The 114,272-nt window shown below is 44.4% G+C and overlaps 1 protein-coding gene across 1 annotated transcript; it reads left to right on the top strand.

Annotated features, from left to right (window-relative positions):
- The first annotated feature begins 52,108 nt into the window (after positions 1–52,108).
- On the top strand, positions 52,109–113,884 carry LOC143742503 (putative C-type lectin domain family 20 member A). The gene is made up of 5 exons (XM_077235386.1): positions 52,109–52,276; positions 88,409–88,771; positions 101,805–102,146; positions 102,247–102,332; positions 112,534–113,884. Exons 1-5 carry the CDS (start codon positions 52,243–52,245, stop codon positions 112,624–112,626), a joined length of 918 nt encoding a protein of 305 aa, XP_077091501.1. The 5' UTR covers positions 52,109–52,242; the 3' UTR covers positions 112,627–113,884.
- Positions 113,885–114,272: the final 388 nt, after the last annotated feature.

Below are 114,272 nucleotides of genomic sequence, written 5' to 3'. Positions count from 1 at the left end.
GGAGACTTCAGATGCCCCAACGCCTGTGAAGAGACGACTCGACGCCTGTGAAGAGACGACTCAAAGCCGGCGATATGTTATGCCATAAATTAATACTTGATTAACTAACTGTATTTTTCTATGTACATTTCCGAAATGCAATTTCTGTAAAGCTGCTTTGAGACAATGTGTATTGTGAAAAGCGCTATACAAATAAATTTGAATTGAATTGAATTGAATGAACTGGCACAGAGAATCGAAATAGAGGATGCAGTTAAGACCTTTGCTGCGATGAAGGCCCGCTGTGCGCGTTTCTGAAATGTAAGTTAAGCTTCATTTGCTCTTTAGTCGTTATTTAAGATGCTGAACCTGCTGATGATATAATGTGTTTGCGGACATTTCATTTGTGTGTGTATACGCACATAAGAAAGTGGTGTAAAGAGATTTGCAACAGTAATTTGAGGAGGTGAAATGTGATTATTTGTAAAATTCCTGTCATGACTGCTTAAAGAAAACTGCCAGCAGGGATTTGCCTCCTGCATAAACTTTAATATTGTTGACATTTTGGGCACACGAGCGTTGCGCACTATTTGCGTTATATGTAGGCCATTGGCTTATTGGTCTTTGTGTGTTGTTGCTGGTTTTGCGTTATATGTATATGGCATATTGGTCTTTGTGTGTTCTTGCTGGTTTTGCGTTATATGTATATTGCATATTGGTCTTTGTGTGTTGTTGCTGGTTTTGCGTTACATGTAGGCTATATGGCATTATTGTCTTTGTGTGTTGTTGCTGGTACGTTGCAAATAGAGGGGCAGCACAATTGTTTTTCGCCTAGTGCGGCAGAAGTGAACTCATTCGAAGTGCAAAAAAGCTGTAAAGCACAGGGGGGAGCTTTACAGGGGGTATGGCTTATCTAAATGAGATATAAATGAGCCCTATTGTCACTCCCAGCAGCAGAGACAGGTGAGAACTGCACAATCTTTAGATGTCGTTTTCTCATCTTTGAGCTTTTTTAAGTGCCTAGCTTCAAATGGCCACAACTTCTCCAAATATTATCAGATTTCCACATGTTACACATCGTTGGAAAGCTTGGAGATTGCACTTTCATAATCTATGGATAAGTAAAAATGCCCCAGAACCGACTTGTGTCCCTAGTTTCCGTGACCGGTCACATATGTGCCAATGAGCATCTTGTACTTTGATGTACAATCTTTAATGTTTTTATGCCAACCTGTCGAAGTGGGATGTCGAGGGTTTGTGGGCCATTCCCTCTGCAGGGCCTACAAAATGCTTGGCATCACAGGCGCGAGTCAGCGAAGGGCCATCAAGTTGGCCACTGATGCTGCAGAAGTAGCATCAAGGTGGCTGTGGATCAGGAGAGGAGAGGCATGGCGTGTAGGGTAGTAGCGCTACCTGGACATAAGCTGGGACTTGATCACCCCGGCTGGGTCGCCTAGGGGAGGGGGTCTGATTGTTGAAAGACCCGAAACCCCCCGTGATCCTAGGTTACATCACCGATGATATGTCCAGGTGCACCAGACGGTGTATCAAAAACATTCTTTCTGGAACAACCAGTGACTACCAGGAACAGTCTGGTTGACCACCAAGTACAGAATGGTGACAGCTGGAGAGACAGCGGACAGCCCGGAGAGACGGCATCGGGGCAGTGAGGGGTAGCATCCCAAGCTGCACCTTCTGAGAAGAAGGAACCCACAAAAGCTACGAATCGACCTACAGGAGATATACCCCTAGGGATTCCCGAGAGGGGGGGCGGAAGAGAATCCCACAGGACGGATCAAAGGATGACGACACATGGCAATGAAAATACGACAACGATAATGGAATGCATATGTGGCAAGATATGCAAGAACCGACATGGCCTGCGGATCCACCAGGCCAAGATGAAGTGTATGCAGAAGGGGGTAGAGTCACAGCGCACAGGAACTACGCCTGGTGAGACGCAGGAGGAGCCAGGCCCGGAGTCACCCCACAGTGCCCGGAGCCTCCAGGTGATGCAATCACCTGATGCACACAGGACATCAGAACATCGTCGGGTGAAGTGGCCCCAAGCTAGCAAGGAGAAGGAGTGGCGCCAGTTTGATCTAGATGCAGATACCATCTTGGAGGCAACTGCCAAAGGGAGAGCTGATCGACGCCTCAAAACGATGACTACAATCATTATCAGCTTAGCTGCAGAGAGATTTGGACTTGTGGAGAAGCGAGCAACGAAGCCCCCCTATACCATGAACAACAGAGCAAGTAAGATCAATCAGCTCAGGCAGGAGCTGAAGAACTTGAGGCAGCAGTTCAAGGCTGCAAGCGAAGAGGACAGGGGACCGCTTGCGGAGCTACGCAGCATAATCCGCAAAAAGCTGATGACCCTGAGGAGAGCTGAGTGGCATAGGAGGAGGAGGAAGGAGAGGTCCAGGAGGAGAGCTGCCTTTCTAGTGAACCCATTTGGATTTACGAAACAGCTGCTAGGACAGAAGCGCAGCGGCCAATTCACCTGCTCTAAAGCTGAGGTTGACCTCCACCTCAAGCAATCCTACAGTGATGAGTACAGAGAGCAAGACCTAGGCCCCTGCAGGTTCCTGATTAATCCACCTGCACCGGCTATGGACTTTGACGGGAAAGAGGCAGGCTGGAAGGAGATCCAGGAGGTGGTCAGAAGGGCAAGGGCAAACTCCGCTCCAGGGCCCAGTGGAGTACCGTATAAGGTTTATAAAAACTGTCCAAGACTACTCCACAGACTCTGGAAGATCCTGAAGGTGATTTGGAGGAGGGGAAAGGTAGTAGACCAGTGGAGACAGGCAGAGGGTGTTTGGATCCCGAAGGAGGAGAAGTCTCAGAAGATCGAGCAGTTCCGGACCATCTCACTGCTGAGCGTTGAAGGAAAGATTTTCTTCAGCCTCATTTCCAGGCGACTGACAGACTACCTCCTGAAGAATTCCTACATCGATACAGCAGTCCAGAAGGGAGGAATCCCAGAGGTACCTGGATGTCTGGAGCATACAGGGGTGGTCACTCAGCTTATCAGGGAAGCCAGGGAGAACAAGGGGGACCTGGCTGTGCTGTGGCTGGACCTCGCAAATGCCTATGGATCCATACCCCATAAACTGGTCGAAGAGGCACTGAACCGGCATCATATCCCGAAGAAGTTCAGAGACCTCATCCTGGACTACTATACCAACTTCCATGTGAGAGTCTCCTCCGGAACAACAACTTCAGACTGGCACAAGCTTGAGAAGGGAATCATCACTGGCTGTACAATCTCAGTCATCCTTTTTGCACTCGCCATGAACATGCTGGTGAAATCTGCGGAGATGCAGTGTAGGGGGCCCCTCTCGAAGTCTGGAGTTAGACAGCCACCCATCCGAGCCTTCATGGATGACCTGACAGTGACCACAACATCTGTCCCAGGCTGCAGGTGGATCCTGAATGGCCTTCAGGAGCTGATGTCCTGGGCTCGCATGAAGTTCAAGCCGGCCAAGTCAAGGTCCCTCGTGAAGAAGAAAGGGAAGGTCACTGATAAGTTCCACTTCTCACTTGGCACCATCAAGATACCATCACTGACAGAGGAACCTGTGAAGAGCCTGGGGAAGGTGTTCAATTGTAGCCTGAGAGACGCAGCTTCCACAAAAGCGACCAACCAAGACCTGGAGACCTGGCTGGCCGCGGTGGACAAGTCTGGCCTTCCTGGCAAGTTCAAGGCCTGGATTTACCAGCACGGCATCCTCCCTAGGATCCTCTGGCCCCTCCTGGTATATGAAGTCCCCATTTCAACGGTGGAAGGCTTTGAGATGAGGATTAGCAGGTTTCTGCGCAGGTGGTTGGGACTGCCTCGAAGCCTGAGCAGCATCGCACTATATGGGCAGAACAACAAGCTGAAGCTTCCCATGAGCAGCCTGAGCGAGGAGTTCATGGTGACACGGTCCAGGGAGGTCCTACAGTATCGGGATTCCAGTGATCCAAAGGTTGCCCAGGCTGGGATTGAGGTCAGGACAGGGCGGAAGTGGAGGGCTGCCGTGGCAGTGGACGACGCAGAGTCAAGGCTACGGAAAAGGGTGTTGGTGGGTGCAGTGGCACATGGGAGAGCTGGCCTGGGAAGCAGAAGAACTCCTCGTTACGACAAGGCAGAAGGGAAAGAGAGGAGGTCCCTGATCCTGGAGGAAGTGCGTGCAGGAGTTGAGGAGAAGCGAGCTTGCCAGATGGCTGGGATGCGTCAACAGGGCGCCTGGACAAGATGGGAGCGAACAGTGGAGCGCAAAGTCACATGGACTGAGCTTTGGAAGGCTGAACCCCACAGGATAAAATTCCTGATCCAGGCGGTCTATGACGTGTTGCCAAGTCCATCCAACCTCTTCTCCTGGGGAAAAGTGGAGACACCAGCATGCCCCCTCTGCCAGAGGAGAGGAACGTTGGAACACATCCTGAGCTGCTGTCCAAAAGCCCTGGGTGAAGGGCGTTACCGCTGGCGGCATGACCAGGTCCTAAAAGCCGTAGCGGATTCTATCTGCAGTGGAATTAGCCACAGCAAGAGCCTTCGCCCAGTGAAGACCACAGCCTTTGTCAGAGCTGGGGAGAAGTCAACACCAGCTGCCCGGGGCACCTCCTCTGGCCTGTTGGCAACAGCGCGCGACTGGGAGCTGGCAGTTGATCTGGGTAAGCAGCTGAAGTTTCCTGAAGCAGTTGCCATAACAACATTAAGGCCTGACATTATACTCATCTCAGAGGCCTCCAAGCAGGTAATCCTCTTAGAGTTAACAGTGCCTTGGGAGGACCGTATGGAGGAGGCCAATGAAAGAAAAAGGGCAAAGTACTCCCAGCTTGTGGAGGGTTGCCGGAGCAATGGGTGGCGGGCAATATGCCAACCTGTTGAAGTGGGATGTCGAGGGTTTGTGGGCCATTCCCTCTGCAGGGCCTACAAAATGCTTGGCATCACAGGGGCGAGTCAGCGAAGGGCCATCAAGTTGGCCACTGATGCTGCAGAAGTAGCATCAAGGTGGCTGTGGATCAGGAGAGGAGAGGCATGGCGTGTAGGGTAGTAGCGCTACCTGGACATAAGCTGGGACTTGATCACCCCGGCTGGGTCGCCTAGGGGAGGGGGTCTGATTGTTGAAAGACCCGAAACCCCCCGTGATCCTAGGTTACATCACCGATGATATGTCCAGGTGCACCAGACGGTGTATCAAAAACCTACATGTGTCTTGACGTACAGAGATGATGAGCAGCCTGGTTCATCTACCACTGCGACAACAAGCAGACAGAGGCCTACACAGAGAGGGGGGTGGAAGGAAGAGTCAAACCAGATCAAGATCTCCAGCAAAGTCAGGACAGCCACACCACAGCTCTGAGCCCTGGAAAACCGAGAGTGATCCTGATACTGCCCCAAAAACCAGTAGGTTCATGCCCCGCAGAACACCAGGAGCCCAGGTGAATATGCATTCAGTACACTCGCCAATGGACCTGTTCCAGCTGTACTTTACCAGGGATACCATGAAGACACTCTGCAAAAACACCAACAAGCAGGCAGCAAAAAAACAGGAAATGGGGAATAAGTACAAATGGACTGCTGTTGAAGTTGAGGAACTATACAAATACCTAGGTCTCCTCATGTACACATCATTGGTGTCACTGCCAAGTCTCCAGGACTACTGGAGAAAAAACCACTTCATGTCTGTGCCGTTTCCAGCCACTGTCATGACAAGAGACCGATTCAGGCCGTTATCGTGGAACATCCACCTCAGTGATCCAGAGGAGGATGTCAGAAATGACCAGAAGAAGGGAACACCACAGCATGACAAGCTGTTCAGAATCCAACCTCTGATGGATGACATTCGGAATGCCTGCAAGGCTCATTACCACCCAAGGAAGGAACTGGCAGTCGATGAGAGAATGGTGGCAACCAAAGCAAAAACTGGCATGACCCAATATATGAAGGACAAACCAACAAAATGGGGGATCAAGCTGTTTGTGTTGGCAGAGTCAAGTAATGGCTACACACTCAACTTAAATCTGTATGTGGGCAAGTCACACACACCAAGCATGCATGGACTGTCGTATGATGCTGTCATGGACCTCATTCAGCCATCACATCTTGGGACAGGATACCATATTTAAATGGACAACTTCTACACAAGCCCCAATCTGTTCCTTGGTTTGTCTAACATTAACTTTGGAGCCTGTGGTACCTACAGGGACAACAGGAAAGGGTGTCCTAGTAAAAGAGCAAATGCCCTCAACAAAAATCCAAAAGAGGCACCATAAGATTGATCAGAGAGGGCCCCCTGGTCTTTGTGAAGTGGATGGACACACGGGAGGTGTCGCTGTGCTCCACAATCCATCCAGCGTTTTCTGGTGAGGCTGTCCAGAGGAGAGTGATGGGTGGAGATGGACACTGGGCAGTAAAATACATTCCCCGCCCTACCCCCATCATTGCCTACAACAAGAACAGGGGAGGGGTTGACCTGTCAGACCAGCTTCTCCAGTATTACTCGACCCATCGCATAACTGCTCGCTGGTACCGTACCCTGTTTCTGCACTTTGTGGACATTGCTACAACAAATGCCTACATCCTACACTGTGAGATAAGCCACACACACAGGTTCAGCACATGACACACAAGAACTTCCTGGAAGAACTGGTGTCCCAGCTGTGTGGAGTGGACAAGACAGGAGTTGCCATCCAGAGGAGCACCGACCATGTTCCTGTTGCCATTGGCGTGGCTACAGATGTCAAAGGAAAAGCCACACAAGGCCGCAGGATCTGCCATCGTTGCAAGCAAGTGGAGAAGAAAAGGAACCTCACACCTATAGTTTGATTTTATCTCAATTTTACCTTTTTTATGTTGTATTTGCACTATTTGGGAACCCTCATACTCTGGGAATTCAAGGCCTTAAATATAGCTCTCTGTATAATTGTGTGCATACTGTTTTAAAAAGTGGGCAAAGGTAAAAAGAAAAAAGAAAGCCTATGGCTACACCCGCTTTTTTTTTGTAAATATTTTTTTTTTGTATATAGCTTGATTATATTTGAATTGTACCTGTATATGTTGACATGTACAACTTGTGTTTACATTTTAAACCTTTTAAAATGCTTCATTGAGCATGTTTGTGGTTTTTGTGGTAAAAAAGCTATAATTTTTCTATTCGGATTTTGATTTGGGGTCCAGTATGTTGATACAGTACATCAAAGTGAAAAACGAATTGTCTGGTCATATAGGCGATGTTGTGCTGAAAAAAATGATACCAAACATTGGTATGGTAAACATTTTTTTATGTTGCAAAATAAAAAAAATAAAAACTACTCAAAACAGCCAAAATATCCCAAAACTCCGAAGGGTTAAAGAACCATATATGTGTACTACTGAACATTACCTTGTGTTTCATGGAGCAGAAAATATGATGACTAGTTGCCTATGCTTAATTGTAATGGTGCAAAAAGTCAAACTTCAGAGGCATGTTATCAATAACCTTTATTGGAATGTAAATGTACATCCAAGCTTAGCTGCAGGAATCTGTGAGGGCAATGGACAAGAAAATTGGTGTACCCAGGGCAGGCTTAATAACAATTACCCTTGTATGGTTGTCTATATACAATAAACATTAGTGCTGTCAAAATGAATGGTTAATCCAAGTGATTAATCGAAAAGTAAAAATAAAAAATAACTAAATCCTGATTGATACCTTCCTCAATTACTATGTACTATGCTCAATTCTATAGCTAATGGCAACGATGTCACATTTATATTACATAACTAGAAGATATAACAAACACTTTGGACTCAATCCTGTATGTACAACAACAGGGTAATCTACATCAGGATCTGCATCAGTTAAGCACAGAACATGCAACAAAGAGTTACCAATAGGCTTTGTTCAGCCGCAAAAGCAGCTGGTTCTCAAAGTTCTTTGAGCCAATGCATGCTCTTCTTGGCCTGAAGACCTGTCTTTCACAGGCTGCTGAGGCAGGGAGTGTCGTATTAAGCTTAAGCGATAGCTGGAACACAGCTGGGAAGGACTTCAGTTCCTCTACTGTGTCTCCTGGGCACCCCAGCTATGCATCCAACTGCTGGGTCATTTCAAGAGGGCCGGTTTTCTTCAAAGAGGAAAAGAATTCCTCTTCCTCAGATGATTGGGAGCCCTCCTCACTGATGTGATTCTCAGCCTGACAGTCCAAGTGGCTTCTGATATAGTCTAGGCCTGTGTAATAAAAAACAAATATCAGGACAATCTAGACCATATTACAGTATTATAATTGTGTATTGGATAGTTTGTGTGTGTGTGTGTGTGTGTGTGTGTGTGTGTGTGTGTGTGTGTGTGTGTGTGTGTGTGTGTGTGTGTGTGTGTGTGTGTGTGTGTGTGTGTGTGTGTGTGTGTGTGTGTGTGTGTGTGTCTTGAGGGAAGATCTCTTGTGGGAAGTCCTCCTCCGGTTCGGATGCCCCACTAAGTTTGTCAACATCCTCAATGACTGCTAGGGTGATAAAAGGAGGTCAACAGTCAAGCCCTTTCCCTGTGCGAACAGGGGTAAGGCAGGGGTGTGTACGGGCACCAGTGCTTTTTAACATCTACCTCATATGCGTCACCCAGCTTCTCCACAAGGAGATTAAAGACAACAGTGGGTGACAGTAGTGTACAGACTGGACGGCAACCTCTTTAATATCAGGAGACTGCAGGCAACCACCAAACTGAACAGAGTGAGGATACTTGAGCTGCAGTATGCCGATTACTGCGCTCTTGTATCTCACTCTTCACAAGACCTCCAGTCTGTCCTAGATGCAGCAGTGAGGGCATACAGCAGGATTGGGTTGACCATCAACACTGCCAAAACAGTGGTAATCTGCCAGTGGAGTGCAAACATCCCATCTGCACCACCCATCTTTTCTGTTGCAGATGATAAACTGTTGGTTATTCCATCATTCAAATACCTGGGGAGCATTATCTCTGAAGACAATAGCATTGACAATGAGGTACAGAATAGAATCAAACAAGCATCAGCTGCCTTTGGAAGACTCCGGCGGCGGGGCTTTCAAAATAAGAACCTTCATCTCAACACAATAATCTGCGTCTACCAAGCGGTCTGCATCCCCACCCTCCTCTACAGCTGTGAAGCCTGGGTCACTTACAGACGCCACATCAAGTCCCTGGAACACTTCCACATCTGCTGTCTCCAGCGCATCCTGGGAATCACTTGGCATGACAGAGTGCCCCACACTGAGATTCTCAGAAGAGCAGGTTGCAAGAGTATTGAGGCAACAATCACCCAGCACCAATTGCGCTGGTTGGGGCATGTCATAAGGATGCCCTACAACCGTCTGCCCCGCAAAGTTCTATATGGCCAGCTACAACAAGGCCAGCGCTCTGCTGGCGGACAGAAGAAACGCTTCAAGGACCAATTGAAGACAGTGCTAAAGAAGTGCAAAATAAAACCTGGGGACCTGGAGAACATGGCTGCTGACCGCAACAGCTGGCGGCAGTTATGTCTAGATGGGACCCAAGCACTGGAGGAGGAAAGGACAGTCAGGAGACAACAAAGAAGGCTCAGGAGAAACACTCCCATAAATACCAGTAACACCAATACCATGTATATATGTCGACCTGTAATAGAATATGTGGATCCAGAATAGGATTATTCAGCCATCAGAAAACTCACCATTAAAAGACGGAAGTGGACGTCCTCATCGGATTCGATGGACAACTACAAGCAAGTGTGTGTGTGTGTGTGTGTGTGTGTGTGTTTAATCTGTGTCATTAAATGTCATTTCAAACTCATTTCACTGTCTCCATTGAAATTACACGTATTAAGGGGAAGTTGTGAAGTGAGACACTTACCAAGTTTGAGGATATTTTTGTCACTTGTCCAGCAGGTCTTAAATTGGGGAACTAGAATGACTGCGGCTATCGGCTCTGGATCTGCAAGCATCTTGCCGAAGCGTTTTTCAAGGCCTGAAAGAAATGAAAATCAAATCAAAGGTTCACAGAACTTGGAAGCGACGTGAAGGTGCTGGAGCTTGGTCCTTAGTAGAGTTATGGTGGGGACCAACCATCCCATTTGCACACTCGTTTCTCCCTGAAGAACATCCAGTGCCTTTGCAACTGGGATCATTGTCTTTGTATATTCTGCAAGAAATGCAAGTTCCACTGGAGTAAACCTGTACAAAGAAGAAAAGAAAAACACAACTTGAAACATTTAGCCTACTTGATGTAGCACCTTCAACTGGAGGAAATGATAATTAAAAAGACAAATATTGTCATCTAAGACTTTTAGAAATGTAGTTGTGTTGCTATAAATCCCATGCAGAGTTAATATGGGGACTGCATATTGGAATAGGGCATACATGTGTTCTACATTATTCAAAGTATAAAACTATGACTTAATCTATTGTTAATCACTTCATTAACTGAAAGGCAGAAAAACAAGCACGCACTTAGGTATGTCTAGTTCACTGTAGAAGGGTTCCTTCACCTTGTTCTCTTGTCATTGTCACTATACTTTCTACGGCTGAGAAGAGTGAATTCCACCTTGTAGCAACAGGCCTTAAGAGTTGGAGTTTGTTGTGGTCTTCATTTACGATGCGGTGGTTGATCTTGAACTTTTGTTCCACAGGCTAGAGCATTTGGCAAATGTGGACCTTGACACGCGCTTGTACAATGGGTTGACCTCTGCTTTTGAAGCATCAGCTCTGAACACTAAATTGAGGAGGTGGCAGGCGCAGCGATGGTGCTTGGGTAGCTGGTATTCCAAGTAGTCATCTTCATCCAACAGGGCTCCGGCATCAACAAATTCAACACCCTGAACGTTTTCCTTTTCTTCATCGTAATCATCATTTTGGCCACCATCATCCTCTTCTCCATCACCCTCTCCTACATGTTCAGGTTTGTTGTTCTCGTCAGTCTGCCCATAAACTCTGAAGGCTTTCAGGAAGTTTGATCCGTTGTCAGTTGTAGTGCGAACAATCTTCTCTCTGATATTGAATTCTGTGTCAATATCATTTCAGGCACCAGCCAGGGCAGAAAAGGTATGGGAACCTTTAAGTTGCTTGCATGCCAGGGCAGCACAGAATCTCGGCATGGTATGGGGGTTAAAGTGCACAGTGACACCAATGAAACCTCGACGGTGTGCCGTCCAGCAGTCTGTTGTTGTTGCTATGAACTCAATTTCACTAAGGGCAGCTTTCAGTTTTCCTTTCATTTCAACAGAGGCCTTTGTCACTTTTTTTACAACAGTATTGTATGTCATGACATTTGTATTTGGCTGAAGATATTGCACAAGATCAATGAAGCCCTGTTGCTGGACAATGTGTGGTGGGTGCCTTGGACAACAAATTTGAGGACTACTTTATCCACACTTGCCTGGGACACTCTTCGAGTCTCCCACAGATTGGTTTGTTTGGAGGGTGGGGCCAAAGAACCTTCAGTGGATGAATTCCTTTTGAGGGCTGCTGAAGTAAATTGTGTGTACCTCTCTAGACGAGTGGGGTGTTTCTTGTGTGTAGAAAATGAATGCACAGGCACAGATTGAGATTCATATTATTTCTCTCAAACCACAAGCTCAGACTATTTAGGACTTCCGCTGTATTAAATGTCATGCTTGAAGTTCATGAATGAAGGTCAGACTACAAGTTAGGGAGCAGTTTCACTGATCTATACAATTATATTGAGCAGACCAGAATATTGCGACGTAAAGCTGTTTTAGGACCACAAGCAGCTGCTGGCATGACTGAAAAGTAGCATTATTGATGATATATTCTGACTAATTCATTTTAAACAGCATTTGGCTGTTAGTTGGTAGTTGGGCCTATTACCTCTTTACAAGGACCCATAGGGCCTGCCCCACACAGGGGCACACACTCTCATACACAGACAGGATCATGCCTATCCTAAGTACATGCTAGAGAGAGATTCTAGGACGGCATTTGTCAAACTGATAGTTTTATTGCCCCATAAAAGCGGTTCCCACTCCTTATCCACACCCCTTCCACCCCTCCCTCCCTCCCTCCCACTTACTTCCGGATGTACATGTACACCGTGGTAAATTTTCCCACGCTCGGCCCTCCCCTTCCCTCTACTTATGGACTGAACACCTAGAGTAGGGGGAAATTTTCCCACGCTAGTCCCCGCCCCATCCTCCTACCCCCTTCCGGGTTGGACACCTGCTGATGCACCTGTTGTGCATCTGTTATGGTGACCTGAAGCGTGGGAATATTCCCACGGTCCTCAATAGTTCCCATGGTTGCAGAGGTGCATTATGACTGTTTTGTTCAATGTAAAAATTATGAAAAAAACATTAAAAAACAATATATATTAAAACTTTTTAAAGAAATGCACAATAAAGACATAGTCAGAGGTAAGATCAGTGTTTTTTTATTAAAGAAAAGAGTTGTACTTTTTCACACATACATTTGAAAGTGTTCAAAATCAGGTTTAAAACAACGTATAAAAGTTAAACAATAAAATACAGAAGTCTTTTACCGTTCATAGATTTGTAAAATGTAAAACATTAATGAAAAAAAGTTTAAATTGCATTTTCTAAGAGTTATCAAAAATGTGTTAGTGTTAAAATTACATCTGCCAAGTACAGTCCTGTTTTCTAACATTTTAAGATGTTGAAAAATCAATATTTTACAGAAAATTAAATGTAGTCATTCACACAGTATTTGTAAACTAGTACACTTTTACATAAAACATATTTTTAAAAATAGTTTCAAACACATCTCAATATTAAAACTACATTAAAAAAGACCATACGTTTTTACATAACCGTTGGAGAAAAAAAAGGAGAACAAAAACTCTTATTCTTATTATCCGGCTCAAAGTTTAAAGACGGGTTATCTCCCCCATGCAGTTCGACGAAACGCGTCCACACTCTGTCAGCTCAAAAGTCTGAATGAATGGAAGCACTGCACAGAGCCAGAAGCTGACTCCACCCCTATTCCCTCCCACACCAGGTAGCATGCGAGGGGGAAAAGACAACACGCATTCCCCACGCTCAGCTCCGTGAAACGAGTTCGTAGCCTTCCGAGTCAAAGTTAGGAATGACTCTTGGAATGCAACGAGGACGCAAGGAGGCGCACAGGCCACACACACCAGACACACACACACACACACACACACACACACACACACACACACACACACACACACACACACACACACACACACACACACACAAACAAAGACACACACACACACAAACACACACACACTTGCATCACACACCCATCCAAACCCCACCCACCGATTGACAATCACTTGTACTGTTTAAAAGGCTGCAAACTCAACGTGAAATACACTTCTAATTTCATGCAAGTAGATAACTATACAGCTACAATGGCTATGGCAGCTGAGCCCAAGACTCCTGAGAGAAGTATTGCTGAAGCTATGGAGGATCTGACTTTAGCATCGCGGAAAAAGCATGGACCTTAACAAGGTTTCTCCGTGAATCGACGGAACATGTGAAATATACTTTTCATTTGTCTGGAGGACGTGCGTGCATTACGATTTTGACAAAAACAATCGCGAAGTCAGATTAATTATTATGGATAACGACAAGAGATTTACATCGAATACAACAGAGGATCCTGCTTTGATGCTCACAGAAAGGGATTGGATTCTATTTTACACAAAAGTCTGGAGAGACCTGAAAGATGGAGGAGACCACTTTTCATAGCAGAGTGAGCTGGATGAACAATGGGGACAAGATATCGATTGTTGGCAGATCACGTTAATAAATACCGAGAGGATTACATACACATCCTTTGCAGTGATTTTGGAAAGGGTGCTCCTGAATGCTCGTGGCCTATTTCAGAGGATGACCATCTGAAATACTACGATTTAAAATGTATGTTTCAGTGGAAGGATTTGCCTGTGTTGGAAGACATTTTTGCCAAAATTGATAAACTTTTTAAATGGTGTGACACATATGAATTATGTTACAATATTTTTAAAGTGAAACTCTTCCACCCTGAATGGTGCACGCCCAGTAGGCATAGTCTTCAGATAGCTCCACCCACATTCTACAAGCATTAAAAAGCCTCCTCTTGTGACAACTCGACTCATTCACGCACCATGTCTCAAGAAAACATTCTCTCAGGACTCTCTTCTCTTGGATCTGTTGATGGATACACACCAACAGGATTATCAGCGGCATCAGGATTATCAGATGCATCAGGATTATCAGCTGCAACGATTGGATGTCCACAAAGAAGCATCGACTGACTGAATACATTTTGTACAGATCTTGGATATCACAACTTGGCGTTCCTCACGACCTACGGAGTTGCCGGATCCTTTGTGGCTCCACCCACAGCAGATGCTGAGAACGGTGACACGTCCGGTGACGAACCAGATGCGTGTATTGGGGATACCGGTCACAGGATTATTAAAGCAGTCGTCACTATCATTTTGGAATATCTGATCGATATACGGATGAAACAGGATTGCGATGGATGTGCTGTAGATCATCCCTCCCAAACGAGCATTTGTGTCTGTTTGAACCAACTGTGTATCATTTTTATGGATGTTTTGAAGAGATCCGACTGAAAGTCCTCAGACCTGAGCTAAAGAAACATTTTAGCTCAGGCATTGAATCTGTCTGGATTAACAAATATTTCTTTAAATCATGTATTAAATGTGGAATATCAAACCTGATGTACAAGATTATCGATGATAATCATGCAACAAACACCAGCAAGACTGGATGATATACGTCTAATGAAATTAATGAGTCAAATGAACACTGTGCGGAAATTATCGAACGACTGGGATAATATGGTATACATCCGTCAGCCATAAATGTACACCTTGTATGACTATCAAAAACATTCTCGATCTAATGCCTGAATGCCAGAACTCTCTTAGAATAGGTAACATTTTATGTCTTTGTTCGTATGTAACTGATGTTTGTACACTGTTAAGAACTGAGCAGCCGGATGTATGTAAAATGATTGAATAGAATTTTTTTTTGAAATGTCTGTAAAATTTATTTTGTTATTTGGATGATATATAAATTCATCCCATGTATGTTTGTAAAAATTATTGATATTCTGAAATAAAAATGTACTGAATACATGTTGAGAAAAAATCCTTTATTGTTTGATGATATATACAATGTATGTTTGTCAAATAAATAAAAACTGAACAACTTTCTAACTTGATTCATTATTGTCTGAAAACTCATAGCGTTGACATGGCAGAGCTAATGAAAAAAAAAATTACTATGACCCTGCGAATTCTGGTGCTCTGGGTGGTAAAAACAGGTTAAAACAGGCTGTGTTACAGGAATACGGTGTAAGATTAACTGATAAAGAAGTAGCTACATGGCTGTCTAGCCAAGACACATACACTCTTCATCGAACTGCACCAATAAATTATAAAAGGAATCGTTTTGTGGTATATGGGAAAGACCAATAATTCCAAGCAGATCTGGTCGATATGTCTGCATACTCAAAAGAGAACGATAATATTAAATATATAATTACAGTTATTCACATTTTTAGTAAGTACACGTTACTAAATACGCGTGGACACGTATACTGAAAAATAAGACGGGTCCGGAGGTAACTAAAGCTTTTTTGTCTATCTTGAAAGAAGGACGTGCACCTGTAAAGTTACAAACAGATAAGAGTACAGAGTTTTTCAATAAGTATTTTCAACAGATGACAAAAAAATATAACATACACCATTTTGCAACCAGTGATTTAAAAGCGAGTGTAGTCGAAAGATATATTAGAACTTTAAAAGGACCAATGTGTCGGTATTTAACAGTGGTGAATTCTAAACGCTACTGTGGTATATTGCAAGATCTGACAGAGAGGTATAATTCCAGTTATCACAAATCCATTAAAATGCATTGTTACTGCCAGCTCGTTTTGACCGTACATAAAGTATACAAGTACACTGAAATAATGACTTGCAAGATTTTATTAGTCTTCAAAAGTACAAATAACTTAATATAACGAAGTCTAGGGTTCAAAATCAAAGGGGAAAAATCATAATCCAGATGGGGAGGAGAAAAGGGTTGGTGTGGGCTGTAATCAAATAAAGGTTCTCAAAACAAGTGACTTCTCCAGAGGCTGTCAATCCCCTGGACGAAGTGAAGAGGAGTGGTTCAGTCCAATATTTTATCCTCTCCGTAATTAAGGGGTGAACTGGTAATAGGGGTGTGCGATCTCCCACGCTCTCCTGGAAGAACACCGCTACCAGCAGGCGAGCAAGTAGAACGCAGGGTTGTAACAGCATAAAGGCACACCCGTCTTTAAATTCTCGATTGGCGATGTTGTGAGAGTCTCTAAAGTCCTTAATATTTTTACCAAAGGGTACTAAAAGAATTATACTGAAGAATATTTCACAATAGCTTCATGTATACCATGGGAAACCCCCATGTATAATCAAGTCAAGTCAAGTCACCTTCATTTATATAGCACTTTTAACAGTATGGACTGTTTCAAAGCAGCTTTACAGTGATAATAGGAAATTAAAGCAACACAGATTGTTTTGGCTTTACAGCAGCTCTAGAATAAAGTTATTGTCCAGCTAAAGTTAGTTTTGATTGATTCACTTCCGTCGCAACGATCATTAGTTATTAACTTAGGGGCCGCTAACACGACACCGTTCGAACAAAATATTCTTTAATGCGATCCGGCCGCTCATTTGCATAAAACAGTGCCTGGTGGCTCTGAGAATTTTATATCGCTTCCACGTAGCCACGTGAATCGGAATTATCCCGACACTGTTTTATCAGTACAGAGGTAAAGGGAAGGAGGCCTTCACAAGGGAGAGACTAGTTGACAGTTCAGGACTGTGTTGTCGTCGTGTCCAGGCGCAGGTCCTTCATCAGATCTGGATATGGCCTGGATCCGGCGGACTGCGGTAAACCTCGGGATAAACAGAGAGACTAATATTAGCGTAGACGCCATCCTTCTTATGATGTACAAAGTACATCAGGATTTATGGGAAGTGTTCCCGGTTCCGGCTGATCTAAACTATGCAGCCTAACATTGAATTATACAGTAGAAGTCTATAATGTGTTATGTGTAGAAGGTTAAAACCTCCAGGGATATTCGTCTTCGTTTAACTAGAGAAAAAGACACGTTCTGTCTGATGCGTGGCGACGCTATCGATTATAAACTAAAATGAATCTCTGCTTCGCTGTTCGTCAAGAGGGTCACCGTCTCACCTGCCACTGCTAAACCCCCCATAGATTGTGTATGTGTGAAGAACTTCTCCATACCAGCAGGGACACGCGTCTCTAACCATGAAAATCTCTTCATCGGAATGCTGCCATCATTTTAGCGATGACTGATAACTCTGCTTTCACAGGGGCCTATGACAAAAACCCATTTGCCTTTAAACATTTTCATTTAGAATTCCTGACTCTCACCTTAGACGGCATACACATCCCGAGACACCCTTTAAGCCGCAATATAATTTGGGTAATGCTGTAAGAGAATTTTATCAACTAGTGTCCGCGACTGGTAAGCATCTGAAGTATCAGTCTATGGCTATAGATCGGTAGGATTGTCTTAACGGATACACGCTCTACGCATTCAACCTGACACCCGACGAAGAATGTGGACAGCATGTGTCGTTACTTAGATCAGGAAATATTAGATTAGAAGCGCGTTTTAGAGAACCTCTCGAACACACTCTGAGCATTTTAATTTACGCAATTTATGATTCTCTTCTTGAGATATCAAACCGGAGACAGGTGCTCGCTGAGTACTACTGAACGGGTTGAAATGAACACCGTGCTGCTGACAGGATTCATGGATAGTATTTTCTGTAATATAAATTTTCTAGGAGTGCTTCCTTGCGATTACCTGCCCAAAGAACCTTTGATAGATGTACCCGCCCTATTCATTTCTAATACGGATGCATCGGATGAACTGGGTCAGCACTGGCTAGCTGTATATGTAGATCGAAACGGATTGGGAGTTTTTTTGACAGCTTCGGTAATCCACCAGACGCACACTGTTTCCCGAGAGCTATTCATGACTTTCTAAAAAAACAATTCTACACAAGTTCAATATTCTAACAGACAAGTCCAAGATTATGCTTCAGACACCTGTGGTCAACACTGTATTTTTTCTGTATTATATTTCAAGAGGTTATGAGTATATGAAAATATTATGAAATTTACCATAATGATGATCTATTAAAAAATTATTCCATGGTGTCTCTTTTTTGTGAAAAAATTTAAGCCGATTGTCTGTAACAGTAAAACATTTAAATGTATCCAGTGTGTACAGTCTGGTAAAATGTTTCAGACGTATACATTTATGTGTAACCAATAAATAAAGAATATGTATGTATAAAAACAAATAAAACCACTCGTAAAGCAGATGAAACATTTCTTTTTTTTATTTGACATCAGAAAACAATAACACAGTATAAACCTTTAAAAAAGAATAAATAAAAAAACACATTTATGAAATACACTAAAATCTCACACGTTATAATATATAAATATTTGTAAAACAGATACCCATTATATCATTACATATATTTGTTAAAAATTCAACCACTGTTTTGTATCTAGGGTAAGTGAATTAAATACACTTTCATCCGGGGTGTTTTAATGGTTAGGTAGTGATGAATCGTGGTATCTGTGTTTTTTCAAAGATTTCGTCGGTACAACCTCAAAGCTAACCCCGGTTGTTTTTCTTTTAAGCGATTCAATCATACGTCTAACATGGTGATTGCTTACAGTCGAATAAGGTATGTTCAAATCGGCAAATGTATCCAGAAATTCCCGCCAACCCACCGGACGCCGGTTGTCGCATACCATCTGTGGCATTGCTACACGTTTCAGCAGATCAAATATATGTGATCCGGGAATGCTTTTCCCTTTATAAACAAATTATCCTCCATCTGTCCATGAAGACAAATGTTTGGCTTTGGACATTTTATCCCTAATATATTTTAAATTTTTTAAACTTCTCTGAGGCACATAGTTTAGCGCCTCTGATACGATTGCATCATCACTGACGTCATCGGTCCTATCTCCTGTACTATGAGGGATGTCAGGTGTCTCGTACTGCGGCAATGTAAGAGTTAGAGTGTTACTTTCCATATCACTGTGCTTTACCACACTTAAAAATCTCTGTAGATCATTAGTATAATGTTTTGCTTTTTCGTACGTGTCCAAATCATGTCTCTGTAATATCTCTCTAATAGACTGTGGCGAGGGGGGCGTGGTTCAGCGAAATCTGTAGTCGGAGAGCGAGGAAGGAGCCGAGCGGTGAGTAAGTAGGTCAAGTGCAAAATGACAAATACCTGTCTCTGATTGCAGTAATTGGCGTGGGGAGACCGCATAAAAGCCGGCTGGTGTGAGAGAGAAGGACTGGGAACTCGTGCATGACACGCGAGCTGAGCGCTGACAAAGTGGAATGAGTGTTATTTGATATAGTGGAAAGAGTGTTGCTTGATATAGTGGAAAGAGTGTTGCCTTATAGTGGAAAGAGTGTTGCCTTATAGTGGAAAGAGTGTTACCTTATAGTGGAAAGAGTGTTATTTTATATAGTGGAAAGAGTGTTCTCTCGACGTGAGTAGAGTTTATGTTAACCCCCTGGGGTCGGCTATCGCGCTGCTGCGATAGTCTCACTTTTTTTCTTATCAGTGCAAAAGAAACTCAAATAACTCCGTCGATTTTTGTCATACAGACAAGTGTTATACATCATTAAAAACTGTTAAATGTCTTCTTTTTTTGTATACACTAATAATAAAAACAAAAAGTTGTGTTTTCCGTAAAATAAAGAAAAAAAACATGATGCACGTTCTGTCTTCTCTCTCAATGTGTAGCTCATTCTGAAACGCGACCGAAAATGATCTGTAACTCAGCCAATACTTGCCACCCACACACGAAAGTAATGTCTTTACAAAGCTTGAAGTCTCCTTTTTTAAATGAAGTAAATCATATCAAAAACAAATATTCTCGGTTTAAGAAATCCGTATGAAAGCAACGACATTTACAGTTTCTCCACCCCGAGCTCATTAACTTTAATTTGACCACACCCCCACAAGCGTTAACGCCCTCATCAGCTCGAAACAAAGAGTCAGCGATTCCAGAATTTCTCTACTTTTCATCAGTTTGGAAGACTATTTGTGCTGTGGATTTACCTTGGATTTACCTCAGAAGAAGACGTTTTGATTATGAGAACAATTTCTAAGGTAAGAGACATAATAGTAAGTGTTTTATTGTTGCATAAACTTTAGATTGTAGCTACTAAACTGGTGCCGGCCTAAAATGTTATGAAATGAGATACAAGTATGCTAGTATGAGTGTTTATTCTAATATGGTGAATATTTTAATGTTTAGACCTGTGTTTACTGTTAAATACTGTGTTTGTGGATATCTGCTCAAAAATAGATGTATAATGTAACAATAAAGCCCTGTTCACACTACAAGCGACTTTGTTGCTGCATGTCGCCAGTGGCTGGCGATGAGGTCACTAGTGGGCGTTCCCACTACTGGTTGCCTTTATGAATGACATCCAATGATGTGGAGAAGGATCATGCGCGCTTCGCTCCTATTGGTTGTCGCTTCCGAAAGTCGCTCTTAATTTGCATGAAGTTAAACAGATCTCAACTTTGTCGCGTCAACAGACACGCCCCATCCTGTAGCCAACTGTCGCGACCCCGCGTGTTGCCAGAAGTCGCCCGCTCACCATTGAAAATGAATGGTATCGTGTCGCTTGGTCGCGTGTAGTGTGAACGCAGCTTAATGTTTCATAGTTTGTAGCGGCTCGTTCGGGTCTGAGTCACGCTGTGTGTTTGAAAAGCAAAACACGCCACACATTAGGCTTCACGGCAAACTCATCTCATTTCATAACGAATAGAAATATTTGAAGTAACATATGATAAACATATATGTTTGTCTAGTGTAGTGTTACTGAAGTGATCATTTTTAACGATTTATAGGCTGCCTGCTATCTAGGCTATTGTTATTATTTTATGCAGCCCTACACATGCCTATATACAAGGCACAACAAACTAGGTGTTCGTATATATATATATATATATATATATATAGATATATATTTACAAAATACATATACATATATACACTGCCGTTCAAAAGTTTGGGAAATATTATTTCAATGTAAAACAGCTGTTTTCTATGTGAATATATAGTAAAAAGCGTAATTTATTCCTGTGATCAAAGCTGAATTTTCAGCATCATTACTCCAGTCTTCAGTGTCACATGATCCTTCAGAAATCAGTATAATATGATGATGTGATGCTCAAGAATTTTAGAATTCTTTGATGAACATAAAGTTAAAAACAACAGCATTTATTTGAAATAGAATCTTTTGTAACATTATAAATGTCTTTACTGTCACTTTTGATCAATTTAATTCCTCCTTGATGAATAAAAGCATTGATCCATTTTATTTATTTCCCCCAAAAAATAAAATAAAAATTCTTACTGACCCCAAAGTTTTGAACGGTAGTGTTTAATGTTACAAAAGATTATTTTTCAGATAAATGCTGTTCTTTTGAACTTTCTATTCATCAAAGAAACCTGACATAAAAATTTAAATAACTGTTTTCAACATTGATGATAATGAAAAATGTTTCTTGAGCATCAAATCATCATATTATACTGATTTCTGAAGGATCATGTGACACTGAAGAGTGGAGTAATGATGCTGAAATTCAGCTTTGATCACATGAATAAATTACACTTTACTATATATTTACATACAAAACAGCTGATTTACATTGAAATATTATTTCACAATATTACTGGGTTTGTTTTGTATTTTTAATCAAATAAATGCAGCCTTTGTGAGCATAAGTGACTTCTTTTAAAAACATTAAAAATCATACCGACCCTAAACTTTTGAACGGCAGTGGGTGTGTGTATATATATACAGTATATATATATATATATATATGTGTGTGTGTGTGTGTGTGTGTGTGTGTGTGTGTGTGTGTGTGTGTGTGTGTGTGTGTGTGTGTGTGTGTGTGTGTGTGTGTGTGTGTGTGTGTGTGTGTGTGTGTGTGTGAGAGTGAAAAATCTAAAATGTATTCCCAGAATCGTGCCGCCCTATAGTTTGTCTTGATATCAACATGTTTACAGGTGTTTATTTATTTATTGTTTAGAAAGAGACAGGGGGCCTGTTTCAGAAAGGAGGTTCAGTGAAAACTCTGAGTATGTTAACCCTGAAATGAGGGAAACTCTAGGTTTTCTGTTTCAGAATGGGAGTTAAGTCAAAGTCAAAGCTGAGAAAGCAGGGTAAGTCAAGCCCGTTTCTGAAAGAGAGGTAACTTATACTCAGAGTCAGTTAACATGGTAACTTACTCTGTGAACCTAACCTGGTCGGGAGCAGGTTTACTTCTGTAAACCCAGAGTTCCCTTTCAAGGGAACTCGAGCTGCGTTTGAGACGCGGTGGGAACGCTCTGCGTGATTACGTCGTGAAGCACGTGTAAAATCAGTCCAATGGAAGCCCGCTACGACATAGGTGACGTCATAGACCAGGAAACTATAAAGCAACCCTGAAATCAGACCGTGATAGCTTCTGCACCTTCAGCAAGCGCTCTCTGTATATCTGTCCTTGTCTATTTATTGTTGTCTGTCAAGCCCCTTATATATATATATATATATATATATATCACTATGGCGAGCAAGCAAAGTTATAAACCTTGTGTTGTGCCCTGCCCTCGTTATATCACGGGTGGGGACACACATCCTATGTGTATTGCTTGTTTGGGAGTGGAGCATGCCCAGTCAGTCCTCGAGGGGGCTGACTGTGAGCATTGCTTGAGTTTGTCTATGAAAACTCTCCGCTCTCGCCGAGCGTTCTTTGAGGAGGACGGTTCGGTTCGCGCTCCCCGAGGTGCGGGTCCCGCTGCTGCCGAGGCACAGCGTCGAATTTCATCTTGGGGTTCGCAGATGGATCTAGTAGCGGGGTTTGAGACGGGCCCCGCCCTTTCTCAGCCCTTACCTACTGGATTCGGTGTCTTTGCCCAGGAAGGAGCCCGCTCTGCGGCTTCTCCTTCCCAGGCTGAGGCACCAATATTACGGCTATCCAGTTCTGAGGATCTGGATGTCGGTAGTATGGGGGATATTGAGTGTTCGCCAGCTCATACCCCTGCTGATGAGGAGCTTATGGAGGTTTTATCTCGTGCTGTTACTAAATTAAATATTGAGTGGCCAGCCGATGATTTCGATGTTGAATCTAGAAAGAGTCTTTTAGATGAACGTTATTTACCATCTAGATCACGACCTCCTCGTCGGGAACTCACGTTTTTTCCCGATCTCCACGCCGAGGTTTCGAGATCGTGGATTAAACCGGCGTCTTTCAGAGTGCATAACCCACAAACTAAGAATTATAGTAAAGTTCAAGGGATTGATCATTATGGTTATTTGACTATGCCTCGTGCTGAAGACACACTAGCGAGCTATCTCTCCCCTGAGTCTTCTTCTTCTCTGAAAGCCCCGACGTTACCCACCAAACCATTAAAAAATACATCTTTGTTGGTGGGTAAAGCGTATTCGGCAGCAGGTCAGGCCGCAGCATGTTTGCACACTATGTCGATTCTCCAAGCGTACCAGGCTGACCTGCTGAAGGACATAGACGATAGTGAGGAAGTTAGTGCTGACGCAATTCGAGAATTGCGTCGCACGACAGATTTATCTCTCCGAGCCACCAAGGAGACGGCCAAGTCTGTTGGCCGCTCTATGGCAGCCTTGGTGGCCACGGAACGCCATTTATGGTTAAATTTATCAGAAATAAAAGATAAATATAGATCTGTTCTTCTGGACGCACCGCTGTCCCCACAAGTCTGTTCGGCGATGCTATAAATTGTGTCGTCGATAGGTTTCAAGAAAATAAGAAACAAGCGGCTGCGTTTCAGTGGTTTCTTCCTCGCCGGTCTATTGTCCCCGAGGCTGCTCGTAGTATAAAGTCTGAGCAGCCTCATCCGTCTACGAGCTCCGCTCACAGAGTTCAACAAAAACAGAGCGTCGCCGCTCTGGCACCTCCTCAATCTACGGTTCCTGAGTGGCGCTCGCAGCCCAGACCTGTTAGGGGTAGACGAGATCTGAGGACTGTTATCTCTTGGAGAGCTTGGGCTAAGAAGAAGTCCTGACGCCAAGGCTATCAGGCTTCTGAGGGTGGTCCCCTCCAGGGAGGAACGGTTCCGAGGAACCGTCCCTCCTTGGCACCCTCCGGGGGGCGACTCTCCGAGGAGAGCCGCAGCGCTGCCACTTCGGTTGTTCCCTGCCGGTTCGCCGCTTCAGGGCACCGAGGTGTCAGCATCCCCGTGCAATCCTCTGAGGAGGGTTGTAGAACGGTCAGTTCGGTTGTTCCCTGCCGGTTCGCCGCTTCAGGGCGCCGCAACGATTGTTCAATCAAATCCAGAGGCCAGTCTCGAGAGACTGGTTCCCTTATCGGAATTTCTGGCAGCGTGGAAACTTCTGCCAAATATTTCTCTATGGGTCCTGCACATAATAGAAAAGGGTTACAGAATTCAGTTCGGTTCTCGTCCGCCCAGATTTCAAGGAGTCCTCCCCACGGTGGTGGACTCACAGCAGGCTCTGGTAATGGAGCAAGAAGTACTGACACTTCTTCAAAAGGGAGCTATAGAAAGGGTTTCTCCTCCCAGCAGAGAGTCAGGATTTTACAGCCGTTACTTCATTGTTCCAAAGAAGGATGGAGGGCTGCGTCCTATTCTAGACCTGCGCCAGTTAAACAGCAGGGTTCAGAAACTCAAGTTCAGAATGCTTACACTCAAACAGATTGTATCACAAGTTCAGTCCGAGGACTGGTTTGTCACAATAGACTTGAAGGATGCGTACTTCCATGTATCTATCCATCCTCATCACAGGGGGTTCCTGAGGTTCGCTTTCGGGGGCGAAGCATACCAATATCGGGTTCTTCCATTTGGCCTAGGTTTATCTCCCCGCACTTTTACAAAATGCGTGGATGCAGCTCTGGCTCCGTTGAGACTCCAGGGCATCCGCGTATTAAATTACATCGACGATTGGTTGATTTTAGCTCAGTCAGAGCAGGTGGCGGTTCAGCATCGAGATGCTGTTCTGTCCCACATAAAGAGTTTGGGGTTGCGGCTAAACACCAAAAAGAGTGTGCTCCTCCCTGCTCAGAGGACCACTTTTCTAGGTGTAATTTGGGATTCGACCACGATGCAGGAACGCCTGTCTCCTGCTCGTATTTCTGCGATTCTCACAGCCGCAAAGAATGTGAAACTAGGCCAGTCACTCACTGTGAAACAGTTTCAGAGACTGTTGGGTCTCATGGCAGCTGCGTCCAACGTTATTACTTTTGGCCTTCTGTACATGAGACCCCTGCAGTGGTGGCTCAGGACCAAGGGGTTTTCTCCGAGGGGAAATCCGTTCCGCAAGATCAAGGTCACGCGGCTATGCCTTCGTGCCTTGGCCTTGTGGAAGAAACCTTGGTTCCTCGCCCAGGGCCCAGTGTTGGGGGCTCCTTGTCGACGCGTCACGCTTTCGACGGATGCTTCCCTCACGGGATGGGGGGCGGTCATGAGTGGCCGCTCGGCGCAAGGTCTGTGGCAGGACCATCAATGTTCCTGGCACATAAATCGTTTAGAGTTGATGCCGGTATTTCGAGCACTCAAATATTTCCTGCCAGACCTGAGAGGCCATCACGTGTTGGTCCGCACAGACAACACTTCGGTGGTCTCCTATATCAACCATCAGGGGGGTCTGAGGTCACGTCACCTTTGCAAATTGGCCCATCAGATCCTCCTATGGGCCCAGGGGAAGTTACTGTCGCTCAAGGCGGTATATATTCCGGGGCGTCAGAATGTGGGAGCAGATATTCTGTCGAGACAGGGGCTGATGCCCGGGGAGTGGAGACTTCACCCAGAAGTGGTGGAGTTCCTGTGGGAAAAGTTCGGTCGTGCTCAGGTAGACCTTTTCGCATCATCAGATTCAACCCATTGTCCCATGTGGTTCTCCGATGTGGTGAAGCTATCGTGGTCTGATTTAAGGGTTGCTTTATAGTTTCCTGGTCTATGACGTCACCTATGTCGTAGCGGGCTTCCATTGGACTGATTTTACACGTGCTTCACGACGTAATCACGCAGAGCGTTCCCACCGCGTCTCAAACGCAGCGTCTCGTTCCCTATCAGGGAACCAGGGTTACATACGTACAACTTAGATTCTATAGGCTACTCCACATAAATAATGTGAAGAAATGTGAATGTGTAGATTGTTTGATGTGTATACACATAATATTCACATTTCCTCTGTAGGCCTCTCTGTGGCAGCAGAAACTGTTTCTTCATCGCAATCGTCCTGTGAAGATGAGCATTTGGTTGAGCACATTTTATAATACTATTTGTCATAATTTCTGGTGTATTGAGTAGGCTACTTACAACTGTCCGGGGTTCTGTTGAGAAAGGAGGCTCCAAAAGACAGATATTACCATCAGAATCTGTTGGGAGAAACAAAAAACCCAACCCAAAGTAAAATATATGGAAATATCAAAAACAGCCTATATAAAAGATACATACATTTTACTTACATTTTATGAACGCACTTGAATCTTCGGGAGTGACTGGCTCTGATGAAGTCCCTCCAGGAATTCCCTCAGCCATTGGCCATCCAGCATTCAGGCTCAAGGCCATCTCCATCTCCTCTGCATCTCCATCTCCTCTACATCTCCATCTCCTCTGGATCTCCATCTCAATTTCCTCTGCATCTCCATCTCAATCTCCTCTGCATCTCCATCTCAATCTCCTCTGCATCTCCATCTCCATCTCCTCTGCATCTCCATATCCTCTGCATCTCCAGCTCCTCTGCATCTCCACCTCCTCTGCATCTGCATTTCCATCTCCTCTGCATCTCCAACTCCATCTCCTCTGCATCTCCATCTCCTCTGCATCTCCATCTCCTCTGCATCTCCATCTCCATCTCCTCTGCATCTCCAGCTCCTCTGCATCTCCACCTCCTCTGCATCTGCATCTCCGTCTCCTCTGCATCTCCAACTGCATCTCCTCTGCATCTCCATCTCCTCTGCATCTCCATCTCCTCTGCATCTCCATCTCCTCTGCATCTCCATCTCCTCTGCATCTCCATCTACTCTGCATCTCCATCTCCTCTGCATCTCCATCTCTATCTCCTCTGCATCTCCATCTCCATCTCCTCTGCATCTCCATCTCCATCTCATCTGCATCTCTATCTCCATCTCCATCTCCATCTCCTCTGCATCTCCATCTCCTCTGCATCTCCATCTCCTCTGCATCTCAATCTCCGCTGCATCTCCATCCCCATATCCTCTGCATCTCCATCCCCATCTCCTCTGCATCTCCATCCCCATCTCCTCTGCATCTCCTCTGCATCTCCATCTCCTCTGCATCTGCATCTCCATCTCCTCTGCATCTGCATCTCCATCTCCTCTGCATCTCCATCTCCTCTGCATCTCCATCTCCTCTGCATCTCCATCTCCATCTCCATCTCCTCTGCATCTGCATCTCCTCTGCATCTCCATCTCCTCTGCATCTCCATCTCCGCTGCATCTCCATCCCCATATCCTCTGCATCTCCATCTCCATCTCCTCTGCATCTCCATCCCCATCTCCTCTGCATCTCCTCTGCATCTCCATCTCCTCTGCATCTCCATCTCCTCTTTATCTCCATCTCCTCTGCATCTCCATCTCCTCTGCATCTGGATCTCCATCTCCTCTGCATCTCCTCTGCATCTCCATCTCCTCTGCATCTCCATCCCCATATCCTCTGCATCTCCATCTCCATCTCCTCTGCATCTCCATCCCCATCTCCTCTGTATCTCCTCTGCATCTCCATCTCCTCTGCATCTCCATCTCCTCTGCATCTGCATCTCCATCTCCTCTGCATCTCCATCTCCTCTGCATCTCCATCTCCTCTGCATCTCCATCTCCTCTGCATATCCATCTCCATCTCCTCTGCATCTCCATCTCCTCTGCATCTCCATCTCCTCTACATCTGCATCTCCATCTCCTCTGCATCTCCATCTCCTCTGCATATCCATCTCCATCTCCATCTCCTCTGCATCTCTATCTCCTCTGCATCTCCATCTCCTCTGCATCTCCGTCTCCATCTCCTCTGCATCTCCATCTCCTCTGCATCTCCATCTCCTCTGCATCTCCATCTCCTCTGCATCTCCATCTCCTCTGCATCTGAATCTCCATCTCCTCTGCATCTCCATCTCCTCTGCATCTCCATCTCCTCTGCATCTCCATCTCCTCTGCATCTCCATCTCCTCTGCATCTCCATCTCCTCTGCATCTCCGTCTCCTCTGCATCTCTAACTCCATCTCCTCTGCATCTCCATCTCCTCTGCATCTCCATCTCCATCTCCTCTGCATCTCCATCTGCTCTGCATCTCCATCTCCTCTGCATCTCCATCTCCATCTCTATCTCCTCTGCATCTCCATCTCATCTGCATCTCCATCTCCTCTGCATCTCCATCTCCGCTGCATCTCCATCCCCATATCCTCTGCATCTCCATCCCCATCTCCTCTGCATCTCCTTCCCCATCTCCTCTGCATCTCCATCCCCATCTCCTCTGCATCTCCTCTGATTCTCCATCTCCATCTCCTCTGCATCTCCATCTCCTCTGCATCTGCATCTCCTCTGCATCTCAATCTCCTCTGCATCTCCATCTCCTCTGCATCTCCATCTCCATCTCCTCTGCATCTCCATCTCCTCTGAATCTCCATCTCCTCTGCATCTCCATCTCCTCTGCATCTCCATCTCCTCTGCATCTCCATCTCCTCTGCATCTTCATCTCCATCTCATCTGCATCTCCATCTCCTCTGCATCTTCACCTCCATCTCCTCTGCATCTCCATCTCCTCTGCATCTCCAGCTCCTCTTCCTCTCCATCTCCTCTGCATATCCAACTCAATCTCCTCTGCATCTCCATCTAATCTGCATCTCCTCTGCATCTCCATCTCCTCTGCATCTCCATCTCCTCTGCATTTCCAGCTCCTCTGCATTTCCATCTCCTCTGCATCTCCATCTCCTCTGCATCTCCATCTCCTCTGCATCTCCATCTCCTCTGCATCTCCATCTCCTCTGCATCTCCATCTCCTCTGCATCTCCATCACCTCTGCATCTCCATCTCCTCTGCATCTCCATCTCCTCTGCATCTCCATCTCCTCTGCATCTCCAGCTCCTCTGCATCTCCAGCTCCTCTGCATCTCCAGCTCCACTGCATCTCCACCTCTTCTGCATCTGCATCTCCTCTGCATCTCCATCTCCTCTGCATCTCCATCTCCTCTGCATCTCCATCTCCATCTCTATCTCCTCTGCATCTCCATCTCCATCTCCTCTGCATCTCCATCTCCTCTGCATCTCCATCTCCTCTGCATCTTCATCTCCCAATCATCTGCATCTCCATCTCCTCTGCATCTCCATCTCCTCTGCATCTCCATCTCCTCTGCATCTCCATCTCCTCTGCATCTCCAGCTCCTCTTCATCTCCATCTCCTCTGCATATCCAACTCCATCTCCTCTGCATCTCCATCTCCTCTGCATCTCCATCTCCTCTGCATTTCCATCTCCTCTGCATTTCCATCTCCTCTGCATCTCATTCCCTATCTCCTCTGCATCTCCATCTCCTCTGCATCTCCATATCCTCTGCATCTCCATCTCCTTTGCATCTCCATCTCCTCTGCATCTCCAGCTCCTCTACATCTCCATCTCCTCTGCATATCCAACTCCATCTCCTCTGCATCTCCATCTCCTCTGCATCTCCATCTCATCTGCATCTCCATCTCATCTGCATCTCCATCTCCTCTGCATCTCCATCTCCTCTGCATTTCCATCTCCTCTGCATCTCCATCTCCTCTGCATCTCCATCTCCTCTGCATCTCCAGCTCCTCTGCATTTCCAGCTCCTCTGCATCTCCACCTCCTCTGCATCTGCATCTCCATCTCCTCTGCATCTCCAACTCCATCTCCTCTGCATCTCCATCTCCTCTGCATCTCCATCTCCAGCTCCTCTGCATCTCCAGCTCCTCTGCATCTCCAGCTCCTCTGCATCTCCAGCTCCTCTGCATCTCCACTTCCTCTGCATCTGCATCTCCATCTCCTCTGCACCTCCAACTCCATCTCCTCTGCATCTCCATCTCCTCTGCATCTCCATCACCTCTGCATCTCCATCTCCTCTGCATCTCCATCTCCTCTGCATCTCCAGCTCCTCTGCATCTCCAGCTCCTCTGCATCTCCACCTCCTCTGCATCTGCATCTCCATCTCCTCTGCATCTCCAACTCCATCTCCTCTGCATCCCCATCTCCTCTGCATCTCCTCTGCATCTCCATCTCCTCTGCATCTCCATCTCCTCTTTATCTCCATCTCCTCTGCATCTCCATCTCCTCTGCATCTGGATCTCCATCTCCTCTGCATCTGCATCTCCTCTGCATCTCCATCTCCTCTGCATCTCCATCCCCATATCCTCTGCATCTCCATCTCCATCTCCTCTGCATCTCCATCCCCATCTCCTCTGTATCTCCTCTGCATCTCCATCTCCTCTGCATCTCCATCTCCTCTGCATCTGCATCTCCATCTCCTCTGCATCTCCATCTCCTCTGCATCTCCATCTCCTCTGCATCTCCATCTCCTCTGCATATCCATCTCCATCTCCTCTGCATCTCCATCTCCTCTGCATCTCCATCTCCTCTACATCTGCATCTCCATCTCCTCTGCATCTCCATCTCCTCTGCATATCCATCTCCATCTCCATCTCCTCTGCATCTCTATCTCCTCTGCATCTCCATCTCCTCTGCATCTCCGTCTCCATCTCCTCTGCATCTCCATCTCCTCTGCATCTCCATCTCCTCTGCATCTCCATCTCCTCTGCATCTCCATCTCCTCTGCATCTGAATCTCCATCTCCTCTGCATCTCCATCTCCTCTGCATCTCCATCTCCATCTCCTCTGCATCTCCATCTCCTCTGCATCTCCATCTCCTCTGCATCTCTAACTCCATCTCCTCTGCATCTCCATCTCCTCTGCATCTCCATCTCCATCTCCTCTGCATCTCCATCTGCTCTGCATCTCCATCTCCTCTGCATCTCCATCTCCATCTCTATCTCCTCTGCATCTCCATCTCATCTGCATCTCCATCTCCTCTGCATCTCCATCTCCGCTGCATCTCCATCCCCATATCCTCTGCATCTCCATCCCCATCTCCTCTGCATCTCCTTCCCCATCTCCTCTGCATCTCCATCCCCATCTCCTCTGCATCTCCTCTGATTCTCCATCTCCATCTCCTCTGCATCTCCATCTCCTCTGCATCTGCATCTCCTCTGCATCTCAATCTCCTCTGCATCTCCATCTCCTCTGCATCTCCATCTCCATCTCCTCTGCATCTCCATCTCCTCTGAATCTCCATCTCCTCTGCATCTCCATCTCCTCTGCATCTCCATCTCCTCTGCATCTCCATCTCCTCTGCATCTTCATCTCCATCTCATCTGCATCTCCATCTCCTCTGCATCTTCACCTCCATCTCCTCTGCATCTCCATCTCCTCTGCATCTCCAGCTCCTCTTCATCTCCATCTCCTCTGCATATCCAACTCAATCTCCTCTGCATCTCCATCTAATCTGCATCTCCTCTGCATCTCCATCTCCTCTGCATCTCCATCTCCTCTGCATTTCCAGCTCCTCTGCATTTCCATCTCCTCTGCATCTCCATCTCCTCTGCATCTCCATCTCCTCTGCATCTCCATCTCCTCTGCATCTCCATCTCCTCTGCATCTCCATCTCCTCTGCATCTCCATCACCTCTGCATCTCCATCTCCTCTGCATCTCCATCTCCTCTGCATCTCCATCTCCTCTGCATCTCCAGCTCCTCTGCATCTCCAGCTCCTCTGCATCTCCAGCTCCACTGCATCTCCACCTCTTCTGCATCTGCATCTCCTCTGCATCTCCATCTCCTCTGCATCTCCATCTCCTCTGCATCTCCATCTCCATCTCTATCTCCTCTGCATCTCCATCTCCATATCCTCTGCATCTCCATCTCCTCTGCATCTCCATCTCCTCTGCATCTTCATCTCCATCTCATCTGCATCTCCATCTCCTCTGCATCTCCATCTCCTCTGCATCTCCATCTCCTCTGCATCTCCATCTCCTCTGCATCTCCAGCTCCTCTTCATCTCCATCTCCTCTGCATATCCAACTCCATCTCCTCTGCATCTCCATCTCCTCTGCATCTCCATCTCCTCTGCATTTCCATCTCCTCTGCATTTCCATCTCCTCTGCATCTCATTCCCTATCTCCTCTGCATCTCCATCTCCTCTGCATCTCCATATCCTCTGCATCTCCATCTCCTTTGCATCTCCATCTCCTCTGCATCTCCAGCTCCTCTACATCTCCATCTCCTCTGCATATCCAACTCCATCTCCTCTGCATCTCCATCTCCTCTGCATCTCCATCTCATCTGCATCTCCATCTCATCTGCATCTCCATCTCCTCTGCATCTCCATCTCCTCTGCATTTCCATCTCCTCTGCATCTCCATCTCCTCTGCATCTCCATCTCCTCTGCATCTCCAGCTCCTCTGCATTTCCAGCTCCTCTGCATCTCCACCTCCTCTGCATCTGCATCTCCATCTCCTCTGCATCTCCAACTCCATCTCCTCTGCATCTCCATCTCCTCTGCATCTCCATCTCCAGCTCCTCTGCATCTCCAGCTCCTCTGCATCTCCAGCTCCTCTGCATCTCCAGCTCCTCTGCATCTCCACTTCCTCTGCATCTGCATCTCCATCTCCTCTGCACCTCCAACTCCATCTCCTCTGCATCTCCATCTCCTCTGCATCTCCATCACCTCTGCATCTCCATCTCCTCTGCATCTCCATCTCCTCTGCATCTCCAGCTCCTCTGCATCTCCAGCTCCTCTGCATCTCCACCTCCTCTGCATCTGCATCTCCATCTCCTCTGCATCTCCAACTCCATCTCCTCTGCATCTCCATCTCCTCTGCATCTCCACCTCCTCTGCATCTGCATCTCCATCTCCTCTGCATCTCCAGCTCCTCTGCATCTCCACCTCCTCTGCATCTGCATCTCCATCTCCTCTGCATCTCCATCTCCTCTGCATCTCCATCTCCTCTGCATCTCCATCTCCATCTCCTCTGCATTTCCATCTCATCTGCATTTCCATCTCCTCTGCATTTCCATCTCCTCTGCAGCTCCATCTCCATCTCCTCTGCATTTCCATCTCCTCTGCATTTCCATCTCCTCTGCATTTCCATCTCCTCTGCATCTCCATCTCCTCTGCATCTCCATCTCCTCTGCATCTCCAGCTCCTCTGCATCTCCATCTCCTCTGCATCTCCATCTCCTCTGCATATCCATCTCCTCTGCATGTCCATCTCCATCTCCTCTGCATCTCCAACTCCATCTCCTCTGCATCTCCATCTCCTCTGCATCTCCATCTCCATCTCCTCTGCATTTCCATCTCCATCTCCTCTGCATTTCCATCTCCTCTGCATTTCCATCTCCTCTGCATCTGCATCTCCTCTTCATCTCCATCTCCTCTGCATATCAAACTCCATCTCCCCTGCATCTCCATCTCCTCTGCATCTCCATCTCCTCTGCATCTCCATCTCCATCTCCTCTGCATTTCCATCTCCTCTGCATTTCCATCTCCTCTGCATTTCCTTCTCATCTGCATCTCCATCTCCCCTGCATCTCCATCTCCATCTCCTCTGCATTTCCATCTCCTCTGCATTTCCATCTCCTCTGCATTTCCATCTCCTCTGCATCTCCATCTCCTCTGCATCTCTATCTCCTCTGCATCTCCATCTCCTCTGCATCTCCAGCTCCTCTGCATCTCCATCTCCTCTGCATCTCCATCTCCTCTGCATATCCATCTCCTCTGCATCTCCATCTCCATCTCCTCTGCATCTCCAACTCCATCTCCTCTGCATCTCCATCTCCTCTGCATCTCCATCTCCATCTCCTCTGCATTTCCATCTCCATCTCCTCTGCATTTCCATCTCCTCTGCATTTCCATCTCCTCTGCATTTCCATCTCCTCTGCATCTCCATCTCCTCTGCATCTCTATCTCCTCTGCATCTCCATCTCCTCTGCATCTCCAGCTCCTCTGCATCTCCATCTCCTCTGCATCTCCAGCTCCTCTGCATCTCCATCTCCTCTGCATCTCCATCTCCTCTGCATATCCATCTCCTCTGCATGTCCATCTCCATCTCCTCTGCATCTCCAACTCCATCTCCTCTGCATCTCCATCTCCTCTGCATCTCCATCTCCATCTCCTCTGCATTTCCATCTCCATCTCCTCTGCATTTCCATCTCCTCTGCATTTCCATCTCCTCTGCATCTGCATCTCCTCTTCATCTCCATCTCCTCTGCATATCAAACTCCATCTCCCCTGCATCTCCATCTCCTCTGCATCTCCATCTCCTCTGCATCTCCATCTCCATCTCCTCTGCATTTCCATCTCCTCTGCATTTCCATCTCCTCTGCATTTCCTTCTCATCTGCATCTCCATCTCCCCTGCATCTCCATCTCCATCTCCTCTGCATTTCCATCTCCTCTGCATTTCCATCTCCTCTGCATTTCCATCTCCTCTGCATCTCCATCTCCTCTGCATCTCTATCTCCTCTGCATCTCCATCTCCTCTGCATCTCCAGCTCCTCTGCATCTCCATCTCCTCTGCATCTCCATCTCCTCTGCATATCCATCTCCTCTGCATCTCCATCTCCATCTCCTCTGCATCTCCAACTCCATCTCCTCTGCATCTCCATCTCCTCTGCATCTCCATCTCCATCTCCTCTGCATTTCCATCTCCATCTCCTCTGCATTTCCATCTCCTCTGCATTTCCATCTCCTCTGCATTTCCATCTCCTCTGCATCTCCATCTCCTCTGCATCTCCATCTGCTCTGCATCTCCATCTCCTCTGCATTTCCATCTCCTCTGCATCTCCATCTCCTCTGCATCTCCATCTCCTCTGCATCTCCATCTCCATCTCTATCTCCTCAGCATCTCCATCTCCATCTCCTCTGCATCTCCATCTCCTCTGCATCTCCATCTCCTCTGCATCTTCATCTCCATCTCCATCTCCTCTGCATCTTCATCTCCATCTCCTCTGCATCTTCATCTCCATCTCCTCTGCATCTCCTCTGCCTCTGCATCTCCATCTCCTCTGCATTTCCATATCCTCTGCATTTCCTTCTCCTCTGCATTTCCATCTCCTCTGCATCTCCATCTCCTCTGCATCTCCATCTCCATCTCCTCTGCATCTCCATCTCCTCTGCATCTCCATCACCTCTGTATCTCCATCTCCTCTGCATCTCCATCTCCTCTGCATCTCCATCTCCTCTGCATCTCCAGCTCCTCTGCATCTCCACCTCCTCTGCATCTGCATCTCCATCTCCTCTGCATCTCCAACTCCATCTCCTCTGCATCTCTATCTCCTCTGCATCTCCATCTCCATCTCCTCTGCATCTCCAGCTCCTCTGCATCTCCATCTCCTCTGCATCTCCACCTCCTCTGCATCTGCATCTCCATCTCCTCTGCATCTCCAACTCCATCTCCTCTGCATCTCCATCTCCTCTGCATCTCCATCTCCTCTGCATCTCCATCTCCTCTGCATCTCCAGCTCCTCTGCATCTCCACCTCCTCTGCATCTGCATCTCCATCTCCTCTGCATCTCCAACTCCATCTTCATCTCCTCTGCATCTCCATCTCCATCTCCTCTGCATCTCCACCTCCTCTGCATCTCCAACTCCATCTCCTCTGCATCTCCAGCTCCTTTGCATCTCCATCTCCTCTGCATCTCCATCTCCATCTCCTCTGCATTTCCATCTCCTCTGCATGTCGATCTCCTCTGCATTTCCATCTCCTCTGCATTTCCATCTCCTCTGCATCTCCATCTCCTCTGCATTTCCATCTCCTCTGCATCTCCATCTCCTCTGCATCTCCATCTCCTCTGCATCTCCATCTCTATCTCCTCTGCATCTCCATCTCCATCTCCTCTGCATCTGCATCTCCTCTGCATCTCCATCTCCTCTGCATCTTCATATCCATCTCATCTGCATCTCCATCTCCTCTGCATCTTCATCTCCATCTCCTCTGCATCTTCATCTCCATCTCCTCTGCCTCTGCCTCTGCATCTCCATCTCCTCTGCATCTCCAGCTCCTCTGCATCTCCATCTCCTCTGCATCTCCAACTCCTCTGCATATCCAACTCCATCTCCTCTGCATCTCCATCTCATGTGCATCTTCATCTCCTCTGCATCTCCTCTGCCTCTGCATCTCCATCTCCTCTGCATCTCCAGCTCCTCTGCATCTCCATCTCCTCTGCATCTCCAGCTCCTCTGCATCTCCAGCTCCTCTGCATCTCCATCTCCTCTGCATATCCAACTCCATCTCCTCTGCATCTCCATCTCATGTGCATCTTCATCTCCTCTGCATCTCCATCTCCTCTGCATCTCCATCTCCTCTGCATCTCCATCTCCTCTGCATCTCCATCTCCTCTGCATTTCCATCTCCTCTGCATCTCCATCTCCTCTGCATCTCCATCTCCATCTCCATCTCCTCTGCATCTCCATCTCCTCTGCATCTCCGTCTCCTCTGCATCTCTAACTCCATCTCCTCTGCATCTCCATCTCCTCTGCATCTCCATCTCCTCTGCATCTCCATCTCCTCTGCATCTCCATCTCTATCTCCTCTGCATCTCCATCTCCATCTCATCTGCATCTCCATCTCCTCTGCATCTCCATCTCCTCTGCATCTCCATCTCCAATGCATCTCCATCCCCATATCCTCTGCATCTCCATCCCCATCTCCTCTGCATCTCCATCCCCATCTCCTCTTTATCTTCATCTCCATCTCCTCTGCATCTCCTCTGCCTCTGCATCTCCATCTCCTCTGCATCTCCAGCTCCTCTTCATCTCCATCTCCTCTGCAAATCCAACTCCATCTCCTCTGCATCTCCATCTCATCTGCATCTCCATTTCCTCTGCATTTCCATCTCCTCTGCATTTCCATCTCCTCTGCATTTCCATCTCCTCTGCATCTCCATCTCCTCTGCATCTCCATCTCCTCTTCATCTCCATCTCCTCTGCATATCAAACTCCATCTCCCCTGCATCTCCATCTCATCTGCATCTCCATCTCCTCTACATCTCCATCTCCTCTGCATCTCCATCTCCTCTGCATTTCCATCTCCTCTGCATCTCCATCTCCTCTGCATCTCCATCTCCTCTGCATTTCCATCTCCTCTGCATTTCCATCTCCTTTGCATCTCCATCTCCTCTGCATCTCCATCTCCTCCGCATCTCAATATACTCTGCATCTCCATCTCCTCTGCATCTCCATCTTATCTGCATCTCCATCTCCATCTCCTCTGCATTTCCATCTCCTCTGCATTTCCATCTCCTCTGCATTTTCATCTCCTCTGCATCTCAATCTCCTCAGCATCTCCATCTCCTCTGCATCTCCATCTCCTCTGCATCTCCATCTCCTCTGCATTTCCATCTCCTCTGCATCTCCATCTCCTCTGCATCTCCATCTCCTCTGCATTTCCATCTCCTCTGCATTTCCATCTCCTCTGCATCTCCATCTCCTCTGCATCTCCATCTCCTCCGCATCTCAATATACTCTGCATCTCCATCTCCTCTGCATCTCCATCTTATCTGCATCTCCATCTCCATCTCCTCTGCATTTCCATCTCCTCTGCATTTCCATCTCCTCTGCATTTTCATCTCCTCTGCATCTCAATCTCCTCAGCATCTCCATCTCATCTGCATCTCCATCACCTCTGCATCTCCATCTCCTCTGCATCTCCTTCTCCTCTGCATCTCCATCTCCTCTGCATCTCCAGCTCCTCTGCATCTCCACCTCCTCTGCATCTGCATCTCCATCTCCTCTGCATCTCCAACTCTATCTCCTCTGCATCTCCATCTCCTCTGCATCTCCATCTCCTCTGCATCTCCAGCTCCTCTGCATCTCCAGCTCCTCTGCATCTCCAGCTCCTCTGCATCTCCACCTCCTCTGCTTCTGCATCTCCAACTCCATCTCCTCTGCATCTCCATCTCCTCTGCATCTCCATCTCCTCTGCATTTCCATCTCCTCTGCATTTCCATCTCCTCTGCATTTCCATCTCCTCTGCATTTCCATCTCCTCCGCATCTCCATCTCCTCTGCATTTCCATCTCCTCTGCATTTCCATCTCCTCTGCATCTCCAGCTCCTCTTCATCTCCATCTCCTCTGCATATCCAACTCCATCTCCTTTGCATCTCCATCTCATCTGCATCTCCATCTCCTCTGCATCTCCATCTCTTCTGCATCTCCAACTCATCTGCATTTCCATCTCCTCTGCATCTCCATCTCCTCTGCATCTCCAACTCCATCTCCTCTGCATCTCCATCTCCTCTGCATCTCCATCTCCATCTCCTCTGCATCTCCAGCTCCTCTGCATCTCCAGCTCCTCTGCATCTCCAGCTCCTCCGCATCTCCACCTCCTCTTTATCTGCATCTCCAGCTCCTCTGCATCTCCAGCTCCTCTGCATCTCCAGCTCCTCTGCATCTCCATCTCCTCTGCATTTCCATCTCCTCTGCATCTCCATCTCCTCTGCATTTCCATCTCCTCTGCATCTCCATCTCCTCTGCATCTCCACCTCCTCTGCATCTCCATCTCCTCTGCATTTCCATCTCCTCTGCATTTCCATCTCCTCTGCATTTCCATCTCCTCTGCATCTCCATCTCCTCTGCATCTCCATCCCCATCTCCTCTGCATCTCCATCTCCTCTGCATCTGCATCTCCATCTCCTCTGCATCTGCATCTCCTCTGCATCTCCATCTCCATCTCCTCTGCATCTCCATCTCCTCTGCATCTCCATCTCCATCTCCTCTGCATCTCCATCTCCATCTCCTCTGCATCTCCATCTCCTCTGCATCTCCATCTCCTCTGCATCTTCATCTCCATCTCATCTGCATCTCCATCTCCTCTGCATCTTCATCTCCATCTCCTCTGCATCTTCATCTCCATCTCCTCTGCATCTCTATCTCCTCTGCCTCTGCATCTCCATCTCCTCTGCATCTCCATCTCCTCTGCATCTCCATCTCATCTGCATATCCAGCTCCTCTGCATCTCCAACTCCATCTCCTCTGCATCTCCATATCCTCTGCATCTCCATCTCCATCTCCTCTGCATCTCCATCTCCTCTGCATTTCCATCTCCTCTGCATCTCCATCTCCTCTGCATCTCCATCTCCTTTGCATCTCCATCTCCTCTGCATCTCCATCTCTATCTCCTCTGCATCTCCATCTCCATCTCCTCTGCATCTCCATCTCCTCTGCATCTCCATCACCTCTGCATCTCGAACTCCTCTGCATCTCCATCTCCTCTGCATCTCCATATCCTCGGCATCTCCATATTCTCTGCATTTCCATCTCCTCTGCATTTCCATCTCCTCTGCATTTCCATCTCCTCTGCATTTCCATCTCCTCTGCATCTCCATATCCTCTGCATCTCCATCTCCATCTCCTCTGCATCTCCATCTCCATCTCCTCTGCATCTCCATCTCCTCTGCATCTCCATCTCCTCTGCATCTCCATCTCCTCTGCATCTCCATCTCCTCTGCATTTCCATCTCCTCTGCATCTCCATCTCCTCTGCATCTCCATCACCTCTGCATCTCCATCACCTCTGCATCTCCATCTCCTCTGCATCTCCAGCTCCTCTGCATCTGCATCTCCATCTCCTCTGCATCTCCAACTCCATCTCCTCTTCATCTCCATCTCCTCTGCATCTCCATCTCCATCTCCTCTGCATCTCCATCTCCTCTGCATCTCCATCTCCTCTGCATTTCCATCTCCTCTGCATCTCCATCTCCTCTGCATCTCCATCTCCTCTGCATCTCCATCTCCTTTGCATCTCCATCTCCTCTTTATCTCCATCTCTATCTCCTCTGCATCTCCATCTCTATCTCCTCTGCATCCCCATCTCCATCTCCTCTGCATCTCCATCTCCTCTGCATCTCCATCTCCTCTGCATCTCCATCTCCTCTGCATCTCCATCTCCTGCATCTCCATCCCCATATCCTCTGCACCTCCATCCCCATCTCCTCTGCATCTCCATCCCCATCTCTTCTGCATCTCCTCTGCATCTCCATCTCCTCTGCATCTGCATCTCCATCTCCTCTGCATCTCCATCTCAATTCAATTCAAATTCAATTCAATTCAAATTTATTTGTGTAGCGCTTTTCACAATACACATTGTCTCAAAGCAGCTCCACAGAAAGTGCATTTTGGAAATGTACATAGAAAAATACAGTCAGTTAATCATATATTAATTTATGGCATAACATATCGCCGGCTTTGAGTCGTCTCTTCACAGGCGTCGAGTCGTCTCTTCACAGGCGTTGGGGCATCTGAAGTCTCCGTGAGAGGCTGGATACAAACTGGAGCTGACGAACGCTATTTACCTCGGGACTAGCGTCCCGAGATAACAGCAGAAAGGTAGATGGGAAATAATTAGCATAGCTGATGTTCATAATGTTACTGCATTCGAACTGATTCAGCAGTAGTATTAAAGGTTAAGCATTAAGTGTATGCTTGGTTAAAGAGATGCGGCTTTAATCTAGTTTTAAACTGGGACAGCGAGTCTGAGTCTCGAACAATATCAGGAAGGCTATTCCAGAGTTTAGGAGCTAAATGTGAGAACGCCCTCCCTCCTTTAGTGGACTTTGATATCCTAGGAATGACCAGAAGCCTCGAATTTAGTGATCTTAAAGAGCGCGATGGATTGTATGGCGACTGAAGGTCTGTTAAATACACAGGAGCTAAACCATTTAGGGTTTTATAGGTCATTAGGAATACTTTGTATTTGATTCGTAACTTAATAGGTAACCAGTGTAGAGATGATAAAATAGGTGTTATATGGTCATATTTTCTTGATCTAGTAAGAACTCTAGTGGCTGCATTTTGCACTAACTGTAGCTTGTTTATTGAGGATGCAGGACAACCAGCTAATAAAGCATTACAGTAATCTAGTCTCGAGGTCATGAATGCATGAACTAACTTTTCTGCATCAGAAACAGATAGCATGTTACGTAGCTTAGCAATGTTTCTAAGGTGGAAAAAGGCTGTTCTTGTAATATATGAAATATGATTTTCGAAAGTCAAGTTAAGGTCTATTATAACACCCAGGTCTTTTACTGTAGTGGATAAAGTAACAGGACATCCTTCTAAATTAAAGTTGTATTGTAAGGGATTTTGTGGGTAGTTTTTTGGACCAATAAGTAGTACCTCCGTTTTATCTGAATTTAATAGCAGGAAATTACACGTCATCCATCATTTTATATCATTTAAACACTCTGTCAATTTATATAAGTTAGTGTTTTCATCTGGTCGTGATGAGATATATAATTGAGTGTCATCAGCATAACAGTGGAAATTAATTCCATGTTTTCTTATTATATTACCAAGTGGCAGCATGTATATTGAGAATAGCAGAGGGCCTAACACCGATCCTTGCGGCACTCCATAGTCTACTGAAGTTATCTTCGATTTTTCCCCATTTAAACAGACAAAATGGTAACGGTCTGATAAGTACGATCTAAACCAGCTTAATGCCTGTCCCTGAACACCAGTGTAGTTTTGTAGTCGATCCAAGAGTATTTTATGATCTATAGTGTCGAACGCAGCGCTAAGATCGAGTAGAACTAGTATTGAGATACAGCCTTGGTCAGAAGCTAAAAGTAAATCATTTGTAATTTTAACTAGCGCAGTTTCTGTGCTATGATGCGGTCTGAATCCCGATTGGAATTTTTCATAGATATCATTTTATTGCAAGAAAGAGCACAATTGAGCGGACACAATTTTTTCTAGTATTTTAGACATAAATGGAAGATTTGAGATGGGTCTGTAATTTGCTAAGTTATTTGGATCTAATTGCGGTTTCTTAATGAGAGGTTTTAGTACTGCCAGCTTGAATATTTTTGTAACATGACCTAAAAATAAAGATGAGTTAATAATATTAAGAAGAGGCTCTTCCACTACAGGTAACACTTCTTTCAGTAGTTTAGGGTATTGGATCTTGGATCTTGGGTATTGGGTATTGGGTATTGGATCTAATAAACATGTTGTTGGTTTAGATGCAATGATAAGTTTATTTAGCTCTTCCTGTCCCATAGTTGTAAAGTGGTGTAGTTGTTCTAGAGGGGCCATAATTGAGGTTGAATCATAAGACATCATAGAGGATTGTATATTTACAAATGTGTTTCGGATGCTTTCTATTTTCTCATCGAAGTAATTCATAAAATCATTACTACTATATTGTAAGGGAATATTTTGCTCTTGTGATGTCTGTTTATTTGTTAGTCTAGCCACGGTGTTGAATAAAAACCTTGGATTATTTTGGTTATTTTCTATTAGTTTGCGGAGATGCTCAGCCCTGGCTGCTTTTAGAGCCTTTTTATAACGTGACATACTGTCTTTCCACGCGATTCTAAACACCTCTAAATTAGTTTGTTTCCATTTACGCTCTAAGTTACGAGTTTCTCTCTTGATAGCATGCGTAGCACTGTTTTACCATGGTGCTTTAGTTTTCTCTCTAACCTTTTTTAATCTAATTGGTGCAACAATATCTAGTGTACTAGAGAACATGGTGCTCAAACTGCTAGTCATTTCCTCTAGTTCATCTGTTTGTTTGGGTGCACTGAGCAGCTGAGATAGATCAGGTAAGCTATTTGAGAATCTATCTATAGTGGTTGGAAGGATTGTTCTGCCTGGTCGATAACGTGGCGCAACATGACAAATTTCAGCAGTACGTATTACGCAAGATACCATGTAATGATCAGTGAGATCGTCACTTTGCGGTATAATATTTATATCAGTTGGATTGGTTCCAGATGATATAATTAAATCTAGTGTATGATTTAGACGATGAGTGGGACCACTGACGTTTTGCGTGACCCCAAAGGAGTTTAATAAATCTGTAAACGCAGCCCCTAACGCATCATTTGTATTATCTACGTGTATGTTAAAGTCTCCAACAATTATTGCTTTATCGACATTGACCAATAGATCTGAAAGAAAGTATGCAAACTCTTTTAGGAAGTCAGCATAGGGCCCTGGAGGTCTATATAGGGTAGCCAAGGCTAGAGATAATATGGATTTGTTTCTTACATCTAAGAGCGTAACATTTAGCACAAGTACTTCATACGAATTAAACCTGTGACCTGTTTTCTGAGTAACATTAAGAATATCTCTATAGATTGTTGCAACACCGCCGCCACGACCGATCAGACAGGGCTCAAGCTTATAACAGTATCCTGGTGGAGTAGACTCATTTAGACCGAAATAATCATTTGGTTTAAGCCAGGTTTCAGTAAGGCAAAGTACATTGAAACTATTAACTGTGACCATTTCATTTACAATTACCGCCTTAGGTGTGAGCGATCTAATGTTTAGAAGACCTAGCTTTAGAAATTGTTTTTGTTCACCGATATTTAGATTTTCTGGTTTAATTACAATAAGATTTTTGCTAGATCCTACACTAGATTTATTGTTTGGCCTCACTAAGCGAGGAATAGACACAGTTTCTATATAATGTTCTACACTACTTATATCAATTAAGTTTGGACAGCAAAGACTGTGATTTGGACTTTGACTTACTAGTCATATGGTGTGTAACGTCTTGGAGATGTTGTCCGACAGAACAGCCGCTCCGATTCTGCTGGGGTGCAGGCCATCAGCACGGTAGAGCCTAGGTCGCTCCCAGAACAGATTCCAATTATTTACAAAGAGCAGTTTCTGTTCATTACACCATGACATTAACCATTCATTTAGAGCAAATAATCTACTGAACCTTTCTTGTCCTAGTCGGTACGTGGGAAGCGGTCCAGACACGATGATCGTTGCTTCAGGCAATGTGCTGCGAAACATCTCGATCAGGCTTCTGTAGTCCTTCTTCAGAACCTCCGTCTGCCGCAGCCTGATGTCGTTCGTTCCCGCGTGCAGCACGACAGCTCCGACGCGCTCGTCACCGTTCAGGATCTCGGGAATCTGTGCAGCGACATCAAGAACACGAGCACCAGAAAGCAGTGAGTGCGCTCCTTACGCTTACCTGAGGTAGCACGGTCATGACGGACCATGGAAGTGCCGATGATCACGGCGGCATCAGGAGGGGAGAAGCGGTTCCGGGTGGAGATCTCGAAGACCGGGAGGGGCGGGGAGGTCCTTGGTCTGGTCCTGGCTCGTGTCTTCCGCTGTGGGATCACCCAGGGTCCATGGTGTTGCCTCGGTGCCGGTGTAAGTGAAGGCAGAGATGATCGCGTCCTCCTGGGCAGAGAAACGCACGGAGTAGACGAAGGATGATGGATATAACCCGTATCCTTTCAGTGAAACGGGTGTAAAATGAGAGGGTCGATATGCGCGAGGCCACGTGTGAAATGCTAGCGGGCTAAAGGCTAGTAGCCGAGATTCGGAAAGTTGGATCTAAGTAGCGATATCAAAGCAATCCGATTGTTTTTTATAAGGAATAGGGTCGAGGATAAGTTCACATGATATAAAAATAGAAAGTGCTTGTTTATAAATGAGTGGTAAAGAAGAAAATCAGGGATTAATGAATCAATTCGACGGAGCTCCAAACACAAACACAGACCGCATGCGCATCAATTGCAAATTGATCTCCATCTCCATCTCCATCTCCTCTGCATCTCCAGCTCCTCTGCATCTCCATCTCCTCTGCATCTCCAACTCCATCTCCCCTGCATCTCCATCTACTCTGCATCTCCATCTCCATCTCCTCTGCATCTCAATCTCCTCTGCATCTCCATCTCCATCTCCTCTGCATCTCCATCTCCTCTGCATCTCCATCTCCTCTGAATCTTCATCTCCATCTCATCTGCATCTCCATCTCCTCTGCATCTTCATCTCCATCTCCTCTGCATCTCCAGCTCCTCTGCATCTCCAGCTCCTCTGCATCTCCAGCTCCTCTGCATCTCCACATCCTCTGCATCTCCAGCTCCTCTGCATCTCCAGCTCCTCTGCATCTCCATCTCCTCTGCATCTCCAACTCCATCTCCTCTGCATCTCCATCTCCTCTGCATTTCCATCTCCTCTGCATTTCCATCTCCTCTGCATTTCCATCTCCTCTGCATCTCCATCTCCTCTACATTTCCATCTCCATCTCCTCTGCATCTCCATCTCCTCTGCATCTCCATCTCCTCTGCATTTCCATCTCCTCTCCATTTCCATCTCCTCTGCATCTCCATCTCCTCTGCATCTCCATCTCCTCTGCATCTCCATCTCCTCTGCATCTCGATCTCCTCTGCATCTCCATCACCTCTGCATCTCCATCTCCTCTGCATCTCCATCTCCTCTGCATCTCCACCTCCACTGCATCTCCATCTCCTCTGCATCTCCATCTCCTCTGCATCTCCAGCTCCTCTGCATCTGCATCTCCATCTCCTCTGCATCTCCAACTCCATCTCCTCTGCATCTCCATCTCCTCTGCATCTCCATCTCCATCTCCTCTGCATCTCCATCTCCATCTCCTCTGCATCTCCATCTCCTCTGCATCTCCATCTCCTCTGCATTTCCATCTCCTCTGCATTTCCATCTCCTCTGCATCTCCATCTCCTCTGCATCTCCATCTCCTCTGCATCTCCATCTCCTCTGCATCTCCATCTCCATCTCCTCTGCATCTCCATCTCCATCTCCTCTGCATCTCCTCTGTATCTCCATCTCCTCTGCATCTCCATCTCCTCTGCATCTCCATCTCCTCTGCATCTTCATCTCCATCTCCTCTGCATCTCCATCTCCTCTGCATCTCCATCTCCTCTGCATCCCCATCTCCTCTGCATCTCCATCCCCATCTCCTCTGCATCTCCATCTCCATCTCCTCTGCATCTCCAGCTCCTCTGCATCTGCATCTCCATCTCCTCTGCATCTCCATCTCCATCTCCTCTGCATCTCCATCTCCTCTGCATCTCCATCTCCTCTGCATCTTCATCTCCATCTCCTCTGCATCTCCATCTCCTCTGTATCTTCATCTCCATCTCCTCTGCATCTCCATCTCCATCTCCTCTGCATCTCCATCCCCATCTCATCTGCATCTCCATCTCCTCTGCATCTTCATCTCCATCTCCTCTGCATCTCCATCTCCATCTCCATCTCATCTGCATCTCCATCTCCTCTGCATCTCCATCCGCTCTGCATCTCCATCTCCTCTGCATCTCCATCTCCTCTGCATCTCCATCTCCTCTGCATCTCCATCTCCATCTCCTCTGCATTTCCATCTCCTCTGCATCTTCATCTTCATCTCCATCTCCTCTGCATCTTCCTTCTTTCTGTTGGCTGAGTAGAAGTCAAATGAGAATGAACATTAATTTTGTTAAAGCACACACAGTGCCTTTTTCTGTTCTATTGTTGACCAAATAAAAGTGTACGAGTCCCAGTCACGCCGACCCCTGTCTTCTATCACATCTACACTGAACCTTCACTACATAGACATATCCAAGTTATCCTCCACAAAGGTATGGATATTTTCACGAAACAGTGCAGTCCTTAGTCTGTCCAGTTGATGCTTTGGCACCAGATACATTTTTTCGGTATGGTCCATTCTCTTCAGGTTCAGTTTCTAGTTATCAGACTGGTATGAATGGTAGTGCTGGACTTGAAAGTGTAAAAAGGAATCCGCCACTTTGATAAATCATGCGCCTCTTCCTGGCTATATTGATATTTTTATTAGTTACTTATTTTATCTGCTTTATTAAAAATTTTCACAAATTTGTTAGCTGTGGCAACGCAATATACAGGTGCTGGTCATATAATTAGAATATCATCAAGAAGTTGATTTATTTCAGTAATTCCATTCAAAAAGTGAAATTTGGATATTATATTTATTCATTACACATAGACTGATATATTTCAAATGTTTATTTCATTTAATTGTGATGATAAAAACGGACAACTAATGAAAATCCCAAATTCAGTATCTCCGAAAATTAGAATATTACTTAAGACCAATACAAAAAAGGATTTTTAGAAATGCTGGCCAACTGAAAAGTATGAACATGAAAAGTATGAGCATGTACAGCACTCAATACTTAGTTCGGGCTCCTTTTGCCTGAATCACTGCAGCAATGCGGCGTGGCATGGAGTCGATCAGTCTGTGGCACTGACAAAACTGACAAAAGGTCATTGCTAAAGAGGCTGGCTGTTCACAGAGCTCTGTGTCCAAGCACATTAATAGAGAGGCGAAGGGAAGGAAAAGATATGGTAGAAAAAAGTGTACAAGCAATAAGAATAACCGCACCCTGGAGAGGATTGTTAAACAAAACCCATTCAAAAATGTGGGGGAGATTCACAAAGAGTGAACTGCAGCTGGAGTCAGTGCTTCAAGAACCACCGCACACTGACGTATGCAAGACATGGGTTTCAGCTGTCGCATTCCTTGTGACAAGCCACTCTTGAACAAGACACAGCGTCAGAAGTGTCTCGCCTGGGCTACAGACAAAAAGGACTGGACTGGACTGCTGCTGAGTGGTCCAAAGTTATGTTCTCTGATGAAAGTAAATTTTGCATTTCCTTTGGAAATCAAGGTCCCAGAGTCTGGAGGAAGAGAGGAGAGGCACAGAATCCACGTCGCTTGAGGTCCAGTGTAAAGTTTCCACAGTCAGTGATGGTTTTGGGTGCCATGTCATCTGCTGGTGTTGGTCCACTGTGTTTTCTGAGGTCCAAGGTCAACGCAGCCGTCTGCCAGGAAGTTTTAGAGTACTTCATGCTTCCTGCTGCTGACCAACTTTATGGAGATGCAGATTTCATTTTCCAACAGGACTTGGCACATGCACACAGTGCCAAAGCTACCAGTACCTGGTTTAAGGACCATGGTATCCCTGTTCTTAATTGGCCAGCAAACTCGCCTGACCTTAACCCTATAGAACATCTATGGGGTATTGTGAAGAGGAAGATGCGATATGCCATACCCAACAATGCAGAAGAACTGATGGCCACTGTCAGAGCAACCTGGGCTCTCGAAACACCTGAGCAGTGCCACAGACTGGTCGACTCCATGCCATGCCACATTGCTGCAGTAATTCAGGCAAAAGGAGCCCCAACTAAGTATTGAGTGCTATACATGCTCATACTTTTCATGTTCATACTTTTCAGTTGCCCAACATTTCTATAAATCCTTTTTTTGTATTGGTCTTAAGTAATATTCTAATTTTCGGAGATACTGAATTTAGGGTTTTCATTAGTTGTCCGTTTTAATAATCACAATTAAATTAAATAAACATTTGAAATATATCAGTCTGTGTGTAATGAATGAATGAATATAATATCCAAATTTCACTTTTTGAATGGATTTACTGAAATAAATCAACTTTTTGATGATATTCTAATTATATGACAAGCACAAAGTATTGCAGGAAAAAGGCAAAATGAATTCCATCTTTAAGACAATTTTTTTAAATACTCGACAGGCCGAATTAAACAGCCTAACGGCCCGTATGTGGCCTGCGGGCCGTAGTTTGCTCACCCCTGCTGTAAAGGTTCTCCCCACAGCCATGGAAACTGCTCAAGCACTATTTTATCATGTCTTTTGAATTTATGGTATACCTGATGATATTGTCAGCGATAGAGGAACTCAGTTCACGTCCCAAGTTTGGAGAGCTTTCTGTAATCATCTGGACATTAACATCAGTCTCACATCAGGATACCACCCTCAGTCTAATGAACAAGTTGAACGATTAAACCAAGAAATAGGCAGATACCTTCGATCATACTGCAGCCAAGAACAACACCGCTGGTCGGAATTCCTCCCATGGGCAGAATATACACAAAATTCACTAACTCACTCCTCAACTGCCCTGACCCCCTTCCAGTGCATCCTTGGGTATCAACCTCCTTTGTTCCCTTGGTCTGGCAAACTCTCATCAGTCCCTGCAGTGGACGATTGGACCGGCCTAGTAAGAGGGTGTGGGACAGCGCACACGTCCGTCTTCAGAGAGCTGTAAGAGTACAAGAACTCCAGGCCAACAGACGTCGTCGCCCACATCCTCCCTACCAACCAGGACAGCGGGTCTGGCTTTATACCAGGGACCAAGCTGGGGCTACCCAGCAGGAAGCTCAGTCCAAGGTATGTTGGTCCATTCAAAATTTAAAAAACAATAAACCAGGGCTTCCTAAAATTATCATATCTCTCCATCCTTTAATGTTTCCCTCCTCAAACTGGTCCACCCGGGGGCTGACCCTAACACTGATGCTCGAGAGCCGCCACCACCACTGGACGCTGACGCTTACGTCCTGCTTACAAGGTGAATGAGTTACTGGACTCAAGACGGAGAGGGGGTCAACTCCAATACTTGGTGGACTGGAAGGGCTATGGACCTGAGGAGAGATCGTGGATAGCCTGGACCTTTCTCTCATCGAGGATTTTCATCTTGCCAGACCCGATCGACCAGCACCATGACCACGGGGGGTCCACGTCGAGCGTCAGGAAGCGCTCCTAGAGGAGGGGGTTCTGTAACGCCACGCCAGCAGAAGGAGCCCTCGCCTGAGTATTGACTGTGTACCGCTTGCTCTACTTGCATTTCCTGTTTGAACAGTATTTAAGAAGAGATTGTGTGTTTGCACTTTGCGAAGTATTGCCAGTTCATCTGGCTTACCGAGCATTTCCATTGTTTTCTGCCTGATTATCTTCTATATGATTCTGCCTGATTTTCTGCCTGATTACCCCTCTACTTTGGTAGCCTGTTTTAGACTGGTGACTATCAGGGGCGTCGGACTGGGGGGTAAAGGGTACCGAGTACCCAGGGCCCGAAGCAGGGGGGGGGCCCTTAAAAGTCAGTTTTCTATACATACATATACATGCACTAACACTTGTATAGCATTAATGTACAAATAAAAAAGTTGCTGTGCAAAACTAAACTTGTAGTTAGGCACTGGTTTGGTATAAAAAAAAGTAATTTTCATGCTGTGCAGGGCCCCACCACCCCTCTCGAATCAATGTAAATGGTACGACCCGCAGGTCAGGTGCTTCTACTGCGGACCTGCGGTGAATCAGTTGATGAGACAGGAGCTGGAGTGAGCCGTGATAGGAAGACAGGGGAAGAGTCATGTCTTTCCTTAAGAAAAGAAAATCAGGGGCTCAAAAAAAAAAAAAGAAGATTAAAGAGAGAAAGACAAATGAGGGCAAGCAGTGAGCTCCAAATGCATCATCAAGCATTGACATTGTTTTAACATAAATATCTACTCTCCAGGTAGAATAGCATACATTTATGTTCGTACTCTATTTGAATAATATACCAATACTTTATAGCGATGGCTCTCAAACCTGTCCTGGAGGACCCCCAACACTGCATGTTTTCTTTGTCTCCCAAATCAAACACACCTGATTCAACTCATCGGCTTATTATTTCATGGGTTAATGAGCTGATGAGTTGAATCAGGTATGTTTGATTAGGGAGACAAAGAAAACGTGCAGTGTTGGGGGTCCTTTAGGACAGGTTTGAGAACCACTGCTTTATAGTATCACACCCTACATAGCGAGCTAACAATGTTTCTGGGTAAATAACAGGGAGTGAGAAGCAGACGGAGGCGGACCTGGGAGCTCAACACACTGCCACTCCAGGCAGCTTGTCTCCTCTTCTGCTGCAGTTCTCCCCAGAGTCAGAAGTTTACATGAAAACACTGTATATTTCCCTCCATTGTCAAAATCTAACACCCGCGAAAACATGTATTATATTCTGTATTTATTTTAAACAGACAAATAATCATCAATTAACTTGTACTTAGCCTACACTTTAAAAAAGGTATTGTGACAATAAAGGATATTTTAGCAACCATTTGTTTACATTTTAAGCGTTTTTATGACAAAAATGCAATACCCCACCCATTGGTATCACTATGGTATTTGGTACGGGGGCCCAGCAAGATGGTTTGTACCCAGGGCCCAAAATTTGGTGCTACGCCCCTGGTGACTATGTTTGGACCTCCTGCCTGTTTGCTCACCCCTGCCTTTTGGATTACCCTTGTGTATGTCGCTAGATTGGACTGTAATTGTGGTTTTGACCTATTGCCTGGCCTAACGTTTCTGTCTCTAAAACCTGCTGCTAATAAACATCCGCAAATGGCTTCTAACACCGCCTCAGCCTCGTCGTTACAATAGTCTTTGAAGGTATGACTCTAATAGGTTTAATGGGCCTAATTCTCCATCGTAATTTATTAAACTTGTTTGAAACTTGTATAACATTTTTTTTCCTTTGTAACACAAAATGAGTTATGTCAACACAGCATGTTCCTTAAAAATGGTTCTCTAACAGAACTTAAAACATCCAACAACTTCTGTAACATAAAACACATGCATATCTGTTCTCAGAAATGTATTGTAGGTTTTCATAACCCATTAAATCACATTTCAAAAGCCTGTATTTAGTTGTTTAGTAGTAGGTTTCAAAAGACTGATGGAGAACTAAAGTATGTGTACTTACTAAGCACTGACTATTTACATTTTTGAATGAAGAGTAAGCAAAGTCCAAATGTAAATTAATCTCCATGTCCATTTTGCATCTGAGGAAAGATGATTTGCATGAAAGGTAATGTATAAAAATGTGTGTAGGGATCATTCATTCATTTTCAGGGGTCTAATCAGGAGTTTTGTCTTATATCATACTTACAACCTTGACTCTTGTTTATGGCTTCAAACGCCGCCTCAGCCTCATCGTTACAATAGTCTTTGAAGGTATGACTCTAATAGGTTTAATGTGCCTAATTCTCCATCTTAATTTATTAAACTTGTTTGAAACTTGTATAAATTTTTTTTCCTTTGTAACACAAAAGGAGTTATGTCAATACAGCATGTCCCTTAAAAATGGTTCTCTAACAGAACTTAAAACATCCAACAACTTCTGTAACATACAACACATGCATATCGGTTATCAGAAATTTATTGTAGGTTTTCATAACCCATTAAAGCACATTTCAAAAGCCTGTATTTAGTTGTGGGTTTCAAAAGACTAATGGAGAACTACAGTATGTGTACTTACTAAGCACTGACTATTTACATTTTTGAATGAAGAGTAAGCAAAGTCCAAATGTAAATTAATCTCCATGTCCATTTTGCATTTGAGGAAAGATGATTTGCATGAAAGGTAATGTATAAATATGTGTGTAGGGATCATTCATTCATGTTTCAGGGGTGTAATCAGGAGTTTTTGTCTTATATTATACTTGCAACCATGACTCTTGTTTATTTGTGTTTGTCATTATTCTAGTTGTTTCTACAGTTTCAGGCTCCATACATACTGTAAATCCATCAACAATGGACAGGCTGTTTCATTTGGTATTTTTTTCAGGTGAGTATTCTTTTTTTCAAAATGTGTGTGTGTGTGTGTGTGTGTGTTTGTGTGAGTGTGTGTGTGTGTGTGTGTGTGTGTGTGTGTGTGTGTGTGTGTGTGTGTGTGTGTGTGTGTGTGTGTGTGTGTGTGTGTGTGTGTGTGTGTGTGTGTGTGTGTGTGTGTGTGTGTGTGTGTGCGTGCGCGCGCGCATGCGTGTGTATATGCATGTTATAACTGGAAAAATAAAACAGAATCCCAGATTTGTGCCATGACACAATCCATTCTCATAGGTCTACAGTTGCTAGTTTTTGCTCTGGCATACTGTTTAGAATAGTGTCACGTAACCACTGTTTAGATCAATCTAAAAAGAGATGAGTGACGCAGAATAACCAAGATCTAAAAAGTCTTTAATGAAACACAGAGAAATAAAAAGCACACTACACATTAACATAAACGTTAATGCAGGATACAGAACTAAGAAATCAGAAGGTTTAAATACACTGAGATTTATCACTAATGAAACAGAGAACAGGTATGTAACTAATCAGAAACCATGATAACAAACAAATGAGAACTAACAGATAAAAACAGAACAGGGCAGTTATACAAAACAGGACATAATGGCCCTCATTTATCATTCTAAAGTAGAAACGAGCACAGATCTGAGTGAAGAATACATGTTACGACGGGGTTCACGTGTGATTCATGAAACATTTGTATGCCACCAATCCCAGCATACAAATGATCGTACTTTGATCAGTGGTGAAAGAGAAATGTATCTTACTCCAAAGTATTATATACACGTTGGGTGCTGGGCATGCTGATTTTACAGTGGACCATTTAAATTGAGCAGTGTATCTTTTATGTTTGGTTGACTGCATTTAAGTTTGTTGAATAATGGCTGAAATGTCAAGTTAGCAATGCTAGAACTGATTTGTTGAGTGTGTGTAAGACGCCTGAGATGGACATTTGAATTTAATAAAATAAAGAGATGAAGAAAACAAACACAATGTGTTCACAAAAATGTCATACAGACATTTTGAGCCAAAATGACTACTTGTCATACAGTTTTTTTTATACTTTTGTTCATCTTTAAATTATAAAAGTAAAATATAGTTCATGTAGTCCTATTTATTTTCTTTCTTAATAGTTAAAGGCAGGGTAGGCAATGTGTTTCTAAAACACTTTTTGTCAAATTTGTTTAAGCTGTCTTTATATACCAATACATATCTAAAATGTAAGTACTCTAGGAGTTTATAAAAATAGAGTGTCTGTAGTCTTCTCAGGGCTGCAATAAACACAGCTCATTATTCCATTCGGACCGAGTGCTCTGATTGACTGGGCGACTGTCACTCTTCCTCGCTGCTATGGCTACCAGCACTGCTGCAACAGGAGCTGCCCACATGCGCGCACTCGGTTGACTCGCTCATTTCAGAAGAGGAGAGGGGCGCACCGACCGCAGGCCACGAAGTCTTACAATTATGGCAGAGAAAGAGCAGTCAAAATTCCCAGTACCACCTGTACCTGCATATACAGTCAGCGCAGGCAAACAAGGCAACAAAAGGTGATGTCACTCCATGCACTGTGCTCCTCTCCGCTGCGCTGGTAAACGCGTCCTCCAGCTGAGCGGTCGGCATCACGCGTCAATGTGTTTTGGGGGCGTGGCTTTGGAAGGAGCCCAGAAGGGAGGGGTTGGGAGTTTCTCTGTTGGACACTTTCAAAATCCAGCAGTTTCTCAAACCTACCTACCCTGCCTTTAATTTTATTCTATTTTTCTGCGTTCACAGAAGCACAGCAGGTGGGTGATGTGACAATGTGTGAATCCTTAAGTTCTGTTGCGTATGCTGCTATTTGCGCATATAAAGCTAAATACAAACAAATAAAACACAAAAATAACATTTGTTGTATTATTTTTAATTGGTCACAGACACCCATCTATTCTAGTCAAGTCACCTTCATTTATAAAGCGCTTTTAACCGTATGAATTGTTTCAAAGCAGCTTTACAATTATAGTAGAAATTACCTTTAACTGATTGTTTAAGCTGTAGAACAGCATTAGGATAAAGTTTTTGTCCAGCTAAAGTTAGTTTTGATTGATTCACTTCCATTGCGAAGATCATTAGTTATTAACTTAGTGGCCGCAAACACGACACCATTCTAACAGAAAAACTCTTAACCGGCCGCCCATCCCCACAAAACAGTGCCAGGTATCTCGAGAACGCACTCCCTGAAATAGGTTGCAAATGTAGGTGCAAATGATTATCCGTTATCTCTGCGCAAACCTCAAAAACACAAACCCGTGAAAACGCAGACGGCGCACACATGCGCATCACGTGTTAAGTTTGAATATACAGCTCTGGAAAAAGTTAAGAGACCATTGCAAAATTATCAGTTTCTCTGGTTTTACTATTTGTAGGTATGTGTTTGGTTAAAATTAACATTTTTGTTTTATTCTATAAACTACTGACAACATTTCTCCCAAATTCCAAATAAAAATATTGTCATTTAGAGCATTTATTTGCAGAAAACAACAACTGGTCAAAATAACGAAAAAGATGCAGTGTTGTCAGACCTTGAATAATGGAAAGAAAATAAGTTCATATTCATTTTTAAACAAAACAGTGTTTCTGATTTACAGTGCCAAACTGACTGGCATGTATATGCCCGGTAATTATAACGACGTGTTGTCATGTTGTGACGTCCTCCTGTGCTGATGTCCGGGCATGTTAAAGAAACATGTTTGGACATAGGCTTCCGGGGTCTATTGCCCCTTTATCTGTTGTGGGCATGCCTACATTTAAAACGTTTGACCATCCAATGGTACCTGTATAAATGTAGGTAGGTTGCTTAATCAGTATCTAACCAAACAGTTCGTGGACAGCGTCTCTGTGGATTATCTTCGTTCTCAATCTACTATTTTTCCACGCCACATTTTATTTGAAACGCGAATGTGCTTCAAAAGAAGATAGTGCATTGATCCACCCCCAGATCATCACCAATCCTCCACCAAATTTCACAGTGGATGCGAGACACTGTGGCTTGTAGGCCTCTCCAGGTCTCCGTCTAACCATTAGATGACCGGGTGTCGCTTCCTTCTGCTCTGACAAACAGCTTTATGTGCGCAGGCATGTAGTCTTTCTTCACAAATCAACCCTCAACAAACTACTTGTCTGGTCTTAACCCTCTGGGGTCTAAGGGGTTTTTGGGGTCCTTGAGATGTTCTGACATGCCCTGACATTTGTGCTTTTTTCAGTTGCTTATAAACATATTAATGGCAAAGGTGTAATTACACTCTATTTAGCACAAACAGGGCTACCATAATATGTACGTATGTACGTATGTACGTACGTATGTATGTACATGTTTGTATTTTTGAGGGAATATTGTTTATGCATGGTTATTGAAAAAAAATAAAAAATAAAGTTTCTGAAATAAGGCCACAAAACACATACTAAATATGTGTCCACAAGACTTTTGACTAATGGATGTCATTGCCTAGAGTTTTTTCTTCAAAATGATGTGAAAATCATCCTGCCTAATCATTAACATAAAACAATACATTGATTTAAATTTTGTAAGACACTTTTTGTTTGGAAAGGCAATATGCGCAAGGGGCGTCAACGATTTCAACACCATCATGCATATTTAGTGGTTCACACCTGAGGAGACAATGGGCCCACATATGCAAGAGCAATATTTATGTGTGTGTGTGTGTGTGTGTAAATATATATATATATTCTACCAAATTGGTTTATTAAAAATGTTACAATTACAACAACAATTCAAGTGCAATCTTTCTTTGTAAAAACTAAAGTATAAATTTTATCATACATATTTCAAAGTTAATGATTCATTACTTTGCATATTGCCTAGGCTACATTGGAACAAACACATAATAACATATTATTTGATTACCTTATTTTTGACAAAACATACTATAGGCTATTTAACATATGAGCAAAAATTGGCGAACAAAAGGTGGCAAATATTTTACAGTAAAAATGTATAATCTATCCAAAACTAGTCAACGAAATGTTGGCTTTCATATGTCAGTAACATAGGTCTTTCGTTTTTATAAGAAATATAAATGTTAATTTGCATTTTATTAATACATTTTATTTCAACATATTTCAGTCGATTTTTACTCATCTCAGTATAGCAATATAGTTTGCTAAAAGCGGATCATTCATTCACATACAGAAACGCGATTCAAATTTAAACTGTCTTTTTGCAAGTTGTGGTAAACAGCGCATCTCTGCCGTTCATTCATTCACACACAGAAACGCGGTTTACTTGAGAATGAAAAAAACTTACTGCAGTATTCCTCAGTATTATCCTACAGTATTATCATACATATTTTAAAGTCCCTGTTAAGTCAAAATGAAGTATGTGTTCTGAGTTTGTCATATCACAGAAAAATGTGTTATTTCAGCAAAATTTGAATGATAAAAAAAGGCAAGTACATAAAATAAGCTATCAAAATCTTGAAAAAATGAGCAGTAGTCTCTGCTCTCAAATGCTTGGGGCGTGTCCGCTGGCTGCGCTGTAACCACGCCCACTCGTGGTAAAGCTGCCGTCGCCACAATCAACTGTCACCCGCTACAGCCGGAATGGATGCTCCTAGCAGCTTATTACATAAGTGCACAAGGCAACTTACACTCATTGGTGGGCACGCACTGCCGATGATGTCACCAGTTGTCGGAGCGACTGGAGGATGAAGGCCGAGGCGGGAGATAGTCTTTCGGCCCCATTCACCAGTAACACAACAGCGGATTATCAGTGAATCCCAGTTGTCTCCGACGAAAGTTTATAAAACCATCCCGTGTAAAATGATCACTACAGAGGCGGGTTTTGGTGGTGATCCTCAGCTCTCCATCAAGGTGGCTCTTCACAAAATTAATCCACCTCTTCTTGATGTGATCGTATTTAGGAAATTTAAATAAGGACACCGATCTGTTTTGTACATGAACGCATCCAGGTAGTACGCATTTCCGTGACGAAGACATAGCTAGCTAACAAACTGTAGGCTGTAGTAACTAATAATAGTACTGACAGTAACTCGCGATTGAGCGCCAAACCGATGTGAATTTGCTCTATTTATATTGTTAGGAAAGCGGCCAGCCTCAGTGGCTCCAGTGCGTCATCAAGTAGGGGCGTGTCCAGGAGCTCAAGGGCTCCAGTGCGTCATCGAGCCCTGTTTTAGACCCGCCCAAAAAATCCGGAAAATTGCAATGGTGAAAAAGTGTTTAACGGTCTAATTCCACAATTTAGTACTTCACAGTTCACAGTCTTTGTAATATTTTTTAGCAATACATTTCTAACATTTATAATGTGTTTAGATTTTTTTTTAAATTGCCTTTACAGGGACTTTAAAGTTAAGGATTCATTAGTTTTTATATAGCTTACATTGGAACAAACACTAGGCTATAATAACATCTTCGTTGATGAGTTTATTTTTGACAGAACATAGCCTACTATATATTTAAAATATGAGCAGAAACTGGATGACAAAAGCTTATTTGATATTTTAGAATAAAAACTAGGGCTGGGTAAAAAATATCGATTTCTCGATTTTAATCGATTCTCATTTTTACGAACCGATATCGATTCTTAAATCCCAAGAATCGATTAGTCATCCTGTTTTCAGTTGATGAATGAATGGAACATTGTAGCGCGCATCCCATCCAATAAATGCAATAATCTTTGTGCTTTGTTACTATTGATATGAAACAAAGTCTCAGATTTCAAATTACGTCCATTTTCTTACGAAATTCAAAAACATAAATACCGTTTTGGGGCTGTGGCGTGAGATCGCTCTGACGCAGCTCAAGAGAAGGAGCAGCGCCGAGCACACATAATCTTCTCTTCCGCCTTAATATTACCAGTTACAGCGTGAAATAAACATGAATGAGCATCTGAAAGTGTGTTAAAAGATAGAGTATAACTTATCGAAATCCTTGTTGTCACATGGAATTGCTCAATCATTGTTTCAACCGAGGAAAGACGTCAGTGAAACAGCTTGTAAACAATGTCATGTAACGTCACATTTACCTCAGAAAAACCATATCCAGTGACCATGAACTCGTTAGTCAGCTAGAAAAATTAACTCTAGAGAGGAGCCTTTTGCTAAATATATGCACCATATTACATATGCATTTTATGTTATTTTATAATTATTTTATGTTTTTCAATATTTAATGCATGTTTGAATAAATCTGGCAAGTGTTTATGACAGCCACCATTTAAATATTTATATTTCATATAACTTTATTATTAGAAAAATAAATAAAAGTGTAATTGTTTGTATACAAATCAGTAAATCTTTACCTTTAATATTAGGCTATAGTAGGCTAATGAAACAATTTTAATGATACAACTGACTCCCATAGTTTACAGCATTGGTTAAGAGATTTGTTTTCCTTGAGAAAATTTGCCATGTATTGTACCTGATATCCAAAATAATCAATATTGAATCGAATCGAATCGTAATCGAAATCGAATCGAATTGCAAGCTTGTGAATCGAAATCGAATCGAATTGTGAAATTTGTGTCAATACCCAGCCCTAATAAAAACGTTATAATCTATCCAAAACTACGAAATGTTGTCTTTCATATTTCATCTGTAACATAGTAGGCTAAACATAAACAACAGCTCCCATCTGTGCAGTTAATTCATTCACACACAGAAACATGATTCAAATTTAAACAGTCTTTTTGCATTTACAGACATGAGAACAAAGCACAAGAATAAAAAACTTAGGCTACTGACAATTCTCGGCTAGATCGGTCGCTCCTCAAAATGAAAATAAACCAAAACATGTTCTGAGGTAAATGTCCCAGGATTACTCCTCACAGTCACAGCCTCGCAAGACGAAAAGGTACATTAATCTGATGATTAAATTTGTTGTTTTATCGCGTTTATGAGGGGCGTTGACACATTTGCATGTGTCGCTTCAGATCATTTGCGTCTGAATCGCGCTCTCCGTGGGCGTGTCACATTAGCAGAATAATGAGCTGAGAGAAGGATAATGAGATCGGCTGACACCCCTCTCTTTTTTTATAGATTACATAAACAGAGAATATTTATTTTAGTTTTGAATTAGATATTTTAAAAGTACAAACTTAAATTATTATAAAGATATATTGCTCATGCTTGGGTGAATAGTATTCGCTGAGTTTTGTTTAAGTTTAGAGACATGCTCCAGAAAAAAGGTTAACGGAGATGGAGAGACAGAAAGCACACCCTGTTTATTTTCTTTATTTTACAAAAGCACAATGTTTTATTTCGATTGTAAGTGGACATATAAAAAAAAACATTCAACAGTTTATTTTTTTATATTTCTTAAGTGTGTATGACCAAAAATGACAGAGTATTTTAAGTCTATTTTCCTGCTATGTGAAAAAAATCGAGGGGGCACGGTCAAACCTTGCTGCTGGTATGCCAAGCAATGGCGTCCACTATCCAGTGAGACAACCTTTGCTTGGAGAGAGCCTTTCCCTTCAGCTTCCCACCATAAAAGACAAAGAGTTGGTCTGAGGTCTTGAAACACTGCATTCTGTCTACATAGGCGTGGAGAGTACGTACTGGACAGAGCAGTGCCAAGGCTGGGTCTGCCTCCTCCAGGGGCAGCGCTTGCAGGTTCACCACCTGGTCCCAGAAGGGAGTGGTAGGAACGTTGGGCAAATATCCAGGCCGTGGTCTCAGGATCACATGAGAGTAAGCCGGCCCGAATTCCAGGCACGCTTCGTCACCAGAAAATGCGTGCAGGTCCCCTACTCTCTTGATGGAGGCCAATGCAACCAGGAGCGCTGTCTTTATTGACAGGAACTTAAGCTCCACTGATTCCAAAGGCTAAAAGGGAGCAGTCTGTAGGGCAGTTAAAAGCACTGAGAGGTCCCAAGAGGGAACGAGACGAGGCGAGGAGGATTCAGTCTCCTCGCTCCTCTCAGGAACCTGATGATCAGGTCGTGCTTCCCAACTGATTTATCTTCTACCGTATCATGGTGTGCAGTAATGGCGGCAACGTATACTTTGAGGGTGGAGGGAGACAGCCTTCGCTCCAACCCTTCTTGAAGGAAGGAAAGCACAACACTGATCAACCATCTCCGGGGGTCTTCTCGGTGAGAAGAGCACGGGTTGACCTTCGTCAACCTCTTCAGGTTCCACTTCAAGGCATAGGCATGTCTCGCGGACGATGCTCTAGCGGAAGTGATGGTAGCCACCACCGCTGGTGGTAGGGTACTCAAACCTAACTCTTCCCATCCAGGAGCCACACGTGGAGGTTCCAAAGATCAGGACGAGGGTGCCATAGGGGGCCCCGTCCCTGAGAAAGGAGGTCCTTCCTCGGAGGAATTGGCCAAGGAGGTGCTGTCGTGAGGTCCAGGTCCAGGCGGGCCAGTGCGGCGTAACCAGAATGACCTGCTCCTCGTCCTCCCCGATCTCGCACAGGTCTGTGCAAGACGGTTGGTGGAGGCCCGTGGTGGAGGCATGTTTTGAGAAACAACATGCCCGGAAGCTCGTTCCAGGGGCACTAGCCCGTAAAAACTGAGGTTCGACCACGGGGTAAAGGTCTGACGGCAGGTCGGAGTAACTGGTACTCGAAGCACACCGTGTTGCCATGCCCACCTCGGGACTCGGTCGCAAAGCCAAAGCTGAAGTGGTCTCATATGAGCAATCCGAGCGGCGACGTTAATACCAAGTCAATACAGAAAAAAGAGATCCTCTGCACGGGGCAAAGTTTACTCTTTTCCCAGTTGACCCGAAGGCCCAGACGAGCTAGGTGCCGGAGCATGGGGTCCCTTTGTTCGCAAACCTGGTCTCGAGAGTGAGCTAGGATAGCCAGTCGCCGAGATAATTCAGGATGCGAACCCCGTGTTCCCATGGAGGAACAAGGGCTGCCTCGACAAACTTTGTGAAGGAGCGAGGAGACAGGGCTAGCCCGAATGGGAGAACAGCGTAATGATATACGCCCCCCCTGACAGCAAACCGTAGTTACGGTCTGAGTCGAAGGAGAACGCAGACATAAAAGTAGGCGTTCTTCAGGTCGATCGCTGCAAACCAATCCTGTGGCCGCACACATTCGGAAATGCGTTTGGCCAGGAGAATCTTAAACGGCAGCCTGTGAAGGGGGCGGTTCAGATGCGCAGGTCCAGGATTGGCCGTTACCCACCGGATTTCTCCGGGCCAATGAGGTAAGGGCTGTAAAACCAGGACCTCATTTCGGCTGGAGGGAGAGTCTCGGTCGTACCGGTGGCATAGCCATCGACCATAGTGGAGCGGAATCCCCTGAAGCGGGGAGGAGACCGTGCGAACTGAATCGCATAGCTGAGCCGATGGTTCGCGTGACCCAGCAGAACAGATTGGGGAGCTCTAGCCAGGATCCCAAGAACTGTGCCAGCGGAGTCATGCGAACCACAGACGTCCCCTCGGTGGTGCAGCGAACCAGAATGACCGGCCCGGACGTGGACGGCATAGCGGCCCGGTGTGGGGGCACGGTCATAACCGCACCCTGACAGAGTAGGCCAGGGAAGGACCAGCGTTCCACGGGGGCCTGCTCTGCCAGAGGTCTGGCGACAGAGGGGGATGAAAGCAGTATGGTCCGGGGACGGCACACACTGTCATCCGGCTCTGAGACAGAGGGGGACGAGGGGTGCACGCTCAGGGCGGCGCACCGTGTCGTCCGTGAACTCTGTGTGCTCAAAGACGGGAGAGTCAGTTCTTTCTGAGAATAAGGATTCTTCCCCGGCCTTCCACCAGGGAAAGGAGTGGCCCTGCTACCAGCTCCTGGAAAGAATTGAGTCCCATCTCTGAGCAGCCCGTCTCAAGAGTGCCGCTTAACCCCGCGTATAGCGGGGGCGGGGCTGGAGAGGGCTGTGGTGTCCCCCTGCGGCTTCCAGAGCCAGTCCGGGTGAACGGGCGAGGTGGGAGCCGCGGTAGGGCACCTTCGGTGGTGGGCAGACTGAGGGATCTGAGCGGACGGCGGGGGCCGTCGGGGCAGAATAAGCCTCAGTCTGCTCATGGGCGGTTGAGAACTGTTGGGCAAAGGCCTCAACCACACCGCCGAAGAGGCCGACCTGGGATATGGGGGTGTCAAGCAGAGGGGTCCGCCCGTCATCCTGCACATCGGACAGGTTCAGCCGCAGAATGGTGGGCATCACCTGACCCAGGGAGCGTACGGCCACTTTGTCGCTCGGAGGGCAAGGTCAGTGGCGTCTCGCAGCTCTCCTGATGCACATCCGGGAAGGTGTCAGCGGCCACACCCAAAAAACATTCGTCCAACTGTGAGCGCTCAGGATAGGCTGGAAGGTTTCACTCTAGTCCGATGCTCGCAGCAGCCCGGGAAAGCATGGACGTCATCTCAGGATGTGACTCGACAAATACCATATGCACACCCGAAAGTGGCAGCACTGTCGAATCTTCACTTCCTGAAGATTCTTGCCTGCCCTGTGATGCTGCGATGGACAACTGATCGCTCACAGGTTGCGTCAATGAAGAGGGGGGCGTGGGGCACGGACATACGGATAGTCGGCGCCTTTGTTCCACACCATCACCCTCAGGTCACCCTGGCCACCAGCCGAAGCAGCACCGCAAGTGGAGAGTGTTAGATCGGGGTGTGAATGAGGGGACTCTCTCTAAACAGACTTTAAACATGAACCTGTTATAGACGCTGATGGCGTTCATATGCGCATTAAGAATTGATTCTATAGTTATGTGCGTTTGAATATATGTGCGCAGGTTTGTAATTCCTTACAAACCATGCCTAAACAAACTACTTGTCTTGTCTATAAATTTTGATGCAGAATTTTATTTTATCTTATCACTTTGGGTAGGTACACGAACCGAAACATTCCACAACGCTTTATCTGTAGAGTGGTATAGGGATCCTCCATAGGGAGAGGCTAGTTGGCACTTCAGCACTGCATTGTCATCAGGTCCAGGCGAAAGTCCTTCGTCAGATCTGGAAACGGCCTGGATCCGGCAGGCTGCGGGAAAACCTTGGGATAAAAAAAGACACTAGAATTAGCGTAGACGCCATTCTTCTTATGATGTAACGAGTACATCAGGATTTAAGGGAAGTGTTCCCAGTTCCGGCTGACCTAATCTAAGCAGCCTAATATTGAATTATAGACGTCTATAGAGTGTTATGTGAATGCTAGGTCAAAGAGATGTGTTTTAAGTCTAGCTTTGAACTGACAGACTGTGTCTGCTTCCCGGACAATGTTAGGAAGATTTTTCCAAAGTTTTGGTGCTAAATAGGAAAAGGATCTACCGCCAGCAGTCGATTTAGATATTCTAGGTATTATCAACTGGCCAGAACTTTGAGATCGCAATAGACGTGAAGGACTATAATGCGTTAAGAGCTCGCTCAAGTAGTCAAGTCAAGTCATCCTCATTTATATAGCGCTTTTAACAATGTAGATTGTTTCAAAGCAGCTTTACAGAGATAAACATATAATTTAAGGTAACAGAGATTGGTTTGGTTTTATAGTGGCTCTTGAAAAATGTTTTTTCCAGCTAAAGTTAGTTTTGATTGATTCACTTCCGTCTAAATGATCATTTGTTATTAAATTAGGGGCCGCTAAGACGACACCGTTCTCTCTAAACAGACTTTAAACGTGAACCAGTGATAGATGCTGATGGCGTTCACATGCGCATTAAGAAATGATTCTATAGTTACGTGCGTTTGAATATATGTGCGCAGGTTTGTAATTCCTTACAAACCATGCCTAAACAAACTACTTGTCTATAAATTTTGATGCAGAATTTTTATTTTATCTTATCACTTTGGGTAGGTACGCGAACCGAAAAATTCCACAACACTTTATCTGTAGAGTGGTATAGGGATCCTCCATAGGGAGAGGCTAGTTGGCACTTCAGTACTGCATTGTCATCAGGTCCAGGCGAAAGTCCTTCGCCAGATCTGGAAACGGCCTGGATCCAGCATGCTGCGGGAAAACCTCGGGATAAACAAAGACACTAAAATTAGCGTAGATGCCATTCTTCTTATGATGTAACGAGTACATCAGGATATGAGCGAAGTGTTCCCATTTCCGGCTGACCTAATCTAAGCAGCCTAATATTGAATTATAGAAGGCTATAGAGTGTTATGTGAATGCTAGGTCAAAGAGATGTGTTTTAAGTCTAGCTTTGAACTGACAGACTGTGCCTGCTTCCCGGACAATGTTAGGAAGATTGTTCCAAAGTTTTGGTGCTAAATAGGAAAAGGATCTACCGCCAGCAGTCGATTTATATATTCTAGGTATTATCAACTGGCCGGAGTTTTGAGATCGCAATAGACGTGAAGGACTATAATGCGTTAAGAGCTCGCTCAAGTACTGGGGAGCTAAACCATTTAGTCCTTAGTAAGTAATGAGCAATATTTTAAAATTTATACGATGTTTAATAGGGAGCCAATGCAGTGTTGACAGAACCGGGCTAATATGGTCATACTTCCTGGTTCTGGTAAGAACTCTAGCGGCTGCGTTTTGAACTAGCTGTAGTTTGTTTATTAAGCGTGCAGGGCAACCACCCAGTAGAGCATTACAATAATCTAGCCTGGATGTCATGAACGCATGAACTAGTTGTTCCCGCATTTGTCAATGAGAGCATATGACATAATTTAGATATATTTTTAAGATGGAAAAATGCGTTTTACAGACACTAGACACGTGACTTTCAAATGAAAGATTGGTATCAAAGAGCACACCCAGGTTACTGACTGACGACGAAGACTTAACAGAGCAGCCATCAAGTGTTAGACGGTATTCTAGGTTATTACGTGTGGAAGTTTTTTGTCCAATAATTAGAATCTCTGTTTTTTCAGAATTTAGTAGTAGGAAATTACTAGTCATCCAATTTTTGATATCAACTATGCATTCCGATAATTTTGTGAATTGGTGAGTTTCGTTAGGTTTGGAAGAAATATAGAGCTGAGTATCATCAGCATAACAGTGAAAGCTAATTCCATGTTTCCTAATGATATCTCCTAAAGGTAGCATGTACAGAGTGAACAGCAGCGGTCCTAGTACTGAGCCTTGTGGTACGCCATACTGAACTTGTGATCGATAAGACATCTCTTCATTTACTGCTACAAACTGATAGCGGTCAGATAAATATGATTTAAACCATGCTAATGCAATTCCACTAATGCCAACATAGTTTTCTAGTCTATTTAAGAGAATGTTGTGGTCAATGGTGTCAAATGCAGCACTAAGATCAAGTAACACTAATAGAGAGATACAACCACGATCGGATGATAAGAGCAAATCATTTGTGACTCTAATGAGAGCTGTCTCAGTGCTATAGTGCGGTCTAAATCCTGACTGGAAATCCTCGCAGATACCATTTCTTTTAAGAAAGGAACACAGTTGTGAGGATACTGCCTTTTCTAGTATCTTTGACAGAAAAGGTAGATTTGAGATCGGCCTGTAATTGACTAATTCTGTAGGATCAAGTTGCGTTTTTTTAACAAGCGGTTTAATCATAGCCAGCTTAAAGGTTTTTGGTACGTATCCTAGAGACAAAGATGAATTAATGATGTTAAGAAGAGGATCTATGACTCCTGGAAGCATCTCTTTCAGTAGTTTAGTCGGTATAGGGTCTAACATACATGTTGTCGATTTAGATGAATTAACGAGTTTGCAAAATTCTTCCTCTCCTATGGCAACAAATGAATCAAATTTTACCTCGGGGAGACTATAATGCACTCCCTGATGTGATGTTGTAGTAGACGGTTGCATAGTTATAATTTTGTCCCTAATATTATCAATCTTATAAGTGAAGAAGTTCACAAAGTCATTACTGCTGTGTTTCTTGGAAACTTCTGGGCTTGAAGCTTTCTTTTTCGTTAGTGTAGCCACTTTTTCAAATAAATACTTTGGATTATGTTTATTTTCTTTTAATAGGGTTGAAAAATAAGCAGATCTAGCAGCTTTTAAAGCCTCTCTGTAAGCAATCGAGCTCTCCTTCCATGAAATCCGAAATACCTCTAGTTTTGTTTTCTTCCAGTTGCGCTCCATTTTTCTGGCTGCTCTCTTAAGGGCCCGGGTGTGCTCGTTGTACCACGGTGTTGGACTATTTTCTTTAATCTTCTTTAAGCGCAACGGAGCAACTGTATCTAAAGTGCTGGAAAGGAGAGAGTTAAAAGTTTCTGTTGCAATATCAAGTTTTTCTAAGCTATCTGGGATGCTGAGACGATGAAACTGATTAGGAAGATTATTGATAAAGCAATCTTTAGTGGCAGAATTGATAGGTCTAGCATACTTGTAACACGGAGTTGGCTTTGCAGCCTTGGCTAAATGTAATTTACATGAGACTAGATAATGATCTGAGATGTTATCGCTCTGCTGCAGAATTTCAACAGCATCAACATTGATTCCATGTGATAATATTAGATCTAGAGTATGATTACGACAATGAGTAGGTCCTGACACGTGTTGTCTAACTCCAATAGAGTTAAGAATGTCTTTAAATGCCAATCCCATTGCATCTTTTCCATTATCTACATGTATATTAAAATCACCAACAATTAGGACTTTATCTGCAGTCAATACTAATTCTGATAGAAAGTCAGCAAATTCTTTGATAAAATCTTTATGGTATAATAAATATATATAAATATAATAAACTAGATTTTTTAGTGGTTTTGAAAATATTATTATAAATTACAGCAACACCTCCCCCTTTGCCTTTCATGGGAGGTTCATGTTTATAACAGTAATCATGGGGGGTGGACTCATTTAAAGTAATGTAATCGTCTGGATTTAGCCAGGTTTCTGTCATACACAGCACATCTAGGTTATAATCTGAAATCATATCATTAACTATGAGTGCTTTTGAAGTAAGGGATCGAATATTCAGCAACCCAAGCTTTATCGTTTGCTCATCTGTATTATATCTATTTTTTATTTGTTGAATATCAATTACATTTTTAACCTTAGATCGGTTTGGACGTTTTATTGATTTCCAAATTCGGGGAACAGACACAGTCTCTATATGATGATATCTAGGTGAAAGAGCCTCTATGTGATGGGATTTATCTGACCTTGGTGACGCGAGGCCGCTAGCAGACGGTCGGTTTAGCCAGTTTGTCTGCTTCCTGACCTGAGCCCCAGATTGTCATGTTTTGTCTCTAAGACTATGAGCCAAATTACTAGAGAGAAGAGCAGCACCATCCCAGGAGGGATGAATACCATCTCTTTTCAACAGGTCAGGTTTGCCCCAAAAACTTTTCCAATTGTCTATGAATTCTATATTATTTTGCGGACACCACTTAGACAGCCAGCCATTGAGTGATGACAATCTGCTAACTATCTCATCACTCCTTCGAACAGGAAGGGGGCCAGAGCAAATTACAGTGCCTGAGGATTCAAATCCTCCTCAAATCCTGAGGAGCAAATTACAGTGTACTGGGGATTCAAACCATTTAGTGCTTTGTAAGTAATCGGCAATATTTAAAAATGTATACGATGTTTAATAGGGAGCCAATGCAGTGTTGACAGAACCGGGCTAATATGGTCGTACTTCCTGGTTCTGGTAAGAACTCTAGCGGCTGCGTTTTGAACTAGCTGTAATTTGTTTATTAAGCATGCAGGGCAACCACCCAGTAGAGCATTACAGTAATCTAGCCTTGATGTCATGAACGCATGAACTAGTTGTTCCGCATTCGTCAATGAGAGCCTATGACATTATTTAGACATATTTTTAAGATGGAAAAATGCGGTTTTACAAACACTAGACACGTGACTTTCAAATGAAAGATTGGTATCAAAGAGCACACTCAGATCAGCAGGCAATGTGAACTCGCTGCTGATCGCCGTCAAACCAACACCGGAGAGTGGCTCGTCTCGTAGAGCGAAGTCAGAAATGACGTAACTCAGAGTGACAACGAAAGGGAACCAGAATTATCCCGACAACGTTTTTATCTGTACACGGGTAAAGGGAGGGAGGCCTTTACAGGGGAGGGACTAGTTGACACCAGGACTGCTTTGTCGTTGTGTCGTGTAATTCTAATTTAATTTAATTTTAATTTGACATTCTAATCTTGTCATTTCTTGTTTAATGATCGATTAATAAGTGTCAGTTGTCGAATTTAAATGAAAAAAATGCTCTCATTACAATTCTCCACCTGATTTACTATGCCGCACACAATTTCACTCTAACTTAAAAACTTGCATACCTAAGCTGAGACCGGACATGAGATTTGATCGTAGCCACCGCTCATGTCCATATTGATGAATTTCAAGTTTTGTGTGGAAACAAACGTATGCACAGTTCCCCTTCAGTGACTACCGCTGCGTGTAATCGCAGTGGGAACGCCCCCCAGCGTAACGCGTCTGAAGCATGAATGAAATCAGTCAAAGGAGAAAATGGAGCATCACAGCAAGTGACGTCATGTGTGCTCTGTGTGTGTGAACTGAAATCTCGATTGTGTTTGTCTGTTCTGTCAGGAGTTTATCACTATATATATATATATATATATATATAAAAAACAAGAATATGAGCGAGCAGTATAAGAAGTGTGTTTCCCCCTGTACACGATACATCACGGGTGGGGATTCACACCAGCTATGTGTGGCTTGTTTGGGAGTTCAGCATGCCCAGTCGGCTCTCGAGGGAGTCGATTGTGAACATTGTGAGCGTTTTCCTCTGAGAACTCTGCGCTCGCGGCGATCGCTCTTCGAGGAGAGCGGTATGCTGCGAGCACCCCGAGGCTCGGGTCCCGCTTCTGTTGAGGCAGAGCGGCGGCGTTTGTCTTGGGGCTCGCAGATGGATCTCACCGGCGACGTTGAGACGGGCCCCGCCCTATCTCAGCTTTCTCCGGCGGGATCCAGGCCTCTCACCCGGCTCTGGAAGCACGCGCTGCGGCGGTTACTTCTGCCCGGGTGGAGGCACATGATGATGTTGATTTAAGATTGTCCAGTTCTGAGGAGCTGGATGTCGAAAGCTTTGCATCCGAGGAAACTAGCTTGCCACATTATACTGCAAATGATGAAGGTTTGATGGATGTGTTATCTTGGGCTGTTGAAAAACTTAGTATCGATTGGCCAGCTGATAGACAGCAGTCTAGAAATAAAAGTAAACTAGACGATAGATTTCTGTCTGCATCACCTCAACCTTCTCGCCGGTGCCTACCGTTCTTCCCAGACCTTCATGCTGAGGTTTCAAAGACCTGGGTTAGACTTGTTTCTAGCAGGATTTACACTAATCAGTCTACTGCTTATGGTAACATTTCTGGTGCTAAATCTGCTGGTTATGTGACGATGCCGAAGGCAGAGGAGACGCTCGCGAGCTATCTCTCGCCTGCTTCGTCGTCTTCACTTAAAGCACCGGCTCTTCCATCGAGACCCCTAAAAAATACCTCTGTGCTGGTGGGCAAGGCTTACTCGGCGGCTGGGCAGGCGGCTGCTTGTCTACATACGATGGCTATTATGCAGGCTTATCAGGCCGACCTGCTATAAGATGCGTGCGAGGGGGGGGAAATTTCCGCTGATATGATTAGCGAACTCAGGCAGACTGCCGATCTCACTCTTCGTGCTACCAGAGAGACCGCAAAATCTATCGGCCGGTCTATGGCAGCCATGGTGGCCACAGAAAGGCACTTATGGTTGAGTCAGACCTCCATGAAAGAGAAAGACAAATCTCTCCTTTTAAATGCTCCCGTTTCGCCTGCGGGCCTTTTCGGTGACGCTCTTCTTTCCGTCACGGAGAGGTTCCAGGAAGAGAAAAAACAGGCAGCTGCTTTTCATAAATACATCCCTCTTAAAGTGCGTGTCACTGGGGCTGCTGAACGTTGGCAGTCCCAGCCGTCGAGTTCGACCTCCAAGAGAGCACAGCAGAAACGGAGTGTCGCGTCTCGTGCCCCCCCCGCAGAGAGACTGGAGGGACGAGGCGGGGCGCTCTCCGGCGCGGCCTTCTCGGGGCAGGACTGATCTGAGGACAGTCATTGTCGCTAGGAAGGCCGCGTCGAAAAAATCCTGACGTGCTGAACGTCAGGACTCTGAGGGTGGTCCCCATCGGGAAAGACTTGAGTTCACCGCACAAGATCACGGTGTCCTGTCTTTCTCGATGCCCTCAGGGGTCTGTTCTACTAACCCTGCCTATACAGGGCGTAGAGAGACTCGGCGAGCGGTTCCCGAGGGACCCTCGCCCCCTGTGACGAGGGTTGTGAAGTGCTCAGACCAGCTGTTTCCTGCCAGTATGTTACAGGGCGCTGCGTCTGTCACTCGGGATGTTCATCCAGAGGCCAGCCTCGAGAGGCTGGTTCCCTTAGTAGAGTTCCTGGCGGAATGGGAAATGCTTCCCAATATTTCTCAGTGGGTCCTGAATATCATAAAGAACGGGTACGCTATTCAGTTCAGAACGCGTCCACCTCGGTTCAGAGGGGTTCTGCCTACTGTGGTGGGCCCCGAGCAGGCTCTGGTATTAGAACAGGAGGTAAAAACTTTGCTGCAGAAAGAGGTTATAGAACGGATTCCTCCACCCAGCAGGGAGTTAGGATATTACAGCCGGTACTTCATCGTTCCGAAAAAAGATGGAGGGCTGCGTCCCATTCTAGATCTGCGTCTCTTAAATCGCACTGTTGGGAAGCTCAAATTCAAAATGCTCACTCTCAATCAGATCGTGTCACAAATCAGATTCGAGGACTGGTTTGTCACAATAGATCTAAAGGACGCCTACTTCCATGTTTCAATCCTCCCTCAACACAGGAGGTTCGCTTTCGGGGGCGAAGCGTACCAATATGGGGTTCTTCCGTTTGGCCTAGCACTGTCACCCCGCACGCTCCGCTCAGGCTGCAGGGCATCCGTATTCTGAACTATATAGACGATTGGTTAATTCTAGCTCAGTCGGAACAGCAGGCGGTTCGGCATCGAGATGCTGTTCTTGCTCACATCAAAAGATTGGGGTTGAAAGCAACCACCCATACAACCAGCGATGAGCGAGCTTCAAATAGATGTTTATCAACTGAACCCCTTTACAACAGGAAAGAATTCCTGGGTGAAGACTTAACAACGCACACGCACACACAACCAAACCTTCTTGTAGTGAAACCTAAAATATGTGTAATTCTGAAAAGATACAATATATTCATGTATGCCTTTGTGTTTCTGCTTCTGTACCAAGCCTAGTTATGATTTTATAGTCGTGTAGCTAAACTCTAAGTGCTCACATCAAACTCTAAGAGTATATACCCACCTTAATATATGCAAAACCTACATTTCTTGGTACCGAATTTATCCTCTCGGTCTGCTTTAGCTAAAATATATATTAGGTTATGATAAAATGTATTACACTATGTTTCCCATTCTTGATAGTAGAAAGGGGCGAAGTCTGACACCGCCATAGACCATGCAAATTCGGTTGTTAGAAAAAACAAAGAAATCTTTTCCCGCCCAAGATTGCCGAATGTCATTGGTCGATGTGCTCCTGAGGAGGTGTGGACTATCTTCTTTGAAAAGATGAGGGCCCAGTCTCCTTGCTCTCTCTTCTTCGTAATCCTTGGACGACTCCACTTATCTCTTCCTTTGCGTTCTAGTTCTAGCTTTTCTTATTTTCGTTTAGTTCTTTTCTTTGTTTTAAACCTTGTGCCTTAGTCATTTCGACCACCAGGCGAAACGGACTTAGCCTGATTTACAGCAACTCACCTACACGTAACGCTTTGAACTTCCCGCGAGATACACGCGTTCCAAAACCAGTTCCAGGACGCACAAGGACCACACACCAACGCAGCCTTGTTTCAGCCACACAAAGGTCTATAATGCAAGTAGCCTATTTATTTCCATTGAAATCTAAATGTGTTAAGAGCTGTTTATCCCTGCTTTAAGGTGTGTGATTTCTTGATGGTTCTTAAGGGTTAACTGTTTGGTGAAGTTTGCTATTTCTGTGATCTGCTTTCTCTCTCTTCCTTTCCTTGATTCCGTTATTCATTATTCTGTATATATTTATTGTTAAATGTAATTTGTGCTATAGCTTCATTTATTAAACCCTCATTATACTCTTTATTGTCTCTGACTGGTAATCATCAAACAAAGCCTCTTAAATGTGTGATCCTAAGCTACAAGCTTGATATTGATAAATACTTTAATTAGTAATATTATCAGAAAGTTATTCTTCACAAACAGAAGGATAGCTTTTCCTGATAATGACCAGAATAATCCTTTTCGCGAAATTGATCAGAGGATCGTCAGTAGGTTCGGTGGACGGACAAAACCGACAAAATGCAGTTAGTTCTGTTTAAAGGATATTCTAAAAATTGATATAGCCTATCTGTATATTATATGTGTTCATAATTGATTATAATTCGTTGTGGTTAATTATCTATACATATGTAGATACAGATGGACTATATTCCCTTTTTGGGCAATTTAAAATTGTAGGTGATAACTCAGAACCCGTATGATCAGCTGTTAATTGTGAATTATTAATTATTGATTATACTTTCCCCCCATTTGAGCTGAGACACTACATAGTAAACAAACTTGGCTTGCTGTCCTTGGAGGAGACTCAAACCCGAGGCTCGGAGTGAGCTCTGAGTTAAAAAAAAAACCTATGATGGAGTTGCGCATAAGAGGATAGAGATAATTTACTGGAGGAGAAGGGGAGTAGGAGGGCTGCCGGAAAAAATTGACAATGGAATGACGTGGTGTCTGCTGCTTATAGTACGCTCGTAATGATGATTGACAGGTCTGAATGTTTAGGCTCCTCCCAAACCTTCGTTTTGAACTTCATTTCACTAGTTTGCCTGCCTATTCATCCTTAAAGGTTAATTGTAAACTAACTTGGCTTGCTGTCCTTGGAGGAGGCTCGAACCCGAGGCTCATCTTGAGCTCCGAGTTGAAACCCCAAAAAATGATTGCAAAGACAGCAAGCTAGGCAATAAACCATGAATACTGCATGGCGATATAGGTATAGGTAGAAAAGACTTAAGACATTAAGCCTGTGACAGTCGTCAATGTTTTTCTTATTACGTACTTGTCGATGGCGCTGTTACGCGTATATCCGGGGAACCAGTTATCCGGGGAAGTTATTTTAAGGAAGTGTGATTGCGCTTCTCTCTCTCTCTCTCTCGCTCTTCCGCCTTTGTTGTCAGGCGTGGGTTATTCGCGGTCATGGTCACGTTAGCAGACGGCTTGTGAGTATGGTTGTTGAAGGCCGTGCTGCATTAATGTATTAATGCTGCGGACTTTTTCTGTTTTGCGATTCATATTTTGAGGAATGTTTCCCTCATTGAATTTCGTAAAGCATTGGAAAGTTGGTTCGAGAGTGAGTTTTGTATGTAAATGGAGCGTGTGATTGGAGTTGTTGAGAGAGAGCGGTTTCCAATCCGGTTATATTGTGTTTAGAAGTGGATTCAGGGCATTATAGGTAGTATGTTTTGAGGAGGTTTTGGTGGTAGGAAGGATTTTTCTTTTGGGGTTTATTTTTGGCGCTCGAGTTGCCGAATTACTTTGTAAATATTGTGTGTGTTATGTAATGAATTGTATTTCAGCCAAAGTAGTCAATGAGCGATATGGTAAGCAACGTTTTTTTTTTCGTTTTTTTTTTCGTTTTTTTTTGCTTGTGTGGTTGCTTTATTGTATTTTGATTTGTTTCTGCATAAGATTTATTGTATTGCATTTAATTAGTTGAATTATTTATTTTGATTTATCTGTCATTCATTTATTACTGTAAGGTAATTAAAAGGTAAATGTTCCTGGGACCTAAATTAATTGAACATGTTCATTAAATCTGTTTTCCATTCTAGTTACTTTTGGAATGGAATGTATTGATGTGCTGAATGAAAATACAGATTTATTCCTGAAGTGCGTACTCCTTCTCTTGGCAGAACTCATCTGGTTCAGCATAAGATCTCTGTCCGCAGAGATGTGGTTGTGTCACAAAAGCCCCCAGTACATAAAAAGGAAATAGTAAAGGATCAGATTGATGATATGCTTTTACGAGACATTATTCAGCCATCTCATTCTCCTTGGGCATTTCCTATTGTACGCGTTCCTAAAAAAGATGGAGGCCAGCGCTTTTGTGTTGATTATCGACGATTAAATGCTGTGAGTGAAAGTGATGCATTCCCTCTCCCTATGGTTGGTGAAATCCTGGAGTCACTTGCTGGAGCCAGTGTGTTCAGTACTCTGGATCTTAACAGCGGGTACTGGCAAGTGGCAATGGACCAAGACAGTATGGCTAAAACTGCCTTTGTGTCCCCTTTTGGGCTGTATGAATTTAAGGTTTTACCTTTTGGTTTGAAAAATGCTCCAGCTACATTTCAGCGGCTCATGAATAGGGTGTTGGCTGAGTGTTTAGGACAGTGTTGTTTGGTTTATCTAGATGACATATTCATTTATTCATTAGATTTCAGTCAGCATATACAAGATCTACAAAGGGTTTTCAGGTTTCTACAAAAGGCGGGATTAACTGAAACTTCAGAATTCTAATTTCTGTTTAACAGAGGTTACGTTTCTTGGCCACGTGGTGACCACCGAAGGGGTGAAAGCAGATCCTGCTAAAACAGAGGCAATCTAGAATTTTCCTGTACCAAAAAATCTAAAAGAACTTCAGCGGTTCTTGCCGAAATAGTTCTTTCGGCAATATTTTTCAGCTATTGCCGAACCTTTAAACGCCTTGAAACGAAAAGGAGCTTGTTTCCATTGGACAGTTGACTGTCAAGCTGCTTTTGAGAACTTGAAAATGCAACTGTTGTCTACACCAATATTGGGACACCCTAACCATGCTTGCACATTCATAGTTTATACTGATGCTAGTTCAACGGGTTTGGGTGCTATTCTTGGTCATAGCAGGTCATGCAGTTTCCTCTTTCTGACGAGGATATTTGTACAGCACAACAGCAAGATATGGAGGTCCAAAAGGTATATCAGAATATAGTCTGTAATATGCAGAGTCTTGAGGAGTCTTGTTCTGGATTCGTTATCTCAGAGGATAAGGTTTACCGGAAGGTGATTCATCCTTCCAAAGGAACCTATTTTCAAGTGTATGTCCCACAGATCCTTCGCCAGACTATGTTGGAAGCATATCATTCTAACCCATTAAGTGGACACTTTGGCCGTTATAAGGCACAAAAAAGGTTAACAGAAGTTGCTTTTTGGCCAAATATGTGGGGGGATGTTTCAAAGTTTGTTAAGAATTGTGTCAATTGTCAACAGTGTAAGCCTGAGTGTCGTAAACCAGCAGGCCTGTTACAACAAACTGAAGCACATGAACCATGGGAATTGCTTGGCGTGGATCTTATGGGACCGTTGCCTCGTAGTACGCAAGGTAACACCCAACTAATGGTGGTAGTAGATTATTATAACCATTGGTTATATATACCTATGGGCATACCATCCCCAAACCAACTTCACAGAATGTGTGAATCGGACTGTTAAGGGGATGATATCGTCTTATGTGTTTGGTGAGCATAATCACTGGGATCATTATTTGCCAGAGCTGAGCTATGCCATCAATTCTGCTGTTCAGGAGAGTACTGGATACTCCCCAGCAGAATTACTCTTGCAAAGAAGGTTGAAAGCCATGTTAGCAGACGCCGCTTGAGTATGGTTGTTGAAGGCCGTGCTGCATTGATGTATTAAAGCTGCAGACTTTTTCTGTTTTGCGATTCATATTTTGAGGAATGTTTCCCTCATTGAATTTCGTAAAGCATTGTAAAGTTGGTTCGAGAGCGAGTTTTGTGTGTAAATGGAGCGTGTGATTTGCGTGTGATTGGAGTGGTTGAGAGAGAGCGGTTTCCAATCCGGTTATATTGTGTTTAGATGTGGATTCAGGGCATTATAGGTAGTATGTTTTGAGGAGGTTTTGGTGGTAGGAAGGATTTTTCTTTTGGGGTTTATTTTTGGCGCTCGAGTTGCCGAATTACTTTGTAAATATTGTGTGTGATGTAATGAATTGTATTTCAGCCCCAGTAGTCAATGAGTGATATGGTAAGCAACCGTTTTTTTGTTTTTGTTTGTTTTTCACTTATGTGGTTGCTCTATTGTATTTTGATTTGTTTCTGCATAAGATTTATTGTATTGCAATTAATTAGCTGAATTATTTATTTTGATTTATCTGTCATTCATTTATTACTGTAAGGTAATTAAAAGGTAAATGTTCCTGGGACTGAAATTAATAGAACATGTTCATTAAATCTGTTTTCCATTCTAGTTACTTTTGGAATGGAATGTATTGATGTGCTGAATGAAAATACAATATGATTGGAACTGAACTTGACTAGTAAATATTAAATTGACTTTACTTCTGGTTCCTTGTTCTGTTGTTTCTTAATTGATAATATCATCCCTATGTGTAGTATTTATGAGTGATTAATTAAATAATTGTGGTGGTTTTTACCCCTGGCGCCCGGACTTAATCTTGTAAGGCCTAATACCGTCACAAGCCCTCTCCCCTCCAAAGATGAGTAGAATATTTCACTGCAGTCGTTATGAAGAAATAGGGCGGCTCGTGGAGTAAATGTCTTGTGGAAGCTAAGAGAAAACTAAGGGGCTCCTGCGGGGAGCAGGGGTAGAAATTACTAATGCGGCAGTGAAAAGACTGGAGGTTATTGCGAGCGGAGTGAGAAATCATTGCTGTGCCGGATAGAAATAAAAAAAGAAATTGAGAGTTGGAGCGAAATAGCTGTTGCGGCAGCAAGGAAATATTTTATTCTGAAAGCTGGCGTGAGAGCGGTGGCTGAAATCACTGCTGTGGCAGTGAAAAAATAAAGTTTAGACCCAAAGCTGGTGTGAGACCAGTGGCCAATATCACTACTGCGGTTGTGAGGAATGAAGTTTAATCTGAAGCTGGTTTGAGAGCGGTGGCCGAAATCACTGCTGCGTAAGTCAGTGAGAAAATAAGTTTATTCTGAAAACTGGTGCTAGACCCGTAGTTGAAATCACTACTGTGGTAGTGAGAAGAATTTTACTCTGAAAGCTGGTGTAAAAGAGGTGGCCGAAATCACTGCTGCGGCAGTGAGAAAAGTTTACTCTGAAAACTGGTGCTAGACCAGTAGCTGAAATCACTACTGCGGTAGTGAGAGAAATGTATTTTGATGAGGGGAGAAAGCACTGCTGAGGCAGTGAGACATGAAAGTTTAACTGGAGAACGTCTCGGTTATTAACCTAACCTCGATTCCCTGAGAGTAGGGAACAAGTATTGCGCAAGTTTTCCTTTCTCGAGAATATTGAAGCAATTTTTTTTTTAAATGCAGTGCACCTGCACAGCAGACATACAGCTGAGCGCTTTAGCTCACTCATTGGCTGTGCTGCGGCAACTGCACAAACCTATGGCAAGTTGGCTAGGATGCGAGAACCAATCAGGGCGCATTAGAGCCCACCAGAATGGGCGTGGCTTATAGCAATATAAGCCCCCATATCGCTATAGAATTCAGGTTAAAACGACTGAAGCGATCCCCTGATCAAAGCACAGTAGCACGGCAAGTTATGCAATACTCGTTCCCTTCTCTCAGGGAACCGAGGTTACGTTAGTAACCGAGACTTTCCCTTTCAAGTGGTCTCTCGTATTGCGTAAGTTAGCTTACGTTATGGGAACTGCTTAAAAACTTTGCCGCATACTATAGCCTAGGGCCAAACGCCCGAGGCTCATAGAAGAGTAAAGTTATGAGTTCTAATATGGCCAGATCAGTAATGAGACTTATATAGGAAAATAATAGGAATGGGTCTTATAAGGGGCCATTCTCCTTCTCATATGGTATATATAGAACCACACTTCATGTTTACCCAGGACCAGACAGACGTCAGGCCTTATAATTGTGAAAATGTGCTTAAAAACTTTATTCATATAGGAAGAACCCTCGCTTGCAAAGTGGGAACTTCCATATTATAAAACCTCATAAATGTGGACGGTGAGGCCCAGCCTGCCGCCGCACAAATATCTTCAATTGGTATTCCACTTGACCATGCCCAGGTCCCAAATAGGTATAGAGGGGGATCGAGTTGGGTTTAGCCTTCTGGACCCCTTGAGGAAGCGCATGACTAGGTCGTTTCATCCCAGTGATTGCCCAGCCACATGAGCGTAAAATGCTGCTATGGCCGCCACATGTACTTTGAGCGTGGAGGGGGTGTGACCCGCGTCCAAAAGCTCTTGTAGAAAGGAAACTACCCTTGTTACTCCACATGAGTAGGGGTCCAGGGGACGATTTTAGAGCATAAAGACGGCTGATTAAAGGTGCTCTCTCTTCATTAATGGTATTTAGCACTGTGGTGAGCAGGACAAGGCCGAGGGACGTGAGAGAACGGCGCGAGGCCGGTGGCATGATTGATAATGAGCGCCACCTGCGCACCGGTCTCGTATCTCTCACAGAGGAGTGGAGGCATAAAGGAGGAGCGACGACAGTGAAGATCGAGAGAGGAACAGGCCTGAACGTGTGCTTTGTTTCTGTTATGTGTGGCCAGCAATGGTCCGTGAGGGGCTGCTGGCTTATACTTTTGTTTTTGTATTTGTTTTATTTTGTTATTAAACCCGTTGAGGGGCCATACATGGAGGGCCCACAGGTCGGGACGGGGATGCCAAATCGTCCCGTTCGCCTGCATGAGGAGGTCTCTCCTCAGCGGTATTGGCCATGGGGCTGATTCCAGCAGCATAGTCCAGTCTGAGAACCATGACTGGTTCTTCCAAGAGCACTGCACACTTGCTCTCCCAGATCCGTTCGATGACCTGAGGTAGCATCATGTCCGAAGGGAATGCGTACAGCTGGCAGCGTGGCCAATTCTGGGCCAGCGCTTCCCTGTCTTTGGAGCAAAATGTTTGCCAACGAGCGTTGTCTTCTGAGGCGAAGTGGTCGACCTCTGCCTCACCGAAGATGCTCCATATCATCTAAACCATTTGCGGGTGAAGAGACCATTCCCCTGACATTGTCTCTGGATAGCATATCTGCACCCTGGTTCAGAATGCCTGGAACGTGCAATGCTCTTAGCAGATGCAGGTTGAGCTGAGCCCATAGCAAAAGGTGTTTGGCTATGGTGTGCTGGTTGCTCGACCTGAGACCACTTGGCGATTTATATAGGAAACCACTGACATGTTGTCCGACAGGACCAAGATGTGTTGACCTTTTATGTATGGGAAGAAAGCTTTTAATGATGGAGCGACTGCTCTCATCTCTTGACAGTTTATGTGTGCGCTTTCGAAACTTACCAATTCACCAAATTAACGGAATGCATTGCTGATATAAAAAATTGGATTACTAGTAATTTCCTACTACTTAATTCTGAAAAAAACAGAGATTCTAATTATTGGACAAATAACTTCCTCACGTAATAACCTAGAATACTGTCTAACACTTGATAGCTGCTCTGTCAAGTCCTTGTCATCGATTAGGAACATGGGTGTGCTCTTTGATTGCAATCTTTCATTTGAAAGTCACATGTATAGAATCTGTAAAAGCATTTTTCCATCTAAAAAATATATCTAAATTACGTCATATGCTCTCAATGACAAATGCAGAACAATTAGTTCATGCGTTCATGACATCAAGGCTAGATTATTGTAATGCTCTTATGGGTGGTTGCCCTGCATGCTTAATAAACAAATTACAGCTGGTCCAAAACGTAGCTGCTAGAGTTCTTACCAGAACCAGGAAGTATTACCATATTAGCCCGGTTCTGTCAACACTGCATTGGCTCCCTTTTAAACATCGTATAGATTTTAAAATATTGCTGATTACTTACAAAGCACTAAATGGTTTAGCTCCCCCTGTACTTGAGCGAGCTATTAACACATTATAGTCCTTCACGTCTATTGCGATTTCAAAATTCTGGCCAGTTGATAATACCTAGAATATCAAAATCGACTGCTGGCGGTAGATCCTTTTCCTATTAAGCACCAAAACTTTGGAACAATCTTCCTAACATTGTCCGGTAAGCAGAACCAGTCTGTCAGTTCAAATCTAGACTAAAAACACATCTCTATGGCTTAGCATACACATAACACATTATAGACTTCTATAATTCAATGTTAGGCTGCATAGTTTAGATCAGCCGGAACCGGGAACACTTCCCATAAATCCTGATGTACTTAGTACATCATAAGAAGGATGGCGTCTACGCTAATATTAGTCTCTCTGTTTATCCCGAGGTTTACCGCAGTCCGCCGGATCCAGGCCGCATCCGGATCTGATAAAGGACCTGCACCTGGACAAATGCAAATTACAGCTGGTCCAAAACGTAGCTGGTCCAGATCACATGAAAGGTTTTCTGTTAGAAAAGTGTTGTGTTAGCGGCCCCTAAGTTAATAACTAATGATCGTTGCGACGAAAGTCAAACAATCAAAACTACTTTAACTGGGACACTAACTTTATTCTTATGCTGCTGTAAAGCCAAAATAATATCCGTTGCTTTAATTTCCTATTATCACCATAAAGCTGCTTTGAAACCGTCTATATTGTTAAAAGCGCTATATAAAGGAAGGTGACTTGACTTGACTTGACAGTTGGTATAGCTGGTCTATTGGCGAAATCAATGTGAAATGTTTAGGCCTTACTCACGCAAATCTGTAGTCCTCCTGTCTCTTTGAGCTCGTCAACGCTGGTGCTGCCACTGATTTGAATACTGTCCTTTACTGTTTCGTCAGTAAAGCGGCTGTCAAACTCAAGCATAAGATTGCTGAGGATTTCTGTGTACTTGGGGATGTGTCCTTCCATCAAACCGACTTCTTTAAGGCTGGGAAAATGTGCCAAATTCCCTAAATGTAGACACAAAGACAAAAAAGAACAGTATAAGATGCAAGAAGATTTTGTTCCATTTCATTAAGTAGGCTAAATGCACATTAGACCTTACTTTACTTAGTATCTCGGAAAATTATAAATTACTGTAATCTGTATTTTGTATCTGATTACCAAACACTCCACACAATAACATTATGCTTAATAACAAGCCCATTTTATTATATAACTTGAATTGCAATTAGGCCTCACCTGTTGAGAGATGTCTGTTGAGCAACACAAGTTTTTTCTTGAAGGCTCTGCCGTGATCAAACATCTGGTTGATTACCTGGTCCTTCCCTTGGAGCTGAAGATTCAGAGTATTCAATAGCTCTGTAGCGTCCACCAGAAAAGCCAGGTCGGCGATCCATTGCTTGTCTGAGGGCACTTGAATGTCCCTGATCACATCACGCAACTCAAAAAAGCGCCGCAAAACTTTCCCTCTTCTCAGCCACCTCACCTCCTGGTGGTACAGCACATCACCATACTGTGCTTCCATCTCATCCAGCATAGCTTGGAACTGATGATGTGAGAGCGCCTTGGAGCAAATATTGTTGACAATGGAAATTTGGTATTTTGGTATGGTATTTTAAAATCTGCCCCCCACACTGACGGACTTTCTCTGACACCAGTGTAGCGAGACCAGAATGCTTACCGACCATCGCCGCTTTTCATATTTTCCCACTTCAAGTTGTTCTTCTCCACAACTCTTTCCACTGCTAAAAAATTATCTGTTCCTTTGGTTGTGCTTGTGAGTGTTTCAAGGCCAGCGAGCTCCTGACACACCTCAAAGTCCTCGCTGACCCCTCGCAAAAACACCAACAACTGTGCAGAGTCGGAGATAACTGTACTCTCGTCGCAGGTGATGGAGAAGGCAGAAAATCGACCTGCTTTCACAACGATTTGCTCACAGACGTTTTAGGCCATATCCTCCATGCAACAGGTAACGGTGTTCCGAGACAGGCTAATTTGAGAAAAAAACGTGTCTGATTCGGGCACACAGTCTCAGCAGACACTGTTTCACAAAGTCACCACATGAAAGAGCTCATCCACTTTTCAAAACTTTAGCGTCTGGACCAATCACACACACAAATTATTAATTACATTTAATGAATAGTCCGGCAAACTCACTCTCCCAACAAAGATCTGTGTAACTTCCCCCGAAACTAACATTCAATTCAATTCAATTCAAGTTTATTTGTATAGCGCTTTTCACAATACATATTGTTTTAAAGCAGCTTTAATGCAAAGTGCATTTCAGAAATGTACATAGAAAGATACAGTTAGTTAATCATGTATTAATTTGGGGCATAACATATCGCCGGCGTCGAGTCGTCTCTTCACAGGCGTTTAGTCATCTCATCGCAGGTGTTGGGCATCTGAAGTCTGCTCCAACACCTGCGAACATCACAATGAAGCTAACACCACTGGCAGAACTCAGTGTCCGGTTACTTTGATAAGAATTTTTACTTTATATTTTAAAACTTGTGCACAATATGTATTTGGTTCTGATTCTCTGCTTGCATACAAAGTTTACCTTACGATTTAGATTGTGACTACATGCTCTTAATAGTACTGTACAGTAAGAAAGACATTTCCCTTCCCCGGAAATTAATATTTCTTAGAATTAATAAACAATTAATGCCGAGTGTCCTCGGGACAAACAGGTGGGTTGAAGTAAAAATAAATTTTACTATATTAAGTTAATTATATTAACTGATCCAAATATTCATAATCATTTATAACCATTATTGATTATTAATATTTCATAGAGCTGATTTGCTACACAATTAATGTGCTAATCTGGTAACTTGCACGGGAAGCGTTTTCTTGTGCTTTTGACGGCTGAAGCAAAGTACGTTGTTGAGAATGTAACTTTGCTAGCAGGTCTCCTGCCTTGACTTTTCGTTCCTCTTCACTGTATCATGAGAACCGATGCAAATGTTTCGTTTCATAATGACGACGGAGGTTATACTCTTTAAGAACAGCCACTCTTTGTTTACAGATAAGACATTGATTTCAGTAAAAAAAATATTTGTGCTGCCAACTATTTTTAAACTTTCTCTTGTCAGTGTGCCAATGCCTCATATGATCCATGTTAGCTACTAGCTTCTTCTCAGCCCTCTTCACTCTTGTCATCATAAATTACGTGCCGGGTTACTTGACTGTAACCCTGTTCCCTGAAAAAGCGGAACAAGATGCTGCGCTGCTTAGCGCATTGGGAACGTCTTTAATCGTGACCTGTTGTGAATATAGTTGTGTAAACACGTCGATGGAATCGACTGGAAGTAATATAGCCTTGGTCGGTGACGTCATCAGCGCGCACCCGCGACACGAGGCTATAATTAGATGAGCCACAGGTGCATCATCAGGATATTTTGTCTGAAGAGCAGTCCTGGGACATCATCAGCACGGCAATGCAGCGCAGCATCTCGTTCTGCTTTTTCAGGGAACAGGGTTACAGTCAAGTAACCCGGAACGTTCTCTTTCAAAAGCTACAATCGATGCTGCACTGCTTAGCGCAGTGGGTATGAGAATACCCACGCCGCCGTTTTTGAAGGTGTCTGGACTCCTTACGGTTGTGTAGGTGTGCTCACAAGGATACAAGAAAGCACTAGACATTAGTTTGTGATGTCGAATCAGGGATGTGATAGCCCGGAGTGGCATGAACATTCAAGCTATAAAATCTTATGAATGTGTGTGGAGAGAACCAGCCTGCCACATCACAAACAAACTGCAAGGGGGCACCTCTTGCCAAGGTAGCAGAGGAGGCGACCCCTCTGGTGGAGTGAGCCTATATTATCTCCGAGAACCATACTCTGTTCGGCCAACGTGGCGCTATCAGTAAGAGGCAAGACCCTTCCTGGCGAACTCTGGGGAACTCCCGGGAGCAAAGCCACTGGTGGAAACGCATACAGGCGCATTTTGGGCCATGTGTGCGCCATCGCATCCAGACCCAGGGGGGCTGGGTGACTCAGAGAAAAGTAGAGGGGACATTGCACTGTCTGCTGGGAGGCGAAGAGGTCCACCTCTGCTTCGTAAAATTTGGTCCAGATCTGTTTTACTACTTCTGGGTGGAGTTTCCCCATCTGCAGTTTCTGTCTGGACAGTAAATCCGCTCCCACATTCAGATACCCCGGAATGTAAACTGCCCTGAGTGAAAGGAGCTTTTCCTGGGCCCAGAGAAAAATCTGTCTCGCTATTCTGTTCAGATTGCGTGAGCGCAGACCTCCCTGGTGATTTATATAAGAGACTGCCGCTATGTTGTCCATCCGTACTAGGACATGACAACCTCTCAACTGGGGGAGAAAATATTTCAGGGCCAGAAATACAGCCATCAAATATGCGTCCTTCAGATCGATCGTGACGAACCAATCATGATGTTGAATTTGGGACACGACCGCCTTGACGGTTAACATCTTGAACTTGAGCGCTTTGACTCTACAGTTTAAGCCTTGAAGATATAAGATTGGACGCAACCCCCCGTCCTTCTTGGGAACCAGGAAGTATCTGCCGTAATAGCCTCTCTCTGGAAGAGGAACATGTTCTATGGCCTCTTTGCTCAGAAGAGTTTGTAGCTCTTGTGACAGTACATGCATCAGCTCTGGTCTCACGGAAGTGGAGACCTCCGCGTTTCAACGGTGTGGTAACGGAATGTAACGGTACGGAATGTAAACTGCCCTGAGTGAAAGGAGCTTTTCCTGGGCCCAGAGAAAAATCTGTCTCGCTATTCTGTTCAGATTGCGTGAGCGCAGAACTCCCTGGTGATTTATATAAGAGACTGCCGCTATGTTGTCCATCCGCACTAGGACATGACAACCTCTCAACTGGGGGAGAAAATATTTCAGGGCCAGAAATACAGCCATCAAATATGCGTCCTTCAGATCGATCGTGACGAATCAATCATGATGTTGAACTATGCGACACGACCGCCTTGACGGTTAACAGAAGTTTCCACGCTGCCAAACTTTCTGAAAGTGGTATCTACTTTAACACTTCTTTTTGAGGGGATATTAGATGTTCCGTGCCCTGGATGAAAACAGGAAGCAATGGAACGTCTAACATTTCGCTGGAAACCGTTGACCCCCGAAGCACCAGAGGTGGCGGGATGGAGAGGTTTCGTGGGGGTAACAAGAAGGGGCGGTCAGATATAATATGCGCCCCGTCCCGCGGGGAGCTACCCCCACCAGCTTGGGCGCCAGACCATCAGGACTTCTTCTTTTTGTTGATGATCGTCCTGCTTTTTCACCTCCCTGGGTCTTGAAGGACCGGGGAGAGGTTGGGTGGCTAATGGCCCCTCCCCTTGAGTGCGGCGAGGAAGGAACTGAACAAACGCCTCCTCATGTTTCTTAACCTCTCTGAACCTGGTGAATACTGTGTTGACCAAGTCGCCAAACAAGCCAGAGGGAGAAACTGGGGAGTCCAGAAGAAAGACACGGTCCTTATCCTTTATCCCTGTGAGGTTGAGCCACAGATGCCTCTCCGTGCTAACTAAAGCAGACATAGAATGGCAGATGGCACGGGCCATTTGTTTAGTGGCACGGAGAGAAAGGTCTGTGGCCCGGTGCAGTTCAGCCTGTAACACAGCCATTGTGTGCAGCGCAGCACCAGCCAGACCTGCAGCTTGGTAAGCTTTGCCCATGAGAGCCGATGTTGTTCTGCACGGCTTCGTGGGGAGGGTAGGTCTCTGAGCGAAGATGCAGACCCAGGCGAGAGATAGCTCGCGAGCGTCTCTTCAACCTGAGGAATATCCGCATACACCCGCGCCTTTGAACCCACGATAGTCGAAAAAGTCGACGTCTTGGGAACAAAAACACGAGAGGTATATGGTTTTCTCCATGACTTAGATAGCTCATCATGGAGGTCTTCGAAGAAGGGTAGAGACCGATGTTGTGGTCCCTCCCCCCTGCCACCGGACATAAACCTATCCTCAAGCTTACTGCGTTTGGGGGTCTCTTGTTCGCTAGGCCAGTCAAGCTGTAATCTAGCCACCGCGCGAATAACCTCGAGTAATTTCTCTATGGATTTATCGTCGTGCGAGGAACACTCAGAAGTTGGCTGCTCGAAGTCCGTAGACCCAAGAGATTCATCTTCGTCCCCTACGTGAGCCGAAGAAGCACCGGGATCACGTGAGGGAATTTGTGGATCTGGTAAGCGAGCAAGCAAAAGGGACAAACCCATCTCTTACTCGTCAGCCAAATCCATTTGGGAGTCCCACGATGATAATGCAGGTGCGGACTGAAAGTAGCCAAGACGAGCACGAAGCATTGTAACTGTGGACAGTTCACAATGCTCACACTCTCCTGACTCCAATGCATCGATTGCATGCTCCTCCCCCAAACACACAAAGCAGTAAGCGTGTGTATCCAGTTCTGACATAGGACGAGAACATGGAGGAACACAACGCTTACTTCCTTGCTGACTCATTTCTCTTTTGACTTTTTAAACTTTTAAAACATACAGGGATGAGAAAGAGAAAGATCTGCACACTGCCAGTTGTAAAACTAAATAACTCCTATCAAGATCTGTAGTAGACAGAGAGAGAAAGATATGCTTGCACACCAAACGCAGAGAGGTCTCTGAAGACAAAAAACCTGACGATGCACCTGTGGCTCATCTGATTATAGCCTCGCGGGTGTGCGCCAATGACTTCACCGACCGAGGCTATATTACTTCGTGTCGATTCCATCGACGTGTTTACACACTGTATTAACAGCAAGTCACGATTAAAGACGTTGCCAATTTGTTAAGCAGCGCAGCATCGATTGTAGCTTTTGAAAGGGAACATCTTGTCATCTTGCATCTGCATTGCCCCATCTAAACCAATGTTAAACTGTGGCCACATAGTGAACTGCAGCCAGTCTTTGAATTAATTGAACGTTGAGACAATGATATTCTAACCAGAGCGCGGGACAAAAAAATTGCGAAAAAATTGCGGTCGACTGCCGCCACACAAAATAAAACAAAAAATTGCATTGATGTAAATAAGTGAAATAGTGCACCTTTAACCCTCAGGGAAAATGACATACTTTTACAAATGTGTAATTATTTTAAAAACTATTAATGAAAGAGAGGTGCGGTCTTTTTTGCCGTCTTCCTCAGATTCCGCTGAAAACAATGATAACAAACTTACCCGGCTTGTATACACACTTCCTTGTTGCGCAATACCACTTCGTCAAAGTCCAATGAAATCGATGTTGTTTGGCAGATTCACGAGCAACAACCAATGGAAAAATTGCCGATGGAGGAATATTTTTCTTACCCAATCAGAGGAAGGTTACCATGACGTATTCTAGCAAATCGGAGGACTCTGTAGCCTTGCAAGGGGTGGTACTATATACTATTACGCAAACAGCGTTGAGTGGCAGAGATGACAGAAAGCAAACGGACGCGTCGAGTATAAACAAGGCTTTACGGAGCGAGATCGCACAGAGATATGAGAGAGAGACAGAACAATTATAATATATATATATATATATATATATATATATATATATATATATATATATATATACACATACAATTATAGCATTATTTATTGTTTTAGCACTTTTATGATGGCAAGCAGTAAAAGATTTACGGTGGAACAAGCTCTGGAACAATTACTGGAGAGTGACGAGGAGAAAGCATTGCTTAGAAAATTCTGAACATTCCTAAGAAAAACGCCTGGGACTATTTGTAAATAAAGTTAAATTTTTCATTGTTCTTTACACATTTTATTTAACAATTACACATGTCTGTCAAGCAAAGGCTTTGACAAATATATTTTTTGTTCAAAAACTGTTCACTATTGTTGTGTGATGTGTGATTTACAGAAAAATAAATGCCAAAAATCTAATTTCCGTTTTTTTAATTCTCTAGTTTATGGTACATTTTCACTCATACATCCTTTATAAACATATTACATGTGTGCTTATGTTAGCTTAGGGTCTTCTGAATCCATAAATACCAAACACATAGTGTTCCATCTCCATTACATATAGTTTATAAGCCCAAATGTAAAAATAGAGAAAACGGACCAAAAAGAGCTTAGTCCCCAGAGGGTTAATAAAAAAATTCAATAAATAACAACATTTCCTTTTGATTATTTTACAGCGTTCACACTCAAGAAACTGATACAAACGAGATTAAATATAAATAATTTTTTAACACCACAATTAGATGCATCCACACATCCACATCCACATCACATCCAATACAGAATAGTAGATAAAACGGCAAACCAATTATTTTAAAGTTTAAACAGTAGTTTTACACAATTACTTACATAAACATAGATTTTCAAATATTTGATTTAGAAGGAATACACCGGTTTGTTAAAACAACTGCATTGGCTCAGTTTAATTTTAGTACGCAATACAAACCTTTTTGAAGAGAATCCTGGTGGGATGCTGCAAATTTAGTGTTCACATGTATTAGACTGTAACATTCAACACTTTCTTCTCAACAGGATTCTGGTCATTTACTGCGGGGATCTCACGTGAATATGTTCTAATCCAGGAACAGAAGACTTGGTACCGGGCACAAGCTTATTGTAGAGAAAACCACATTGACCTGGCCACTTTTCAAAATGATGATGACTGGGCAAATCTACGAGACACAGTTTATAATATGGCTAAGGTGGCTTGGATTGGACTGTACAATGACATTGATAGCTGGCGGTGGTGTTATCAGGATGAAAAAATTACATTCCAGAAATGGTTCACTGGAGAACCAAACAACTACGCTGGACAGGAAGCATGTGGTTTGATGCAGTATAGCACATGGAATGATTGGAATTGTAATGTACTATTTCCATTTTTTTGCTTCAATGGTAAGAAATTATGGAAGCAAATGCTAATATTGTGACTATTGTTCACAATGTTGACAATGCTGTAAACAGCCTTTCATACTAACTTATAACCATAAAAAAAATCATCAAATGATTTAATGCAGACTATTTTGCAAGTTACTGAGCAGTACGGCCATTATACTTAACCTATTTACAAAATAAGGTCATACAAAGTGAACTCCTTCTCCGCCATTAATGGAATTTTCCGTAATTTATGAGACAACGCTTCCCCGCTATTGGCGGAAATTTCCGACTATTACGCATCTTCTGAAAGAGTACAGAATTTCCAAACCAAAAATACATGTAAAGAAGCAGCGGAAACAAGCAATAACATTATGTAAACAGATGCATATGCAAAATAACTTGCCCATCAACATTAAACAGCAATTCAAAACTGCCTAATGTTACCGAATGAAATTTCAACCCAGGACGAACTATATGACTGGATTTTCGAGCTATAGGATTTTGATCATAGTTCTGAATCTGATCCAAATGTAGTCTTTGACAAAAGCGCGTTTTTCGTAGCTTTTTGTTCAAAATGTTGCTTTTTTTATGAAACTTTCCTACATTCAAGTGTTGATAAAAAAAGAATGCATGAAGCTAGAGTAAAACTTTTTTGTTTAAAAGCATTGGGTCTGTTCTTTCTATTGATATATTGCATGTTCAGATATTCATACAACAGTAATCTAGGGGCCATGAAACTTGTGAAAATGTTTTTGTTTTTTTAAAGAGCTGGCACTGGCAACTTTTTTCAAAAATGCTGTTGGGGAAAGAGTTAATAAGTCATAAAAGAAAAAAAGAATTACAGACAATTTAGGCCAAAGTAGGGGTGGGCGATATGACCAAAACCTTATTTAACTTTTTTAAATTTCATTTTATTTAAACTATTATTTATTTTTTCTTTGTTATTTAAAATAGGAACAAAGATGAAAACAATTGGACAAATACAATATAAACAGAAAAGAACCAGCCAAGCACAACACAAGGCTAAATGAGAAGCTTAGCATGGCTGGGAGCATTAGACCTACAACAATGAATAATTACATACATTTTAAGTGGATTTAAGTCAAAATGGCGGAAAAATCATAAATAGAATCACTAGTAAAATTATTAAATGGTTCATATTTTTTTAACAATAGGTTTTGCTGTTAGCAAATTGATGTGGTGGGGTCAGTGTGAGGTGGCAATGACACACATAAAGTTTAAGGTCAGTTTGTCAAATCTTTCCAGAGATTCAGCCTCTAATTCAGTTAGGCATCAATAGACACGAAATCCATACATTTTAGTCGGCATGGTCTTGAAGACAACTAGAATTTGGTGACATCGGTCTAGGAGGAGTTAGAAAAATGTTTTAAAGAGAATCAAAATGGCTAACATTAAGTCCGACTGACTATGGCAAAATTGGTATCTATGTTTATGGCATGACCCAAGGAATCTTTTAAGACAAGTTTCATTACATTAGGAAAAATTAATCAAAAGCTATTAGCATTTTTAAAATTTCATTATATATTTTTGTCTCTAAACTTTTTGAGTGCCTTCAGGGCATGGTGCCAATGACACATATCTAGTTTCGTAATGATTTGGTGATGCTTTCGTAGAATATAGAATTTTGGAAGAAATTCTAAATGGCAGACACCCAAAATGGTCAATATGGAAAAATTTGGTATCGTTTGATTCAGCATGCTGCACCTAATCTAAAGAGATCTCTAAAGAACAGGAGTTTTGAGATTTTTGGTTAAACCATTCAGAAGTTATAAGCAAAAGCAGCCATTTTTCATATCTCCTGACCACTAGGTCGTATTGTGCTGAAAATGTCCAGGTACCCTCAGGTCATTTGTGTCATAACACAAAACCAAGTTTGGTCAGAGCAGGCTAAGGCGTTGCGAAGATATAGCCTTACGGTTATTTTGGCATGGTCCTTTGATTACTGCCAACATGAATTCCATAACATGTTTTGCCATGGTTTAAAGATGTTCTGGTTAAATTTTCATGAAATTCGGAGAAACAGTCTATGAAGAGTTCGAAAAAGTAGGTTATTTGGAAAATTAAAAATGAAGGAAAAAATTCCTATATGATAAGGGACCGTTCCGTATTTATGGGATGGACCACCCGAGGAAATAGGGGAGAGTCATGTCTTTTTATTCTTTGTTGAGGGGAGGGTCATCCAACTTTTTTTAGTTTAGGGTGAAGAGTCACCCAACTTTTGTATTCATGACAATAGCAACATTTCAAAGTGGCTTGTTTGATGCATATTTTTACATGTAGCTCCATTTAGCTCTCTCAGTCTCGGCCCCCCATCGCTAGTAGATGGGTCTGACCCAACAAAAATCATACGCGAATAATCCACCAAAAAATTCAGTTTGGTGTCCTGTGAGTGGTAACTCTACCGCTGCATTAACGTGATGTGAATGTATGTCGAGTTTTACAGTATTGGGACTGAAGCCTTGTTTATACTTTCGTATAAACAAAAGTTTCGCAGCCTCTGCTGCCTGCGCACGCACCTCCCCAAACGGACAAGGCTTTTATACTTGACGGCGTCAAGTTGATGCGCTCGCCGTTGTACTATTCTTTGAATCGACAGGAGGCAACTGAGTAATTGCCCTCTAGCCCATCCAGGAACCAGCGGTGAGAAGAAGTAAGGTTACACAGGTGAATGTTTATTTTAGTACACTTCACCAAAACCACACTACATCGTGTAAAGCAGTAAACCTTGAGATTATTAGAACAAAATAAATGAATTTGAGAACATATCCTATACAACTAAATTGACGACAACGTACATATTTTCTAATTTCACTAAACATTTTCATTTAGTTTCGGGGCATTTTTTTAATAAAACATCAACCATAATTAGAAGGGCTTATGTCTGTTGTTGTAGGCTCATTTTGTAAATTTAAGCAACTACTACTAGTCGCACAAACTGGGCATCTTCGGATACGGAGCCGCACACGCAGTTACAAAATCTGCCGTGCACACCGCCAAGCGACCCCTTGCGGATCTAAACCAAGCTTGAGGCGCCTGAACTGCAGGTGATAGAATGTGCGCTGTAGCACGATATACTACCATATTTCTTCAAAAGCAGATTGTTGAGACATTAAAACATCCATGACCAAAAATCGTGATCGCACAATTATCGCACTCGTGATCGCACGATCGCGTGATCGTGATTAAGCACAAGTATAAAACGACTGTTATCATATCTGAAAACAAACACAAGTAACGGAGTTAACAAAACTGTATCGCATGCGTGCTACAGTGGTACATTTATTCATTGCACAGACCAGTCTTTTCGTAGATATATGTCGCACTGTACAGCCCAGTACAGGACCCTTTTTAATAAACGTTTGGTTTAGGTCTACTAGGCATAGATATATCTGAACATCTTTGCCAAGCGCAGACCAGTACAGAAGTAATCAATAAATTATTGGCGAGGGTCATGCCTTTTTTCACAATCATTTTGGAAGGTCATAGAAAAATGTATTGCTGGTGAAGGGAGGGTCACGTCTATTTTGACAATAGATCTCAAAACTCCTCCGGTAGCCCGGAGGATAAAAAACAAACAGTCCCTAATGACATCATAGGGTTCAGTCGAATCAGAAGCCAAGGAAACCGAGGAAAAAATAATTTTGTTAGGGTTCAAAAGTTATTAGCATAAACGTGAGTGCAAATTTGGACAGTTATGGTGCTGTTATGGTGGTGCTAGAGGGATCGAGTTAGGGACTCAAATCGCTGTGGTTAATGTTTCGACTGTCCTCTATCTGTGTACCAAATTTCATAACTTCCCGCAAGCTTGGGGTTGAGTTATTCTCTGCGTGACTGCGTTTGAAGCATGTGTTCAACTAGTCTAGATTGGTGCTGCATCACCTCGTGACGTGTGACAGCATACCATTGAAAGCTACAAAGGGAAGCCGGCAACACAGCATTGTCAGCTTCTCTCTTTAGCAAGTACTTTGTGTCAAACTGTCAGTCTTATTTAGTGTTTTTTGTCCCATTAAGAACGAATAAGCAGCTTACAATCTGTGTTTCTTCCTGCCTGACACTACATTACGGGAGGTCACACATGTATTCCACATGTTCCCTGAGAAGTGGAACTCGGACTGCGTCGATTGACACTTTGGGGGAACGCCCCTCAGCGTAGCGCCTCTGAAGTATGAATGAAACTAAGCCAATCTCTGATTGGTGTTGCGTCATGACGTAATGTGTGACGGCATACAAGCGGAAGCTATAAAGGATGCCGGCACACATGAGATGTCAGCTTTTTGTTCTTCAGCAAAGCGCTCTCTGTTTGACTTGTCTGTCTTATTTGGTGTTGTCTGTCACAAAGCATTACAAATATATATTATGGCGAGCCCAAGTTTCACTCGGTGTGTGCATCCCTGCCCTCGTTATATCACGGGTGGGGACACACATGGTTTGTGTAGGCCTACACATTGTTTTGGAGTGCAGCACGCGCTGTGCAGCTCTCGAGTGGGCTGCTTGCGAGGATTGTGAAACACTTCCAATTTGTGTTCTGCGCTACCGCCTGGCCATTTAAAAAAAAAAAAAAATGGGGCACTCTTCATGGGGCACGGAAAAATGGGTCTGTTGCAATATAGAATCTATAGTGGCTGGATCTCGCGTTTGCCGAGGCAGCGCATTGATTACGGGTCTACTCTGCAATAAGATTCTGTGACTTGGATCTCGCGTTTGTCGAGGCAGCGCGTAGATCAAAGGTCTACATTGCAATACAGAATCTAGTTGCTCGGATCTCACGTTTGCCGAGGCAACGCGTAGATTACGTGTCTACATTGCAAAAAAGATTCTGTGTGTGTGCGAGGCATGAACAGTCGCTCCCGAGGGTGCTGGCTGTGTTCATTGAGAAATATCTCGACACGTACATCCGTGCGCTGTCGGATGTTTCAGCCTCGCACCTGTTGACTTTCTTCTTGGGTTGGAAGCCAAATATATTGTGAACGACTCGAATCTCGCGTTGCCGAGGCAGCGTGTGGATTACGAGATAGCCTAACACAAAACAGTATTGTCTGGTAATTATGGCTGCATTTAATTTTAAGAAATTAAAATGATGAAATATTTCTGACTTTTGAATATCGGAAGTTAGATATTTTAATTCAACCTACCATTCAGACCGTGTTTCACTTATACAGTGTTTATGGCTACATTTATTTCTGAGGAATTAAAATGATAAGCAGCGAACGCAGGCTTGCGGCCATGCAGTGTTCCTTCTGCACATCAAAAATCGTTTTTCGATTCTTCCATGCCGGTCCTCCGCTTCAGGGTATCGAAAACGAGACAAAAATAACAGGGCTATCCCCCCCGTGGAGGGACGAACGAGAATTGCTCTTCCGCGGAGCCCTCAGAAAATCGATGTTTGTATCCAGCGTCAAGTGCGCTTCGGGACACATCGGTTTTCAGCAAATGCGCGCTTCAGTGTCCGCCCCAACGGCTTGCGGCCAGGCAGTGCTCATGTTCGCCCATCGGAAACGGTTTTCGATTATTCCTTGCCGGTCCTCGGCTTCAGGGTGTCGAGAACGAAACCGAAAGAGCCTCCCCTCAGAGGAGCCCTCAGGAAGTCGATGTCTGTATCCCGCCGTTAAGTGCACTTCGGGACACATCGGTTTCCAGCGAACGCACGCTGCTCTGTCTGCCCCACAGGCTTGCAGCCAGGCAGCAATCGCGTCCGCCCATCGAGAATGGTTTTCGGTCAAACCCTGCCGGAGATCCGCTTCAGGGGGTCGAGAACGAATCCCGATTGGTACCTGAGGTAAAATATTTCGATGCAAGGAAAAATCTCACAAATATTTCACCTTGGGCCCTGCACACCATTCAAAAGGGGTACAGGCTGCAGTTCGGTTTATGCCCACCAATGTTCAACAGGGTGGTCTGGACTGCAGTCGACCCAGTGCAGGGTCGGGTATTGGAACAGGAAGTAAACTCCCTGCTGGTAAAGGAGGCTATAGAACATATTCCTCCACCGGACAGGGAGTCCGGGTTTTACAGCCGCTACTTTATAGTTCCCAAAAAGGATGGGGGGTTGTGTCCAATAATAGATCTCAGACACTTGAATCGTTCTCTGAGGAGATTCAGGTTCAAGATGCTCACTATTCCCATCATCGTGAGTCAAATTCAATCTGAGGATTGGTTTGTCATGATAGATCTAAAGGACGCATACTTCCACATATCCATTCTTCCATCTCACAGGAAGTTCCTGAGGTTCGCTTTCGGGGGCAAAGGGTACCAATATCGGTTCTTCCGTTCGGCCTAGCTCTCTCCCCACCCACATTTACCAAATGTATGGATGCAGCTCTAGCACCGCTGAGACTCCAGTGCCTCAGGGTGCTCAATTATATCGACGACTTGCTGATTGTTGCCCAGTCACAAGATCTGGCGGTTCGGCATCGAGATGTCGTCCTCGCCCACATTCAAGGCCTGGGGTTGAGACTCAACACGAAAAAGAGCGTGTTGACACCAGCCCAGAGAACCACGTTCCTGGGAGTGGTGTGGGACTCGGTCACGATGCGGGCACGATTGTCTCCTGCACAAATCGAGTCCATTCTGTCCACAGTGTCCAGGATAAAGCTAGGCCAAGCCATTACTGTGAAACATTTTCAAAGAGTGTTGGGGCTCATGGCAGCACTTCGTCCAACATTATTCCATTTGGCCTGCTGCACATGAGGGCCCTCCAGTGGTGGTTGAAAATCAAGGTGTTCTCCCCGAGGGGGGACCCGTTCCGCATGATCAGGGTTACACGCAGATGGCTTCGTTCCCTATCTATGTGGAAAAAAGCTTGGTTTCTGTCCCAAGGTCCAGTGTTGGGAGCGTCATGTCGCCAGAAAACAGTTTCGTCAGACGTCTCCCTCACGGGCTAGGGCGCGGTCATGGACGGCCGCTTTACGACAGGCCTATGGCAGGACCATCATTCCTCCTGGCACATAAACTGCCTGGAGATGTTGGCGGTGCTCCAAGCTCTGAGGAGCTTCCTGCTGGACCTCAAAGGTCATCATCTCCTTGTGAGGTCAGACAATATGTCGGTTGTGGCCTATATAAACCATCAGGGGGGGTCGGAGGTCTCGCCCTCTATGCAGACTGGCGCATCAGATCCTCCTGTGGTCCCAGGGGAAGCTGTTATCTCTAAGAGCAACATACATCCCAGGGGGTCAAAATCAGGGAGCAGACATCCTGTCGAGACAGGGGCTGAGGCCAGGGGAATGGAGACTCCACCCCGAGGTGGTGGAGTCAATATCTCAGAGGTTCGGCCCAGTGGAAGTGGACCTATTCGCGTCTCGAGAGACGACCCACTGTCCACTGTGGTTTTCCCACACTCATCCCATGGTGCAGACGTGGCCGAGGCTGCGTCTGTATGCATTTCCCCCGAACGCTCTGCTCCCGGGAGTTCTAGAGAGGGTCCGTCGCGACTGGATCAGTCTACTGCTGGTAGCCCCGTTGTGGCCGGCCCGAGTATGGTTCTCAGACATTGTTTCGCTCCTAGACGGCCCTCCGTGGGAGATTCCCACAATGTTTCACCCTCGGCCCGAGTTATGGAAACTGTGGGTCTGCCCCCTTGTGGCCGACCTATCAGCTGGAGTAGTGGAGACCATACTCAGCTGCAGAGCTCCCTCCACAAGGAAATTGTACGGCTTAAAGTGGAATGTCTTTACCGACTGGTGTAGAGAGCGTGAGGTGGGTCCAGTTAACTGCCCAGTGGCTTCAGTTCTGGAGTTCCTCCAAGATCGTTTTTCAGCTGGTCTTACCCCGTCCACACTCAAGGTGTACTTGGCTGCGATTGCGGCTTTCCACGCTCCACTGGGTGATGGACCTCTTGGGAGACAGCAGTTGGTCGTACGCTTCCTCCGTGGGGCCTGGAGGATGAGACCTGCGGCTCGTTCCAGGGTTCCCACATGGGACCTGGCAGTGGTTCTCGAAGGGCTGGCCGAGGCCCCCTTCGAACCACTGGAGTCGGCTGAGGCCAAGAACCTTTCCCTAAAGGTGTTTTTTCTGTTGGCCATTACTTCTCTGAGGAGGGTAGGAGATCTCCAGGCGCTCTCTATATCTAACGGGTGCCTGGAGTTTGCTCCAGGGGACATTAAAGCCAACCTACATCCCAGGCCGGGCTATTTGCCTAAGGTGCCATCCAATTCGGCACGGCCTACGGTTCTGCAGGCCTTTCATCCTCCACCTCACATAACGGTGCATGAGGAGAGACTTCATCTGCTCTGTCCTGTCAGAGCTCTAAAAGTCTATATTCAGAGGTCCTCTTCATGGCGGAAGTCGGACCAGTTGCTGGCGTGTTTCGGGTTGCCCAAGAAGGATCTTCCCGCCTCCAAACAGACCCTCAGCAACTGGATTGTCCATGCTATTTCTTTGGCCTACCAGGTGCGCAGTTTGCCTTCACCTTTGGCTGTTAGGGCTCATTCAACCAGAGGCATGGCGTCCTCTAGAGCCCTTCTCACGGGGGCCCCGATCCAGGAAGTTTGCGATGCAGCTGGATGGGCCACCCCTCATACCTTTATTAGGTTCTATAGCCTGGACATTCCGTCAACACCTGGCACTCTCGTGCTCTCGTCCTATGTGTGCCTGTGAGAAGCTTCACACTAGGACAAGCAGGGCGCGTTGTGGCATAGTGGGTACTCGTACCCCCAAAGTGTCAATCGACGCAGTCCGAGTTCCCTCGAAAGGGAACGTCCTCGGGTTACGACTGTAACCCTTGTTCCCTGAGAAGGGGAACAAGGACTGCGTCCCTTCGCCACGCCTTCCCCTGCCTGGGAGCGCTTGCTTCATCACAGAAGCTGACATCTCATGTGTGCCGGCATCCTTTATAGCTTCCGCTTGTGTGCCATCACACATTACGTCATGACGCAACACCAATCAGAGATTGGCTTAGTTTCATTCATACTTCAGAGGCGCTACGCTGAGGGGCGTTCCCCCAAAGTGTCAATCGACGCAGTCCTCGTTCCCCTTCTCAGAGAACAAGGGTTACAGTCGTAACCCAAGGACGTTATTCATGATATTACACATGATATTCCTGCTTGAGGGGGCTGGCTGTGTTCATAAATTCCCGACATGTACAGTCATGCACTATTGGGAGTTTTAGCTCGAATCTCAAGGCAATGCGTCGATTATGGGTCCGTAATATACTATATGCAGTATATATATATTTATTTATAATGCCAGAGGAAACTGAACAGACGGGTGATGCCCTTTCTTTCTTGTTCCTCCGACCATGTGCAAACGAATATGTGTGTTTGCAACAAGTTATTCTTTATTTGTATATTGAAACTATTCAAATGAATATTCAGCTTATCATCCAGAGCATGTTTACTTTTCTGGTTGTTTCTTGGCTCCTTTTAATAATTAGTGGCTCTTATTGTGCTCGCTTCTCCTCAGTGCCCTCAGGGGACTATTCTGTTAACCCTGCCATCCTTGGTGCTTCGGTGCACAGCGAGTTCAGGCCTCCGTGTACGCCTGGGGACATTGCGGCATTAGGAAGCTCGCATCCTCTGAGGAGGTTACTAGAGCAGCCAGTTTGGTTGTTCCCTGTCAGTCATCTGCTTCAGGGCACCTAGATGACTACTCGCAATACACTAGAAGCCAGTTTGTTCCCTCCGAGGAGAGCTGAAGAAAAATCAGTTCAGTTGTTCCCTGCCGGCCAGCCGCTTAAGGGGATCGGAGTATACCCGAGGTCTGCAACCAAGGGCTGGTCCCCCCCTAGTAGAATACATAGAGGCCTGAAGTCTCCTTCTAAATGTGTCTCAGTGGGTAGTGGGCCCCGAGCAGGGTCGGGTATTGGAACAAGAAGTGCATTAACCCTTGGCGAAGGAGATCATAGAACGTATTACTCCTACTGAGAGGGACTCTAGGTTCTAAAACCTGTACTTCATAGTACCCATGAAGCATGGGAGTTGCCTCCTATCATAGATCTAAGACAATTAAACAGTTCTCTGAGGAGATTCCGGTTCAAAACTTTGACAATTCCTACCGGTTTTCAATGAGAGGAAAACACTTAACATGTAATTAAACGTGTTGCGTTCATATTCTGGGGTCATCTGCTTTCCTGTACATTGTTGACTATTTTTAATTAGTATGGTGTTTACTGAGTTTGACAATACAATTTATTTCTTTTAATATCACTGTCTAATGCGATTGATATTAATAATGTTTTTTTTTTTTTTTTTTAAAGTCAACACTTTAAACAAAAAACTGAGAAAATTACATTTTTGTCAAAGACTTTGTCCGGATGAGATTTAGAACGATGATAAAAAGAGTAGATCGAGTCGATCAACGCTTCAGAGTCCTATAGCTTGTCCTGGGTTCACATTTCATACAACAGCCTTAGGCAGTTTTGATTTACATGCTGTTTAATGTTGATGATCACGTTATATTACATTTGCATGTGCATTATTCTGTCATTTGTTTCAGCTTCTTCTTCTCCTGTGTTTTGATCAGGAGATTATGTACTCTTTCAGAAGATGTGTAATAGCACCCCCTATATGGAGCTAGAAATGTGTCTTTATTAAATGTGAGAAAATAAATAATCTGAGAGAAAAAAAAAGTTTGAGAGAAAAAGTTATCACACTGATAGCAAAAAAGCATTTCACGAGATAAAAAATAATATTTGAGAGAAAAAGTTTTCATACCAATAGAAAAAAATAATATTTGAGACTAAAAAAAGTATTTTCTCATAGAACATAAAAATTTCTGAGAAAAAAAAAAATCTCTCTCAAAATACTTGGAAAAAAAATCTCAAATATATATTTTTTGCTATCAGTATGAAAACATTTTCTCTAAAAAAAAAGTGTTCCTCTCAAAACGCTTTTCTTTGCTCTTGATGCAATTTTTTGCTCTCGTGTCAGGATTTTGCTTTAGCTGTCAAAACGCTTTTCTTTGCTCTTGATGCAATTTTTTGCTCTCGTGTCAGGATTTTGCTTTAGCTGTGAAAATTGTGTCATGGGCGGGGCCACGTTCTTTTTTTCCTATTGGAACGTTCCTATTGGCCAGTCGGGTGAGCATTGTCTTGTCTTGGGAGTCGAACTGAATCATCACACCATTGTTCGCGTTCGGTTCACCTAGATAGATGCCTCCTCTGCCTTAGAGTTTAGATTTTCCGCCCGAGCCCGAGGTCGGGCCGATATTTCCCGTCACCATCCTCGGGCCGGGCCAGGCCGGGCCTTTGATCTAGAGACGTGCACTCCCAACGCAAAAGAGTGCATCGCGGGACTAGATTTGATGGCCATGTGAGAGCGCGGGTGCCGGCTGTAATGCACTCACTCTGTATGTGTGGGTTTCCGGGAGAATAAAACAATTTGTGGGACTCCCGCAAACTAGAAATATCTATGAATAAAACATAAAAACAAATACATTTTTATTCATCTGTTGCAGAAAAGCAACAAGAACAACTAAAACTAAATACAAATGATTTACAGGCCAGAGTTTTGTTTTATAACATGTTTGCAGCGTTGAGCAATGTAATCACAGACATATGTGTTGATTTCTTGAACGCAATGGCCAATCAGAAGCAATTAAGATAGACTCCCCTCACTGCTCAAAACCGACTTTTTGTTCAGAGCTGAATTCTGTATGCTGGCAAATCCTCTAATTATAACAAACAAAGTGTATATATTATGAAAGATTCATTGTGCAGTCAGCTTTATTGATAATAACAGAGATGTGAGAGATTCCGATGTGATGGGGAGATTCCGATGCTCCTGAGATGTGTCGGGCCGGGCTTGGACACAACGTGCACGGGCTCGGGAAGGGTCGGGCTTGATTTTTTTGGCCCGATCTAAGCTCTAAGTTGAGCACGGACATTCCAATGTTTGGGTAAGATGATGACACACACAACTGTATGTTAGCTGGCTGAGCAAGTTCAGCATCACTGAAGATTAAACATTAAAAATAGCACTCATATTCTTGAATGAATGTGTATTATATTATTAGCTTGCTAATCGCTAGTAAAGCTAATTGTTAATTAGCCATCATGCTAGGTAAACTTGCATGAGTGCTATTTTTTAATGTTTAATCTTCAGTGATGCTGAACTTGCTCAGCCAGCTACCCATCGAGTTGTGAGTGTGTCATCATCTTACCCAAACATTGGAGTGTCCGTGCTCAACTAAGGCAGAGACGGCATCAATCTAGTTGAACCGAACGCGAACAATGGTGTAATGATTCAGTTGGACTCCCAAGACAAGACGATGCTCACCCGACTGACCAATAGGAACGTTCCAATAGGAAAAAAAGGACGTGGCCCCGCCCATGACACAATTTTCACAGCTAAAGCAAAATCCTGACACGAGCAAAAAATTGCATTGAGAGCAAAGAAAAGCGTTTTGAGAGAAACACTTTTTTTAGAGAGAAAATGTTTTCAAACTGATAGCAAAAATATATATATTTGAGATTTTTTTCAAAGTATTTTGAGAGAGATTTTTTTTCTCAGAACTAATTTTAAAAAAATCACATTTATATTTTTTATGTTCAATGAGAAAATACTTTCTCACAAAACTTTTTTTAGTCTCAAATATTATTTTTTGGAACATATCTGTTTTTTTCTTTATAAATAAATATTTTCAAACAATGTAAGTTTATAAGACAGTATGTAAAACTATGTGAAAAAAAGTATTTAATAGGCTACTCGAAAAATAAACACAACTACAAGCCAAGTATACTTAGAAAACACTTTTAAGTATATCTCGATCAAAAGGTAGGTACATGTAGGCCAAATATATTTTGACCTTTCTGTCAGTATTTCAAGTATACTTGTGCAATCTTAAGTATATTTCTGAAAAGTATATAAAAATACTTTCTTATTTTTAGTTTAAGAGAAGTATACTAATAGCACACTTGAATAAACTTATTTTTCGTAAGGGCTTGGTTGGAACTCTAAGGTATTCATGTAAGGCATTTCAAAACAGTGGATCATTACTTACTAAACATATCTAGCGAAAGCACTGACAAATGTACACTATAATATTTACTCTGTGCAACAAAAAAAAAGAAAAAAAATTTAACCAACTCTTATTACAGAGAACAGCACAAAAAGGTTTGTTTTCGTTAGCGATACCAAGACCTGGCAGGGGGCTCAGATCTTCTGCAGACGGTATTACACAGACCTGGTCATCATTCGGAATCAAACTGAGAATGACCATCTGACTGTGATGATGCAACCATATACAAGTGCTTGGATTGGTCTTTTAAGAGATGTGTGGAAATGGTCAGATGCAACAACTGTCTCCGTTTCCTCCATTACCTGGCTGACTAAACAACCAGACATGGTTACTCTGCAAAGACCTTGTGGTGTTTCAGATCCTGGTGGTATGATCAATTATCAGCTCTGCTCAAATATCCTTCCTTTCCTCTGCATGCACCGTAAGTCTAATTTTAGCTACTGATTGTTTTAACACAATGTAGAAATCCAATTTCAGTGTTCCTAATACTCTTACTGGACTGCTTTGTTATATTCTAACAGGTACAAAGAAACAGATTGTGAGAGTGAAGATAAAAAGTGGTCTGAATCTAAATGACCCTACTGTGTTGAAGGTTATCTTACAGTGGGTAAGTATTAAACAATTTGTGTTGAAACGGATAATGAAAAATATGTAGTTTCTGTAATTTCACAAATAGTGTACAATTTAACCTCCCATGAAGCATTAGTGGCACACATCCCACATTATTATCCAACATAAAATTAGCCCATCATGAAAAATAACTAGCTTAAAACATGTTAAATACCTGTATCTTCTCCTTTAAATGATCAGCAAATGGTGAGTGAGGCCTGTCCAAGGTCAGGGGTCTTCATAAAATCATATGTTATTATTTTGTTGTAATATATTGATTTGATGTTCTGTTCATTATGGTGAAAAGTGTAATTATAGACTCATTTGAATTGTTTAGCTAATTTGAGACCAAATGTTGGTTTATAGTTATTGATAAACATCTTGATTACGCATAAGTGGCTGACACTATTCAGGTAAACAGTCATTATTCAGGAGAAATTAGTTCAGTGTTAATTCAGTTCAGTTCAATGACTGTGTAAAGTTAATAAATTATGGAATGAGTTCAATTAATCCATAAAGCAGCTCTGGAGAAAGCAGTGATGTCATAATCCAGCTCAATTTAGTTCCCTTTCAGTCGATAACGTCAGACGTAGTCGACGGTCGACTGAATTGGGATCTCGCTAGAGAGCCTATCCTCTTCGAGTACTATTGAACGAGCCAATGTAATTGGCGTGCGTGATTCACATCACACACTCCGCCCCCGCGGCGCGGGTATAAATACGGAAGTGGATGCACTTTCGCTTCGGAGCCGATCGTTTGATGTCTCTGAGAGTGCTGTTGTCTACAACGAGCGAGTGTGTCAGTGTTCTTCAGGAAGACTCTCCCAGTGCTGGTGTTCTACAGCGCGAGTGCAGCGGTGATCGCGAGCTTTGAGCTCTCAACTGCTGTTTTAACAGCAACAAATTTCTAAATGTTTGTGTGTGTTGATGGCTGGTTAGAGGGCGGAAAAGTGAGTGCTTCACTGTTTCAGTTCTCTGTTCAGTGTTGCCGCGGTCATTCCCCTGTGTGCTCCGGCACTGGTGACGGTCCTATTTTCTGAAAGAGCAACACGGGTGCGTTTGCGTCTTTTTCAAGATGTCATTCCGCCCGTGCGTTTCTGGGTGCGGTCGTTCCCTGTCTCTCTCTGATGGTCACAACTGTTGTGTCACGTGTTTGGGCTTACAGCACGCTGAGACAGCTTTTGTGGACAGCTCATGTTTTCACTGTGGGAACATGACTGTCGCAGTGTTGAGGGCGAGACTCGCCTTCGTTCGCGGAGAGCGAGTCCCCATTACCATGCCCCACCCTCGGGTGCTGTGTGGGATGGGTGACCGGAGGATAGTGTTGGATGTCCCGCCCGGTAACCATTCCCTGTGGGCTCCTCACTCCTCCCTTCCACTGCAACCACTGGAGCCTCCTGTGTTGTCTGCTGGTCCATCTGTAATGGGTGGGCCAGCGGTTTCACTCGGGGCTCCCCTGGAGGACAGGACGCCGATTGCAGCATCGGAGGGTGAGCTGACTTCTAGAGATGATGACTCGGCTGCATTGTCTCCCTCCGGGAGTTCAATGTTGCCCGAGCCGGATCCAGAATTATCAGCTATGCTGAAACGGGCCGCCGAGGCTGCCGGGCTCGAGTGGAACCTCCACCGTGTCCCGTTCAGTCTCGGTTGGAATCTGGAGTTTGGTATCTTTGGTATCAGTGCCTTTCTTTCCCGAAATAAATGGAGAGCTTATCAGGTGGTGAACAGCATCTTTCTCTGCCAGAAACTGCCTGAATAGCTTTTCCCCCTCATTACCCTTGATGGAGGAACGGTGAAGGGTTGCGAGGTGTCCCTCCATTGGAGCGGTCTGTCGACACAGGTGCACCTGTGTCCGGCGGCTGCTGCCTTTTGGGGGGATCCTCGTCTGGGGATCGGATAGGCCTGTGAGTTTTCGTCCGTTCCGACGGGCAGAGCTTACAAAGCCTGTGGGCAAGCCGCTTCCTCTTGCGTCCCATGGCGTTGCTGCAGGCTAGGGCACCCATGGCATGCACGAGGGTAATCCAGACCGTGCGCTCATAGGTGAGCACCGCACTGCATCCGACCTCACCCTCCGGGGCATGAGCATCGTAGCGTGCGTGATCGGTCTGGCGATGTCCACCTAGGTGGTCCAGTAGCGCCTTTGTTGGCTCAGCCTGGTTGGTATGGCGGATGTGGACAAGGTTCGGTTCCTGGTCTCCCCAATTTCCCAGGTTGCGCTGGTCGGCGACACAGTGGAGAACTGCATCCAACAGTTCTCTGCCGCTCAAGCGCAGACGGAGGTCATATGGCACATCCTGCCCCGGTGGCCAGCTGCTGCCTCCACCCGTCGCCGGTGGCAGCTCCTCCGCCTGCTCGTCGCCGTGGGCGTTCCCCGGCCACCGCTCCTGCTGGCCCTCCGCAGCAGCCTCCACCCATGCCTCAGCATGGAGCCGGCCGCAGTAGAGACGCCCAGCCCGCTCCAGGCGCTGCCAGGCCAGGTGGCAAGCGACAGCGAAAGCATTCCGGAGCGGGCCGCCCAGGAATGGATGAGATGCTCTTGGAGTGGCACGATCACTCCCTCCCCCCGGGTGAGGGCCGGGTGGAGCCTTTGTTTGTGTGTGTGTCTGTTCCGCCGCTGGCTCCCTAAAAAAAAAAAAAAAAAAAAAAAAAAGCGGGGCAAGCGGTACCCACACTTCAAAGAGAGAGCAATTTCATCTGTTCCTGGGTCCCAAGAGGGCCAGTCTGGCGGGTGTGACCCTGTATAGCCTTACACCCCTCAGCTCCCCCTTGGTCGCCAGCAGGCAGCTTGGTGCGTTCGAGGACCCGGTCATCCGCCTTCTCACGCGCCCCCTGCCGCTTGTGGAGACAGGTAAGTGTTGCACAGCACACTAACACCACTCTCTCTACTTTGCTGCCCCACCTCAGGCTCGGCTACCCCGCTCAAGTCAGTGATAGTCATCACATTAGGTGTTGAGCAGACGTGCTCCTGAAAATTCAGTGATATTCATCACACCGAGTGTTGAGCAGTGCTCCTGACTTGTGCGTGCTTATCTTATCCTGCTGGCGAAGGATTTGATATAGCCACTCCTCCAGCCGGTACGAGGGCCAGTTGTAAACCCGTTCTTCGTGCTACTAGGTGGTGGGTCGTGACCATCTTGGCCCAAGATTGGTCTGCAGCTCCGACCTGAAAGACATGTGCTTAAAAACAGATCTCTACCTTCCGCACCGCAGGCCATCCTGAGGGTTGCGTTTAAGGGTGGAGTATCAGTACAGTGTCCTTCCCTTCGAGTGCTCCAGAGCCCGTTGGGTCTTCAGGTCAACTGGAAGAGAGTAATCTCGCCCACGGGCTGAGTATCTCTTTTTCAGTCTAGAAAAAGACTCGGTCTAACACATCTCTCCAATGAGAATGTGTTCAGTTGGTGTTTGAAGTAAGAAAGGGTCCCCCTGAAAGAACTTTCAGAGGCTCATGGGGTATATGGTAGTTGCAGCCATTTGCTTCCTCCATATGTGACCGCTTCAGCGCTAGCTTGATGATCGAGTCCCGAGGTGACCGTGGCAGAGCAGCTCACCCTGTGTGACTATAGTTCATCCCGGTCTGCTGCCAAACCCTCTTCAACAGAGGGGCCATGTACAAAGGGCGTGTTTTAACGGGGGCTTGGGCGACCCTGGACTACACGGGCATTCGTGCCTCGAGTTGTTAGACATTGCGACCGTTGCGCAAGCTTCCCTTACATGTCACAACTCACCCGTCACCTCCTCCTTGGAGTCAGAAGCTTCTGAGGACGCTTTGTTCCACTCTTCCCGCTCTACTCAATCGTGCCGCCATCGAGCCTCACGACAGTTATAGCCAGGGCAAGTGGAGACTCCATCCCCTGGGTCCAGCTGGGTCATGACCATTCCGGGGCCGCTCAGTTGCCCCTCCGGTTTCGTCTTCCTGCCAGTGTTTTTACAAACCGAGCGGACTACCCTTGGACAAACACTGGCTCTCAGCTGCCCCAGGGGCCCGCAGAAATGCGTTTAACCCCAGTGAGCCTTCTAAAAGCGACTGCGACTCATGGTTGCCTTGCGCCTGCTCAAGTCAGTGAATTCACCACACTTCATGTTGAGCAGAAATGCTCCTGAAACTCAGTGAAGTTCATCGCACTCAGGTGTTGAGCAGCAATGCTCCTGTAGTTCAGTGAGTTCATCACACTCAGGTGTTGAGAAGAAATGCTCCTGTAGCTCAGTGAATTCATCACACGCAGTGCTGAGCAGAAATGCTCCTGGTGCTCAGTGAAGTTCTTCGCACTCAAGGGTTGAGCAGAAATGCTCCAGAAGCTTAGTGAGTGTATCACACTCAAGTGCTGAGCAGAAAATGCTCCTGAAGCCCAGTGATCTTCACATGTTGTGTTGAGCAATGCTCCTGTCTTTTTGCACCCGTCGCTTGCACCTACGTGCCAAGTCAGGAGAGGAACAGGTCTTCATAGTTGCCCCTTATTGGCCCAACTAGACCTGGTTCCCATCGACAGTCTTCCTGACTTCCCCTGAAAACTCTTTCAGGGACAGGGCACGATGGCACCCGCGTTCTTCCCCCGGAGATTCCGGCGGTCTTACATCTGAACGCGGAGGTTCAGGTGGCTATCACAGGGACATGTGATAGTTACCATCACTTCTGCGAGCACCCCCTAGAAATGGGTAGCGTGCTTAACCCTTTAGAAGTGGAACCTAGTCGTTGAGTGCGTCTTCTCTCCAGAGGAGATCCTGAAAGCTTTCGATCACTTCAGTGCTCTCTTTCCTGCAAAATGGGTTGGAGTAGGCTGTTTTCCTTCACCCTCAAAATGATGTTGCCTCGGTGTTTAAACGACGCTCATCGTGTTGCAGAAGTGTGCAGAAGCACGTTCTGATCGTCAGGTTCCTGAGGAGCAAGGTCTTGTAAATCCTTGCGTCTCCCTTTATCCTCTTGGGCCTTGTCCCTGGTGCGACTGCACTGCAGAGACCGCCCCTGAGCCACTGCAGGCAGTGAGTTAAAAATTCTGTTATATCAGTTCTCCTGCTCGCGTGGTCTCTACTAGAGGGTAGGGACTTGCTCGCTTTCGGTCAACGTATTGTGCCTGGAGTCTGGGCCGGCTATCTCTCACAAGCTGAGACCCCGGCTCGGATTGTGCCCAAGGTTCCTACCTCTCCCGTAATAGGAGCAGGTGGTGAGCCTGCAAGCGCTGCCCTGGAGGAGGCAGATCCAGCCCTGGCTTCTCTGTCCGTTCGCTTGGACGTGTACAGAATGCAAGCCATAGACCTCAGACCAGCTCTACAAATATCTATTGGAACTCAGCAGAGAGGGAAGGCTGTTTCCATGCAAAGTTGCACTTAGTGCTTGCCTTCATTTCGGTAAAAATCCGAGATGCAACATGTCCACTTAGGTGTTGATCTCCTCTATGATGAGTGTAAAGTGCTCCGCCTGGGCGTTGACGATATGCTTTGCTAAACAGATTCTAGAGTTGGGGGCTGGACGACACCTAGTTGAACCGCTGCTTCCCGTGGGCTCCCTTCTCATGAAGCCAGTTTCACCGTGAGCCCGGTTCAAGTGTTGGCTTGCTGCGCCATTCCCCTCCTATGGACTGGATACGTGCGCCTTTCTACTCCAGTTGAGTTCCCTTAAAATTGAACCCTGTTGAGTTCCTCCACACCCCTCCGACGTCTGACGTGCGGAACGTCTGGTGTTAGGCCTACCACTCGTAAGCAGTGTGGAACCTGTGTTAGGCTGGGTCCATATGTTGCGGTCCCTACGGCGACCCCATATGTGTATTCTTCCACGATACGGCTCCCTGCGGCGAGCCAGTGTCTTCCCTCTGCAGAGTCTCTCTGCCGTCACTGTCCGGTGTGTCTCCCCCCGTCTTAGGCTGGAGCCACCCCAGTGACATTCCATATGTTAGATTGCCCGGTTTCCGCCCAGTTCAAATGTGTATTCTCCACGTTACCTCCCTCTGGGTTGGATGTGGCTTCGCAGCATCCCTTCCTTCCAATGTACGGGGAACGCTTTCCCAGTGGTCCTTTAGGAACAGCAGTGACTTCCCTGGCCTAAGCCCTGTCCTTCCCCGCCTTAAATTTGCGGGGGCATCAGGAGGCTTTGGTTTAGGCACTGGAAGGTGGCAGCGTTAGTGGCGTTTTCAAAGGTTATCCCTATTCAGTCGACCGTCGACTACGTCTAACGTTATCGACTGAAAGGGAACGTCCTGGTTGCGTATGCAACCCACCGTTCCCTTAAGGAGGGAACGGAGGACGTAGTCCCCTTGCCACTACCGCTGGACCACCGCTGACCCCGGATTACTCTCGGCTCCTCAGCGAAAAGCAACTAGTGCGTGCATCCACTTCCGTATTTATACCCGCGCCGCGGGGGCGGAGTGTGTGATGCGAATCACGCACGCCAATTACATTGGCTCGTTCAATAGTACTCGAAGAGGATAGGCTCTCTAGCGAGATCCCAATTCAGTCGACCGTCGACTACCTCCTCCGTTCCCTCCTTCAGGGAACGGTGGGTTGCATACGCAACCAGGACGTTCTCATCCAATAGTGTCAGTGCAGTCAAATCAATAATATTGCAGAATATTAAATGTCATCATCTAAGCAAACCAAATTGAGACAGTGGCAAGTAACCCAAACTCCATCGGTGACAAAACCGTGGGGAAAAAACAGGCTCAGTCGGGGGACCAGGGGGCGCATTACAGAAAGATCCTAAGTTTAGAATCCTATCTTATCTGTTTGGTGATGATGGCAATTTCAGTTAGGACCCAATTTAGGACAAAAGCTATTACAAAATAACATTTCTTAAGTGTATAATCTTATCTGAACTACGGATAGGAAAAGGGTATGGCTGGAACACACTCTAAAAAGTTGGGAAAGAGGCTAAATAAAAGTTAAAATATTATAGAATATCCAAGTCAAACTCTTTTGAAACAGTCTACAATAAGTAGATAAATTGGTAATAAGTGAAGGTATCGTGATTGAGTGTAAAAGGAGCATATCAGACAAGCAAAAATGGGTCGTGGCTTATCACTTTGTGCCAAATATAATATCATGAGAAAATTATCAAACAATTCAAAAATCATATTTCTAAATGCAAGATTGCACCACCTTCGGCACATAGCATTGTGAAAAGATTCAGGGAATCCAGAGAAATCTCACGTACATGTAGTGCAAGGCAGGAAAACCTCTGTTTAGTGGGCATGACCTTTGAGCCCTCAGATGGCACTGCATGAGGAACATCATGCTACTCTGTTAAATACAGCCACATGTGCTCAGAAGTACTTTGAAAAACCATTGTCACAACACAGTCTGTTGCTGCATCAAGGAATGCCACTTGAATCTCAGTTACACAAGGAAAAATCAATAGATCAGTTATATGCAGAGATGCCAGCGAATTCTCTGGGCCCGGTCTCATCTCAGATGATCCAAAACATGGTGGAAATCTTTGCTACGGTCGGATGAGTCCACATTTCAGGTTGTTTTGGGCAAAACAGACATTGAGTTCTCATTCCCAAAGACGAAATCAACCGTTCAGACTTTCATCAGCGAGGGGTAAAAAAGCAATCATCTGCCATGGTATGGGGGTGCATCAGTGCAAACGGCAATGACAATGTAAATATGTCACACCCTCACAGCACAAAGTCTGTCTCCTGTGTTCCTCAGCCTCCTGTCACTGAAAGGGTGGGAGAAAAAAAGCTGGGACACAACAACTTGAGAGCAAAATTAAGAGAGAACTCCCCTCAGGTGTCATGATTGTCTGAAGCAAGTCAGCAAATGCTCAAATTGAGCTAAAAGCTCCTGGTTGTCAAGAAAATTCAAGACTCATATGCCCTGGAGTTGTAATGATGCCAGAGCACCATCCATGCACTTAGTTAATGTATGAGGGGCTAGGGCCAGGCCAAATGGAAGAATCTAGAATTGGTAAGCTTTGCCCCCAAAAGCAAACTTCCTGTGTTCTGGTGAAGTTCAGTGAAGTTCAGATGTAGGCAGATATCATGATTAAGCATACACCACCTTTTTTTTTCTTTTTTTTTTTTGGTGTGTCATAAAATCAGAGTCTCTGAGCAACCAACCATTGTGGAGAGCATGTCAGCTGTAGTTGGATTTCATATCCTTCTCTAAGGTTTGAAGAACCTAAGAAGACATATTTGATAGAAGTCACCCCACTGTCAAATGAGCTGACGTTTCAAAGTGAGCACTGAGACCCGTACTAGGCAATATGATTGACTGACTGTGAAGACCGTAAAATATCTACATCTGCAGTCAGCATGTGAAATTCGAGGAGCATAGATTAATTCTGTGCCCTAGTTTACTGACTCAACTTGAGTGGCCCAGAATACACCATGAGTGGAACAACAACATAGTGGTTGTAAAAACCAAGGCACATCTCCAATGCACTTGTTTCACAGAGCATGAGCGAGAAAAACTGTACGATATTTAAAATGCACAATTGGAGTGTTGTCGACCCAAAAAGAGGTGGAAAGGAAGAATGAATTGTCTAATTTAATATGAAGTGTCTGACTGCAAACCCTGCTACAACCACAACATTGAGGTTGTGTTAACTGAAACGCAGCTTCTGTGGACAGAGGGCGTCATTCCCTATTCATGCTTGTTCGTTTACACTAATTGTCAAAGTTAATAATAATTAAAGAGTAAATGTTTGGTTGCATCAAGGATGCTTGTTCACTGAAGGAGTTATCCGTGCAGCCAGTCGTTGGATCAATTGGGGCAGGAGGCTTGTGAATAACATCATATACCATTATGTCCTTTGCCGAAAACCTTGCGTCCACCTCCAAATTCGGAAGATGGCTTGTAGACCTAGGTGTCTACTGATCCAAATTATCAGTTTCTCCTCACAACTTCTGTTATCCTCACACAGAAAGTGTACACCCCTGTCGCTCAATCTTTTGCAGCGTCAATGGCGACAAGTCCAACATCTAGTTAACATATTCTGGGATAGATGGAGCAAACAGTATCTGTTTTTACTACAGACACGTAGGAAGTGGAAATCTGACCAACCCATCGTAAATCAAGGTAGCATTGTGTGCCTCAAAATAGCCAAGCCAAAAGAAATGAATGGCCAATGGGAATTATTACGCAGGTCTTTCCAACCAAATGCAAATGCAAAATAAAAATAAAAAATGTTTGCAAGGTTGGAAATAAAAGCTCCTAGACAAGATGGCACCAAACTCTTCCGTAGTCGCATAACAGGGATTGTCATACTCCTTCCGCCTGAATCCAAATTAAAGTAATGTGTCAACAAGCAGTTATTTATTCGTGGTGCTCAATCATGCCAGGTGTTCTGTTACAGTAATTGTCAAAGTTAATAATAATTAAAGAGTAATTGTTTAGTTGGTCGTTTGTCTGCCCCTACTGGCTGTTCTGAGGATAATGCATTATAGTGCTGAAATTATCATGACTGATCAGATGACCACAGGTCGCCTTGGTCTTTAGTAGCTTCGCTGTTTTACCCTACCCTTTTTAAAATCTGGAAAGAGACATTTCGTGTGTGTGAAGTTGATTAGGGGAGTTCAGCTTGCTGTCAAAGTATACAGAGGATGTATATGAAGGACAGTACAATGTTACTGTGTCCATATTGTGACATTTCCCCCTATTGTGATGCTCAGAAAAACAACATCATATGGACTCTTTCTACAGCACTGAAACTGCTGTAAAAATGGTTCATGTAATAATAAATCATTTCATTCCAGTTTCTTAGTTTTCAGAAAAGCTGTTGTTTTAACTACATTTTCAAGCTCAACAATTTTACCCAAACTACTGCATGAGGCAGTTTGTAAAAAGTTAGCAATAACCACAAACCATTATTTGGTCATAAACTAGCTGAGTGACAGCTTCATTTAGGGTTTATATTTGAATCCTGCAACCAATTTTAGTTAAAAATGGCAAACCTCAGAAATTAGTGGGCTTTGTTAGTTGCTGTTGCAGAAATCATTATTGAATAGCTTAATTAAGCATGAAATAAGGTATATTAGTGCACCCAAGATAACTTAAATGTAATATTTAGTTTGTCCTTTTGAGATTTAAATATTTTGTGAAGGTTAAGCAACTCCATTCAATGACAATGTAAATGAATAAAATAAAACAAATAATAAAATAAAACAGTTTTATTAAAGGAACACAATGTAATCTCCCAAACTGTGTTTTTGTCTTATTCTGAATCACTAATAATAACCAATTGTAATGACCAATTCTCTTCTACAGACAAAGCTGAAGCTGAAGGAATGGGGAATTGAAAAGGAAACAAGAGTGGCATGGAGAGTTCAGCCAAATGGAAATGTGTTTTCACGTGCTTGAAAACAAAATATTATACTGAACAAAATTATAAACGCAACAGTTTAGTTTTTGCCCCCATTTTTCACGAGCTGAACTCAAAGATCTAAGACTTTTTCTATATACACAAAAAACCTTTTTCTCTCAAATATTGTTCACAAATCTGTCTAAATCTGTGTTAGTGAGCACTTCTTCTTTGCTGAGGTAATCCATCCACCTCACAGGTGTGGCATATCAAGATGCTGATTAGACAGCATGATTATTTCACAGGTGTCCCTTAGACTAGCCATAAAAGGCCACTCTAAAGTGTGCAGTTTTATCACACAGCACAATGCCACTGATGTCGCCAGTTTTGAGGGAGCGTGCAATTGGCATGCTGACTGCAGGAATGTCCACCAGAGCTGATGCTCGTTGACTGAATGTTAATTTCTCTACCATAAGACGTCTCCAAAGGCGTTTCAGAGAATTTGGCAGTACATCCAACCGGCCTCACAACCTCAGACCACGGACCACGTGTAACCACACCAGCCCAGGACCTCCACATCCAGCATCTTCACCTCCAAGATTGTCTGAGACCAGCCACCTGGACAGCTGCTCACTAATACAGATTTGGACAGATTTGTGAACAATATTTGAGAGAAATAGGCCTTTTGTGTACATAGAAAAAGTCTTAGATCTTTGAGTTCAGCGCATGAAAATTGGGGCTTAAAAAAAAGTGTTGCGTTTATAATTTTGTTCAGTGTAGTTATACAATTTTAAAGTGATTTATCAAATTATTGGGATTTGCAAGACATTATGGACTTTCTTCTCTTTTACACTCTCCTCGAGTGCACTTAGTTTGAGGGGGCAACAAAGGTGGCTCACTTTGACTCCAGCTGTGTTCTCAGAAGGATTGACACTGTTTCAGTACATATTAAAAATGTTAGAATTCTGTTAATTCAGCAGTACACGTAAAAGGTATATTGGTGTATGATTATGATATATTGTAAACTTTTTCAACAATCTTAAAACATGACTTAATCACTTTCATTTTAATTGTTAAATTAAAGTTTTATTTCAGTACAGCTTTGATTTCACTGAACAGTGGGGGTGTCATTCTGTTTCCTGATAGAAAGCACATTTATTTGCTTGAACAAAACAGTTTTTTTGTTTGAAAATTTACTGTACAGCTATATTGTTTTTTTTCTTTATTATTTGTTCTAAAAAGTGACTAGTAATGTTATTCAAGATAATTTTCTGTATGCATAAATAAAATAAATAAAATGCTTAAATCACTACAGCACCTTTAATATCAAGTCTCTTTGTAGATATGTATGCACACCACACACATAGAAACTCTATATATAATGTAATGTACATTATATATCAGAAAATATATAATGTACTTTAGGCCTTCTGAAAAAAGCTAATTTAGTTCTAATTAGTATTTCTATTTATTTAGTAATTTAGTTAATGAAGGGTGTGACTTTTCATTATTAATCAACTTTAATTTCACACAAAATTGTGACAAAAAAAAAAAAAAAACCTCATGCATCCTTGGTTTATTGAGACGAAGGACTGCAGTCTTAGGTAACCAGACCTTCAGACTGGCGGAAGAAGGTCTGAACTCCATAGCAGCTTTCCTTGGACAAGGACCAACTAGAGGCCATCTGACTGACATGTTAAACAAC

Source organism: Siphateles boraxobius, unplaced genomic scaffold (genome assembly GCF_051911475.1).
Source record: "Siphateles boraxobius isolate OS27281-9 unplaced genomic scaffold, OSU_SipBor_1 19, whole genome shotgun sequence".
Lineage (NCBI taxonomy): Eukaryota > Metazoa > Chordata > Actinopteri > Cypriniformes > Leuciscidae > Siphateles > Siphateles boraxobius.
The sequence above is the reverse complement of the archived record's forward strand: the minus strand, read 5'-3'. Positions and strand labels throughout refer to the sequence as shown.

Bases quoted from the DNA above. Each gene is read 5' to 3' on its own strand.
- LOC143742503 (XM_077235386.1), top strand. From the start codon at position 52,243: ATGGACAGGCTGTTTCATTTGGTATTTTTTTCAG. The intron at 88,772-101,804 runs GTAAGAAATTAT...CTCTTATTACAG, and splicing joins TCCATTTTTTTGCTTCAATG to AGAACAGCACAAAAAGGTTT. The intron at 102,333-112,533 runs GTAAGTATTAAA...TCTCTTCTACAG, and splicing joins TGAAGGTTATCTTACAGTGG to ACAAAGCTGAAGCTGAAGGA.